The sequence below is a fragment of the Indicator indicator genome, chromosome 7, assembly GCF_027791375.1.
Source record: "Indicator indicator isolate 239-I01 chromosome 7, UM_Iind_1.1, whole genome shotgun sequence".
In the NCBI taxonomy this organism is placed as follows: Eukaryota; Metazoa; Chordata; class Aves; order Piciformes; family Indicatoridae; genus Indicator; species Indicator indicator.
The window spans coordinates 28,941,104-29,085,282 of NC_072016.1; the positions used below are offsets into that span (position 1 = coordinate 28,941,104).

A 144,179-nucleotide genomic window follows, 5' to 3' on the forward strand; every position below is an offset into this window, starting at 1 on the left:
TTTAAGGCAGATGAACCCTCAAATTCCTTCACGGAAAATTTTGGGTGTGCATCAGAGTATTTACCTTATTAGATGACATTCAGAGGTCAAACCCAATGAAGTCTCACTAGTCTGCTTTTTTCCTTTTTTTTTTTTGGACATCAAAATTTATTTCATCCAGGAATTTCCACTGGAGTATCTTGTTATGCCATTTTCTATTAACAGTTTCAGTGGGGGAAGATAGTTCTATTGCTTCTTGAAACATCTTGGCCGATTAATACTCTCCCATACCTCTACTGATCACGAGCTGTGGAAGTTTCTGTTCTGGAAGTTTGATTTCAATCTATTCTTGTAGTGTTTTAACATTGACTTGGTAGAAATCAGAGCTTATCAAATTTATTCTATCTTTAGAAATCCTACTAAATTATCATTTTTCAATAATTGCACCAGAAAACAGGAGCTCTTCTTGAACAGTATACCTAAGGTTCTGCCAGTGTTCCACAAGAAAGTCCTCTTCAGTGTCTTGAAGACAGACAACACAGGTTTGACATGATTGTTGGAGGATTTGAGGAGGGAGGTATCTTGTTCATAGAAGGAGCTTTTGTTGTTCTGACTGCACCAAATACAACCAAAATCTTTTAGAATGAGACTATTAAAGCATAAAGCTCAAAGGGTCTTGGCCCAAATAGAGACCTGCCATATTCAGAAGTTCTACAAAAATGGGCCACAGTTACATCAGATAGAGCCTACTTTTCTAATTACAGCTAGTCTAAGTTCTGTGCGTTTATTTTGGGTATGTAGGAAGGTTTTTGGGGAGAGGGGGTGTTTATTTGGTGGGGGAGGGAACCAGAGAAAAAAAGGTGAGCAAGGACAATGGGGGCCTGATCAAGCTGTCCATAACTACTCTTACTGCACAGGGGTAGTATAAATCACATGGTAAGGTACAGTAGTTTGAAATGTGTCCCCAAATGCCCGGAAGCTCAGGATCCTGATTTACAGTACTCTATGAGCTGATGACAGTTTGCCAGTTCTTTCATTCCTATAGTGAGTCAGGAAATATTTAGTACTTTTCTTGAGAATATTGTGAAATCTCAGGCTTTTCTTAAAGTAAGTCTCACTCTGGCAGGAGAGAACTTTGCAACTCTGAGATTAAGAAAGACCTTTATTCTTTACATTCTTAGAATACGTGAGAATGATCTGACTCCTGATCTTTGTCACAAGGAGTGTTGCCTTTTGTGACTCTGAATTGCCATGACTGTTGTAGAAGTCAGATAAGCAACACTTACTCAGCTGTAGTAGATACACAGGAGTGTGGAACAAAGTGAATCACTGGTGCTACAGAACTGGAAATTGAAATAAGTTTGCCTAAAGGCAAGACAGATGGACAGGACAGTAGTTTTGGACTGCTCCAGTTTCTACATAAAGTTTCTATATATATTATCATAAAATCACAGAATGATAAGGATTGGAAGGAACCTCTGGAGATCATCCTCATGACCTTCACCCTTTAGATATTTATATGCATTGATAAGATCCCCTCTGAGTTTTCTCTTTTTCAGGCTAAAGATCCCCAGGTTTCTCAGCCTCTCCTTGTAAGAGAAATGCTCCACTCCCCTCACCATCCTCATGGCCCTCCACTGGACTCTTTCCAGTTGTTCCCTGTCTCTCTGGAACTGGGGAGCCCAGAACTGCTAGGTACTCTGAGATGTCAGAGGAGAAAGTTGCTGTACCAGATGTAGAAATCAGGAGGTATTAGTGTGTAGTGAGAGGTCAATCCCATGACTGGAGAGAGCAAAATTAGGAGCACCAGAACACACAAACTTGAGATATGCTGAAAGAGGCATCTGTAAAGGAAGAAGGGAGCCTGGAAAATGAGAGCTATACAATGAAATGTGCTGCCTACTGCTAGAAGTTCAAGAATATTCCAGTGTGGTGGTTGGATATGTCTTCTTAAACTTGTAGTAACAGTGAGCTTGTGAGCCTGACAAGAAAGCAGAAAGGCAAGATGTGGCAAAGATTTCAGATAGGCAGAATTGAGAGTCTATTGGAGACCTTGTAGGGCAAATTTACAAATGTAGAAGAGGATGAAAGGTGGCAGAATTGTTTAGGATGTTTAGTGAAGTGTGAGGATCCGGGGAACTACAGGCCTGTCAACTTGACCTCAGTGTCTGGCAAGGTTATGGAGCAGATCATCCTGAGTGCCATAAACCGGCATGTGTAAGACAACCAGGCCCAGCCAACACGGGTTTAAGAAAGGAGGGTCCTACCTAACCAACCTGATCTCATTCTATGACTGGGTCACCTGCCTGGTAGATGAGGGAAGGGCTGTGGATGTTGTCTACCTAGACTTCAGCAAAGCCTTTGACACAGTCTCCCACAGCATTCTCCTGGAAAAGCTGGCAGCCCATGGCTTGGACAGGTGCACCCTTCACTGGGTTAAAAACTGGCTGAATGACCAGGCACAGAGAGTGGTTGTAAATGGTGCCACATCCAGTTGGTGTCTGGTGACCAGTGGTGTTCCCCAGCGATCAGTACTGGGCCCAGTTCTATCCAGCATCTTTATTGATGACTTGGACTTGGATGAGGGAATCAAATTCGCAGATGACACCAAGCTGGGGGCAGAGGGGGTGTCAATCTGCTGGAAGGTAGGAAGACACTTCGGAGAGACCTGGACAGGCTGGGTCGATGGGCTGAGGCCAGTAGGATGAGGTTTAACAAGGCCAAGTGCAGGGCCTACACTTTGGCCACAATAACTCCATGCAGCACTACAGACTGGGGGATGAGTGGCTGGGGAGCAGCCTGGCAGAGAGGGACCTGGGAGTGCTGGTTGACAGTAGGTTGAACATAAGCCAGCAGTGTGCCCAGGGGGCATGGAAGGCCAATGGCATCTTGGCCTGTATCAGGAATAGTGTGGCAAGCAGGACTGGGGATGTAATTCGCCCCTGTACTCAGCACTGGTGAGGCCTCAATATGCAGTTCTGGACTCCTCACTTCAAGAAAGATATTGAGGTGCTGGAGTGGGTCCATAGGAGAGCAACAAGACTGGTGAAGGGACTAGAGGGAAAGTCTTATGAGAAAAGACTGAGGGAGCTGGAGTTGTTTAGCCTGGAGGAGACTCGGGGGGGGACATTATCACACTCTACAACTCTGAAGGGAAGTTGTAGTAAGGTGGGAGTCAGGCTCTTCTCCCAGGCAACTTGTGACAAGACGAGAGGGCATGGCCTGAAGCTGCACCATGGGAGGTTTAGGCTGGATGTTAGGAAGCACTTCCTCACAGAAAGGGTAATTAGACACTGGAATGGACTGCCCAGGGAGGTGGTCACAGGATCACAGTGGCTGGAAGGGATCCAAAGAGATCAAGTCCAACCCCCCTGCCAGAGCAGGACCATACAATCTAGCTCTGGTCACAGAAGAATGCATCCAGATTGGCCTTGAAAGTCTCCAGAGAAGGATACTCCACAACCTCTCTGGGGAGCCTGTTCGAGTGGTCTGTGACCCTTACAGTAAAGAAGTTCCCCCTTTTGTTGAGGTGGAACCTCCTGTGCTGCAGCTTACATCCATTGCTCCTTGTCCTGTCACAAGGAGCAAGTGAGAAGAGCTTGTCCCCTCCCTCCTGACACCCAGCCCTCAGACATTTATAAATATTTATTAAATCCCCTCTAAGTCTTCTCTTTTCCAGACTAAAAAGCCCCAGGTCCCTCAGCCTCTCCTCATAAGGCACGTGCTCCAGTCCTCTAATTATTCTTGTAGCCCTCCGCTGGACCCTCTCCAGCAGATCCCTGTCCCTCCTAAACTGGGGAGCCCAAAACTGAAAGCAGTACTCAAGATGAGGTCTCACCAGGGCAGAGTAGAGGGAGAGGAGAACCTCCCTGGGTCTGCTGGACACACTCTTCTTAATACACCCCAGGGTCCCATTGGCCCTCTTGGCCACAAGGGCACATTACTGTCCCACAGATAACTTGTTATCCACCAGGACTCCCAGGTCCCTCTCCACGGGACTGCCGTGGATTCACCATCCCTGGAGGTGTTTAAGGAAAGACTGGATGTGGCATTTAGTGACATGGTCTAGTTGATGTGGTGGTGTTAGGTCATAGGCTGGACTTGATGATCTGAGGTCTATTCCAGCCTCAATAATTCTGTGATTCTGTGAATATATCTAGCAATAAATGCAGTACCTTGTGTAGTATCCTAAAGAGATGTAATAACATGCTCTGGAGGATGTGAATGAACTATCCACCCATTCTTGGCAAGCTCCACAGTTTTGAAGTCCTACGTACTAAGATTACAAAGCTAAATATTTGACAAGAATGAGGCATTTGGGAAATGAAACCAGAGCTGCAATAAGCTGTAGATAAATATATTTACAATCAAAGAGAAGGCAGATCTGATTTCTCATAATCTGGAGTCCCTGGCTCTTCCTTTTGTGTTTCGAGGCAGTTACCCAAAAGAAATAGAGAAGTCACAGAATTCCTGATTCAGAGATGTAACAGAGATGTTTTACAAACTCAGCTGGAGAAGGGATATTGGTGTTTGGTAGTGTTTTGAAGAAGTGAGGGTGTTTGTCTTTTGTTTTGCATTGTTTGGGTTTTTAGCTGCCAGCCTTACTGCAGGCTTGTGCAGGCCCTCAAACTCATCCTTTTTCATCTTCCTTCATAGCAATATGAATAGCTCTTTAGTACCAGCTGTAAAAAAATGTTTCTTTCAGTAGTGCACCTGACCTCTTCCCTTCAATTTGTCACTACTAGAAGATACTGAGGGGTAGAGGAGGTTATGCCTATGCTTACTCTTGGTGCTATTTACTTCTTGATTTGCATGAATAACACATTCCAAAAGGAAGATTTTCTTTAAGAACATATTTCTTTAAGAACATTGTATACTAATAAAACTGGTAAGAGAAGAAATAAAGTAAGGGACACTTCATAGAATATGGAAAATATCATCACAATTCGAAATAATTAGCCTTGAAAAACTGGCAACTGCTATTGCTATAAATATGCTGCACCAAAGAGGTTAAAGAAGATGTCTCCATGGAGGCATCTAAAAGTATTTTAATGCTTCTGTCACTATGATAACTACATGCCACCCATGGATGCACCTGTAAAATGTCCACATGTGTAAGAAAAGAGATAAATATGAAATATCTAATAATAACATAAAAACCTTACATGTTTTCCTTTTGCCAGATACTTATTGTATAAAAAAAACCCTCCTTTAAAGCAGAATTCGTTCGTTCCATTTCTTGCATTAGCTTCCAGGAGCAAGCTTTTAATGGAGTTTGGTGATCTCCCTTGTATCTGTGTGTAAGAAGCCTTGAGCCCTAGCATCAGGGTAGGCAGTACTGGTTAACTGGCATTGCTCAGGAACCTGTTCTAGAGATGATGTCTGCATGAGCAAAGCTATCAGCATAGGAAAGGCAAACATGCTGTAAAGCTTTGGCAGATAAACAACTGCTATGTCATGATGGTGTTGACTGGATTGAAAGTGGTTTCATGCATTATTGTGTGCTGGTTTGAAGCCACTAAGGAAGGAAGCTAAGCATCACACTAAAAACAGGTTGATGAATCAAAACCCTCTTCTGGCTCTTGAGGAGATGTAGACCAAAGAAATGCCTGCACCAGTGTGGGCAAAAGGAAAAATAGCATCTGGGTGTGTCTTTACCACTTGTCATGGATGATGCTGTATCAGCCCAGGTTTTCAAGGAGAATCCTGTAAGCCAACGTTACATGTGACAAAGGTATCAGTTACTGAGCAATTACGAGTTCAGTCTGCATTGCTAGACTAGAGACTAGTTTTCAAATATTTCTTATAAAGAAAAAACACTGCTGGCCAAGTTTAATATAATTGAACCTTCATATTGCAGTTCTAGAACAATATGAATTCAGGCCAAGAGGTGAAACTGAACATGCTTTAGTAAAACTGTGGGGATGATCCAATTAGGGAGGGATTCACTCTGCACTTTTATGAGCACTCTCCAAGCTTAATCAAGTCAGCTAGCCTGATGCCTCCCTGGTGGATGCCAGTGAGAGGCTGCATCTCCGACTAGAGTAAACTCTTTCCCTTCCAATTCTTGGACTACTGTTGCCTGCAGAGAACTGGACTGGGCTATATATCTGAAAGTGGCACAGATCCTGTTTATCTTTTCCTACATATGACCAATACCACGCCATGCCACTGCAACATGGCATAGTTAGCTTATGGGTGAAGAACAGATGGGAGAAACTAAACTTCAGTGAAGTAGCAATGACTCCAGTTAGCTGACAAGAGCCCTTGTGATGTGACACCTTAGTAGGGGAGTTCAGTGGTTCCTATCCAGCCTTGTGAGTCTCAGAAGCTCCAAAGAACAGAGGAGCATTCTCACCACCATGAGCTCCCTGAGCACATCAAGCTCATCTTCTCCACTGTGCTGACTTACTACTTGGTACTGAATCAAACTCAGCTGCTCAGCCCTTCTATTCAGAAACCCATGACTTGGACTCAGGCCTGCTAAAAAGGCAACTGACAGTTCTCTTCAGACCTAATGGAATATTCTTATGATACAGGCCTGTGTCAGAAGCAGACTTTCCAAAGGGGGCAGTGTAAGACCATGTTAGAATCTTCCCCAAGAGCTAGGGGCCATCAGAGGTCCTGCTCCAAGTGCAAAATACATCTATTTTGACCTTGTTTCCTCTATGATAAACATGTAGCTGTGTCCAGTTTTTTTCTTCTAATTTCCTACCAAAACAAAACACTTCACTGAAATGCTTTTCCCCTTGAGGGACAAGAGTACTAATGACACATGACAGATGTTAGTCATGGTTGCTTCATATGCTACTGGAAGGCACTTGGGTGCTATGGAGATGTTTATGGTGTAAGAAGTTTTAGAATAATGCAGCTGGAGCTTATGTTAGTATTTAAAGTTAATCACCAGCTTTCAGTTTTTTAGTCACTGACTTGACAATTATTTCCAAGCCATGTCAAGGGCAGATCTCAAGCAGGAAAATAAGTTACTTTCTGCCCAAGATCAATGCATTAGTAATGGATGATTTATGTCCAAGGGAATTTGAAATCCAGCCCTTTAATGGTGAGGTATAAGAAGTACATGTGTGCGAAAGGGAAGAGAAAATTCAAGGAGCTACTGAGGGAAACAGGTCTCTTCTTCCCTGGTCCACTTGCAGTGGTGATAAAGATGCTAATGGACCTCTATTGTGTATGTATCTATTTTGATAGCCATGATGCAGAGGGAAAAATTCATCAAGTTGAAGTACTTCTTCTCCAGGGTGTTTATTGAATGGTTCTGCAAGAGTCGGATTTAGTTTCCTGGCTTAAACACTGGCTTCAGATAATGAATTCCAGATATTGCACATCTGACATGACTCTTGTCAGAGAGGAGCTTAGAGCCTGTGATTTTCACCTATTACAGTCATCTGACAATACCTAGGTTTTAGTTTTATTTATTGGAGACTGGGTAAATGCAAATACAGGCAAGATTCTTAGCATCCCAAAGGGATGTTCCTATCCTTATCACAAGGTTCAGCGGTTCTTGTATACGTCCTAGTCTGTACTGTATCTTTCTTTCCCAAAGCTTTGCAGAAGAAGATGGAATAGCTACTATCTAGCAGATTTGGGCTGTCATTTTGGTTGAAGATGTATAGTGCAAAGTTTTGCATGCCTTGGCAAGAACCTCTGTTTGGCATCTGCTTATGGTTTCAAATCAAATACAGCAGCCTATCTCCCCACTGTTATTAAGAACTGCAGATGAGAGGAGTTAGCTGTGGCTTGCTTCCAGTTTTGTTGTGTGATCACCTCACACACCAATGGGACAACCAGTAAGGCAGAGACCACAAGCTAAGATTGGATTTTTAGCTATCAAATAATCCACAATGTGAAAATCTATAAGAAATTTGAGTAGAGAGACAGGAAGTATTTCCAAGGATGTTTGAAATTACTATTAATTTTCACGTTTTGAAAAAGTAAGACCTCTTCCAGTATGATGGAAGCAACCTGACTATTTCTCAAGTCCAATAAACATCAAAGGAGGTCTTTAAATGCCTTGTGAAAAGGTCTTCCTGCTCTGTATAGAATGATACATTGTTTTTTGCTACTCTTATCTAGTCGATGTAAGAAGAGCTATCTCTGTAAAATGATATTGAAAAAAAGGACTTATTGCTGGGAGTATTTTGATTTTTGAATCATTACCACATCCATAAAAAGGCTTACCACATGATCAAGTGACTTCCTGGGTCCCATCTTGTATGAGCTTGTAGACACTGCAGGCACGAGCATCTCCCATGGCTTCTGGCTATACAGAGCAAGACCAAACAGGGTGCTGGAGCCCACGTCGCTGGTCCCTAGCTGCAAGTCAAGCTCAGCTGCCTCCTGCACTGGAGCTACAGGGTTTCAGCACATGTGGTTCCTCTGTGCTCCACTCCCACATGGTGCTGAAGTTTATCTACATGGTCTGTGACTCACGGCCATGTGAAGTTTTTACTGTGCTAGCTGACACTGTCAGCAATTATGATCATCCTTCTGAGTTTGCTGGTGTTACTGTATTGTCATGCATGCAGATTGCATTTTGTATTATCAAACTCCAGGAACATGGAGAAATCCGAGTCAGGGAGATGACATGGGAATGGAAGGTGGCTTAGAGAGAGAGGAGTGAATTCCCATCATATTTGCAATACATGGATATGAATCCAAGTACTATTGGTGCATGATTTCAGATACCTCTCAGATGGTATGTATGAAAATGTAGCAATCCATGGTATGCACCACAGTTTGCTTGAAAAATACAATATTACATGGTTTGTGCAATAATTTGGGAGTAAAGACTTTTTTTTAAAGAAGAAGAGTTTATATAAACTATTGCCCCAAAATCATCTGAATAAAATATTCCATTATTCAATTCTTTGGCTGTTGTAAATTATCATAGGATGATAGAATGGCTTAGGTTGGAAGGGTTAGACATCATCTATTCCAACCTCCCTACCATGGGCAGGGATGCCTTTCAACTAGACTCAGCTGCTTAAGGCGTCATACAACCTGGCCTTCAACATGCCCTGGGAGGAGGCATCCACAACCTCCCTGGCCAGTCTATTCTAGAGTCTCACCACCCTTGTACTGAAGAACTTCTTCCTATGATCCAGTCTAAACCTACTCTTCCTCAGCTTCAAACCATTCCTACTTGTTTGTCTACTTGTCTGCTGACTCTTCTTTGCTCAGTAGGTTGAGTTCATTTACCTCCATGAGCCTTCTGGGTGCACAGCTACAGCAGACCTGGGTTACGGGTCACTGAACGAAGCTTTTTCCACTGTTTTTTTCAGCCTCTGGAAGAAGCACTTGCTGTCAAAAGGCAATTTCTATTGGGAAGAGATGTGGTATACAGAAAATGGGATTTGGTTCCAAGCGGTAGGAGATTGGGGTAAATGTTATCATTAAAAATAAGTTAAAACATTTCTGAAACCAATTAGCAAGGGTTTTTAATTCGTGGGGTCATATTTTTAAGCACCTCTTCTTTAAGGTCCTGCATCTGGGTCAGGGTAATCCCAAGCACTGATATAGGCTGGACAGTGACTGGCTTGAGTGCAGCCCTGAAGAAAAGGACTTGGGGGTACTGGTGGATGAGTAGCTCAATATGAGCCATCAGTGTGCACTTTGCAGGCCAGAAAGCCAACTGTATCCTGGGCTGCATCAAGAGAAGCGTAGCAGCAGGTCAAGTGAGGTAATTCTCCCCCTCTACACCACTCTGGTGAGACCCCACCTGTACTGTATCCAGTTCTGGAGCCCCTATTACAAGAAAGATATAGATGTGCTGTAACGTGTCCAGAGAAGGGCCACAAAGATGATCAGAGGGCTGGAGCACCTCTCCTGTGGAGACAGGCTGAGAGAGTTGGGGCTGTTTGGTCTAGAGAGGAGAAAGCTCAAAGGAGACCTTATTGTGGCCTTCCAGTATCTTAAGGGAGCCTACAAGAAAGCTGGTGAGGGACTTTTTAGGGTGTCAGGTCTAGAACTAGGGCGAATTAGAGCATAACTAGAAGTGGATAGATTCAGATTGGATGTTAGGAAGAAGTTCTTCACCATGAGGGTGTTGAGACACTGGAACAGGTTGCCCAGGGAGGTGGTAGAAGCCCCATCTCTGGAAGTTTTTAAGGCCAGGCTGGATGTGGCTCTGAGCAACCTGATGTAGTGTGAGGTGTCCCTGCCCATGGCAGGGGAGTTGGAACTAGATGATCCTTGAGGTCCCTTCCAACCCCAACAATTCTATCATTCTATGATTCTAATCTTTTATGATAATCAGGCTCTCACATTTACAATTCAGCAGTGTTCTACATACAAGTAACTAGTTAAAAATCTTAATTAGATTACAGTGACTATAGGAAAAAGTTGTTCTAAAAGTAAAATTACAGAGAGTTATTACTAATGCTGTACAAATTAGCATAAAGTAGCTCAGACCAAATTATCCCTGAGAGTTTGCAATTAGGAGCACCTGCTATTAGTGCACTTGGTAAACTTTTATCCATTAATCATTACTTCCTCAAAAAACAAGAGCAAACGTGAATGTTGTAAATATTGTGAAAATGATTAATTGCTAGTGGTAAATTGCTTACTAGCTCCATTATCACTTCTGCTTTAAAGATTTTCAAAAATCTGAGGATCAGTTTTATGAATGCAAAAGTTAAGTTAATGTACTCGGGTAGATTGGTTTGGGTCTTTCTTAGCTAGTGACATCTGTCCTCAAACGTACCTAAGTCCCAGAGACTTACACAGCATGAACGAAGTAACAGAACATTATTTTAACCTTGATGTTTGGTTGTTTGGGTTTTTTTTCTCTCTTTTCCAAAATGGACCCTGAACTCAGACTCCTGAATCCTAATGCTAGGAGGTTAAATAAATGGCTTTATGAATTCTTTAAGTGTTGAGTATAGGGTAATTCCCATTATCTGAAAACATAACCTAGAGATATCTGTGTGGCCAGAAGGTCAAGAGAGGTGACCTTTACTCTGCTCTGGTGACACCCCACCTTGAATACAGCATCTAGTTCTGGTGTCCCCATCATAAGAAGGACACAGAGTCGCTGGATTGAGTCCAGAGAAGGGACACAAAGATGATCCAAGGGCTGGAACACTTCTGCTATGAGGATAGGCCAAGGGAGCTGGGGCTGTTCAGCATAGAGAAAAGAAGATTCCAGGGAGACCTTAGAGCTGCCTTCCAATACCTGAAGCAATCCTACTAGAAGGCTGGAGAGGGACTTTTCATAAGGGTATCTAGTGATAGGACAAGGGGGAATGGTTTTAAGCTGAGGGAAGGTAGGTTTAGACTGGATCTTAGGAAGAATTTCTTCAGCACAAGGGTGGTGGGACTCTGGAATAGGTTTCCCAGGCAGGTTGTGGATGCCTCCTCCCTGGGGGTGTTGAAAGCCAGATTGTATGAGGCCTTGAGCAGCCGAGTGCAGTTCAGAGGCATCCCTGCCCATGGTGGGAAGGTTGGAGTAGATAATCTCTAAGGCCCCTTCCAACCTAAGCTATTCTATGGTCCTATGAATTGTCCTGTTCTTTCTCTATACATGCATACATTAATATATGAGGGAGCATTATGCAGCTGGTGTGTAACAAAAGTGGATGGTTTAGTCTTTTATTTTTCAAGATGCCTCTGTTTCCATGGGTCTTAGATATTCTGAGGAGGTCAGTGAAATAAAATACTAATTAATGGTTCAGTAATTACGTTATATGAAGCTTTTTTCTTTACATCAGCAGAGTTGGAGTAGATCTTAATTTTTGCCAATTCAGGAGTCCTTTTAGTCCTATGTAATCAGAGGCATTTGCAGCTTTAACAGAAATTGGAAAGATCTAAATTGGAGAACACATCATTACAGCTGTTGAGTGAAACAACAGCATATTCCTAAAATTCATGATACTGTGTTGCCAGGCTCATAAGAAATATAGGAAAATCTGGAAATTATCAAGAGATACATGAAATGCTATGAAATGGCTAGAATTGTTTATCTTGGCAGTTCTGAGATGAAGTCACTATATGGATGGAACAGCTCTGAAGTACAGCTTGTGAAAACTGCCAGAAATTAAGATTTCACAGAGTTAAAAAAAAATGGTTGTAAATCAGCTAGCAGGGGAGGGGAAAAAAAAGAGCTTGATATTTTTGACATGCCTCAGAAATGTAAATAGAGAAGGTATGGTGAAAGACTCATTCCCAGACCATCAGTGCTGTAAGGAATAACCATATTCTTATAGCCCTTTATCATCTGGGAGAAAAGATCTTTTCCACCTGAAACAATTTTATGATTCTATGATTTTAAATCTACATTTCGTGTTATATTGCTGATGAACAGGTAGCACTAGTGAATATTGCTTAGAGTACCTAGTCCCTTATAGTAAAATAGAAACAACAGAGGAGCAACAGCAAATGGAGCTATAATTTAAAGCTAACCTAGCAACTAAAATGTTCTCAAAGCTTTATGAGCATAATAAGACAATAACAGACTTTATCCTAAACGTTGCAATCAAGAATCTTGATATGGCACGATGGAAATTCCTACTGAGAGCTCTTGGTGAGACAAGCTTAGTGCCTCTCTATGAGGCAGCGCTTCATTTAGAGCACTGGGCTTCCAGGCAGAAGCTAAACTGGAGACTGTGCTACTGCAGGCAAGGGTAGTATGAAGGCAGACAGAAGTTATGTCTACAGGTTCTTTCTAGGGATGTAAAGTAGATTCCTAACATATTTTAAACATTAACTTAAGCTTAAGAGGAAAATAAGTGCAATGAGGCATTCCTGTGCAGTTACTATCAAGGCAACAACTGAAGTCAGCCTTGAGCAGCCATGATATCCAAAGCCATTTCCTCTTCTCTAAAGATGTTCTGTCCAAGTATCCCCAAATCTTGCATGTGAGTACCTGGCAAAGCAGATCTGCTGTAATGAACTCTCCTTTGTAATTAATTCCTGTGTTGCATGAAGTGACTATTTGAAGGCAAATGTGATGCTTACATGACATGCTTATGTTTTGGTAATATTTATGCACAAGTTTAAATTATTTCATAATAAAGTTGTAGAAATCAATCTAAATTCAAATATTTTACCAAGAGCATAGACTTGAGGTATGTGAACCATGGAGGGAGTGGACACTGGAACCCCATGGGAAAGCATGGCAATCATCAGAACAGAGGTAGCCATGTGATATATAAGAATAGTGAGAGGGGCACTAGTAATGAGACCTAACCATGACAAACACCCTAGGGAAATGCAATGACAACAAGATGCAAATCATGAAATGTAATATTCCTCAGAGATTCCACTTGATTATTTCCTCTATAATTGATAAACCGATCAAAAGTATAGTTTCAGCAAACAGCAATAAAAATGACAGAGGGCCTAACAATGGTCACGCTCAAAAGTGTGAAGATTTTTGCTGTTTCTTTTGCTCACATTTCCTTATCTCCCAGGTTAAAGCCCAGGTGCTTTTGTCAGATTAAAATTTACTCCTTCTACACCTTATCAAACATAAGAAAAACCGAATTTGTGTTTTTAAACGAGCCATTTGTACATGGTGGTTGTGTGCCTGCCCTCTCATTTTCAGTAGCCTCATGATCTCTGTAAAATTGTTTTCTGCCTTTCTCTCTCTGTATTGACTTCACTCTTTCACTGCACAACTTTAGCAAATGAATCTAGTTTATGTATGACACAGCACTGAAGCCTAAGAAGAATCTCCTTGGTTACTTTGATATACCCTGGATCCCACTCATATTTGCATGGTGCTGCAAGTAGAAATAGCTTTGGTCATGATGGGTGACTGTCGCTGTAACTCTACTCACTTGAAGTTACTACTACACTGTAATGAAAAACATGGGTGCTACTGTCTCTGCTCAAAGGAGGAAAAACATCTGAGATCCTTGGAACAGATGCTGAACATGGCAGCATTGATTTTAAAGAAGCTGCAGTGATGGATATGAGAATATAACTACGTAAGGATATATAAGTCACCAAGGAGCTGATGTTTCAAATGCTTCTGCTAGGCATCCCCTTCGGCTGTTTTGCTGGCCTAGTTGGAAGCAAATAATGAGGAAAAATAAAGTTATTCGAGTGACCACTGTGTGGCACTTCTCTCTCAGCTTCCCTATATTTACACAACCATCAAATATTTAGTTTTAGTCATTCTAGATGCCTATTCAATCCTTTATCTTCTAAATATAGTGCAGGAAATGTTGCATGAGTGGATATTTCTCATGAGAGTTTCAACATTTCCCCATTTGGGCTTGGTTGAAATTTCTGCAGCAAAAGCTACTTTTCTAATACTGCTGCTAGACACCATGCCAAAATAAGAGAGAAAGCAAACACGTATCTGAACAAATATTTACCCAACAATTGTAATGTATGTTCACTTTGCTTTAGTTTTTAGACCAAACAATGCAGCTGCTCACGCTATAATAAGCTAAATCCCCACATTCTGACTACTATAGGCTTCTCTTTTTAACCTGTGCTGCCACAGCTGCATATGAGTTATGCTCATAGCTCATTTGGAATGAATAAATTCGAGTTGAGAGCTGGCTCCCAAATGCAGTACTAGATGAGAGTAGTGCTTTGCTTTTTTGTGTGTGATTCATATGCAGGGAAAAAATCAACATAGATGTTGATGGGCATATACCCAAAAATCAACTTTATATGGCAATGCTTTGCTTGTTCAGTTCTGTTTCTACCAATCTTGCAGCAAGTAGGGAGAGTTCTTGTCTTTTCCTATCAGACAAAGGGCTCACCTCTCTCTTGACACTACACCAGCATCTCCATTTCAGATCATGATAGGAATGTAGTCAGAAGTAGTTACAGTCCTCAGTTTTCTAGCTGTACATTATGATAAGAGCTAGTTGGCATAAGTTAGAACAACCCTATCTGTGTGCTAGCCTGCTCCAACCCAATCTGCTGAGATGGTTTGATCCGAACCATCTGATCCAAACCATCAAGGGTTGAAAGCAAACTCTTTTGCCTGGTCAGAGAGCATCTGAGTATGAGGGAACAATTGTACTTCAAAGATCCCTTAAGAATGTTCCTGATAACTTGCAAGGAATCATGCATATATCAATGTTAACATTTTGCGAAACTAACCTTTGGAATTCTTTACATTAACTGCAGTGGTATTTGGATTACTTTTTGATTTATAGAAGCAAGTCTGGGTTTTATGCGTGCTGTACCAAAAAAAAAAAAAAAAAAAGTTAGCCCATTTTGATGGATAGAAGTCAGAGATGTCAGGTTTTCACGTTTCACCAAACAGAAGAAAAGCTGTCACATCACTAATGTTAGATACCAGGGAAAGTCACAGAAAAGTAGGAGGAGCTACAACCAAAGTTTGCAAATGCCTTACCAGATGTTGAAGTCAATCAATTGCACCACCAATCTTAAAAAAATCAGTCTGTTAGCCTGTTAGTGTTTCACAATACTAACCTTTCTCATCTTTTTTCATGTGATAATTTAATCGTTGAAAAGTTTTTTTTTAACAGACTCTCTCTTGGAGATTGTCAGTTGCTTGGTATCACTATGTCTAAATTGGTGTGAACTTTAGGGGCTCTTTGAAGTACAATTATAGTTGCTTAGGACACATTTCAAAGACTTCAGTGGCACTGCAGAGACTGAAGTATAGGACTTACAGAGTAAATGTAGATCATGCTAATTGTCTGTGGACCTTAGTTTTAGCAATATGTTGCATTTCCTGTTCCAAAAGGTCAGTGTAGTCAATAAAAAGCTAGTTTCTTTGAATGTAGGGAATAAATTAAATCCAAAATTTGCTATCATTATAACAAACATCTTAGGAACCCCACAGGATAAATGAGATAAGGTTACGTGCACAGGCCTTGTTAGAGTTGATTTACTCTATTCCCTTCCTGAAAAAAAGTTGTTTTACTTGTACACATGCAGTGCTATGTAATTGCTTTGTATCATTAATCCATTTTTTCAGTACAACTTGGTCTCATTAAAACTGGGCAGTGAGAATTAACATGGCAAACCCTTCTAGAGAAATGTGTTGCTACATGTATACAGGCAGTCTTAGATCTGCCTTTGCTAGCTGGCAAGGCAAAATTTGCAAGTACTCTGTTCCAGCAATAACAATTACACTGCATACCATACAACAATATGTCATCACTCCTTACTTAGAGCAACAGGGCAAGGCTTGCTGATATTACCACACCTCTGAAAATACCCTAAAAATGGTTAAATTTCACAAGGACAAACTCTATTCCACTCTACCCCTGCAAGTCATAAACAGCAAGAATGCTGCAGTTTCTCAGGTGAGAGAGTTAAACTGGGGTGAGTGTCAGCATGATTTATAGACCGTGATTTGTTTAGGCAAAGGGCAGTGTGTCTTTGTGTCATGTACAGGTTCTGCATATCTGCAGAGACAATCAGTATTTGACTCCGCACAGTATTCTTGAGTAACTCCATGCTTGGTACCGTTTGCCTTAGCATACATTCTTCACCATTTTGCATTAAGTATTTTCAGTGATTGATAGTTTTCTTGTTGAAGGATTGATAAAGGTGAATCTGCCCTTCATCTTGGCCTAAAGGGACCCTTGATGGAGTGGAGCTTTTAGTGCTGTTTTTTCTTTAAGCTTTGAAAAGAGATTGAAAGACATGATGTTGAGTCACTGAGGAACACAAGTTACAATGTGTGGCTCAGTCAGTCACTCGTTATAAAGCATAATCAAGTGACCAGTTCTGATGGGAATAAAAACACAGTCGGCTTTCTCAGAGAACATCAGTGGATGAATATCCTTTGGCAGATTTCAGGCAAACTCCAATCTAAGAAACAAACTATGCTGTCTTTATGAGTGAAGAGCCAAATCATTGAAGGCTTGAAGAGAAGCAGTGTGGAAAAGAGCAGTGCAGAGAGGATATCTCTATGCAGATTGCAGCAACTACTTTTCCAGGTCTTAAGTGTAGCAGTTTTTGAGGTCTTTGCTAAGAATAGTGGTTTTAACTGTAGAAAAGCACATGCAAGGTTAGTCATGTGTGAGATCTATGAGCCAAACCAGTTGGGGCAGTCCCAACAGTACATTACTGGGAAGGGAGGAATGAGGGAGAGCATACTGATAGACAGTACCAGCCTATGACACACCTGGGCAGTAACTCTAGTTGTTGCTTCCTCAGCAAAATGTGACTCCAAGCCTGACTGCTGCTTTCATCCTCTACCTGTGGCCTGCTGTGTTTGCCTGGGTGGCTCTTGAGCTTCAGGGCTCTGTTGCCTGCCCCAGTGTTAGGCTGCTGTGTGAGGAAGACATCCCATCCTGCAGCATTCAAGCCCTTCTCCTTGCAAGCCTCTGCTGGCCCTAGTTGCAGTGGACTGCCTAGCCATGCTGTGGGCAGTCAGCTACTTTCAGAGACTTTCAGTTGGGGAAAAATAAACAAAGAAAAATATGATATACACTTGTTTAAAAGTAAGGGAAAGGAAGATAACTAAGGTCCTGCAATTCCTTGCCCACAAGGAAAATTAGAGATATATGAGTAAGTTTGGGGACTCTGGGTTTTTTATTTGTTGTGATATAGGGTTCAAAAGAGAATAACCTGTATCTCAAAGTTTTTTGCCATGTATCTAGTTTTATGGATTTACATGATTTTTTTTAAACAAACCAACAAAACCACCAGAAAAAAAAAAAGTCTCAACATAGTTAAAATAAATCAAAACAAACAAAATTAAAAGGAGTTCATACTTCTGCCTAGGAACATCTGAATATAGTTTGGAAACAGTGCTCAACATAAGAGAAAACAATTACATAAATAGATATTAAGGCTTAACATATAAGATGTTTATTTAAACCAAAACATCCAGGAAAATGTTAGTAATAAAAGTGTTAAGTGAAAGTGAAGACTTCAAGAACATTTAAAGGAAAGGGAAAAAAATTCCATATGAAGTTACCAGGATAAAAATCAAAGCCTTCTGATGATCATATAATTTCTGCATCAGAAAAATATAAATGAGGAGTATTTATTTGTAACCCAACTTAAAGACTCAGCTAAACATTAAATACACTGTTGCACTACCAAAAGAAAGTTAGCCATGTCACCAATGCCCTCCCAGTGAGGTTGTGATTGCCTCCTCCCTGGGGGTGTTCAAGGCCAGGTTGTATCAGGCCTTCAGCAGCTGAGTCTAGCTGAGAAGTGTCCCTGCCCATGGCAGGGAGGTTGGAGTAGATGAAGCTCATGTTGAGCTTCTCATGAATCAGTACACCCAAGGCTCTTTCTTCAGAGCTGCTGTCAACCCACTCTGCACCCAGCCTGTATTTGTGCCTGGGACTGGCCTGACCCAGATGCAGGACTTTGCACTTTGACTTGTTGAACCTCATGCTGTTGGCACTGGCCCATTTCTCAGGTCTGTTATAGAAGAAACTCTATACAATAAGTATATACTACTAGGGGAGAGCATGATATTTGCTATCATTGGCAAGCTGTGAAATAATGCTTAGAGATCAATTTACATTACTTTAAGCAAAATATTTCCAAGAGACATGTCTTAAAAATAATTTCATTTCAGTGTACTTCTCTTTCCTCTATAACAATTTCTGCTAATCTAGGTTTTTATGTTGGGGTGAGGAGGCAGACTTTGCTAAAACCAGCATTGCTAAGGACAAGCATTCATGCATGTACCCACATACATGCACAATTTCATTGATTCTTATTAGAAATAAGTCTAAATCAGTGCAGCTATATAAGATGAAACTAGGAGGTGCTACCCAACACTTAAGCCTGTAAGCAAAAAAAAAAAAAAACCAAAAAAACCACACACACACACAAAAAAAACCCACAAAAACCATATGAAACACTGTCAGTTGGACTGACATGGCCAAGGTTTTGCACACTTGGAGAGATCTTTTGTTCCTATAGAGGTCACATGCAGCTCGACACACTGCACTGTGTTTGCACATTCCAGAACCTGACTCACTAACCTGATATTTCCTCTCCCCACCCTGACAAGGTGCTAGGTTTATCCCCACGCAGAGTAATAGCTCTTTTTTCTGATTTTTGTTCAAGTCTGACAAGCTTCCATATAGGTCCACCACTTCTTGGCTATTCCTAATTTGAACCAGTACAGTTCCAGTGATTTTGACTAATCTCTATCTTCCTGGGCTCAGGCCATGTCTCAAGACTCAAATAGGATGAATATGGGTTGCCTAGTGTGCTATCATTTTAACTTATTTTCTGGAGGCTGAAGTTTTATTATATAAAACACAGAAAAGTAGAATGAAAGTTCTGTTTCATTACTTTTTGCCGCTTCTTTTTTTTTCACTGTAGCCTTTACCACTTTCCAGAGAAAAGTTAAAATTACCAAAATGAATCTCTTGAAACCTTTAATCAAAGTATTAGAACGAAAACAGGGAGCTTTAAAACTCAGAAGTCTTATCTGCAGGAGGCAGTTAATATCATCTGTTCTTAAAATATTTCGTATCAAGCTATTGAAGTGAAGTTTCTTTGGGAAAGGAATTAAAGCAAAGTAATAGCTTAGGGCCAAATGCTCTCCTTTACATTCCTTGATTTTACTAAAAGCCAGGACAGGTGCAAAGTACCTGAATTATTACAGAAGATAAGAGCAGCGGTGGCTCAGGTTTGCAGCCTGCCATTTCATCTCAATATCCAGCAAAAGCCTCTTCTTGCTCCCTCACCTTTGATCTTTTAACAGGAACTAGGGAGGCGAGCTAGGAGTAAGGATGCTAAGCAGCATGTCTCTTGCAGCCTTTAATTGTACAAGCAGCAGATCCTGTTCCCTCCAATCTCTGCAGGGCCATTTCAATCCTGTGCCTTTGGAGGAGAGATGAGGATGGACAGAGGCTGTTACAGAAGGCAGAGCCCTCTGGGCAGTGAAACAAGCTGAAAGATGCCACATCCTGCCAAATGTGAGAAGTAAAATTGGGGCCGTGTGTGGGTGCAGGATGAGAATGTAGGCTGAAGTTACTCTTAATGTTCTTTGTCTCTAGATCATCATCAGCAGATAAAACAGATCATGGAATCAGATACCCAAATATTTTTCGTTCAGTGCAGTCTATATTTGGGTAGGTAGCACCACGCTGAACTAGTTATCCTAAGCTTGTGTTATGTGCTCTGCAGCTTCGGCAGGCCAGCAAATAGCTCAGTAACACCACCTGAAATATCCTGGTATCTATCTCACAGCATAATGAGAGAATATCCTGTAAAATTGATGACCTGACTTCATTACTCAAGAATTAAATTGAGTTGGTGCAGTGAGGTAAACATTTGTAAGGGTGTTTGGATGCTGTTACAGGAAATGAAGTCCTCTACATATATGGCAATATTTATTTTACATTTTGTGTGCTTCAATATGAAATGAACTCATATTTATCTTCTCCCTATAGTGATAGCAGTAGAGCTTCAGAGAAAGTATAGCAGTAGTCTCCAAAGGTTTTAATCCCTGTTGCCTTATATGCTTCTGCATATGATGAAGAGGGCAAAAGCCCTTCGGGATGCCCTTTCTGCTTGTAGGTTTATTTGCTGCTGGGGTAAAAAAATGGGGGAAGCAATAGTGTTCTTGCTGAGTAAGAAGCAAGAGCCCACTTTTTAGCAGTGGAGGCTCTCCTGGGATCCCAAGGGTGCTGTAGTCCAGACACCAGTTTCAGCAGGGTGGGTTGGGAAGGGAGGTCTGCTGTGGTGAATGAGCACAGGTACTTCAGTGTCTAGTACCATGCCATACCTTGCTATTCTGATGGAGATTTACTACCCAGTGGCACTGATGTTGCCTTGGTGAAGTTCTGTGCCCCACAGTGGATCTCCCCAACAATGAGATTTGTCTTTGTCTTTAGGGAACTTTCATCAGCCAGCTCATTTGCTGAGGGAGCTGAAGTTGTTCAGCCTAGAGAAGAGAAGGTTCTAGGGGGACTTTAGAGCTGCCTTCCAATACCTGGAGAAAGGCTGGAGAGGAGCTTTTCATAAGGCTGGAATGATTTTAAGATGAGGGAGAGTAGGTTTAGACTGGATCTTAGGAAGAAGTTTTTCAGTACAAAGGTGGTGGGACTCTGGAAGAGGTTGCCCAAGGAGGCTGTGTTTGCTTCTCCCCTGGAGGTTTCAAGGCCAGGTTGTGTGAAGCCTTGAACAGCCAAATCTGATTGAGAGGTGTCCCTGCCCATGGTGATGAGGTTGGATCAGATAATCTCTAAAATCCCTTCCAACCTAAGCCATTGTATGATAATCTTCAATGTCATCAGAAATAAAAATACATAATGTATCACTCAGGGACATACATATCAGGTAAACTTGTGACAATTCTGGACATCCTTGGATAGATGAATGAAATTGGTGTAACTTCTCATTTGCTAATTGATCTAAATAATGCAATAATACAGAAATAGAAGTTAAAAAAGCCCAGCCTTTGTAATTTATTTTCTCTATTTCCACCTTCGGATTATCATTCTTCATTACAAAATAATATCATCTTTAAATACTTGTCTTGATCTGGTCTTTCTAAAGTGAACAGTAAATCATAACCCGACTAGAATATAAGACTCACTCTGTTTCTTACCTTGAACCCCTTCATATACTGCACTTTATTGCTCATTCATATGACCACAATGCCCAGGACCTGAAACCTTTTCCTCAATGAAACAGTTATGCTGTAAAGCAAGCTGTGCTTGAGAAAAATTTGCAACTTTGGACCTTGAAAGTGAAAGCAAATAGTGAAATGGAAACTGTTTACAGAGATAATTGGGTAATACATACAAGCCAGGTATGTTAGAGCTGAGTAACAATTTTTTTCTCTCTCTCCGTACTGTAACACTCAGAAATGTGATAGCAGAGAAATTATCTTATCCTGTTTCTTTATTCCTAGCTCAGTAGTTGTTTGGGCTCCACAGTTCAAACAATACTTTTGCACAGAAAGCACTTATCTAACATATGACCATCATCACTGCATTAATTAAATGCTTCACAAGCATAAATTGACTTTATTTTCATAATAGCAGCACCCTGAACTGAGAAAGTTTTCAACTCAGCTAAAAGCTGGGGAAGAAGGAGAGAGAGAGAGAATGAAGTGCCTTGCTTATTTTTCACTTATTTTCAGCTACCTGGTGCTGAGATGCCAGTTTTTCCTTTCCTTGTCTATAAAGGGACTGTGATTTTCATAAATGCCAGAAGGATATTTCCCTTCTTTTCTGTATGGTGGAGGAAGCTATGACAGGCCATGAGAGAGATAGAACATTAAGCCACCAGCTTATCACCATTACTTTAAAAAGTGAATATTGATTCTGGTGGGTCATATGGGCAAATGAGGGTGTATAATATCTGACCTGTGAGGCTCAAATTGAAACAGGGAACATTTCAGTTTAACCTGGTGTAGTGTTACAATCGAGTAGTGAACAGGAGTGTGGGCAAAAGAGCAAATGCTCTTTCTTCCTTCCCAGCAGCACCTGATGGTCAGTATTTTTTAGTATATTCATTATATTAAAACATACTTTAGTTACACTCTTGTGGTGGGTTGGAAGTTCCACACACACACCCCCCCCCCTTAACTTTACCAGACTAGCTCAGTTTGGAAGCAAATGGAGCTATATTTACAAGGAAAACTACAATCTACAATGGAATGCAATGAATATGTACAAATATACAGTATTTACACTATTTACAGGTATTTATCATTAGCAAAACAGCACAGGTACCACTCCTGGCCAAAAGACCAGAGAAAGTTGCCTCCCTCCTTTCCCCTCCCTGACCTTCCAGTACAAAGGGAAGAGAAAAAGAAGCAGGATAGGTTAATACCAAAACAAAGCGATGCAGCCAAGGGCAGCAAACCTGTTAGTGTATCTCCCCAGCAAAGAAGCAAGAAGAGAACAGAACACACTGCCACACTGCTAAAGATTGTTTTGAGAACCAAATCTTATGGAAGCTATCCCTCAAATGAAATTGTTTAGAATAATCATTATTTTTCTTTTTACACCCAATAGTGATTTATTTACATTTTTACTACTTTCTGCTCAAGATCTGTGAAAAAATTTAAAGGCATAGCCTCAAACCACCACAACCCTATATCAGAAACATCACCTGGTGGTTTCACAACCACCCCTGTGAGCATGAGAGGGTAAAGCATCTTGTTCTGGCCACACAGAAGTGCACAGAACTCAGGTGCATGTCCCAGTCACTCTTAGCCAAAATGCTGATGTAAGCGTTGCACCCAAGGACACATTTGCAGAAATGAAACAGCACAAGTGGAGTGTGTTCTGCATGCTGTTGAATTGTTACAGAGCTCGTCTTATCTTCCAAAGCAAAAAATCAGGCCAACAGCCTTCATGTTACCATTTTAAATGATCCACCATGAGAGGTGGATCACCAGGTAGAGTTTCTCCTCCCAGCCAAGGGACTGAGAGTATTTGACTGTAGTCAGTATTTTTATACTATGCATTTTCTGTATGAAAATGTGCATTCTCAGCACTAATTAGCTGTCATTAAACACTCTAATATTTTTTTCCTGACAGCTCTACAGTATATTGGTATGTATCCAAAATGTATTATAAGTGGCTTATACATTTGCTTCCAATTTGCTAACAACAAATACTTGATTTCTTTAGATCTCTCTCTGTCTTCAACTTTTCTCTTCATAGGAGTTCCTAAGCATGATGCAACTGTATTTTCCAACTTCTCTGTAACCATGACTTGATTTTTTTCTTTCCTTTGCTAATGAAAAGGAAAATCAAATCAATTTTATCAAGCTGTTGGTAAAGAACAAAGAGCGTTTACTGCAATTAGGATATTGCATTACAGAAGTGATCTAAAGAATCCTGCTAAATGTCATTGCTCTTAGCAAAGAAACTGCAGAAGTGGAAATGAAAACGGAATTTTGAAAAGGAGAGTTGTGTAATTTACTTAGCTGCTCAATCGTGTTCACTGATGCACTCAAGAGTTGTGTTTTAACAAGTTGGGTTTCTTTTTGCAGGAAAAGATTAGATATAAACCAGGTAATTCCTCACTTGACTGCTCTTTGTTTAGCAGCTGTTACATTACCCTCCATTCCATTTGAGATTTGGCACGATGCAGGTAATGATGAGGTGCATGATGACAAATACCCTCATTGTCTGGTTTCCTACTGATTTCATACACCAGATTCTTCAAACCACTGTAGAGTAAACCCAGCCCTGATTAGACTCTAATTTTCAATCCATTTGAACTTCATTTTTAAGGAATATAAATTTCCTTCAGAATAAGTCCAGTCCTTCATTTTTTTCTGCATGGATGTAGCTTGTATCATTAATCCACTGGATAGGTGCCTATCCTCTTGGACACAAAAACTGCCATTATTGATTTGATTGCAATATTGAGACCTGAATAAGAATGCTTGTGTTCTGCTGAGAGGAAATATCATATGATGATCTGATCACATATAGCACCATCTGGGAATTAATCTTGCAATCAAATTGAATACTCTGAAACCCCCTTCTTATGTCTGACAAACATTACACTAGCCTATGTTTTCAAGAGCCAGGCGTCTCCTTCAGGAAAGCGCAGTCATTTTTCAGTTGCTATGAGCTGGCAAATATACAACAGTCAAGGTTTGGCCCTGGCTCCAGAACTGGTGAGAGCAAACCTGGCCTGCACTCAAAACAGAAATGAATACATAATTCATGGACTCACTCAGATAAAATGTATTAAGCCATGACTGCTCGAAGCTTACTTGAGCTCCTCGCACCTTGGCTGCACGTGCAACCCCCCTCATTCTGAACAGAGGAGTTTAACCTTCTCTTCTTACTTTCCTGCACAAGTAAGATTATATCCTCTTGTTAGAACAACTATGTAGCCACATTAGAGCCCTTGAGCAATGTACAATGTGAAGGTGGTGATTTTGTTTAAGGTATTTTATTTTTTCATCCCTTACAGAAACACTTCCTAAGATGCCAAACTGTCTGCATGTTATAACACAAAAAAATCAATTGCAGGTTGGGTTGCGAAGGAACTTATCCCTATAGACACAAGAGTATAATACTGAATATATCAACTATATCTGTCTTCAGTATGTGCAGAATTTTGAAATAAAAGGATCAAGCAGTTCTTTAAAGTTCAGATGCTGAAATGGATAAATTTTCATCTGCTTCCACCTGCCCTTCCCCACCTGCTATCTAATGATCTCTTAATATCTTTAGACAGAGAAATGCATTGTAGTATTTTGGACTGGCCTGGTTTGAGGATAAAGTACACTCTGCAGAATAAACAGAAAGTGAAAAGAACACAAAGGCAAACACTCAGGGGTGATCAAACATGCCGTATTTGTAGACAGACAAGATGTCAAGGTGCGATAGATTATAAAAGCATTAAAATCTGGCAACTGAAAGGAAAGAGTGCTTTTGATAGTTGGACATTGAAACTTTATTGAAAAGGGGTTGGGGTGGCAACGATAACAACATCAGTCTGTGATTGCTAAAACTTGATTGCAAGAAGAAAACTAAATGATGTTATCTCACACTGACTGACATTAAAAAAAAAATTGAAAAATGGACATTAAAATGGAATGTTAGACAGATGTAGCAAAGCAACAGCTGCTGGAGATGGACAAGCTTTCCCTAGGGACACATTGTCAAGTTGAAAAAAGAGCCTTATTCTGATTGCCTGCTGCTACAAATCAGCTTTAGCTCCACTAAAGTCAAACTAGTTGTGCCAGTGCAAACTGGCATGAGATCAGAATCAGGTATTGAAAAAAAAAAGCAAAGTGATAGAATATGGCATATTTCTATCAAGAATCTAATTATTGTCACATGTAGCTTTGTGGACTGGACTTTGTGACCAGGTTTATTTTTTATGATTGATGAACATACTCAAATACTAGCAGCATGGTTAGATACTCCACCAGATGAAACACACAGAGGACTATTCTAGAAGTGCAAAGCAAAGGGTAAGCACAAATTCCTCCCATTGTACAGTATCATGGCAAGAGAAAATCAGTGCTTATCTACTCTCAAAGATATTTGGGGGCAAGATGGGGGAATTAAGAAGATGATTTGAGCCTGCTGTGCTCCTTAAGAGCCTCCTTATCTTTTTGAAGGCTCCTCAGCAATAGTTTCTAGTGGTGGAGGGTGGGTGTCCCCCAAGCCAGGAATGCCTGGCTTTGAGACATACCCAGATCCCCAGCTCTGGAGGGCTGGGTCTCCAAGCTCTGCGGCCCAAGATCCTTATGCCTTCAGGCTGGAGGTGCACAGGCTTATGGCAGTCATCAATCAGGTTCTTGGTGTACTGCTTGGACTGGAAAACAGTCATACCAGCTTCCTGCTGCTATCAGCAGTTATAGAACTGATGCTAGAATCTGCTTTGCTGAACTTCTCTCAGTGTGAGTAACCCTTCATGTGTATGAGTTTCATCCTCATAGCTGAGTTAGTATAAACAAACAAGCAAATAAAGCCTGTGAACATAAAAAAATAATGTGCTTTCCAGCCAGTCTTCCAGATTACATTTTTCTAAACAATGTCTTTGTTTTATAGGCAGATTTTATTTTCACTTTAAACTGTGACCATGTGTTAAAGGAGAGCAGCTTCTTAATACCTTTCTTAACTTGCTCTAAAGAGTATGGGCGGGGGGCACTGAGTTCTGGTGAATAATCCCTTATCCTCTGCATCATGGACAAACACTGGCTGCAAGACAAAGAACTAGAAGTGAGGGTGAACAAAGTTATAAAGCTGTATTAAAGAAAGGGGGACATAGGAAGCAACAAAGTATTGAAAAATAAAAAGGCTCTTGGTAATGAAAATGTTTTAACACTGTTTTGTTTTTATATGACACAAAAAATATTTTCATAGCACTCTGATACAATCCAGAGAAAGAGGACAGGAACAGAAATGGTTGGAAGAAGGTAGACATTTGGAGGTGAATTTGCATGGTCTGCTTTATACAGCTATCTTGTGTTGGTAAAACTGAAATCAGAAATACCCCCTCACCTCACCCCAGTTCAGAGCAATTTATTGTTTCTTCTCCCTATTTCTGGCAAACCATAAGGATCCCAGAGAGACCAGCCCTCCAGCATGAACACAGAAAGTTAGCTGCCTCAACAGTGCCAGTGCCCTAATAGTGCTGCCCCACAGGGGTGGGCACAGGGTAGTGCCCACAGGGTACTGGCACAGAATGGAATTCCATCCCGTTTTATCTACTCTCAGAAAAAACACAAGATTAAATAAGTCTCACCACTGCTAACTACTCACTAACAGAGGGAAGGATGAATTCTCTGCCTCCCTTTCTCACCAGACAGTTAACTGCATGCTTCCTTTGCCAACTATGTGTACTTTGTGCTTCAGCAAATTTCTTTAAGCTGACAGGAATAGAAGTAATGTGTCTCATCAATCAGGTTTTCATCCTGTTTCATCAAACTTCTTAAGCTTTTTTGCACTTGCTTTCTGATTTGTTTCTGAATCGTCTCTCTTTTCCTCTTAGGCCTCTTCTAAAGAGCTTGTCGTACAGTGGTTTCCTTCTACAGAAACCAGATTTATAGTATAGAGGGATCTGCTTTACAGTGACCATTAGCCCTTGGATATCAACATACACTTTCTATGCTAAGGAAAAAGAAAATCCATTCACTTTTCGTGTTGAGTGCTTTTGTTCATAGTGTGGTATCAAGGTGAAGGGGGTCACCAAATTGAAGCTCTCAATATAGCAGGGCTTTCTTACTTTACAGACAGAATAATTTCAAAGCAGATTATTTGCCTTGCAAGAAATAGCAACTCTGCACAACCCCTTAATAAAAGATTATTTTCAGAACCATCTAAGTAGTCCTGAGGTTTTAGGTGGTAAGGCACCACACAAAATTAATCTCCTCCTAATTTGGATCCATTCTAATTGACTTTAAATCTATTTTGTGATATTGGGAGGCCTGGCACATGTCTTGGTTATCTAATGCTGGCTCTAAGTCTGTCCTTTCTGCTTCTCACAACTCAGGGATTATCACCTTGAAGTTTATCACCTTCACAGAAATGTGTTCTAATTGCAGTTTTTCTATGGTGGGTACGTGTGTGGCAATCCGTCTGCTGGTCATCTCACAACATATGAAAGTGCCAAGTGTAGGTAGCCCATCATGTGCTCTCACCAATGCCTAAGCTGATGACTGAGCAAACACCAATCTGGAAATCATACAGGGGCTTCCTCTCCATGGCCCTCATACCAAGCTGGCACAACTACTTAGAACTAGCTTGCATCCAGCTGACTTGAAGTGCAACCAGAACTTCTTGTTTCCATAGATCTGCTGCTTTTACATTTTCTTAAATTAGCTCTGTGATAGGACAAGGCCATCTTGAGAGCATTATTCATACAATGATATTTCAGGTCTCCATATTATTTCTGACATTGCCCAATAATTTCTTTGGCATTTACACAAACCTACTTTTTTCTTTAACCATATATCAAAGGTACCCATTTCTGATTAATTTGAATTATGGCTCGCTTGGACTTTGTAGGACTCTAAAGAAATTGTGGCTGCTCTTGAAACATCATTTCAGAACTTGGTTGCAATTCCAGTTTATTACAGCTGGTGTGAGTCATAAATTCTCTCAGCATTCCATCCTTAATGGACAGCTCATCAAATTACTGATTTCCTATTGCTGTGTTTAGTGCTTGCATCTAAAATAGTTTAGAACCTTGTAAATAGGTTCTAAGCAAAAATTCATCTTCATTCATTAGGCTTGAAACATGGAGATCAGTCCTGCAATATCTATAACACATTGTCACTTGGTGTTTGGAAGTATTTTATGGCTTCTTGCTTGTCTTCTGTGTACTTGAGGTCTCTTCCCTGTCAGGCAGCATGCATTTTTCTGCCTGCTTGCAATCTTAGGGCCTTTTTTTTATGAGGGTAATGATGGATATCATGTCAGATTGCTTCTGGTATTGAAGATTGCATAGCTGTCGTTGGAGAATTTGTGTGATGATTCAATTATTAGTTATTTTTTTTCTTAAAATTTGCTCTTTTGCCAAAGACTATCCCTCTTATTTCTGAACAATGTCTAAAATAATGAATCCCTGAGCTGGAATGAAGTGTGTTGCTTATATTTAAACATTCATGTACAATAATTTTATGCATCTTTACATAATGAAGTGCTTTGGCATTCATTTCATGCAGTTATATTTGCTTTTTGATGACAAACTAAACTGTCACTGCTGTGTGTAGCATTCCAAGTACCCTCCACCATTCCAGTCTGATTCAATTCAAACTCGTGTGGTTGTATTTTAAATCATAAGCATAATGTTAAAGCATTTATTTGAAATACCAGTTTCTGATTGCTTAACCTTTCCCAACTGGGATACTTGTGAGTTAAGTGTGGTTTTGGTGTAAGGAATTGCTATTTCCCACTGTCTCTCAAAGGTCTTGCTCCTTTTTGGAGCAAGATTTTGGATGAATTTGACCCACAGTTTGCAAGTCCCCACTCTTCTTTCCTTCTCATATGCAATGATCTGTGACAATAGAAATAATGTTCAACCTTGTTTTGTCTTGTTAACAGCATGTGGTTAGAATACTGTACTGCCATTTCAGTATATTTTTACACTTGTCCTCTACTGTCTTGGCTGTTTGCCAGCATGGTGATTTATGCCTTGTTTGCCTCCAGATGTGATTATTGCTTTTCTCTTCTGGATGGGCTATCTAAATGAGTTCTTCACAGATTAAAATGCTGGAGTTCTCAAGCCAGGGACTTGCTTAAACTGATTTTCCATGAAAACAAGCGTAAAAATTCCTAAAGGAACAGAACACACCTGGACAATTTTTTTATTTCAATAAAAAAGTTGAAACTACATTATCTTAGCTCGTTAAATGATGATTAAGCTAATAGAGATTCAAAACATGTAACCTCATCTTTTTACATGCAGCCTACTTGTCTATGGCACTCAGTATACTTAGTAAAACCTCACATCTTTATGGTGAAAAGACAGTTTAAATGAAACATTTTTAGACACCTTTTATCTCTTTCTTCTTTCACTCCAAAAATTACTTTAATGCTCACTTTAAGATATGTTGAACTTTGAGGAAGATAGAATTTTATATTATTAATCAGTGTTATATTTTCAAATATCTTGCCCCCACTTTCCCCAACTATCTGTTTACAGTAGTCAACCTAAACAAGTTAAGATCGGGCATGTTGAACACAGAGCTAATCATGCTTTAGTGACAAAAACAAGGAATTTTGAATAATTAAGAAATAATAGTATTTTATATCCTAACAAGCTTCCCTCCATGCTTCTGAGTTTCTTGGTTTTAAGTGTGCATTGCTTCAGACTTCAGTATGAATTACATACTAGCATAGTTTTCCATAAGATGTAACAAGAAAATGCATTATTAATTTGGAATACATATGAACATCTTTAGAGGAAATGACTTGAACTCAGACATCTGGAAAATGAAAGTATTGTTTTGACCTAGTGTAATTTGCTATGATGCTGGCAATTTCCTATTCATTTGCCCTAGTATCAGTGAAAAGAACATTGTATCTACAACCAAGAATTGCTTGGAGTATATTGTGGAGAACAGTACTCCAAAACCAGAAATGGCCAAAGAGAACCACCGATAGCTGATCAAGCAAGGCACATTCTAGCTCTGTTGCCTTTAAGTGTTCAGGCTTAGCATGTATTCCTTAGGAAGGCATCTTCCCTTCTCTAGCAACAGGAATAATAGAATGATTTGGGTTGGAAGGAAACTCCAAAGGTCATCAACCCCCCCGCAGTAAGCAGGGACATCCTCCACTAGATCAGGTTGCTCAGAGCTTTGTTGAGCCTGACCTTGAATATCTCCATGGATGGAGCCTCAATTACCTCCCTGGGCAACCTGTTCCAGTGTTCCATCACCCTCATGGTGAAGCACTTGTTCCTAACATCCAATCCAAATTTCAAGGCATTGCCCCTTGTCCTATCACTCCAGGCCTTTGTAAACAGTCCCTCTGCAGCCTCCTTGTAGTCCCCCTTCAGATACTGGAAGGCTGCTATTAGCTCTGCCTGGAGCCTTCTTTTCGCCAGGCCGAACAACCCCAGCTCCCTCAGCCTGTCCTCAGATGAGAGTTGTTTCAGCCCCCTGATCATCTTCATGGGCCTCCTGTGGACCCAAACTGATACCAATCAGTGCAACAAAGCCCCACCAGCTACAAGAAATCAGTGCTTTTTTACAAAGAAACTGTACCCATTAACCTCTGAAAGTCCCTGAGCAAGGCAAAGAGGACTCTTAAAACTTAAATAACTGAAGAAAACATGAAATAGCAATGTGCATGTCTAGCTTGCAATTCTATTTATTAAGAGCAGAACTGTGTGCTGCTTGTTCTTTAGAATCTGCTAGCTGAGAGCTGCTCAGATCTGGCCCCAGTGTCATTGTTTGTATTGTACAGAAACATGAATCAAGTCTGTCAGCCCTTTGATATCTATGCCAAGTCAACAGTGCAGTCATTGCAAGTACTTATCAAAAAACCCTCCGTGCTGTCTACCGATGAAGACAGAACAATTTTTGCCCTTTTGCTTGTTTTTATCATGCTGTGGAAGATTCCTTTAAAAATGATGTTTATTTGTCAGATGGAGAAAATAATCTTGACATATGCTGTTCTTAATTACAGATTTTGAGATTTTATGAAGTTTACATTTTATTTTTCACTTCAGGACACAATGTCTCAAAAAGCATAAAGCAAATATTAGAACCAGCATTGCATTTTTATTCTTTCTTACTTTGGCAGTTACCTTATAGAATTTCTCTACTTGTGAGGAATTGGATATAGCAAGCCCTTCCAGAAGCAGAGATTTGGACAGGTAGACATTTACTGAATCCCAGAATGCAGTTAAATACAAGCTATCCTTATCTCTTTATGGAAGAATATTAAGCTGACATTGTCAGTTTAATTTCATCAAATGAATAAATGTCCTTTTGCCCCAGGGACTCCAGGAAAAGGTATTTTGAGTTTTGGTCATTATGCCAAGCATAATAGTCTCATTTCTTCTGAATCAGTCTTAAGGTCTTCAAACAGGAAAAGTAGCAGCATACAGAAAATAATATATCAAAAAAGCCCATATACTTTAATTTGAGTTCTATGTAATGGACAAAAGCTCTGAGACAAGATAAAACTATGGGAAAATTCCAGCACTGGAATCAGGTCTTTGTTTCTGTATCTTATACTGTTAACCTGGTAGCTTTCATTAGACCCACTGGTTTGGCTCTGCACTCCTTAAAGTTCAAAGCAGTCCTAACTGAATAATCGCTGCTGATGTCACAGTTTATGACCAAATGACAATGCAGAGACTAGATTTGGACACCAAGGCACTTCAGTTGCAGATATATGCAGTTTTTTGAATCTTCTCTGTTTTGTACAAGAGGCGACATCGTTCAGAAGAGAAGTCAACAGGTTAGCCTAATCGTTCCAATCATGCCACATGTCCTTCTTTAGCTATGACCATCCTCTTCCTTGCAGACATCCCTGGAGATTGAAGAGATGGTCCCAAGGCCTGTCACAGAGCCATGGGTCCCCTGGTTTTTCTCCCTGCAGGACTCCAGGCATCAGGCAGCAAATAGCTAATTATCAGCTGCCTTATTCTTGCACTCAGTGCCTGAGAACTGGCTCAGTGGTGCTAGTGCTCAGAACCTGCTTTTCTTCAAGGTTCCCCACCATAACTGTAGTCTCCATTCTTATAAATTATTCCCATATGCTATAGGGTTAACCTGCTACAGCAGGTTGTTTTCTTCAGAACGTGTCTGCACTGAATCTCTCCAATGTGTAAGCATGCATTAGGTGCTAGGCTATTATTTAGATTCTCATCTACAGCCCATTACTTTGATACTTAATAATAACCAGCAACAGTCACATATTTATCCCTTTTATTAAACAAAAAAAGCTAACAACATTGCTGCTAGTGACATTTGCCACCAAACTTCAGCTGTATGCTTAGTGCAAAAAGAAAAATCAACTGCACTAACAGCCACACCCACACTTCAGTTTCATTGAAAGAATAACAAAAAACCCTGTGGCCTTATACAATGCAAAGATTTCTCAATTGGATTTGATCCAGTTTACTTCCAGTAAGTTTCAGTCAGGAGTGGGTAAAAAAAAATTCGCTCTGCTTAAAGCACAATAAATAAATAAAGTTAATGGATTTATTTGCATTTTTCTCTCAGTTATCTATGATTCATGCTTACATCCTGGAACACAATACATAGATGAGTCATACAGTGAAACAGCCTCTGCATAGGAAATTACACTGACATTTCAGAGTAACATTGCTTTCCCAAACTGAAACAAAGATGGGCCACTAGTAATCACAGATAAATCTCCACAGATTTGGAGTACTTAGTTAGAAAACCCACTCCCCTCTGTGTATGCAAAATCAGAGCCTGATTCAGAGCATATGGAGTACACCATTACTAATTCCCATTAGCTCTGGTATCCTGGGGAACCTCTCAGGCTCACCACTTCAGTTTATATTTTTTTTGCTACGAACAAGATGTCTTAAAGGACAGCTTGAACTTCAGTGTTCTGATTAAGAGCCCTTCCAGGGCTGTTATCTCTCTCTCTTGGAGCTACACGTGTATCTGAAGTCAGGAAGTTAGGCATCAGACTTCATGTCTGCTACATGCAAACTGTTACAGAGCACACATTTAGTGATCTTTAGAAGTCCCTTGCTGAAAAGACCAAAGTTAGATGTATGTGCCAGGACCAGGTCCCACTGAAGTGAAACTACTGGTGTGACAGCCAGTGGCTGTCCTAAATTTGACAGGAAGATGAGCATTATCTGCAAAAGAACTGTGGTCACTGTCAAGGGAGATGAAATTGCTACTTATCATGTGAAGCAGTGTCCTTTGTACATTATTGTGCCCTCTTAAATATTCTGGAGGCTCTTGTGTGATTTATCATTGAAGACTGAAGGAATGAAGCCTAAGAGCTTCCTATCTTATCCAGGATGCTCTGAGTATTCCTGAATTATGGAATGGTAGAAAGAGAGAGAAAATATCATATCTACTGCATCTGCCTACTGGCAAATGTGTTTTAATTTCCTAAACTTTAAAATAAATGCTTCTTGTGTATTGCAACGCTTGCAAGACGAGGAAATAAGCAGACCAAGATCTGAAGTTCTGTACTCAAGATGTTGGATATCATTCAGACTGTGGTTTCTGAGTCCAAATATGAGTAAACCATACGTTTTCCCAGATCCTGGAAATACAAGACTGCACACCTATAATTGCTGGTATGTAGTTTACTTGACTGGTGTTTTCAGAGCATTAGTAGAACTCAGAGAGAAAACAGACATGAAGACCAGAGTGTATGCATGAGGTATCAGTGATTGTCTTATATATGCATCTGAGAATTGTACTTTATTCAAGTCAGGATCTAATCCAGCTCCCATTAAGTCAGTGGGAATTTTGCCAATGAAAACAATAGTAACAGGATCTGGCCAAAATAATTTAACCCACCCTCTTCAGCTGCTGTGCTCACAGCAAGAATGTTGTCATTAAGAAGTTTATATGCACATAAATATTCACTTTAATTTCCTAGAGTTTGTCTTTTTGCTTAAAATTGCTTTTGTGATTAAAAAAAAAAAAAGTGGAACACTGTATTATGGCTGCATTTTAATCACTATAGGTTTAGGAATAAATAGAAAAACAGCTTAAATATTTTATACAGATTATATTGCAATCTTGAATTAACAATTCATTTTGGAATTGTTTATTTCTTTTTTCTTTCTCCGTTGGCTTATTTTTCCTATGTTGGTTCAGGTTTCCAGGCTACTATGCGAGGGTGACTGTGATGGGTTTGGATTTTTTCTCCTGTAACTGCATTATCAAAAATTGTCAACTATATATGTTATGTCACTGAGCCACATCTTGTCTCATGCTGTGATTCCATTCCAAGAGGTGCAAAGGTTTAGGGGTCTGTCATACTAAGACCATACTTAACAGGCTGCTGCAAACTTTTGGACAGGGAAGTCTCCAATAGCTGGAGAGGTTTTGAAAACAATATTAAAAGGTATACAAAGCCAGACCCTGCTTGTCAGTGCTGCCCATTGCCCATGAACTTTAGGATTGGAAACAATTCCTGTTCAATATCTTTATTGATGATCTGGATGAGGGGATTGAGTCCATCATCAGTAAATTTGCAGGGAGCAGGTGTTGATCTGTTAGAAGGTAGAAGGGCTCTGCAGAGGGACCTTGACAGGCTGGACAGATGGGCAGAGTCCAACATGATGGCATTCAACAAATCCAAGTGCCGGGTGCTCCACTTTGGCCACAACAACCCCATGCAGAGCTACAGGCTGGGGTCAGAGTGGCTGGAGAGCAGCCAGGCAGAGACCTGGGGGTACTGGTTGACAGGCGCCTGAACATGAGCCAGCAGTGTGCCCAGGTGGCCAAGAGAGCCAATGGCATCCTGGCCTGCATCAGGAATAGTGTGGCCAGCAGGAGCAGGGAAGTCATTCTGCCCCTGTACTCAGCACTGGTTAGGCCACACCTTGAGTACTGTGTCAAGTTCTGGGCCCCTCAGTTTAGGAAAGATGTTGAATTGCTGGAGCATGTCCAGAGAAGGGCAACGAGGCTGGGGAGAGGCCTTGAGCACAAGCCCTATGAGGAGAGGCTGAGGGAGCTGGGACTCTGGGACTGAGAAGAGGAGGCTCAGGGGTGACCTCATTGCTGTCTACAACTACCTGAAGGGAGGTTGTAGCCAGGAGGGGGTTGGTCTCTTCTCCCAGACAACCAGCACCAGAACAAGAGGACACAGTCTCAAGCTGCCCCAGGGGAGGTTTAGGCTGGAGGTGAGGAGAAAGTTCTTCACAGAGAGAGTGGTTGGCCATTGGAATGGGCTGCCCAGGGAGGTGGTGGAGTCACCATCCCTGGAGGTGTTCAAGAGGGGATTGGACGTGGCACTTGGTGCCATGGTTTAGATAGTCATGAGGTTTAGGGTGACAGGTTGGACTCGATGATCTTTGAGGTCTCTTCCAGCCTTCTTGATTCTATGATTCTATAATTGGTTTTGGTTTGTTTCCATGACAGCTTGGGAGTGAAATGAGGCAGAAACAAACCAGTGCCTTACGCTTACAGTGGCCGTTTCCTGTTCTAGCTAACCTCAGTGAGGAGGATAATCACATCTTCCATGCCTCCCCTGCTGTTATTCCCTCTTCCTCCTGATGCCCCCAGAACTTTGTAATATCATCTTGTTCGTTGTAATTAAAGTCAAAAAGCTGCCAAAACCAACTCTTCTGCTCTTTCCTGTCTTCTCTTTCCCCTCTTTTTTCCTTTGAGTCTGGCTGTACTTCCTCTTGTTTCTGAATCCTTGTAAATCTTTGGAGGTTAAACTAAGGCAAAAATGTACCCTGCATCTGTTTTAATGCCCCCTTATGGCTCCACACCACTGTTTAGTATTCTTGTTCCTGTTAGGAAAGCTGATGATTTTCCTATCTCAGATTTAAGTACCAAGCAAAAGCAAATCTTCTCTGTGAAGCCTGGGGCAGGCAGAGGGGAACACAGGAGGCAGGAAGGTGCCTGCAGTGTGTACTGCAGTGTGCACACATTTTGCCTGCCTAATGATGGAGGTTCTTGGATGTGGTCTAGGTAGTGGTATCCAAACTCTTCTCTGCTGTTTCTGATGATGTTGTGTCTCATTTTTGCTTTTCCCTTGATGTCTAGCCTTGGTTTATATGGCTGTCTCTGCACTGCAGTGCAAAGATATGTGCATTAGCTACGTATTTCTTTAAAAAACATTAATACTATAACTGCAAAGGCTGTTACCCAGGAAATATTTGGATCATTCTGCAGTACATGTCTGAATCCTATTAGTGGGTAGTGAAGGTTAAAAAATTCTCATACTCTCTCCTAAAAATATTTGGAAGGATTTTATGTGTCTCCCTGCAAAACCATTTAATTCTGCATTCAGACTATCTGGTTATAAAGTTTATTGTATATTAGATTTGGTTTATGAAAAAGAGACAGCAAAATTCAATGGATTGAATTAAAATCCTGAATAGGAAATGAGATATAAAACATTCCTCCTGGATATACTGAGTTATGAGTTCTGTGACTGAACATTGTTTTCTATTTATATTTAGTGAATTATTTATTCCAAACAGATTAATTACAAAGATGACTCTGAAAACAAAGCAAGTTCTCTCAGTGCCGTAGTTGCTTGAATTTTGGGTGAGGGTGTTTGAGGGTTTTTTGATTACCTAACATATTGAGAAAATCTGTGAATCTTTATTATACTACTTAATAGCCTGGAAACACATTACAACAGCACAGTATCTTATTTATAGCTATATAGAGTTGAATTACGTTCAATGAGACATTTGCATACAATTATTGCGATCACACTGAAATGGAACCGCTACCTCAGCACATAATTGAGACTTTGACTGAAGAACTCTGAGGATTTCCCTTTGCAGCTGCTGGAAAAAATGAAAAGTTCTGACTCATTCTCTAGGATGTGGCACATGCACTACCACTGTTTCTGGAACAAGGGAGCTCATGTTGTTTCAAATTAAACTGTAAATACTGATTCCCCTGAGAAGTCCAGTAGGTTTGGTGCAAAATATGAGTAACTAATGTTTTCACGGATGTCAGCTCTTGCAGTAAGTCTGTTTTCTGTTTCAATTAATATTTTGCATAAATCAGTGTCTCAGTAAAACAAGCAACACCAGACTGTGAAAAGAACACAAGGCAACTGTAATTAATCCATGTATTTAGTAATGTGTTAAACAAACAATGGAAAAAATTACTCTTTGGTTACTAAATCAATTGTAATCAACCTCATTCTGCCCACTCATCCACCTCTATAAGAGGATAATACAGCTGCAGATATCAGGAACAAATCCAGCAACTAAATTAGTAAACCAAAATTGGTGTTTCAGCTACACGTGTTGGCATGAATGTATTACTCCCTACAGCTTTATCTCTACAAACATCTTCTTGCTCCCAGAGGGCACTTAAAAATACATACTATTAAAATAAATTACTCAGCCTTATAATTATAGCATCTTTTAAGAGTTTCTCTGCCTGTTACCCATCATATTTCAAACTATTTGGCTATTGCTAACAAACTACTTATCTCCAATGGTCAAATATAGCCTATGGGCTTATATTGCTTTAATCTATATAAAGTGAATGAGGCTCCTAAGACAGGGGATTCAGTGGCATCAAATGGCATGAGATAATAAGTCAGCATCATTCTGCCACATTGATGGCAATACCAGATAACACAGGATTGTCATTCATCAAACCTTCTGTAACAGATGTGGCAGAGAAAAGACATCTCCTGCCTACCAGGGTGAGAGGGAAGGTATAAAAGTGTGGGTTTAACCTATTATGTATCCTGAAGCCAAAAGTTACATTCTTGTGGACTTTGTGGAAAGTTTGGCAACTGGCCATGGCTGCTGGTTGTTCTGCTGTGCTGTATCACTTGTTACTGCCAAAAAGGAGTGGTGCATCCTTGCAGCAGGAGAGGAAAGTTACTGTTTAAGGCACTGATGCTCATGTACCCCAGGCAGCTCTGATATGCCTGTCCAGAAACTAGTGGGACCAGAACTGGGCCACAGGCTGAATCTCAACATGAATTGTTAAATGTGTTGATACACACAAACACTGATGGAATACATATACAAACTTTTATCATCCTTGCAAACTGCAACATAGGAAAGTCAGCTGATCTACCAGTGCCTCTAGATCTGGTTATCTAGCCAATTGCAGTGCTCACATGTGATATAAAGCATTTGGGAATTCATCTTGGATGAAAAGCACATAGAAAATGGGCTTAATGCTTTATCTTATTAACCTATAGCTAGCAGTCAGTGAACTGTTTAAAGAGCTAAGTATTGCTTAAAAATAAAGGACATCCCCTTGCCAACTACTTAGCAGTCTTTGAAGAGCAGATATGGCATATGGGCATGAAAGAGTGAAAGAAAGAAGGAAAAATATCTAATTCCTGGGTTGAAATTCCCTGAAGATGCTTGTCCAAAAAGGAAAAATTCAGATATCCAGAGACTATATCTAAAGAATACAAAACTGCATTACTTTTCTACACTTCTTATGTAAGATTCCACTAATCAGGATTTCCTGGCTAAATGAATGTCAGCTAAATCTTAATTTTTGTTGGCTTCCCACAGAGTAGCGATTATTAAATCCAATAAATACCTCCTACAAATACATCTATGCAATGCTAAAAGAGTAATTTTTTCTGTAGGAAAAAAAAGCTTTACAGCTTTACTTATGGTTTATAAATTTTAATAAAATAATTTTTAGTAGGTCTTTGTGAATTTAAAACATACCTTGAAACTATGTGGAATTATTACATAATGAAATCAGGAATTTGAAGGAAGTAGAGACAAATTTTGCAAGAAAATTAGAGTTTGCACAAAAGGTTCAGGTAGATATAGAGTGGTGACTTCTAAAAACACTTCGAGGTCAAAGTTACATTAATGCCTTGATACTTTTGAAAACCTTGAGTGCCATTTTTATAATGAAATCAGTTTTTAAATTCTGTTAGTGGCTTGACCAAAACCACAAAAATCAGTGAGAGGCAAAGTTAAGAGATGGAAATTAAACTCCTTATTCTCATGTTAAAGATTATTCTGCCATAACCAACCTGTGTGTGTATTGTACTGATTTTTGTTCTGGATTTCTTGACTCCAAAGAGATATAAATGTTTCCTGTCTTAAAGTGCAAGAAGGTTCAGCTTTGAATATTTAGTGAACTTATGCCATGAGAACTGTGGGTAATGATAAGACAATGGGCACAGACATCACTGGACCTTGTTAGCTGAAGTGCAAACTACAGCAGCAAGCTTGTGCTCTCAGGGTACCTGCTTTGAATTCTTTGGTGATAGAGGCACCAGTAACACCTAGATAAACCATTAAACTACAGAGAAAGCATCATTGCATGGAAAAACACTCAGTGGCTGTTTGCAAATCTTCATTGGGAAGCAGAATAGGACATGTGCCCTGAAAGCCCAGTTATTTCTTTCTACATTGCTATCTTATAAGGTGGTTGGAGAAATATAGAGCCTGCAAGTAATCCTGGCATTGGAATGTAAAGCTACTCCCTTGGTGAAGAATTGACCTTCTAGGGAAGGAGTGAGGTGCAACAATGCAGATGCTGCTGCACAAAGGAGAGAGAGGTTTAGTGATGAGAAGCAGCTGGCTAAGGCAAGAATTCAGATATGTGCATCTCTGTACTGCACAAGCATTATAGGCAAAGGGCTAATAATAAGCCCAAATATTCTCACCAAAACTGAAAGCATTCCAGAGTCAGTAGCATTCCACCTTTCATTCCACCTTTACTTTAATGGCAAATGGAGAGTATGTGAAATAAATATTGTGACCATATGAAATAAATCCAGGTAAACCTATATCTACAAACTTTCCATGCAGCAACTTGCTTGAGATGTCAGCTCTGTGAGTTGGTAGAAGGGGTCACATTTGGTTTGGTGTCATCAGCTGGCAAGCAGCTAAATATACTGCTAGCAGTCATTTACTGTTACATTTACAAAAGCAATGCCAAAAAGTGCTCACACAACTTGAGGATGGGAGACTAACTGGGATATGAGTCAGCCGCTGAATCAGCTATCCTCCACACAGCCAAAAGCTGCTGCATCATGTATTGCTGCCAGTGCACTTGAGGCATACGTACCACTCCAGAGGGACATTGGTTACTGCTGGGAAGGAGATGCTGGAGCAGCTGCTACACCTTGTTCCCTGGCACCCTGCCCCTGGCTGGCTGCAAGGCCACTGTGCCACAATTCCTCTCAGCTTTCTCAAGCTGTGCTTCAACCCGTTGAAAACTTTTGTGTCTTGTGGTGGCACACTGTGAAGTGTGGGATGCTCAGGGGAGCATCTAATTGTCTGCTGGCTAGACTGGCAGACTGAGATGTGGAGTATCAGCTGCCTCCTAAGAGTAGCAACATTGTCCTACTGAAATCGCATCAAGCTCAGCAGTCTTGCAGAGCGTTTGTATGCATTCTGAGTGAATCAAACAGAAGCAAAGGATAAAGAGAACAAATGTTGACTTTATCAAGATTTATAACATGTCAAAACCAAGGAGAAAAAAATGCAATAATGATCTAGCAGATGAAAATAAGTTGCTTTGCATTACTAATGGACAGTTTACATTACAAAGCCACTACCCCATATTACACAGTATCCATACATTATATAATGTCCTCCCTATCTCAACTGGATAAATAACATTATCACAAAGCCAAGAAAATTTATGGCAAGAATCAATCTCTCCCTATTACTCATTTCCAGCTAAGTTTCTCTAAGTATTTCTACCGCGTATGATCTAGCCAAGCTAATTCCTGGAGGAACTCCCTTGGGTCCAGTGGAAGCACTCCAAAGATGATTTTCTGGCTGTACACTAAAATAGGTCATACATTGAATAGATGGATGTTATAAAATAAAGTACTCATGCCAATTGACAATGGCATCATCCCATCACCCCAGAGCAAGTGAATTGCTTCTAGCCTCCATTATGGTTATTTCTATTAAAGGCTGGTCAGTTCTTTCTTTTTGTTCTTTGATGTTTGTATTCTAAAGTAACTTGCTCCTTGAAAACTATTTTTCCTTTCATCTGGAGACACACTCTACTTCTGCTTATATTTTCAGACTTGCTATAGGCTAATATGTCTTTCTTTGTTCTGATAAAACACATCTGTCCTCTTGTAACTGAAGATCTCAAAGCACATTACCAATCTTATTTGAAGGTAAAACCAAAATTTTATAAATATTTAATAGGCAAAAAAGTGATAGAATGGTTTGGGTTGAAAGGGACTTCCAAAAGTCATCCAGCCCAACCCTCCTGCAGTAAGCAGGGACATCTTCCACTAGATCAGGTTGCTCAGAGCCTTGTTGAGTCTGAACTTGATTATCTCCAAGGATGGGGCCGCAACTAACTCCCTGTTCCAGTGTTCCACCACCCTCATGGTAAAGAACTTGTTCCTCACATCTAGTCTAAATCTGCTCTTCTCAATGTCCCTCATCCTATCACTCCAGGCCTTTGTAAACAGTCCCTCTGCAGCCTTCTAGTAGGCCACCTTCAGATATTGGAAGGCAGCTATCAGGTCTTCCTGGAGCCTTCTCTTCTCCAGGCTGAACAACCCCAAGTCCCTTAGCCTGTCCTTGTAGGAGAGGTGTTCCAGGCCCCTGATCACATTTGTGGCCCTCCTGTGGACCCACTCCATCAGGTACACGTCCTCCCTGTGTTGAGAGCTCCAGAGCTGGGCATGATACTCCAAAATTCTAATGGGTTTAGAGTGCTTGTATGTTGGGAATGGTCTTTGTACATTCATATAGCAGTTGTTCCTTCTGGTGGAAATCTGAACATTACTTGGCGAACTGCGCCTCTAAATGGACTTCATGTTGTGGGTGGAGGTTACATCAGCAGACTGAGAGTTTGTGTATGTTCCTGGATCTGCTGTAACTAGCTGTTACATTTCTTCCTAACATGTGTTTCAGATCACTGCAGAATTATCACGTCATCATACAAATGATCAATGCTCTTTTGAATCAAGGAGGGAACAAATACAAAAGGAAACTGCATATGCACAATTTCAAAATTTTAAATGAGACCTGCTGCTAAAAGGGTCATAGGAAAATCCTGCTACATACTGAGTTGAGAAAAATGTCTTTATAGTTTTAAAATTTCAGCACAGATTTTTCCAGAGACCTAAGCAGCATTAATCAAGCTGAAAGACACATACACAAAAAAAACCCCACAAACAAACAAACAAAAAAGTTGGGTTAATTATGCATGTACAAAAGTCTGGGAAATGTAGGAAATATTGAAATTATGAGAAAAGAGTTTGGTATTCTATTTAATTTCATGGACGCTGCCTCCCTAATTAACAGAAAGCTAGATTGTGACTGAATTTTTAAGATGCATAGGGACTGACACTAAGTATGAACACTTTCAATATTAAAGGAATAAAATGGAGAAAATAGCAAGCAATCACAAACAAAAGTTACATTGCATGCCTAACTATTGTGTCTATAGTGGCCACTGCTACTCCTATTATAATGCACAAGAGAAATTGAAAGCATTTATATTTGCTTTTTCAGCTGACAATCTGCCGCAAGTGCTGTGCTATTATAAATAACTAGTCAGCTGTTATGCATTATTGTCTAAATCACCATTTTGAACCTGAAGAAAAAGCTGTACAGCTCATAGATCAAATCTCAGAAATTGGCTCTTGTTTACAATGTAGTTATTTTAAAGGAAGAAAATACCCAGGAAATCAAACTCGCAAAGAATTTTAATTATGCTACTTGTTCCTAGGAGCAGTATTAGTTTTGCATTCCAGCACTGCGTGCAGGGGAAATGAAACGCACACCACCTGTTAACAATATGGACTCTGATGAATGCTTGGCTAAAAATTGGCTTCTGATTATTTTTTTAATTATGCAGGGTGAAGAGGAAGAAGCCTGAATGCATTTTTTTTCCATAACCAGACAAATATTATCAATTTAGTGTAATGATTTCCATTTTATTAACATCAGGTGAAATCATATAGAGAATTTTTTTTACTGATATAGAAATAATTATGGCTATTTTATCATTATTACATGAGTGATAATGGGATTCATGAATAGCAGATAAAAGTGTAGGTAAGACTGGAAAAATAGTTTCCATTGTACTTCCCTACTTGCAGCCTGTGATTTTTAGTTTACATTTGGCATCAAAATTTTACATGGCTGAGTTAAACTTAAAGAAATGCTTTATTTGGATTGCATTCAATTTCTCTATGTTCTCAACAAAATAACGTTTCATTGCATCTATGAGAAAAAACTGTTTCTCTCATATATATAAAACACCCAGTTACAGTTTATACTTTAAAATGTGGCAGAGGCAGTTAAAATCTAACTAGTCATTTATCAGGAGTAATGTCCTTTTTGGCTCAGATAACATGGAAAAGGTAGTTACCAAAAAGTAATGCATGATGTATGTGATAGTGTAAAAACAAGTGGTAGAAGAAAAATTAGATTGTGCTCGGTAGGAGATAAAACTTAAAGTCAGTTTTGTGTAGAAAAGCCCATAATCATCTCTTGAAACTAAATATGGTTTCGAAGCTTGATCTTCTTTTAACCAAAGAATTTCAATATTTTTATCAGATGAAGTAAAGAGGAAGAAATCACAGTTGAAAGAGCATCCCCAATCCTCCATTTCTGGGACTTTCCATTTTTACTGCATTCAAGTTATTGATAATTTATTACTAAGTAATGGCTCAGTCCTACCATCCTTACACAGGCTGAGCTCCTCAAGATTTTGCTGTAAGTTTATGAGCAGCTCTCCTGCTCCGGTGGCTGCAATGCTGAGTTAAGGGAGCCCTGGACTAAGGATGATAATGGGCGAGTGCCTTGCTGGTTCTGAGCAAACCAAAAGGTTGAGAACACCTGGAAATATCACTCATGCAGCCTAACACGAGTGTGCTTGTGAAGCTTGTGCTTCTGAAGACAAATGCTATCACTGCAGGGTTTCCAGGGAACAAAGGAAGTTGTGGCCTTTACAAAGTACACAAATCGAAGGAATACATTGTATACAAAGTCTGACTCATAGCTCATGTAAAGAATATGACAAATTTCTTAGTCTAATTCATTAACTCTAAATAATGTCCTCTCAAATGCCATCCCCAGAAGCAGTTTCTCTTGGAGCTGTTTTTTTCTCCTTTTGATACAGATTGTTTTTAAAGAATTATGGGAAATGACAACAGCAGAACCAAAGCTCGATTTTTCACAGATGAAACCACAAAATGCATGGAGTAATGTAATCCAGTCAGACAAGTGAGTAAATTATATCATGGTTGCAACAATGCACCACTTGCTGAATATCAATAAGGACACATGCCCTTCTTTAGAGTAAAAATCGTATTTGCTGTTAATGTAAATGGTCCTGAATGTCCCTGACAGTACGCACACAGACGCCAAACAGCATTAAAACTTGGCAGAGTATTATATGTTTCGTTTGCGAGGAAGACTATGTTCATAGATGTTAAAACAAGGCGAGTGATTCATTTACACTGCTTCGCCAATCTCCATTAACTTCTATCATCTTCCTTCTAACTTCTCTTTAAGAAAATGAGAAAAGCATAAGCTTGTTTTCAGGGAACATTGTCAGACAGTGCACTAAGATTTTGCTTCTAAATTTCCTAGGGTAAGCACACAGGTAATTCTGCTCCCCGTGGACCTAAATATGCCATCCTTCTTTCTGACTCAACAGTCACAAGTACAAGTGTCTGGGTGTTGAAGCTGAGGGAAAGGCTGGTTAACATGAGCTGTAGCCCAACCTGGCCCTCCTTCAAACTTCGAGTTCCAAGAGATAGAATGACCCAAGAATGGGTTAGACTAGGTTAGACTAATTAAACTTTCACTCTCCAAGAGGCTAACTTTGCATTGTCCCTCAGCTAAATCTATAAATTACTTTGCTAAATATCTTAGGGAAGCATTTGACCCCAGTTCTAGAAGAAATCCATGGATGTTCCACAAGACATTGCAGGCAGAGCAGTTAAAGCATGAATATATGTGCTGGTCTCAGGTCCTCTGCTCAATGAGTTTTATTTTTACTAGGAGTAATATACTTAAACTCTCCAGAGCTCTGCAAATTCATTTTTTACATAGGACTACATAATCTTTTTGGAGTGGATATGAACATTAACTCCTCCTTGCAGCTCTCTATAAACATCTGCTTGCACAGCAGATACTTCAAATTCAGAATCCAGGAAGGAAAGTGCTCCCAGGACTGATCACTGAGTTATATACCCTTTTATTTTAATGTACTCTGCCAAGATGAGTCCATAACCTCAAATGAGTTAGGGAAGAAAAGGGGAAGAGCAATAACAAAACAGCTTCGTCGTAATTTTAACCATATTGCCTAGTGATCACAGAATAACCTTTATGCTTAGATATTTAAGGAGACTACATGGACACATTCTTTCTGAGCATGCTCATCCAGTCACTGGGATTTGTACTTTGTGATTCCAAGCACATGAGGAGGACACATGTGTGCCATCTACCCTGATTTTATTACTTTGTTCTGGTGGCAGGGACACAAGGCTTTTTTGCTAGACTGCACAGTGACAGATTTCCCTCTCTTGAACAGACCTCACTTTGTAAAGTGGAGCTATGCTTGTCATACTGATTCTCCAGGTATTGCTGTTATAGTTGTGAACTTGCTCCAACATTATGTTATATCCCAGTAGTTTAGGTTTGCCAGGCCCTTTTAAATAAGTAAAGAAATATCAAGACACCTTGGAAGCTGTTTGTATAATCTAACAAGCAAACTGTTCACAAATGTAGAGAAAAAAATACAGTCAATTTAAATTGGAAACAGTTACAAACTTAAAGTTCCAGGCTGCCATAAAAGTCACAGGGCTTTTTCTTTTATTTTTTTTTTTTCCCAAAAGATGGTTTCATAATCTCCAGTGTACAAGCCAACATGTGCCATGGGTAATTATAGTGTCTCTATTGAAAATCCCCTTGTAATTTCAGTAGGATGTCTTTTTTTCACTTACTGCCCTAAATCGTTCTATGTTGTTCTAAAAGCTGGTTAACATCATATGGAGAAGGTGGCGAAAAAAACAACTGAGCCTCACAACAAAGACATCAAAGAAATAAAATATGAAATCTCTGAAAGAAATGATGTTCCTATTTCAGGGCAAAAGGGCAAGGACAATGGAATAAGTGCATTTATTTTTTTTTCCACAGGCTTTGCTATGTTATTATTATGTAATAACAGTTACAGGCTTTTACTTTACACAGTTGTGCCTTTCTATCTTCTTTAGTCTGCCAACAGAATGAAACAAAAGTCTTTGGTCTGCCAACAGAATCAAACTCAAAAGTCAAATTTTGACTATCAAAATGAAATATGAAGACAGTCTGCCCAAAAGACAAATGTCTCATCTTTTGTGTAAATTCTAATACCCCAGTTCATGCAAACTTAAAATTAGTAGTAATTTCTATCTCTAAGAAAGACACACAGAATCTGAGGGAATCCGAGCTTGAACAGTAGTCTGAAGGAAGAATATATATATATATATAAAAATATATATAAAAATGATACTTATATGTTTTATATATACAATATAAATATATCTCTATTTGTCATCATAATGTATTTTATTGTTTAACCTGAATTACTTCTTCTGGTAATTTTCCTTACTATATTAATTGCCATGTTCTGTACAGCTTTATCCTCCTGAAGAATATAGCTCCCAGTCCATGAGTGGCTGCCTTCCTATACACTCTTAATAAGCCTAAAACCCTGCATTAAGCTTATATTAAATTGTTTGCTCATTGTCACCAGCATACAAGACTTAGAAAGTCAATTCCTATCCCAAGGGGCTTAGAGTCACTCAGTGGTCAGAACTGGTCTTTCATTTGGGATTTCTTAGTGGTTTGTTCTGGTCTGCATGCTGATTGTGAGCAGTCCCTCAGATAGGTAAAGATTTTGGTTTTGTTTTAGCAGTTGGTGACTGTGACCTTGGGTGTAGGTAGTCTGTGCTCTAAATTATCCTTATTGTTTAAGTTTATGTGTCAGGTCTCATAGTTTAGATTCTTGAACTGGAAGACAGGAGAAAATCCTGATCTTTCTTAGCTCATATTGAGAGCATACTGCAATGTCATATGCACATTTACATTCCTTCTACAATATAATACATAGTAAGAGACTGTCTTGAACTGCTGGGTTAAATAAATTCGTATTTCTTGAAGTTCTTCTTGGCAAGAAAAGACAGAGGTCCCCTGGAGATGTACTAATATCCTTTTAAGTCTTTTCTACCTAAGTTTTAGGATTTCTATGAACCTCAATTCAATTTCTTGGCACTGGATATAGCAGTCTTTTGGCTAAGATCAAGCATAGAATCAATCTAATACTTGCTTTTATCCTCTATTGAGCCACTTCCCTTTATGGGAAGAGAATAATGTAATCATTGATAGAGTATATTGTACTTCTTTCATTTCTCTGTATGCACAATGTTTTGAATAATTGAAATTTATGATTTGCTAAATTTAACTTGTACTTTCTTATGGCTGGGACAAGTAGTAACATTACAAATCTCTCAAAATCACTATAAAATCATAGGGAAATTTTCCCTTACCTATTAATTAAACAGGGAGAAATTCTGAGCTAGACCATATTAAAGAATGGTGAGCTCAAAGAACAAAGCAACAGCATCTCTCCCTAAATAACTCAGGACTATATCCATTGGACTGCTAATACACTGAAGCAGTTATCCTCTGGTACTTGCATCTTATTTTAATTGGATATTGCCTCAGAAATGGCAGAATTAACTTTTCGTTTTAAAAAGTTTCTCTGACAGCCTGGGATTTATGTGTTTCTTTTGCTAGTACATAATCATGCCATGAATTTTTTTCTGAAGATATACAATATGTAAAACAGAAAAGCATTACCTAGAGGGAATACTGTTCCCTGGGTAGAGTATCTGCAATGAATGTTCTAAAGGAGCCAGGAGAGGATGATTAAGTGCTATGTTAATGCACCTCAGTACAATAATGCATTACTCCTTATTAAGAGCCATGTAGCATTAACATACTGTTGCTTTCATAAATTACCAATTTGTTACTAAGAGGGTCAAACCCAAATACTATGTACAAGATCTCCATACGCACTCATGTTTCCTTGATCCTTGTCCCACAGGGCAAGAATATAAGCAATTTGCTGCTGTCAGAGCTGGCAGCCAGGAGAGCTCTGTGTCCATCTGATGTTGTTTTAACAGGAAAGGCTTCGCTATGAATTTCCATCTGCTTTTCCTCCTGAATCTGCCTACATATAATTGCTGTGCTTCATGATGCTCAACTAAAGGTGAGTGGGAACATGTTTGCAATTGAACATTTTCATAGGATCTCTAAAGCACAAGGATGTGTGAGCAGGCTTGGAGTTTACAAAAGCTTTATTTATTTTAAAGAAGGCTTCTGAAAATTCATTCCTTTCCTCAAATTCTGCTGCTAAAATGAAAGCATCTCTGCAAATGAGTAACAAAATCAGATTAAATCACCCTGGTTGTTAAGAGTTTGGAGGACTCAGTGGAGTATTTTGGAGCCTTCTTGCAGCAGCTGGTTTTGTCCCAGTTGCAGATCGCCTGCACCATCAAAGCCCTGTAAAGCTTCACGTACAGCTGTGACCTTTCCCCTTCTGACAAGTGCTTGTATGATGCAAGTAGAGTCTGTTCCCTTCTCAGAAGATGTGATAATCACAAGGAAGAGGAAAGTATTTCTAGGAAGGCAACAGTGTCATTCCTTGTGCAGGAAGCAGCTTGGAAGTGCTATATTTATGATGCTTCAGGACATCATTAGTAAAATGAAAATCTGAGGACACAATGGAAGTTGAGGAGCAACCAGCTCTTCACCCAGCTCCTGCCAGAGCTGAGCATAAGTAGGCTATGTGGTTATCTTTAATAGGCTAGATGTGTTCCAGGTGCTATGAGCTGAGAGCTTTAATCAAAGATGGAAAGAAGAGGAAACTGTTCCCTCCAAGATACATAGGTGCTGGGTGACAGTGGTCTTGTAAAAGCAGCCTCAGAAACCTGAACTTTGGTTGCTTCTCAGATAAGTAGAAGAGCACTTACTCTGTAACACTGTGTAAGCCAAGTTTTCCAAATATGGTATGTTTAAATTAAGCATTCTGGAAACAGACACTTCCAGTGCACCTTTGCACCTAACAGAGCTGTGCCAGTGGAGAAAGATCTCTGCAGTAGGAGCTGTTCTCTGACCTAGAGTGTCTGTGACCATTAGCAATCGCAAGAAATCTACCATTGTTACCTGCAGTAGGACAGGACTAGATCAGAGTTTTAAGTTAGCTACTTCTGTGTTGCACTTACAAGTCCAGCATGTGAAGGAATTAAAAATGCTGCCTTAAATATATGCATACAAATACGGGTTTTGTAAGCATGAAGAATCTACATGAAATTAGAAGGAATGGCTTAGTGCCAGTGTTCAATCTTCTTGTCTTTTGGGTTGGTTTTGTTGTTGTTGGGGTTTTTGTTGTTGTTGTTTGTTTGTATCTAACTTTCGTAACATTGACCATCTTTAAATTGAAAAGTAGGAAGTTCAGGAGATCACTACTGGAAATGTGGGCTGACCTTCAATTAGCGCTCAATCCACCTGCCTAGTGCAGAGTTTGTTTAAGAAAGAACAGAGTCCTCTAATACTAAGTAAGAGAAATGGAAATAGCTCTTTCTAAGGGCTTTCAGCCTCCATGTCTTTTTCATTGAAAATCTTCATGGAAGCCAGTGGGCATTTTCAGTACCAGAGGAATGCAGGATTAAGTCAAAAGCTTACCTGTTATGACTAGATAACATCAGAATGAATGTACATGTTACACTGCATCCAAATATCACATTTAATTCCCCACTTTTTACACCTTACTGCATGCAGTGCTTGCAGCTCTGAATAATATTCTTATTTGGTTAGATTTATCCACACATAAAAGGGGAAGTAACTGCAGCTGTACTGCTGTCAGCTACAGAGCATGGCACAAATTGTAGGAATTGACAGTGTAGACTCTACACAGAGCTAAGCAATTCTTTAAAATACTATTAATAATACTACAAAATGCTGCAGGACCCAGCTCCCTGAAACTCATACAGATCCCTGACTCCTTTAGGAAGCGTGATCAGTGTATGTGTGTCACTGAAGATCAGGCTGTTTGAGCAGGAAAAGGAGTTACATACATGTTGAAGCTCACACTATAAATCAGAATCTTGGCGGCTAATGGACGGATTGTCATTTCTTGTGACCCAGCTAAGGCATAGATTCTGTACTTAGGGGTTTGCACATTTTAAGAAAATGATGATTACAAACTTCAGAAAGTGGCAAACTCTCAGTAACAGACCTTGAAACAGCTGCAGAAATCCCAGGTGGTCCTTGCTTTATGTGGGGCACCACAGAGAAATTGTTTTGTCATACCAGCTCCCTCAGCACATCAATAAACTTTTCTTTGTTCTCATTACTGTTCACTCACCAAATGTTTGCATTTTATTTGATCTTGCAGGTAAGGGCTATTACTCTGAATTGTTGCTGCTGGTGCGAGTCTGCATGCAACACATCTAACAGAGAAAATGTTTCAGGTTAGCTTAGTTTATTAGTCTTCCAAGTTTAAAGAAAAATATGAAAACAGGACAAAGAGAAGAAACCAGAAACATGATATATATCATAGTAAAAATGCAGTTCAGTCTCTATGTCTTCCACTTACTATGGTTGGTAAATTATTCCTAAATTATATACAAAATATGAACATTTAAGCCCACATCCTTAGCTGGAGTAACTGTAGTCCTCCATCAGTCTTGATTTAGACCTGCTGATATCTGAGCTACAGTAATTAGTGCTGACATTTTTGGACTGTATTTAGGTTTGTGTATTTAGTTCAGATGTGGTTTTCAGGAAGCTGAAAACATCAGGATGTTTTTAGCGTAACTGCAGAGAAAACTGCATGATGCTATAACTTATTCAAACAATGCTGGTAGTAGTTATGGCATTATTTGGAAACGTCAACATCTAAATTAAAACGGGCATGGAAATATTACTTCATGGTGTGTGATGTTCCTAAGAAATTGCCTTGAAGCAGTGAAGGCAGACACAGGCAGCGGCCCTGAGGTGGCATGGCCCTTGGGATGAAGGAATACATCAGACCTCATCTGCTAGCTTCTCACAGAACTGGCCTTCTCACAGGCTGCATGGCATTGTTTTTAAATACACCGTGTCCTTACACTCCTGAGCCCTCCAAACACCCACCACCCGTGATGTCTGCTGTGTGAACGGTCCAGGTCACTGATGCTGGTGTAACAGCGACTGGATAAACATGCTGCAAGAACCGACAGGACCAAGTAGAGTCATTAGCAGACGTATCCTTCCTCATGCAGGCTCCTTCCTGGGTGCTGTGCCACCGGACACCTGAGGGGCCCACAGAGGTGCATCGTAGGCAGGAGCTGTGAAGGCAGCTCACCTTGGTCCTGCCTGCTCCGAGCCCATGGCCAATGCTGGGCTACTCTCAAGGCACCTGCAACAGAGGCCCACCGCCTCCCTGCTCCCGAGCCACTGCCGCTATCACAGCGCTGCGGAGGGGAAAGGCCACGCACAATCCCCCGCAACCCCACGGGGAACCATGCGGGTGACTGCCCCGGAGAGCCAAGATGGCGCCCGCCCAGCAGGAGGGCAGGCGATAGGGCCCCTGGGGCAGGAGCAACAGGCCGAGTCCCGCCTTCGTTCCCTAGGCAACGGCGACGCCGAGTCTCAGGCAACATGGCAGCTCCGGGGCAGGTACACCCCTCCGTGGCTGCTCTGCGCGGCGTGTCCGGGATGTCGCTCGCTGGCTCATCCCGCGGGACTGGGCGGAGAAAGGGGGCGGTATAGGTGGCCGCGGTGGCTGCGCATTGCCCACGGCGGTTCCTCAACGCCTTCCCGCCCTTTCTTTTAATTTTATCATTTGTATCATATTTGTATATTTGCTAAGCTCCATCGAAGGTAAAAAGCGTGGAGTGCTAAAAATGCAGCGCGGGTACATATACCTGCGTACACTGCGACCCCAGGAGAGTGGAAGGGAGAGCCCCGTCAGAAACAAGCGGAGGCCTCTGTATGACAGGCCCGGCCGCTCCCTTCCCGTGCCTGGCCTGGCCTCTGAGCCGCAGCCGGTGAGATTCTCACCCTGCTTCCACACCGGCTGCTGGGGTCGGGAGGTTTCTGTCGGTTGTGGACTCGCGTTGTTAAGCGTATGGCTATTTCTTGGCTTTTTCATAGTGGTAGGAATTTCCTGAATTTCGATTGTTGAGCAAAAGGCAGGCATTTTCCCTTCAAAGAGCGTGCAGGATGTGGACGTTCCCAGCAACATCAAGGTTATGTTTCATTTCTTTAGGTAGCCAGAGTGCTTTAGAGGATTTTGAAATTCCACATTGTCCTTGGCTTGGTCTCCTTCATGTTGTTGGTGGGGTTTTGTTTTGTTTGGGTTTTTTCTCTGTGTTTTTGTTTGTTTGGTTGTTTTTGGTTGGGTGGGTGGGGTTTTGTTTTGTTTTGCTGTGTTTTGTGCATTTCAGTTTGACAAATTCAAGTTACTTGCCCCCATAATATATGAAGTGTTGTGCCACCTCAGAAGTTTTCCCTTAAGCCCGTCTATATAGTTGTAGCTACTATGAGATAATTTACTTCTGGTTGAACTGCTTTGTAGTCTGAAATAGGTGAGACTGTTTTGGAAGGTACTGTGACTGTTTTGGAAGTGAACAACCACTTTCAGCCAGCTTAATGGGCACATCTGTTGGTACAAAGCTACCCAAGTGATTGTCGGTACAAAAGCTTAACATTTAGATTCCTTAAATAAATACATGAAATGTGTTATTGCATATTCTAATGCTTTATGAAAAATATATGCATTTTCCACAGTATTGTCTCTAAATATTTTGACAGTTGGAACAGTGTAACACTGGGGTAATGCAGTCAAATCACAGTAAAAGGATACAAGGTGTACTGTATGGGAAACGACAGCCTGTCAAAAATATATTGTACATCCATTTGAAATGTACTAGTGAAATTTGTCTCAGTTTTACTTCATGGCTTTATAAAAGGACTCTTTAGAGGAATTCAATTTTTAACATATTTTCTGTTCCTTACGTATTAAGGTTTGTTCTGTGCACAAGAGGTAACCTGTGTGATATTTGCTACTATCCTTCATGATTTATTTTTATTGCAAAGTCTGTGGAATTGTGAATTTTTATAAATTATATTGTCTCCATTTTTGACTGAAGTTGGCTTTGCATGGTCTATGTGTAATCTATAGGGAACAGCATATTTTGCTACTATTTTTGCTATACTGTTTCTTAGATCTTGAGACAATTCTTTTGATTTACATTGAATACTTTTCTAATTGTTCTGACTTGTAATTACTTTCAACAAAAAACATATTTTAAAAAATCTGAATCCTGATCTTAGCTGCTTTATTTTTAACAACATTTTTTCCAATAAGTAGTCTGCAGCTGTGAAAACATCAGTAAAGTTTAATGTCATAATACATTTGGTCATCCGTAAATCTTGACGTTTGGAACGTGTGAGATTTTTGAAACGCATTTTGTTTTTAAAAGCACATGATCAGCATCTGTTGTGTATGAGGGTTCTTTAAATGCGTTCCTTTAAGCTTTTATCTTTTACATTTGACATATCTGCATATTTCTTCTTTGAATGTAGTTGAAATTAGTGTTACTATTTTTATTTCTTCATTTATTTGACAACAGAAAACATATTATGACTACAAATAGAAACTATTGATTTTTAAGTTCCCATTGTGGGAGTGGACAGTGGGGCTTTTTAAAAACAAACAGGAGCAATGCATGCATTTCTGTTTCTGCCTTAACTATGCATGTAGACAGCTTCAAGATTTTCTGCTTCTGCTGAAGTATTTGACAGCTTGATAACAAAATGTGTATAATAATACAAACAGCCTGTGTTGCTGGTGTGGTTGTTGGTTTTTGTTTTTGTTTTTGTTTTTTTTTTCCTTTTTTTTTCCTTTTTGCCATTTCGATTAAAGTTGCAACTGATATACAACACTCTTTCAGGGTACATCTGTATTGCTGTCAGCAGTATTGCTCAGACAGAGGTAGCTGAGTTAGCTTTAAATTAACTAGCTCAGATACTGATAACTATCTAGCTGTGGCTGCAGAGTTTGGTCCAGTCTAATCTCCCTGATGAAGTGATGACAAGGAGGGCCTTGCGTTCCTTATACTTTAGGTATTTACTATAGTTTAAGAATGCTGGTAAGCTATTCCTTTGTGAATATATTTTTGAACACTTGTTTTTTAAAGCGTGGTGTTGCACTGTTAAACAAATGCAAATAATAATATCTTACTATGGCTGCATTGAGTGTTGATCTGCTTGAGGATAGGAAGCCACTGCGTGGAGATCTGGACAGGTTAAATCAATGGGCTGAGGTCAATTTAGTGAGGTTTAACAAGACCACGTGCCAGGTCCTGTACTGTGGTCACGACAAACCCAAGCAACACTACAGGCTTGGGGAAGAGTGGCTGGAAAGCAGCCTGGTAGAAATCCTGGGGTGCTGGTGGACGGCTGGCTGAATATGAGACAGCAGTGTGCCCAGGTGGCACACACTCCCTTACTCACACTGTTCGGTGAATAAGGGATTGGCTGACAGTTGCATCCAGAGGGCTGTGTCTTGATGTCCAGCTGGAGATCAGTGAGAAGTGCTGTCCCTTAGGGGTCTGTACTGGGACCACAGCTGTTTAATGTCTTCATCAATGATAGAGACAGTGGGATCAAGATACCCTCAGCAAGTTTGCAGACGACACCAATCAGAATGGTGTGGCTGATATGCCAGTGGGACGGAATGTCATCTGGATGGACCAGGCCAAGCTGGCGAAGTGGACCCAGATGAACCTTACAAGGTTCGACGAGGCCAAGTGCAGAGTGTTGGAACAATACCCATTATCAATACAGGCTGGGGGAGGATATGATAGAGAACACCCCTATGTACAATGGACTCGTTGTATTGGTGTCTGAGAAGTTGGACATGAGCCAGCAATGTGCACTTGCAGCCCAGAAAGCCAATGGCATTCTGGGCTGCATGAAAAGAAGTGTAGCCAGCATAGTGATTCTGTCACTCTGCTCTGGTGAGACCTCACCTGGAGTACTGCATCCAGCTGTGGGACCCTCAACACAAGACCTGATGGAGCAGGTCTAGAAGAGGGCTGCAAAAGTGATCAGGGGCCTGGAACACCTCTCCTCGATTGGGGCTGCTCCAGGGAGAAGAGATGGCCCCGGGAAGACCTAATAGTGGCCTTCCAAGACCTGAGGGGGACCTACAAGAAAGCTGGGGAGGCACTGTTTACAAAGGTCTGGAGTGATGGGTCAGTGGTTGTAACCTAGGAACAATAGATTTAAATTGGCATTAGGAAGAAGTTCTTTACTATGAGGGTGGTAGAACACTGGAAGAAGTTGCCTAAGGAGGTGTTGGAGACCCCATCCCTGAAGACATTCAAGGTCAGGCTTGATGAGGATCTGAGCAGCCTGATCTAGTTGGGGATGTCCTTGCTTACTGCAGGGGAATTGGAGTAGATGACATCTAGAGGTGCCTTCCAACCCAGTGCATTCTGTGGTTCAGAGAGGTATTTTTTGCAATTTCCTATTTAACTACATCACTCTTCTGATAATATTTTCTACTTCACGATGATTTGTGAACACTGGCCAAGAGATTCAAGGAAGATCTCATTCTTTTGGTTTAGAACAACAGGTTTGGTATTTTGATTGCATGTTGTTGACAATGGGTGCCCAAAGCATTTGGAATAACTTATTAAACAGCCAGAAATATTTTATACATTCAAAATAGCTAAAGAGTCTTTGAAGGAAAAAACCCAAAACCCACAGTAACAAATAGTTCTGTAGCAGTAGCCTGTATTTGAATAGGTTAAGTCTACTGCTGAGAGTGTGTATTGGTAGGATTGGATGGGTTTTTTTTCCCCAGCACATAAGGATATTATTACCAGAATTAACTTGCCTTGGATTACCTCAGTCAGTCACTAGAGTTAACAGTAAATTGAACATTAAATTCTTTGACATCAGTGCACACGTATAGAAAATAACTTCTTTTTGAATTTTCAATGCTGGCTTAAGACAGCAATCAAAAGACAAAACAGTATTCAATCAAAATAATTATAACATTTGATTCATGTGTGTGGAGGTTTTTCCCAGCTTTCCACAAACATGGGATTCTTCAAATGGTTCATGGACCTTCACTGTTTAACTTACAGAAACACTGATAAGTTCAAAAGTTAACTTTCTAAATTATGTGTGTTCTCTCACAGTTCCTCATCAGTGTTTCTTATTACCTGATACTTCTGCTTGTTTTAGTGGGTAGCAGTGCCACAAGTCCATCCTTATCATGAGCAGTAGCAAAGAAAGGACTGCATTGGTGGAGTGCGTTGCTACTGGGAATACCAGCTCGGTGTTGAAACGGTGAAATGGGAAACATTTACCTTGCCATGTAAACTGTGGGATTTTGATGGGCAGATTGCAGACCCTTATCTGCAATACTGAGTTACAACAGCTTGAGTATCTCTAAAGCTTGAGTTGCAAACTTTTGTTGGTTGAAGAATCATAGAATGGCTTAGGCTGGAAGGGACCTTAGAGATCATTCTACTCCAACCTCCCCATCACGGGCAGGGATGCCTCTCAACTACACCCGTAGGCTGCTCAAGGCCTCATCCAACCTGGCCTTTAACACCCACAGTGAGGAGGCATCCACAACCTTTCTGGGCAACCTATTCCAGAGTCCCACCACCCTTGTACTGAAGAACTTCTTCTTAAGATCCAGTCTAAACCTACTCTCCCTCAGCTTCAAACCATTCCCCCTTATCCAGTTGCTAGACATCCTTATGAAAAGTCTCTCTCCAGTCTTCCTGTAGGATTGCTTCAGCTATTGGAAGGCAGCTCTAAGATACCTCTGGAGTCTCTTTTCTCTAGGCCAAACACCCCCAGCTCTCTTGGCTTATCTGCATAGCAGAGGTGTTCCAGTCCTTGGATCATCTTTGTGGCTCTCCTCTGGACTCGCACCAATGACTCTATGTCCTTCTTGTGATGAGGACACCAGAACTGGACATTAGAAACATAGTAAAGTGTGTTTCTAATGCTAGAGGACCTTAAAATGTGTTGAGATTATAGATGACTAAGTGTAAGGCACCTAGAGTTATTTTTAAGTTAATTTTTCTAATCTTGTATAGGATAAATATTGCTGTAATACAACACTGTATACTAAGACTTCAGTATGTTTTTCCAGAGGTCCCTCTTGCTGTTTGTAATTCAGAGAACAAGATAAGCCTTTAGCCACCAGCCTGTTAAGTGCTGGGTCTGTCGATAGAACACAAGTTAGAAAGCTTCATACTGTAGCAAGCCAGGTACGTATTGGAGGCAGCAGAAAATTCCTTTTTGGACAAGCTTTTTCTGATGTGGTAGATGTTGCCTGATACCTTTCAGGAAGCAGTGAGGAATTTGCGTAAGATTTTAGAGAGTTCAGTAAAAATTGCTTTCTAGAATGTTCAACTTTTTGCTTACTAACTTGTTCTTTACAGCATGAGATCCAAAACAGTGTGAGAAAAAAAAAGCCTTTTGATGCACCTCAGTTTACAGGGCTAGTCCTGTGATGTTGAATGAGGAGTGTCATGCAGGTAGTTGATCAGAACAAAACCACTATGCCTTGGGCTTTCTTTTGTTTCTGAAACAGTGCTAAATTCCTCATGCTATAAAGTCCATCTGGGGTGACTCCTGTAAAATGTTAACATTTTATTTTATTAAAAAATATCATCAGTAAAGTGTTGACTGGCAGGTAATACGCCATTTATATAACAGTGCAAAAATACATAGTGAGAAGAAGGATTAATTCAGTTTCCAAAACACTGATGTCAGTTATTCTTTTAATTCAGCTCTCACTAATTCTAAAGAACATTTTATTCAACTTATTACTAACAACAGTGGTCACTTCAGGAAAGCATTCTTGTCCTAATTATTCAAAAATATCTTTCAATAATTGTATAATATTAGCATGTTGAGCTATTTTTTTCCTATCTGGGGCATGCAGCTTCAATTATATTAACATTACTGAGTGTAGGAATACTTCTTTTTATACTTCATGAATTATTGCTGATAATAGTCATGCTCCTAAATATGTGAAGGAAGCCTTTGTTTACTTCATTCCTGTTGTTCTGATAAGGCATTTTATCAGAGACTAACTTCTTTATGGTTGGAAACAGTGATTTTGCATGTTAAAGTACATGTTAATTAGAGAAGAAAAACCCTAATCTGTCCACTAGAAGTTCTTTGTTCCTCACAGTCTTGTTTTGTCAGTCTTGAAGGTTGTAATTCAGCTTGTCCGAGTTTTACGTATGTCTTGCAGTTTGGCAGCAGCAGGGGGAGTAGTGTAGCTTTATTTGGGGGCTTTCCTTGCCCAGTGCTGGAGTTAGTTGATTATTAGCCCAGAACAATACTGTTCAGGCTCAAAAAAGACCTCGTCTTCCACTTCTCTCTCTAGGCAAGCTAGAAACATTATTTTGCAAGCTTTGCCTTGCTGCACGTCTGTACAGCTCGAGTCCCACAGATGTAGGGCTACAAGTAAATTATGATTGGGTTTTTGTGTCCTGGTGCAGAAGCAGGTCAGGCCAATTAGACTCAGTCATGAGGCTGTAGGGGACCTTTGGGACATGAGCTGGTTCAGCTGCCTGCTCAGATCTGAGCCAGCACTGAATGCAGACCTGGGCTTTGTCCAGTTTAGGTTTCAAACCCTGCACCTTTCTGGGTAACCTATTCTTAATGCTTATAGTGAAATATTTTTCCTTATGCTGTCTCATTCTAAGGTATTTGTAGGTCCCTTTCAACTGAAACACTCTGTTATTGTGACTGTTGTTCCTTGTTCCTGTGCCATACACCTCTGTGAGGAGCCTGCCTCATCTCACTTTTTACAACATGCTTTGACATCTCACTTTGTCACCTGCATATTTTGTTGTAAAAGAAGATTTTTTTTTTTCCCCACCTATTGTTTTCTTACTGAAATCAGGCTCTGGTCAAATGTTTTGGGTCAGTGACACTGTTTTGTAAGACCATTGCATTGCTGGTTCATGCTCAGTTGTATTTTCCTTAAGGAATTGCTGTCTGTATTACAAACACACTGACCTCTGAAACAGTACTGTCAGGTCCTTGTATGTGTATCATTGTGTTGTAGCAAACATCTTGCGCTTTTTTTGGAGAAGGAGTCAGTACAGTCAGTAAATTTGGAAATGCAATCAATTACAGGGTGAAGAGCAAATAGCACAGTAATGTGTATGTGTGCTCATAATATCTAATTCTGCTTAAGCAGAAACTGATTCTAAAATTCAATTACTGTGCAATTTAGTGTCGTGTTGGTGAAATCTAGATTCATGGTGGTGTTTCTTTTTGCATCTTTATATTTCTCTTGTTTTTATTTGCAAGTTAATGTAATCTTGTGTTGCATGTGGTATGTCACTGTATTCCCACATGAATTTAAGATAAAAATACTATTTTCCATGTATCTGCATAGCTTTTCTCTAGTGAAAATGTGTTAGGGTATTGTGTTGCCATATAATTATAGCTGTGTTACATTTTTGGCATTTGCCAGGGATTAATTCAGATTACTTCCTCAAAATAAAATTGTTATTTAGATAAGTTACTGACAAAATGAAATAAACATTATATTCCTGTATACATATTTGTGCAGGAAGAAGACAGAGATGAGGCTGCCACTGGTGGAAAGAAGATTTTAAATCAGACGTTTCTTTCTCTTTCCCAAATTTCTGCTTTGGCAGAACAAAATGTGGAAGGAATTCAAAAGTAAGTGGCAATGGTAACAACTCTAGAGCCAATGTAATAATGAAATAAAAATTATAGACTGTTAGATTTCCCTTGTGGTGGTGATGTCATTAGTCTTTAATTGCTTAGTTAAATCATTGATATGTAATATGATTAATGAAAGATAGGAAGAAACGCTGTTGATGTCAGATCCATTTTGGTTTACTGCATTTCCTATACATCTTGATTTTTCTTTGGCTCCTTTTTTTTCCCCACTGACATTTCAGATTGATGTGAGTTTTGAGTTTACAATAGTTCAAATATGCTGTAAATGAAATACTAAGGTGTAAATAAGAACAGGCCTGGTAACTTTTTTGCTAAAATATTTAAGATTCTGTACTGTAACATTAAGAAGGTATTAGTAGGTAGCCATTATGGTGCACTGGGGAAATAGGAGGCAGCCAAAGACTTCTGATGTAAAGCCATCTTGTCTTCCTTGTAGCAACACTCTACTTTGTTATTAGTATTTAATAGCAGCTAAATGTAGGAGGCCAGGAGTTCAGCCTGAGACTCTAGACTTTTATTTTAAGGATGGGATTTTTCAGAAGTGCCCAAATTGTTAGGAGTACTTTTGTCTGCTAGCAAATTCTTCATGAATTGAAAGCAAAAAGGCTGGTCCACTGAACTAGTTTTGGCAGAATGGAATAAAAAATTCAGCCTTATTCCTCTGAATAGATAAACAGTTTAATAAAGATTAAAATATTATTCCTGAAATATATTCTGTTCCTCCTATTTATCCTACTGTTCTGAGAAAAAACAATTGTTCTTTCTGGGATTTTTTTTTTAAGAGAGCTGGAAAGAAAATTTGTTCCCATCAAGTAATAATAAAATGAATTCTTTCATTTACTGTTTTCTGTTACACAATAGGCCTCTTATTTTAGAGGAGACTGAAGCGTACAGCTCACTGGAGACTAAAATGTGCTTAATGATGCAATTTATTGTGAAACTTTCTCATTAAGATTAGTAGGAAAAGCATTGAAAGATCATATGTTTCTTCTTATTCTCAGCTGATCACTTTTTTTTTTTTTATATGTACACTGTACAAGTGGAACATAAAGTACGTACTGCATCTGACTTGAAAGAGGATAGTTACAGGGTATTTTATGCACTCTAAGCAGTTTAGCAGCAGCATTGAAATTTTGTTAGTTTGCTTGCCATAGTGCATGATGTCTACACATGAGCAATTTGAAGACCACAGCTAAGGTTAGAAAATTAGAGCTGATCTGATTCAGTGTGAGAACTTTCCTGTCCTGCATTCACATATGTCATGGAGTTTTATGCTGCTATCCATCTCTGTAGGATTGGAGCACCTTCTCTGAAGGAAGAAATAGCAATCAGGGTAGCTAGGAAATCTAAATGCCCCATCATTTCCTAGTAGGTTATAGATACTGTTGTATCTATAAATCCTTTACAGAATATTGAAAAGATGAGTACTGGTGTTTGTTAGCAGCATCAGAGAAAATCTGAATCCCTGAGAAGCTCTGATTATGAAAACAGAGTTGGCAGAAGCTTCAGAAAGAGAGGATATGGTTTCAAACTTTGGAGAGTTCAGCTGGCCATTGTCCACTTCTATTTCAGTACACAGTTAAGTGTGTGCAGCCACACGAATTTGTCATGCAGAACAAAGGAATACATGTTTTAAACAAAATCAGATTATATGCTTTATTTTATTAGCTATTGAAGCTTTAATTAAAAAAAAGAAACTCATCTTATCTGACAGTGTATCTCTACTGGCTTCTTGAAACCCTCTTTGAAAAACTAGTGGTTGCCTATCAGTAAGTTTGAGATTAATGCTGTTCTTAGGATGGAATGAAAATGGATGGGGAGGGAAAGACTGCTCCTTTACAGGGAACTGGAAACTGTGATCACTACTGGCACCTATATCATCAGGTGTAGTTAAGGAACCAGGGATTGCCTTATGTAAAATGTAACTGCTTGAGATGTGACTGACTGAAGTTCTACTGGAAGAATTGCAAACTGCAGTCCTAGCCCTGATCCCTTCTCCTCATGTGGAAAAAAGTGCACAATTATTCTAAAAGACATAACTAATTCTGTGTTTGGATAGAGTAGACATAAATAATTCAGCAACAGCATGGTCTCCTACAAGGGAGTTTATTTTTTCATTAATTTTTCAAGTTAAAGTAAGTGGAAAAATATCCACAGTCTGCTAGTAAAATAAGACGAGGCTCTTTTTAAATGTCTTGACTATTATAAAAGTGAAATTAAAACTTCTAAATATTTTAGGTACTTCCAGTAATTTTATATTATATTATTTACATTATTTTCAAATGTAATTTTTTTTCAGAGGCTACATGAAAAATAACTTCAAAATGGAAGCAGGGTCTTTTTAGTAAAGTCTTAATCAGAATGAAAAAGTGGTAGCAGAAAGTTTTCCATTTCATCCTGCAAAGTACTTCCTGAACAAACACTGATTTCTGTCTGAGATTTTCAGAGTATTTCTCTTTGGGTTTTTTCATGCTCTTATTTTTGTTGTTTCGTTATCAGATCTTAATATTTAAATAGTGTCTACTGAAACCTGTAGGTATTTACTTTTTTCAGTTGATCATTATATCTAGAAACTGATGTAGCTGATTTCCAGGAAGATATATACATGTCTATAATACTAATTATTATTATATTTTATGTGTGTAATTACAAGTAGACTAAGTTAAATTCAGAATCTCTAATTTAATTTTTACATTTCATTTTTTTACATTGCATTATTTTACCCTACAATTTCTTCTAGAAAGCTTGAAGAATTTCTGAATTTTAAACAGTTAAAGACATCTTTCAAACAAGCTGTTTTGCTAGATTATTATACTGCTGGATTTTGCTGGGCTAAAGAAATGAATTTCAGTCTTATGCAGCTTTCAGGATTCATGGATCTATTACACTTCCTGTTGGAGAACCTCAGTGGTAAGTATAGCCAAAACTTGTAAAATAAATATCTGAAGTGGAAGGCAAGAATGCTTTCCATTTCATTTTAATAAAGACATATTTAATTACTAGCAATTGTAAAATAATTTATTTTCCTCTTGAATGTCGACATGTTATGCCTGGTCCCTGTGTGGTGTGTTGAAATTACCCCCCAACTAATTTGGATAATTATGCCCCTCCCCCCGCAAAATGAAGATTGCCAGACCAGCTCAGTTTGGGATGGAAGCAAATGAAGCTATATTTACAAGCAAACTACAATCTAGAAATATGAAATGCAACAAATATGTACAAAATATACATTTACCATATATATACATATACAAAATATACATATACAGTATGTATATATTTCCAATTTATAAACAACACAGAAACTCCTCAGACCCCCCTGTTCACTTCCTCCCCTGCTCCCTCCCTCCTTCCCGTTACCTCACACAATAGTCAAAAATGAGGTACCCCTGGCAAGGCCACGAGAGAGAGAGGGGAAAGTTGCAAGCAGAAGCGACATGCGAAGAAAAGAGAGCAAAAGCTGTTTATGCCTCTGCTCTATATTCCTATTAGCAATCCAATGAATGATAGAGCCCTTATCATTATTTTTCCTTTTGCATCTGTAAACTGTAACACCCTGAAAATAATTCTTACTGGAAGATGTTAAACTTCTGTTAGAACTGTAGTCTTTTTGTAGAATATCCCTCTTCTTTCTTTGTACATTATGTGGTACAAAAGCGCTGGGTCATGAGGGGACGTTTTCTTTGTTATGGTAAAATAAATAATAATTATAGTAGAGAGGGAGCAAGGAGCTTCTAAATTCCAGTTCCAGCTGTTTCAGTGACTGACTCACTATGGCCTTGGGCACATTTCTCTGCTGTTCAAAATATTCAGTACATCCTGTAGCATTATGGCAGGTGAATTACATTTATTTTATCCTTGGAGGTCAACTCTCAGACATCTTTCTATATGGCAAATGCTGCACTTCTGGCACAAAATGTATCAGTTAACTAAAGACTGGAATGGGAAGTAAACTGGCATCACGTCCAAAGATGAAAAATGGCAGTGAAAGGACTGTAGCTCCTGTGGCTACAAGATTTGCAACAAAGCATGTAGCTTGGGTCTAGTGGGGACAAAATAGCCAGAAAAAAGTGGTAGCATCATCCTCTAAAACTTTTCAGAGATCACAATGCTTACTTAACATTTGCTTTGAAGGTGATTATGTTGAGAAAAGTCCATCCCAGAGGAAGAGCAAAAGGACTCAGCAGTTCCATTCAAAGAGAAGATAAATGTTTAAAATCAGGTTTATAGTAGTTATACTTTTGCATTGTAATTTAATTCAAAGGCGTTTCTGACTTGGAATTTTGACAGAATATGTACGTGCTTTATGATCATTGGAATTCCAGTTGTCCTTCCTGTCTCCAATGAGAAAGTATCTTAACATATGCTAACTATATTAATATAACAATGGAGAAGAATGGAAACATGTCAGAAATTAGTTTTATGAGACTGTATGTAATACAGTCTGTGTGGCAGACAGGCTGGTAGCACAACTGATTATTAAAGCTGACTGACATTTTTCAGGAATGTGAACTTAGTTTCGTGAAGCTTTGCCAAACTTTAACTCTTAAGGTGAAATTTTCCATGGTAGTGTCTGCCTCTGATTAATTTTTATATATAAAATTACAACTAAAACAATCCAATTGGCTTGCAGACAGAGGCTGTGGAAACATAAGTGTTATTTTGTTCCTTTTATTTTTTTTTAGCAGCTCTAATAGCCCTATGTATTGAAGGACAGACATAAGGTTTGGCAAGCAACTTTTGTGAATTGGCTTTTTGCTGTCCTGTGAAAATCCATTTGGATTTAGCTAAGACACATGGTTTTAAGGGAAAGAAAATACAGTTTGTAAATGCTTACAGGACACTTCTTATATTTTCTTCACAGCTAAGTACCCTGAATAATCCATTTATAAAATATGCTGTAGCCCAGGGATAAGGTGAATTTCCTTGCAATTACTGTTCTCATCTGGTGCAAGTTCCAAGACCAGACATTTGAACTAAGAGCAAAATGCTAATGCCTTCTATATTAATGACCATTTGCTTTCCATTCCCTACACTGGACCTAAGTGGTCTAGAGAATTAAGCTGATTTGACCATAACAGCAAGAATAGCATGGAGCAGGAAGAATGGATTTAGAGAAGGGAGGTAGTGTAAACTCATTTACAGCTGGTAAAAGAGAGAGGAGAATTGAGGTTTGAAAACTGGAGGCTGATTGTTTTGGAGCCAGAAGGAATTACTTGCATGATTTGATTCATCTTCTACATACTGAGGATAAAGCACATCTCACCTCACAGAAGCACTATGAGATCCATTCTGAGAGAGGTAGCTGGGGCTGAAAATCAGGTGTGCAGAGGAAAGAAAAGATTTGGAATAGCTGGTAGTAGACCTCAGCCTGAGTGTTGTGACTTCTCATGATGTTGTTTTGTGGCTTCACTTCCTTACTAACTGTAATATTTCTGGTTCTGTTACCCTTTCTCATTTCCCATGGCTTTTATTTCCTCCATACTCCATTTCTTTCTTGCTTCTTCCATTATAGTTATTTATATAGTGCTGCCTCCATTACTGAAAATTGAGGTGAAATTTTCAGGATTTGACTGGTGTACCACTAAAGGGCAAAACTATAAAGATCAGAATCTCGCAAGTTTTTTAATTTGATTTCTGTACAAAGAACCAAGGAGCAGAGCAGTAGGGAATTAAAACAATAAGGAAAATAAATCAGTTTCACCACTGGTGGGTATTTCTCCATTTTCCACTCTAGACTTTTTAGACTTGAAAAGAAAAGTAAATTGTGCATGAATCTCCACCATGGTTCTAGTGGTGACATACTCTGTCCACCAAACAGAAAGATAAATCCTTTTGTTTTAAAAGTTTAGCCAACACAGATATATTACATAGTTTCCTCTTAAACAAGTTAACAAAAAGAATTTAAACAAGTTAACAAAAAGAATTTAAATTTTAGTGCGGAGTGGTTTTGACATTTGGGTTTGATTTCCAGGGTAAAAATATAATTATCTGTTTTGGGGGAGTGCAAAAATGTCTCCCAGTCTGTGAATACATTATTATACATATTCATGCTTAATCATTTATGACTGTAAGTGCTTTAAAAAAATGTCACCTTTTTTAATATAAAACCTCCTGTATTAATGGTTTATGTTGCAAGAGGCACGGTCAGAAGAATAATCTTTTACAATACATAAACAGTAGTAAAGGTAAATATACTGTGCACCTCAAATTTACATACTGCTCTGCCTGTGGTTTTCTCTGCATAAGTAAGAGGCCAAGTTATAGTATCCTAAATACCCATTCTTGTGGTCCTTACATTATGAAGGTGGGTTGGAGATGTTGTGATGGAATTTTAATGCACCCTTTTTTGAGAAGAATAATGGCAACATAGAAAAACATTCAACTGCTGTTCCTTCTTAAGTTTGTACATGGCTCGTGACTTCTTAAACTTCAAGAAGTCTTATAACTAGAACAGGCCAAAACCCCCACCCTGTCATGTTTATACTTAGTTTTTGTTCTTTGCAGACAAGCGTATAACCTTAGGAGAAAATTTAAAAGAACTTGGAAAAGCAATGGCTGGAATAGGAGAAACCGATTCAGAAAGAAGTGGTGACTTGAATTTCTTCAGCATTGAGCAAGCCAAAGCAATCATCGATTACTTGACTCTCAGGTATTTGTATCTACAGAATTCATTGTTTCTTATTTGAGTAATTTCACATGGGTGGAAATCAGCTGATAAAAGATGTTAAAATTATTTAATTGGTTATGTTCGTACTGTGCCAACATACTGCATACACAAACTTGAAAAAAAAGAGAGAATATGCAAGTAGCAGTAAAGATCTGGCCTCAAATGACAAAGCTCAGGAAATAAATTTGGACTGGAAGTTGATCAAACTGTAAGATTATGCTGGAAAGCTTCCTTCTGGGTTTTGTTTTGGGCAATAAAAGGAAAATCGAAGAGTGGTGTACAGAGAATGTTCTTGGTTTGCTTTTAAAACATTCTACTTCTAGATTCCAGGTGAACAAAATCCTAGGTCTTGTCTATAACTTCTAAGTATTTTTCTGGGCTTGACAGTAGTTTACCGAACTAAGACTACGGTCATACATGAGTCATAAAAATGTTGCATTTCAGAGTTAGCAACAGTTCACTATCTGCCTGTAAAGGTTTTGTGACAGTTCTCGGTTTTCAAACAGAAACACAGGAAGAGATACAAACATCAGTAATTCAGTAATTTTTCGGGGGGGAAGGGAGAGAGGAAGTCTGATAGCAACCAATCACATCTCTCCATGTAAAGTCTTAACTACACAGTAATGTATACAGACCTTTCTCCACTGAAATGCCATAGTTAAGGCAGTGGCTGTTTCCAGTATGTGATGAACAGAATGGCTCTCAAGCTGTTGTATCACCCATGAATGCTGGGGGCAAGGAGATGGGAAATGGAAAAGGTACTATTGTAATATATGCTCCTACACCATACTACATCTGTAGCCCTTCATCCTATTTTCTAACTTGAACAGTGGTTAGAGGGTGAGATTTTGTGACAGATGGGCATAAAAAGTGAGTAAGGTGATGACTGATCTGTCATGAAATTGTTGGGAGTTTTCTGGCTGCTCTTTTGCTAGTAAATGCTCAACATGTCAAAAAAGTGGGGTTTAGTGTGTTTTCATTGATGCAGGAAAGTATTTACTCTTGAAAACAGGCAAAAATACTAGGATGGCTGATAGTCTTCCAGCTTAGAGTACTCAGATTCAGACAGGGGGTATAAACCCATCACAGGTGATTTCTCTTGCAGTTGGACTTTAAAGTTTATATCTTTCCCCTGCTCTGTTTTTTCTTTCTGTTGTTTCTTGTTTGTGGAAAATACAAAATCCTTCAGTTTCTACCCACATGAAATGATAACATCTTTTTAAATCTCAAATTTCTATAGTCAGAGCAAACCAATATCCTGCCAAGTACTAGCCCTAAACTAAAAGGAAACCTGGCATTCAAGAAGTCTCGTTCAACTTTTCTTCTTACTTCCTGTCTGTGCCTTTTGTGTAATTAATTTGAACAAATGTTGTTTCCAAATGGCATGTCTACAGATCTTGTGGAAATTACCCATTGAGAGATATCTCACCCATGAAGTAATTCTTTCAAAATTGCAGGAATTACACCCAAGAGATTAGGTGCTCCATCCTACTACCACCAAAATATTAACTGGGTGGGAATGCAATCAAGCTACAAGGCTTTTGCAGCAGAAGTGTATTTTGACCACCAAATATGTGATTGCATGTTCAAACTACTCAATTTATTAGAAGTATGTGTTGTTGTGGTTATATGGATACATAGCTGTGTCTATATTGAAGGTCTCTTCCAACCAGATATGTTCTGTGATACGTGTTCAGTTTGTACAATCCATTATTTCAGTCATTTGACTGTTTTTTTCCTAAAGGTGAACTGAATCAGCACATTTATGTGGGTGTATTTTGAACTTTATGAAATCAGAAATAGGTAGACTGAGTTTTATTACAACTCAGATTAATGTATTACTTCAACATTTTTTCTTGTTATTCACCTTTTCTGTTTTCACCTTTTCTGTTTAATTTTAAATGATATAGCTTTTTTTTTTCTGCTCAAGATAGTATGACATGTTTTAGATCAGATCACATTTTAACAGATGAGCTATAAACTCATGGGATTTTTAATGGAAATGAGGACAAATGCTTAACCACATTGGCACAAACTATGCAGCAACTATAATGACACCTTCAGGTTTGGTGGAAGGTGACAGTTATCTTTTTATCTTGTCTCCTTGGGCAAGCACACATCAACATAGCTCTTGACATTTTCTTTCAGGAAGCAGTACAGCTAGGGAAACATGTCATTGTTAATCACCTTCAGGTATTCATATGACATCATAAGGAGGACTATTTTTAAAAATCTTACATGAGTAAAATTATTTTTGTGTAATTGCCTTGACTACCTCCCTGGGCAACCTGTTGCAGTGTTCTACCACCCTCATGGTGAAAAACCTGTTCCTAACATCCAGTCTGAATCTACTCCTCTAATTTCAAGACATTGCCCCTCATGCTAACACTCTGCGCCTTTGTAAACAGTCCCTCTGCATCCTTCTTGTAGGCCCCTTCAGATATTGCAAGGCTGCTAGTAGGTCTTCCCAGAGCCTTCTTTTCCCCAGGCTGAAAAGTCCCATCTCCCTCAGCCTGTCCACGTAGGAGAGGTGTTCCAGCCCTACAGTAATCTTTGTGGCCCTCTTTTGGACCTGCTCCATCAGATCTATGTTCTTTGTGTGTTGAGGGCTCCAGAGCTGGTCTCTGCTCCAGGTGAGGTCTCACCAAATGAGCGTAAAGTGGCATAATCACCTCTCTTGACATGCTGGCCATGCTTCTTTTGATGCAGCCCAGGATACCATTGGCCTTCTGAGCTGCAAGTGCACATTGTTGGCTTATGTCCAGATTCTCATCTACCAGCACCAGCAAGTTGTTTTCTGCAGAGCTGCTGAATAAATAAATAAATAAATAAATAAATAAATCAGAAATGCCAAAAGTAATGAGTTATATTTGGGGGAATATTATAGATTATCTGTACCTGTAACATAGTCCATAAAGAATAGCGTAACACATTTAGAGGACAAGGGGAAGAAGGTGATTTTCAGGTGCTGTAAATCTGGCTCCTTTCCAAAGCACTGGAATATATAAAAGAAAGAATTTCAAATGCTATGTCCTGTCAGTGCAATTTGGAAGATACATATCTTGTGTGTCTGTGATGTTCGTAAAATATTTTTTGTCTTTTTCAAATAATCTCTGTTAGAATTTTACCACATAATAGGTATGTATGTGAGAGGAGAAGTATATTTTCATAAATTCTTGTGAGTCATTCCCAAATTAATTCCTGAAGTCTTCTTAAACATAATTCCTCTATCTCCACTGAAACATGTCAGGAATTCTTTGATGAAATACTGCAGTAAAAGTACACTGGAAATGAAATGGCAAATATCTCAATGAATTGGCTATGTGCTTTGGGGGATAGGAACTTGTAGTTCATGGTAGCCAGATTTCTTACACAAGTTGGTAAACAAATTTGGTTTTTAACTAATGATAACTGAATAATTGGACTGTGACTAGGATAAAACTTTTTTATGGCACTTAAAGCACCAAATACTCAATGAGGCTGCCATAGTACTTCTCGCCAAATTAGGAAATGCTTCTATATATATGTGCAAGAACATTTGTGCCCATTTGAATAAGGAAGTTCTACATCTACATTTGATTATTTGCTGAAAGATGTACTTGTCTTGTAAGAGAGACAAGCTGTGCCGCCATTTTATTCTCCTAATTCTAAGATGCTTTCATGGGCTGGAAGAACTACTGTTCTATATAAATTAGCACTTCAGCACTGCTGGAATCAGAGCAAATCATCCCTGGTCTGCAGTATTTTGTGGAACCTCCGGTACTGCAGCAGTGGACTGTGGCAGCATGTAAATATTGGTGGAGATTCAGGGCAGGGCAATCAACTAAAATGGTGTGTACGAAGCATTGACTCTCACATCTGGCTTCCTTGTTACCTGTCAGAGCCAGGACTGTATTTCAGATACCTGTCTACTGCCACAGCAGCCTCTCACTTTGCACATGGCTGACTGGTCAAGCCCTTGTGGTGGCCATGCCAGGATGTGAGGCTGCAGGACTGGGAGAAAAGCCTCAGCACTATGGGGCAGCCAGACAGGGTGGCACCTCTGGGGGCTCTCTGAGAGCCTCGAGGAACACCATGTGTCCAAGAGCAGCCTGTTCTGGGTTGTGTGGCCAGGCACTGGTATCATAAACATGCTTTCATAGCACTAGCATGATATGCTGCAGCTTGTACCAGTGTCTTTAACATTAGCTAGGGAATTGCATGTCTTGGGTGTAGTAGTTACTTTCATAGACCCGTAGGAAAACTGAGGTTGGAAGGAACTTCTGGAGGCTGTCTAGTCCAAAGCTCACCCTACAGCAGGTGTCATTATTCCAGATGTGACCTTGCAAGCACCAAGCAAAGAGGTTTTGCTGTTCCAGTTGATGGCTCTCTTAAGAAAGGAGCCTGTGTCCAGTCCTAGCTGGAAAGCACAGGAACGTCTTACAGGTGTTCCTGCAAATATTGCTGCATCTTTCACAGGCACATCAGGAAAGAGAGCACTAAACTCCCAAAATCATTCTTCATCCTGAACTTGATATGAGCTGTTTTAAATCGTAAGTCAAAATGACATGACAGAAGCCAGAAGTTCTGCATCATGATTTAAAAAGAACAATTAATTGTAACAGATGGACTGTGACAAACTAAACTTTTGGTTAAACAAATGCCATATCGTTGATCATTAGGAAAGGGAGCAAGGAAAATTATTTAAAACACACAAGAAGAAAGCCATGTATGTTTTAAGGAAGATAAATATTGTGTGCCATTGAGAAAGCCTAATGTCACTTTTGTTGTAATACACAAACCTCAGGTGTGTCAATCTTGGATTTAGTTTTGCTTAGAGGAAATACTGTGATGATTTTTGCAATATGACCTTGAGAAGAGAAATGCTTCCATTCTTTCTTGTTTCGGTGTTCCAAGATCAGACTTGCTCCCTGCACTGGCAGCCCATCAAAGACTCTGATATCTTATTTGGGTTTGTTTCCTTCTTGTCCACTGTCCCTGATATTAAAGGCTTAAGTATCCTAGAAGTGTTTAAGGAATTACTTTTTTCAGAGTAGAACTTTCTCTTCTCAGAGTTCAATTTCATAAGCACAAAGTGAATGTATTTTTAAGTATCATACTGTGTTTTCCATGGTCACCTGATAGTAAATCCTGTAAATTAAATACTCTGCACTTTGTACCTGAATACAACAACCATTTCTTTTTAAAGTGTGGAGTATCATCATATTTAATTGAACAGAATTTTTAATATTGTTACCTTTCCTGAGATTTACAGCTGTTATAGTACTATATTCTCTTGTTTTCCAGCTTATTTAAACACTATAAACTATATGAATATCTCTTGCACAGTCTTAGAGAAGAACTTGTGATGAGTAATGAGGTAAGTAATTTATATAGATGGAACTCATTATGCAGAATTATTTAATGAATGCACCATGACATATGTTTTATATCGCTCAAAGCAACTTCATCTCAATGTTACTGCATTGCTAACATAAAATGTCTGATTAAAGAACACAAATTAGAAGTTTAGATCCACATATTCAAGATTTATTTTGGATTTCAAAAAAGTGTAAATGCATTGCTTGGTTAAGATGCTAGTTGTGTTAAATCAGGAATAGTTTTGTGTATATTGATGCATGCAGTTTGAATTAGCAATGCATGAGCCTGACTCTGTTTTAAAATCAGCAGTCAAAATCAGAAGAGGTTGCATACCAAGCCAAGTCTGACCACAGTCCTAATATTTATGTATGCATCTGTATGTACAGGGGTTTGTTTCTGCTGTAGTCACCAACAGTTAATTGTGCTGCCTGGAAAGAAACAAGCTAGATAGAAATTCAGCATTTTGAAAGCATTTAGTTAATAATGGTGAATTGGCTTGACTGTAAATTTTGTCATGTATTGTAACCTTCATGTGAAAAAATACGTTAGAAAATGCATTGATGCAGGATGTGGCCCTTAATCAAATGGACAGATTCAGTTCATCAAACGAACCTTCCTTTAGCCTGACTCCTTTAGCATTTTGAGGATATATGTTACAATACATTGAAAAGGATTTACATTTATAATTCATATTAGGAGACAACTGGTTGCTCAGAGAAGAACAGTATTGGAATATTTTTGGTGGCACTTATATTTTAGCTTATCAGTACACAGGTAAAGTTAAAATTAATGGACTGGAAAATTTTCGTTACGCTTTCAGCCAGGGGTTTGTCTCTGTAAATGATGTGGGATAATTTCTTTCTGTATTGCCTTTAAATAACCATATTATTAAAAAAGAAAGACTTTTCCTGGCATTGGTGCAAGTATTTGGAAATTATTCATATCATTTGTAAGGCGAGTTGAAATTCCAACTATGATGAAATCAGTGACAAAACTGTCATTACCTAAACAGAGCAGGACTTCAGTGGTACTGTGTTAGGGTTAGATTTTATATTAGCTAATCACATCAATGGCTGGTTAGTACTTTGTAATTAGTTGTTGGGTATTTTTTAATGATGCTTTGATTAATTTCTAGTGTCAGTTTGGGTCACATATCAGTTGTAGACTAGCTTAAAAGAAATGCCTTTGTATTTTCTTATAATGCATTTCTGCATGGCTGAAGTCAGTGTACACTCTAACAGCCACAGAAGAGTGGTTGCTCTACACGATCTCTATGCTAGGGGATACCACCTCTGCTGAAGGCATCACCTCCACTAGGGAATGGCAGAAATGTGCTTCTGTGAATTACTTTGGTAATGATCCATCAGAGGAACAAGCGTAATCTACAATTGTAACTGTCACAAAAACCTTTGTGACAATTTTTAGCTGTAACTCTTTTACAGCCATTTCTTACCTGTGCACTGGCTCAGTTTACTCCATCTGTTTTGTATTATGAGCTCCATGTCAGAGTCTTTAATTTTTCCAGCCACACTGCAATGCCCAAGAAAATCAATACTTACATTGCTGTAGAGTTTATTTTGATAGGGTGATACATTGTTCTTCAATGAGTAACACTTCGAGGCATTGAAGCTATACATAGAAATTTATGGCATTATTTGCACTTGCTTTATGTGTTAAAATGTGATGAGAGGTGAACCCAACATAAACTTCAAGTTCTTTTGCTGCAAATTTGTTATATTTAGAAATGCTTATCTATAAAGGAGAGCATTACCTTCTGTATTTGCAGTCTGACAAGTTAGTGGAGCTGGTGTGGTTTGGTGTGTATGGCTGTGGCAGGAGAACACTTGGATAATGTACTCTGCAGTGCATCTGTGTAGGGAAGAGGAGGGTGCAGAGACCAACTGGAAAGTCTGAGTGCTCAAAGGCTGACTGCTTTCTTGGTGTGTATATCAATGTCTTACCCCCCCTCCCCCCCCAAAAAAAAAAAAGCCCGAGTAGATACACCAAAGCTTGCAGCTCAATGTAATGCTTACTCTAAGCTGAGAGCTGCTAATGTCTAAAAAGTTTTCCTTTAGCACCAGCAATAAAAGTTTATTCTTTTGGAATGGGGGACTGTACATTACAATGGTCAGGTTTGCCCAAATAGCAAGACCCATGGTTTTGTAAGAGCTTATTTACAGAATTATCTCTTTTTGCAAATGAAGGGTTTGAGAGACATCATTGGAATGACTTGCTTCAGCTGAAATGGCTTGCATTAGCTCAGTGAATAAATTTGTGCTCCACGTGTGCTGAAACTATTACCTACTGAATAAAAGCCCAGTAGTCTAATGAGAAGACCTACTTCTTTAAAAGAAATGCAGCTCCAACAAATAAAAGCAGCACTTAGTGTTGTAATGGATATCCTTTTAGAAAAAACACAGTATGTGTTTTCCAGAGAAATCTTAGAGCAATGAAATGTAAACTCATTGAATTTTATTTTTTTTTCTCTAGCACAGGCAATTATACAATGTTCTCAATCAGGTTTCCTTTTTGATCTTTCACTGCAGTTATTTCCAAATGACCCTGTCATTTCCTGTGTAGAATAAAATCAGACAAGAAAAGGGAAATGACTCAAAACTCAGATTATGCATACAATATCTATGGCCATGCCACTTAACAAAATGCAAGTTGTTTAAATGTGGCACTTAATTAGTAGACCTTCACAGTCTGATTAATATTCTGCATTTGATGCAGCTAGCATAATAGAACCACCTTTGTAAAATGCAGACAGTATTTAAGTCTTTAAAAAGTAACAAATGCCTGGCTAATTTAACTATATTTTTACATTGGCTAAAGCTTTTAAACTAAACTGCCTGAGGTGATCATATTACCTAGGAAAAAAAAAAGAATAAACTGAAAGACATGAATGCTTGGTTAGATGATAAAACACAGATCATACATCTAACCTACTTTGGCAGTATTTAAAATTTAAAACTTGCCTTTCCAGCTATCAAATCCTTTATTTCTTCCTTCATTCCAGGTCTACAAAGACCTATATATTATGTATGCATGAATACCTATTAGAAAACACGACGGTACAGGGAATTACTGAGAAGTCTTAAGATTGCCAAGTAAATTCTTTGCTTTTTTTTCTGTTGCTATTATGAGCAATTCCTCACATTTAGAATGACTACGGAAGGAGCAGTGCTTTAGCTGTTCTTTGGCTATGATCCAAACTAAAATGCATGTAGTACTAACTTGCCAGATTTCTTCAGGAATCTTGTTGTTAAAGGTACCATTTTTTCCTTTTGCCTATTCTGGAGGCTTTCCTCTCTAGCTGTGATTTTGTACACCTATATTAGCCTGCAATTTCAAGGAAAGCCAAAGGAGTATAGACTAAATCTTGATGTGCAGGGTTTCAGTGGAGCAATTCCTATTAACACATGTCAGATCTTATAACAGAGGTTTAAATTGTTAGTACATGAATTGTATAGAAGTTTTTATTCTTTTCTCTTTCCGTGTTCAGTTAACTTATTTTGCTTTGATAGGATGATATATTACAGCACATCTTGTATTTTTTTTCTCACTCTTACAAATTGTACCTTATACTGCAGTTTGTGTTTTTGCTGCTCTCTGTTGTGTATTTTTGGATGGAATGAGGCTAAGGTCTTTTGGGATTATGTCTGCTTTGAAACATTTCCTAATAAAAATAATGTGGTTGGTAAATCTAGTTTTATTCCTAGTTGCTTTAGCCAGCCTGATGGAGTAATCTGCTATTTTATAGCCCAGATGACTAGCTAAGTTTGACTCTTGAAATAGAGTGTACAATATAATTTTCTTTAGAGATGTCATAGTGGGTCAGGTTGCAATAAAAATATCGAAGATTAAGTTTAATGGCAGTGCAGATTCAATATTACAGCAGTCACTAGATATCATCCTCTGTACTTAGAGTTCCAACACAGTTTCCAATAATGCCTTCTTTCCATGTACTCCTTACTTTCTGAAACATTAAGCCTTCGGACTATGTTTGGTCTTTATCCAATTGTGGGTTGGGTTTTTTGAAAATTTGAACAAAATCCCTTCTGTGTTTGAATTTAAGGGGGTGGATAGGAAGAATACACTATTTGAAAGCTAATAAAGCTTTTTTTCTGATGGCAAAAGACCTGAAGTCTGGGACTTTGACATGTAATCCTCATTAGGTATTGCCTATTTAGATCAGTTAATCAATCAGTGTTTAAACAGATTTGCTCAGTGATTTCTTGAGAACTGCGTTTTCAAATATATGAAACCAGAACATTTCCATAAGCATATCAGTTCACACTGGAGAGACTCATTCCCCAGCTAATGGAGTGCATGCCTTTCAAAGCCTGGAGGTTTCAGATATTTGTAATACTTAGAAACCACTGAGATGATTGTTTTTCTAGCTTTGTTTTGTAAATATCACCATGGCAAAGGCATCCAGACAACCTTGAAAGATGTCAGAACATAAAACTGGAAGTGCCTTCTTCAATTGTCAGCTCTGGTGCCACTTTCTCCTAAGAAAACATATGTAATCCTCTTCAGAAACTTGTCAAACTCCAGCTTAAAAAGTTAACTTTTTTTGGTCTTTTATCTTCCATTTAGAAAACTGCCCTGGTGCCAGGTTTCTGTAATGGTTATGAAACTCCTAATTTCCAATCTAAGTGTATTCATGACAAGTTTATGTGCATTTGTCCTTGTGCCAATTTGTGCCAGTATTGACCTTTAGTTCTTGTTCCATCCCCAGTGTTTATTTTTCTAATGTATAAAGAGACAGCAATCTTATTGTCAGCCTTCATTTAGCTAAGCTAGAAAACTCAGCCTTTGCTTTTAAGGCAGGCTTTTGATATATGCACTCTTACATACGGACCAGCCTCCAGTCATCCTGTTGGCCTTTCTCTATAATTGTTCTACTTTAAATCAGTTTTGTTTGAACTTAAGTGACCAAGCTGACATAATATTGTTGCTGAGATAAAAGCAAGACCTTCTACAATATCAGTAGTGGTTTCTTTTCTCTCTGCTGGGGAATAGCCTTCATGAGAGGTCCTAGAATCACATTTTATGCTTGTATCATGTGGCTGTCTCATCATAGGTCTGCTGTTCTGCTTTGTCTTTATTACTGTATTTTCCAGCTAAGGTACTCCCCATGCACAGCAGATTAAAAAAAAAAATGTGCCTACAATGTCACCTCACAATTTGTCATTGAATACAAGAGTGAATAGTCTTCAAGGTCATTCAGTCCTATCTGTGTGGTATTCCTACCCTCTCATGAAGTGATCATGTCTCTTGCATCTCTTTTGTCCAGAAAATTGGTTATTTTATGAAAGAAACTGTGAAATTAGGCTGGCATCTTGAATTTTTGATAAACTGATGTTGTTTTTATATCCCATTTTTATTTAATTTCCATGCCCTTATTTATTTTTTCCTTCAAAACATTGTTCCTTGAACTTTTCCTGCTATGAAGATCAAAACTACAGCTCAGGAGTAGGTTCATTATTTTAGTTATGAATGTTTAAAACTAACAAACTGGTATTTAGTCTTTTGATATCTGAGGGGTCATTTTTGAAGTCCATTACAGAAGTGTGTAGTGCCCAAGACCAGGTTACTGAAGTAAGTAGCTGGAGAGACAGTGGGTTTTGTGACAAAAATCACTGATATTCAGTCTTTTGATCTTGAAGCTTGCTATGTCTATAGCTGGAGAGATCTTGAAGGCCTTGTGATTAATCTGAATGAAAAGCAAAGTTTATTGGAATTGTATGCAGTATTACTTGAAATAGTTTAAGCCTATCTTGCACAATAGAAACCACCCTTGTTTTCCAAAGATTGTCTTTGGTTATACTGAGTTGCCAGTAGTGGTGATATACTGTCTTTAACAGTTAAGTTTCCATGTCAGCCACATGCTGATGGTCTTCCATAGCAATTTTGGTAGCAGAACTGTGCAGCCCTGAAAGCCAGTAAGAACTCCATAGAGTTAGTGGAGTTCATAAGCCAGTGCTGAGTACTTTTACAAATCTTGCTTTAGAGAATGATTGAAAAAATGTTTTAAAAATTATTTTCTTAGAAAACATCAAAGACAAACCTGCTTTTTAATTCAATAACATGCATTAAGTCATGAAAGTAAAAACTTAGGCAGGAAAAATGCCAAATAGCTGACATAGGCTATGGTTCTGACCCAGCCAGTGTTTAAACAAGTGCCTCTTTTTAAGCACTTGGGAACTTCTATTTCAATGAACCTATTCACATACACAAAGTTAAACTGAGAAGTGATGGGGGTCACATTGCTCAGTTCCCTAGAGGATGAAAAGCTAAAGACACTAGAGCAAAAAAAGATTTTGAAACTTCATAACTTTTTATTGCAGTTATACAGTTTACAATGCATCACATTTTTTTGACTGTATGATGTTAAATAAGAGAGAGGGGAAAAAACCTGAAAGTGTTGGCAGTAAAACATTTCTGGAACTGTGCAGGAGTTAATATATACACAGATGTGCTCTCTGAATTTTTTAATTATTTATTTAGAAAGTGGCTTGATTTCTGCCTGAATGTGTGTGTGTAAACATACATTGTTCTGATAACAGCAGTAACAGCTTCTTTATTTGCTGGAATGCAGGTCAGCAAGGACTGGAATGACAGCATGGTTCTGCTGTTCAGCAGAATTTGTAAGATCCAAAGGACTAAGTGCTATATCAGAACGCTGTAGCACATGTTTAAAAGTATTTATCAATCAATGTGTGAATTTTAATGGAAGACTGTGAGACTGGCAGAAATTAACTGACTTGGGAAAATGTTAAAGTGGTTAAACAAAGGACCTGAAGAGAGACGATTGGGATATTAGTTTTGTTTTACTTTTCTAGTCACAGAGCTGTTGGAGCAAGTCCAGAGAAGGGCCACAAAGATGACCCAAGTGCTGGAACACCTCTGCTATGAGGATAGGCTGAGGGAGCTGGGGTTGTTCAGCCTAGAGAAGACTCCAGGGGGATCTTATAGCTGTGTTTTAGTACCTGAAGCGATCCTACAGGAAGGCTGGAGAGGGACTTTTCATAAAGGTGTCTAGTGATAGGAGAAGGGGGAATGGTATTAAGCTGAGGGAGTGTAGGTTTGGTTTAGACTGGATCTTAGGAAGAAGTAATTCAAAATGAGGGTGGTGTGACTCTGGAATAGGCTGGAATAGGGAGGTTGTGGGATGTTCCCCTTCTCCCTGAGGGTGTTTAAGGCTAGGTTGGATGAGACCTTGAGGCACTGTGTCTAGTTGAGAGGCATCCCTGTGCATGGCAGGGAGGTTGGAGTAGATGATGTCTAAGGTTCCTTCCAACCAAAGCCATTCTTTGCTTCTATTCCTGAAGAGCTTGCTCTGTTGATGCCCTTTGGGAGTTCTTGGTTTTTTTCCTTGAGCAGCATAAACCAAAATAATTGGAGCTGAACAAAGATCAGTAATTTTGTTGCTGAGATTTTTGCAATTTGATTTAATTTCAGTTGAAATAAAAATTAAACACTTTTAAGAGAATTGCATTATGTACACTGTAGAACAATATTGTTTTCAGTGTTAAATTTTGGATCAAGGAGTTAGTGAAGAATAGAATCACAGAATCATAGAATGGTGTGGGTTGGAAGGGACCTTCAAAGGTCATCTAGTCCAACCCCCTCTGCTGCAAGCAGGGACAATCTCAACTAGATGAGGTTGCCCAGAGCCCTGTTGAGCTTCACTTTGACTGTCTCCAGGAATGGGGCTCCTACCACCTCCCTGGGCAACCCGTTCCAGTGTTCCACTACCCTCATGGTAAAGAACTTGTTCCTAATATCCTATTTAAATCTACTCTACTCTGGTTTGAAGCCATTGCTCCTTGTCCTATCACTACAGGCCCTTGTAAACAGTCTCTCTCCAACCTTCTTGTAGGTCAGGAACTGGAAGGCTGCTGTTAGGTAGCCCTGGAGTCTCCTCTTTTCCAGGCTGAACAACCTCAGCTCCCTCTTCTTGTCTTTGTGCAGAGGTGCTCCAACCCACTGATAATTTTTGTGGCCCTCCTCTGTGTCACCATGAAATCATAAAATAGCTTAAGTTGGAAGGGACCTTAGAGATCATCCACTCCAACCGCCTTGCCATGGGGAGGGACTCCTCTCAACTAGACTAAGGTGCTCAAGGTCTCATCCAACCTGGCCTTGAATACCTCCAGGGAGGAGGCATCCACACCCTCACTGGGCAGCCCAGTGTCAGGGTTCTGGTTTATTTATGTTGTGTTAGTTCAAATTTAACTATACCATTTCAGTTCTTTCTGATCCAGTGTGACTGGTTGGCCAGAGCAAAATTTCAAGCATAATTTTTGTTAATTAGCAGGCAAAGATCCATATACTACAGTGGACAACTATTTTTGTACCCCCTACCTTTATCTACAACTTTTCATCATCTTGAAGATTAAATTGTGTTTGTAAAAGTATCTGTGGAATGGACAAGTGAGGTGATATTTCATGGGAATGTATCCCCATGGGTCAATATTTTATGTATCAAATTCATACATCTTGCGACCGTATGTTAAGAATAACATGTTGACCTTATTCATATAAATAAACAGCATAGCATTTCTTTGCTGTGGTGATTTATAATCAATGTACATTTTTATAAGGATTTTTATCCTGGTGTTATGAGGACAAATGTATTCATAGTCTAAATAACAGACAAGTTTTGCAATCCTTTAAAGTCCTTTTTTAAAATGCATCAGAAAGTTTGTGTTTTCTGATTTCACCTTGAATATTACAACTTGTCATAAGATACAAGATAAAGTATTTTTACTGAGCATTGAATCTGATGTATTTGAATATTTAATTCATAAAACATTATTTTGATTTCCTATAAATATGCTAAGCTCAGCAATACACAGCATTACTAATTAGAAAGCTGAGTTTTATTGGATGTCTGGTTGGTATGTGAGGTGACTTACATTGCTACTTGGGCTTACGTTTAATAAACCTTAGGGAAAATTGTTTAAATTTCAAGGAAAAGATAATAAATAAAATGAGGGAATAGAATATTAATGTAGACTGTGCCTTTATTTTGTTAAAACATTCAAAGTTAAATAGTGGTGGTCTGTTAACAATCTAGGGCTATTTGGCAAGTCTTTAAACTTACTCAATAATCAGAACATAAAAGGACAATGGAAACTTTTCACAATAAAAGAAAAAGGAGTTGAGTACAGAAACCAAACAAATTATTCTCTGCTTTTTCTTGGTAAGGAGATGAACTTTATAGGAAGGGCAGCAAGCTCTGAGTTAGGGTTGCCTTTTCCTGTCTTTGTTATAAATTACATCTGTCTGTGAAGAATCCTCTCCAGTTACTTTGTGGTTCATGGCTATGGGGGAGGCGTGCATGTCTATCTGGAATGGAGCAGAGGAAGACAGATTGAAGGGAGCCTTCTTTTAATTTTACTGGGGTTTTCTTCACTTAGGAAATGGTAATTCTTCACATTAATTTGCCTTGCTTATTAAATATACAGATGGATACAGTTCCTAAGATCCCAGGTGTGTAAATAGAATGTTAACAAAGCAACTGTTTTCTTCAGCATTTGTATTATTTGTTCTACAGAGTTACGTTGTAGATGCTGCTGTGTCTGGGATAAAACCCAAACAAACATGGATGTTTTCAGCTGAAATACATTAACACTGTGCCCTCCACTTGTTATGATGAATGGTCCTTCTGATCTTTTGGGCTGGTTCTGGAAATACTGTAAAAACATATTGCAGAAAATATCATTACTTCTGTCATAGTACAGAACCATCCTTACAAGATGCTGGAGACTGGGCAAAGATAAACCTCATGAAGTTCGATAACAACAAGTGCAGAGTTCTGCATCTGGGAAGGAGTAACAGCAGGCACCAGTACAGGCTAGGGGTCATCCTGCTGGAAAACAGCTCTATGGAGAAAGACCTTAGAGTCCTAGTGGACAGCAAGTTATTCATGGGACAGCGATGTGCCCTTGTGGCTAAGAGGGCCAATGGAATCCTGGGGTGCATCAAGAAAAGTGTGTCCAGCAGGTCTAGGGGAGGTTCCCTACCACTCTACTCCACCCTGAGACCACACCTGGAATATTGTGTCCAGATTTGGGCTCCCCCATTCAAGACACACAGAGATCTGTTAGAGAGAGTCCAATGGAGGCTACAAAGGATGATTGTGTGACTGTGAAGAAAGACTGAGAGACCTGGGGCTGTTTACTCTGGAGAAGGCTGAGAGGGGATCTTGTCAATGCCTATAAATATCTGAGGGGTGGGTGTCAAGGTGAAGGTGCTGGGCTCTTTTCAATGGTGCCCAGTGATAGGGCAAGGAACAGTGGGTACAAGGTAGAACACGAGGTTCCACCTCAACATGAGGAGACACTTCTTTATAGTGAGGGTGGCAGAGCCCTGGAAAAGGCTGCCCAGAGAGGTTGTGGAGTCTTCTCTAGACACTTTCAAAACCTGCCTGGAAGCATTCCTGTGCAGCGTGCCCTAGGTGATCCTTCTTTGGCATGGGGTTTGGACTCTGTGATCTCTGGAGGTGCCTTCCAACCCCTAACATTCTGTGGTTATGCATGAATTACATGCTAATACCTGTATTGCTCTATTTTCTTAGTGTTAGTTACGTGTTATCTTGTGTCTTTTCTATTCAAATAATAGTACACAAGGAACAATATCTTAAGCGCAGTTGCTCTGTAGTTTGTTTTGACTGTGCATTTCAAATTTGGCTTGTGAATGCAGTCTAGGGAAGTGGCATAGATTCTAAATGATAAAGCTGAATCTTGCATGCTTCATTTATAGCAAGGCCATCCAAATATGGTCTCAAAGTTGTGAAAACATCCTGTGCTTCAGAAGTCTTGAATTCTGGATTGATTGAGGCTGTGGGCAAGTTTCAGGTGTTAACAGGCAGGAATTCATATCTACATCTTTAAATTCACTGACTGTTTTGAATAGATTTGCAATACATTGCAACTATTGACAATGTGTGTAATACTCTTGTTTAATAAGATGGAGGAGTGATAGGGATGTTCCTTAGAGCTTATTCTACTTTGAATATCTGCCTAACATTCTCTCAGAGTTTTTCTTAGCATTCATTTTATATTCATGGCACCCATTTATCATTTTCATCTGTCTGTTATACATTTAGGACTGTTAATGATTTTCTTTTGTTCTAAGGAAGACTCTTTGCCAGCTTTTTGTATTCTTCAGGAATTAGAATGAAGTTGAAAATCTACATTTGGAGAAATGTTAAATTACCTGTAATGATCATATTTCAAACAAAGTATTTAAAGGTTTTACCCTTGCTTAGACTTTTTGTGAGAGACTGTCTGCGATTTGTAGCATTGCTGTTGTCCCTGCAGACATAGATTAAAGGAAAGTGGGGGCTAGAGACAAGGTTGCTGACTGCTTTTTTTTGGTTTTTCTGATTTTTTTAAGTCCCACCAGTGATTTGTTTTGGTGCATCATTTAATTTCTGTCCATTTTGAGAGTGGCCCCTTGATTCTATTGATGTATGCTGATATGTAACTCAGTACTGAACTGTTAATTTCTCTTAAATAATCCCTTTTCATCTGAGAAATCAAGAAATTAAGATGGAAGTGAGAAGCCAAATGTTACTTCTCTGGCCATGACAGAGATTTTTATCTTTTGTCCCTGCAAATACAGCTCTCTGAATTACTGAATGTAAAACCAATATCCTTTTCTTTGCAACCTTGGCACAGCAAAACACAATAGGTGATTTCAGTCTTATCTCTGTGTTTCTTAACTACTGCTTGTTTGATTTCAGTTCCTACTCTTGTTATTCACTGGTTTTATTGCAGTATATTTAATTGTCGCTCTTTGTTCTGATCAATGCTCAGTTAAATGGATAAATAATAAAAGAAAGAGGGTACATAATCAAATTACCAGAAGTAATTGGTCAGTCCAAGCATTACTGGAACTTTATAACGAGTGGAAAGAACAGGGCTTTGGTATCGGAGTCATAAAGGCCAACCTTTTAAAACTGACAACGCAAACACATTGCTGCACTGGCACTTTTTTTTTTTTTTTTTTTTTTGTGAATTTAAATTACAAATTATTGTGTATAATCAGAATCAGAGTAACTGAAAAAATCATACACCATGGATAAACTTTATTAATTTTGGATACAAATGACAGGCATTAGACAAGCTTAGAAGTCTGACAGACTAGGAGAATCTTAATATTTGACAAGTGCAAGATAAGAGCTTGTCTTGTGGAATATTTTTTTCCTTTCATAGTAGTGGGAACATTACACAAACTAATAAGCAACAAACCATATACATTAGAATAAAATGTAGAAGTGTGTGGTAAGAGAGCTTATCTAAGAAACAAGGAAGTTTAAGAAAGTTTAAAGACTACAGTAGATGGCCAACGGGACATGGCATATTAAACAGGGAACTGAGTTGCTTTGGGAATTAGACACTATTATTCAGTGTTTGACTGCCATTTTAATGAACTTACCCCTTTGCAGATTATAATGTGATTCTTTTTTTTTTTTGTTCCAGTTCGTGTTGAACAAATTCTATTAAAAAGACAACCTGCTTTCTTCCTTAGCATTTACCTGTTACATATCACTAATTTTAGAGGCAAAACTACTGCCACCTATCTGATGAAGCAATTAACTTGAACCTATAGGAATATGGAATTTGATTTTTTTTATTTTTATTTTCCCTTTTTCTACCAAATCAGTTGGGGGAGAATGGATGAAGAGTAAAGCAAAGGTAGCATGACTCTTAGCAAACTAAATCCTGCTCTGTCAAATTCAGTTGTATAAAAGGCCTGTTTTCAATAGATGTGCACCACTTACAATCCATAAAATCAGTATGGCTGGGGGAATAAAGAAAGGTTCTCATTAAGAGTACACTAAACTTGCCCAATGCTACAAGGACATTTGTATGAAAACTTTAATGTGATGCTAACGTTGTTTTGAACTTTATCTTCAAGGAATGGTAGTTTCTACACCTCGGTGACATCTTCAATTTCAAAACTAAAGAAATTGTTAAGATGGAGACTTTAGGACAAATGCGTCATGGCATGACTGATAAGAAGGCTTTAAATGTCTGTTCTTTACTGCTTTCTGGTGTACATTTTGAGAGTGCAGTTAGATGTGCAATCCAATTCAGGAATTCTTAATCCACTGTACTGCAAGTAATTTCAGGGTATCTGCTAGAATTGTATCTAGAATGGAGTCTGCATTGCTATGGTGTGTGATGTTAGCGATGTAATAGAGCTTAAAACTCAAAACTATTCAATTTAAAAATATTCTTGCAAAAATGGAAATATAGAATCACACAATGGCTTAGGTTGGAAGGGACCTTAAAGATCATCTACTCCAACCTCTCCACCATGGGCAGGGATGCCTCTCAACTGCACTCGGCTGCTCAAGGCCTCATCCAACCTGGCCTTCAGCACCCCCAGGGAAGAGTCATCCACAACCTTACAATCAACAGAAAAGCACAACCAAGCTCCCTTTGCTTCCCCCCAAAGGGGACCTTTCCCAAAGGGGCCTCTCTCCTAGGGGCTGCCTCCCCCCAGACCCCTCTGGCAGAAAGCAGTTAGTTAGGTAGAAGCAAAGAGGCTGTAAACTTAGCTCGCCAAGGTCAGTGTGTTATCTCCAGCCAGAAGAGAAGAAGAAGCAGCAGCCAGACAGCCCAGCAAGTTGCCCTGACTGCCAACTGCCCCACTTTGTTTTGAGTAGTAGTTCTTAAACATTTCTATCTATCCAATGGAAGTGTTTAGAACAATCATCGTTTTGCTTTCTTACACCCAATGGTGACTTATTTACACTCTTTAGCTTTCTCTGCTTGAACTTTGCAAAGAAAAATTAAAAAGACAGTTTCAAACCATTACAGCAACCTATTCCAGAGTCCCACCACCCTCATACTGAAGAACTTCTTCTAAGATGCAGTCTAAACCTACTCTCCCTCAGCTTCAAACCATTTCCCCTTGTCCTACTGCTAGACACCCTTATGAAAAGTCCTTCTCCAGCCTTCTTGTAGGATGCCTTCAGGTGTTAGAAGGCAGCTCTAAGGTCCCCCAGAGTCTTCTCTTCTTTAGGCTAAACAATCCCAGCTCCCTCAGCCTATCCTCACAGCAGAGGTGTTCCATCATCCCATATATACAGTTGTATAAAATACTGCTATAGCTTTGTGATGTGTATGTGTGCGTAGAGCAGAAAGTGCTGTATTAATTCATCTAGTGGATCTTTCCAAAATAAGACTTTATATTCAAAATATTTTAATTTTGCTTTGCATTTTATCTAGTAAATTGAGGAGCCTAGCAAGTTTTCAACAATAAGAGAAGGTTGCTGCAGTATTTCTGCAATATAACAGAAGTTATATTTGTTAATATAATTTGGGAGCATTTAAATTCTAATCACGCAGGCGAAAGGAAATTTCAAGTAATGGCAAGTAAATTTAAATTACACAACAGTAAAGACTTTCATACCTTTGAAAATATTTCAGCACTGGCTTTTTTTTTTTTTTTTCACTTGCTTTGATTATCCATGATCACAGCAGCAGAATTCTATTGCTGTTGCCATAATTTATAAAGCATAACTGTGCTAACATGAAATATGTATATATAGGTACATTTGCCAACTTGTTTTAATTTTTTCAGTTGCTTTCCACCTCGTGTACTGGGAGGGGCTGCTGATTATTACACTGACTGAAGGAAAATGCAGAATTGTTGCAGGAGAAAATGGAGGTATGCAGGCAACCTTTGCAGAAAAAGTAAGCTTTTGTCAGTGCTAAAAGTTAGTTTCTGTCACATAAAACCTGCCACTTAAACCTCTAGGATCCCGCAGTATGCCAGCCAATATTTGCTGGCCGTGCACTTAGAATTCTGTGTCTCACAAGCACTATCACAGAGTGTTTTTGTGCCACAGGAACTTGCCAGCTTTGCACACATTGAACAGTAGTCTGAATCAGGCCTCACAAGCTATGTATGTCCAGCACTCTTAATTCATGTCGCTTGCCTCCTGCTGCAGGATGAATTTTAGCATTCATATCAACCTCTGAAATGGAGGTCTACTTAAAAGGCAGGAGATGAGCCCCCCAGTTAGACTTAAAGTCTCATGTAGGACTCTCTTACCTTCTTGGCTAAGATGGAAAAACGCAATACAAGACATTTAGTGCCTGTGGAAGGGAAGATTCTGTCCAAGGAAGTAATTTCCTACCCTTATCCAGCTTGATGCCTTCCTGCCATAAGAGCTTCTACCTCTTCAGCAGCACCTGCTTTTTGTAAAAGTGAGAAGGGAGAACTAAACACCACCATGACCAAAAATAGAATTTCCTATTTTTTTTTTATTGCCATGTTTAACCTCTGCACTTTTAATCATGTGCACAGCAGGAAAAAGGGGATGTGCTTTAACAGCTTGTCAGCTATTAAGCAGTGCAAATTTTTGGCCAGAAATTATGCTATCAGTTGGAAATAAACAATAAGGCCACATATATTTAATTTTCAGTAAATGTTATGTTATGCTATTCTTTTAATTACGTTAATCAGGCAGGCTCCAACACTGCAAGCCTTAGGGCTTGAAGTGCAATTTCAGTGCTTTGTAATACATTTGCCGAACTTTGGAAAAAGATGAAATGGCTTAATATTAAACATTTGCTTGATTTAAGTTTTACTAACTCGTGCACTTCATAATTCATCTTTTTTTCAGTGCAGTGTATTGCCACAGCAGAATGATCATAATATTCATTGTGAGTAAGCGCTCCTTTTGCACACACATTTGGCTTATGAACTAGATGAATAAAGGGGCCTGGAGTATCGAGGGAGTGCTAAAGATCTACAGAGCCTTTCACTTCAAGGTCACTGGTTCAAGCACACGTCATTAAAGACAAAAAGTTCACATCTGACTACTGCTTCATAATATACATGAAATGAGCTAGTGGTGTCAGTGGAGACAAGGAAAGGATACAACCAGTTTAATAACAAGAAAAGAGGTAGGGCTAGTGCATAAGTCCAAAAAAAGGGAGGAAATCAGGAGACACCCAATTTACCAGGCTCTTGTCTTTCCCAGCTTGCAGTCCTAAGGGCTGTATTCATTCTTCAGTCTGGAAAGGTTAGAAAGGTTGTAGCCACTCTACTTGGTTTCATTTGATGTCATTAGCTTAATTGAGCTGGGTAAATACTAGATTGGAAAGGATTCAAGGAAAATTCAGGTAGAAGATGAGTTGATGATGAAGTAACAGTGAGTCTGGTTTGATGCTGCTAGGGCACTGCACAACAGGCTCTTTGAAGGAAGCTGCAACACTGATACTCTGACCGCTTGTCATTACCTCAAGCATTTAAATCACAAGCAGAAAACTGTTTGCCATGGTGTCCTTCTGACTGCCTTCCAAGTGAGTAATTACAGCCTGCCAATGTTAATTCCCCAGTAAAGTTAACTGAATGAAGTACTCTCTCTTTTGATCAGTTGTGCAGTGGTGGTGGCATTTAAGGTTTTCTAAAGAAGTAGTTGCTTTTCAGTAATGTGATCCCTTTATGTGAGACCTCTAAGAAGATTAGGTGTGTTTAAAGGAAGACATGTGTGTAACATGGCAGTCATTTTTACTGGCCATTTCAAGTTTAGCTGTCAAATTGAAGTAAATTGCCTCTGTCTGCAATTTGCACTGTTTTTAAAAGTGCATTATTTTCCCCCTTTTATTCTATGAACCACTGAGATTTTAAAGGGTGCGGTTCCACAGCTGTTTTCTCTCTTCCTTTGGTCCTGTTGTCATTGTTTTGAAATCTGGACTGAGACTGGACCCAGCATGCCTTTGCTCAACATCCCTCATGTTTAGTGAAATAAATTATTTCAACCATTGTGAGAGAGCTATATGACTTTTTCTCCTTTCTATAGTGGCTTTAGTTACAAGCACATACAAAAGTGAAAACCAAAAGTTTCACTTTATTATTAAGCTCTCTTACAAACATTTCTTATGAGTAAGAAAGGAAATAAGGTGAGAAAGACTAGAGGAGGAGTAACTCAGCCTTCTAGACAAAAGGAAATACAATGGAGTTTGCAGGAAAAACAGACAGATATGCAGCCTTGGCTTGGTTTGGTTTCTGTTGCCCTTTAGCCCTCATTACTGGTACACTTAAAGTTTTTATACCTTTGGAAGATATTTTGATCACAATTTTTTTATGGTTTTAATATGTGTATGCGTTGAAAATATTTTATACTTTGTGTGGTCTTTTCTTTTTATTCTCAACACTTGTCTAGAGTAGAAAACATTTTTTGAAGAACTCTTACCTATCTGAGCTATTGAATTGTCTAATGTAGCAGTTGTTAATTTATAGGTGGTTTCACTTAATTGTAATGTGGAACTTAACACTGGAAGATTTGATAATAGCATTTGCTGAATGAAATTGTGGTTTTCATATAGATAACTATGTGATGCCCAATGAAAAGCTTGAGTTTTTCGCTCAATAGTGTTAGCCCATATTTGGTTTTTATGAGGAAAGCAAAGTTATGAATATTTAAGTAAAGAAGCTAGGTGTCTTTTTGAGTTAATATGTCAATAGCTTCTTTAAAATAAATACATTTCAAACTCTAGATAGTCACACGTTGCAAAACTATTATTTAATTCTATGTAAATTCACTTCATATCTTTATTTTTGGTAATGACAGTTTAAAACCTAATCAAGGTTGAAAAAAGGAAGGAGTCAGAGGTCAGAAATTAGATGTTTTTGCAGTAGTCCAGGGAAAGTGTTCATAGTGTATGTCAGTGCTCTTCCCGAAAGAAAACACAGTGATTAATCTCCTAAATTGTGTCTTGATTTTTTTACCCTCCAAATTTTAATACAAAACTTTTTTGATGTAAAAATCAATTTGCTTTCTAAATTATTGTCATCTCCATAAGTAAGTGGCACAGACTTGAAGTAGTCTTAAAAGAAATAAATTCTTCACTCACAAGTTGTGGTGACTTGTGATATTTGGTTGGAGGACTTTTAGGGTTTGAAAAGGGAAAAAAAAAAGGATCCTACAGAACCATTTCAAAAATATTAGTGCATCAGCTTTATTGGAAAAAGCTGAAATTGTTCAAATGACCTCAGTAAAACAATTTGGACTACGATTCCCGGAATGCTCATGAAGCTGACATGTCTGCATGTTCTTAAAAAGTCATAATCCATCATTCTGATGCTAGATCGATGGATTATGACTTTCTGATGTCAGATCTGTGAATTAAGGCTTTTTTGAGTACAGCCTGCTATCCAATTATTGCCCCTATTCATGTATTATAAATCATTATTCCTTCACCAGGTAGTCAGCAGTTTCTATTTCCTAACATTTCAGAACCTTCTTTTTTTTTTTTTTTTAGCCATTGTGGCACTCCCATTGAGCAATCAAAACTGGAGAGTGCTGACCTGAAAATAAAGCTTCTATCACAGCAAATTGTTAAGGGAACAACATTCATTTCTAATTCTTGTAGTTTCTGTTGAAATAAAGGGAATTAGATTAGATTGAAACGAATCTCACCTCCTTCCTGCACAAACAAGCAATATAATATATTAGCACAAAAATTGTTGGCATGTATTGACTTCATTTTTAAGCTCTTATGCCCGAGTTTCTTAAAAATGATACTTTCTTCTGATAAGTTGATTATTTTTTTTTCTATGAAGACAGACCAGCTTCTGATTTAAAGCTGAAATTCGCCAGCGTGCTACCGTAAGTGATTGTGTCGATTAGGTGCTGTTAAACTGAAGTTCCTTTGAATGAATTATTTATGGAGTAATAAACTTGGTTCTAATGCAATAGAGTATATGCTAAAAGTATAAAATGCTTCACTGTAACCAGTTTAGGTGTGTCAAATCAAAATGCATCTTAAACAACTTTATTTAAAGATATTCAGAAAAAGAAGAGATATTTTAGGACCTATCATGCATCCAGAGAAGTCATTACATGAAATGTAATCATGCTGTGTTGGAGAGTTACCACAATAGATTTCTCAGGCTAAGGAAATTTAGGTCTAGTCCATATATGGATGGCAAAAATCAATAGTATGATCTTGTTGCTGTTCTTTATTTCGTTTTGCTGCAGTTTTCACACTAGATGGGTGTGCATATGTCCAGTCAGTAAGTTGCTTGTGGAGTTATTGTCAAAAAAGATGATAATCGATGGAAGGGAGGGTGGTGTAATGAATGTGGTGGAGTTTGTCTTTTGTTAACTATTTTTCTTGTCCTGTGTCTGTCATGACAGAGCTGTCACAGTATTTGCTTATGCCTCAGTTTCTCCTTTTGGTAGGCATGTGGTTTCAAAAATCTGTGTCACAGCATCACAGAATTTTAGAGGTTAGAAAGGATCTCTAAAAACAAGTCCAACCTCCCTGCCAGAGCAGGACCATGTAGGGCAGGTCACACAGGAACACATCCAGGCATCTTTAGAATGTCATAAGAGAAGGAGACTCCACAACCTCTCGAGGCAGCCTGTTCCAGTGTTCTGTCACCGCTAGTGAAAAAGTTTTTCCTTATGTTCACATGGAACCTCCTATACTCTGGCTTGCACCTGTTACCCCTTGTCCTGTCATTGTTCATAACTGAGAAGAGCCTGGCTCCGTCCTCCCAACACTTACCCTTCACAGATGCATAAACATGCATGAGGTCTCCCCTCAGTCTCCTCTTCTCCAAGCTAAAAAGACACAGCTCACTCAGCCTTTCCTCATACAGGAGATGTTCCACTCTCTTCATCACCTTTGTGGATCTGCACTGGACTCTTCCAGGCAGATGCCTGAAGTGCTTCTTGAAGTGAGGGCCCAGAAACTGGACACAATATTCCAGATGTGGCCTCACCAGGTTAGAGTAAAGGAGGAAGAGAACCTCTTTCAACCTACTAGCCACCCCCCTTCCAAGGCACTTCTCTGGAGAACAGATTTGTGTATCTTGTGTCTCTGTTTAGTCAACGATGTACTCTGAATCCACACAAGAAAGCTAACATGGTATTTTGCTCATCCTGTCATCAAGAAGTCAGGGAGGGCAATGCATTAGTAAGCTGTAGTTTAATTCTTCTTAAAGGAAGAAATTGCCATATTCCTCTTATTCCTTGTTGTTTCAGGCATTCTGAACATTAATGGCACCCTTATGCTTGCTTTCCTTTCCCTGTTACCTCTTTTACATTTTCAAATTTTGGCCATTAAGACTTCTAGGGTGCTGCAGAGCATTAGAAGGAGCTGGTTTGTTAGGAGCACACAAAAATAGATTTTCTGTAATGCTTTTGGAGCAAATGTGATTTTAAGGGCAAGTGCCATTTTAGGAATGGAACTACTGATGGAACTTAAAAGCCTGTCTTGTTTTAGGTGGCTTTCCAATGGGAATACAGCTTTAGAGCCCAGTTCTGGTGAAGGGGAATCAGCAAAGCTCCTTCTGCCATCCATGGAAGCAGGCTGCAACCCATTTCCAAATTTCCTGCTAAATGCCATTGCCCACTAGATGGAGACATGATATTTTAGACATCAGTGGCTATACAGATGGTAATCAAACCCACCAGCTGCTGCCTGCACTTTCTGGGCACCTTGCCAATTTACTGGCAGCATGTTGACTGGGAAGCAGACAGTGGCATACTTTGATCGAAAAGCTTGTATGATGATTTTTTTGTTGTTGTAATATTATTGTTTTTTTTAAAAAAATGATAAAAGAGATCAAGATGTGTATCTTGATCAAAGGGTACTGCTGTCTGCTTCCCCATCAGCAACTTCTAATTTATAGAAATCAGATTGCATGGAAAGCAATCAGCAAAGGTTTGAGGTCTTTCTTGTTCTCACTGCCAAGACATGCTGACAAGTGAGAAAATTAAAATCAGAGAAGGTAGGGAGAGAACTAGTAAAACTCTGGTTGAAATATAAATTATTTAAACTTCAAGATTTTAATAATTTTAGGGCTGTAAAAAAAAGCAAACAGTTAAAATGCTCTAATTGACTATTACTTGTATTATAAGAGCACCTTAACATTTTTCTCTGATGGAAAATGTTGCTTTGAGACTAATTTACCATTGATCAATAAACACGTCTGTTAAGTTACCTGTCCCAGAGAAGTAACCTGTCTGATTTTGGGGCCAAGTTTTTTAAAGGTATCTCCTATCAGCTCTATTTCTTCCACACAGAGCTGTGCATCCAGTATGATTTATTAGGTTGTGTACATGATATAATGAATACCTGCGACACTTAAACTGGTCAGTCCTATAAATACAAGGACAGTGTTTGCAGAGGAACTATCATGAAAATTTGTCTATTTTATTTGGTAAGGGCTTTTCTTTTTTGGTATCAAGTCCTTCTTTAAAAGCCATTTTTTGACTTAAGAAGTATAAGCCATTCTAGGATTAAACAACAATTACTAGTTATATATACATGTGTCTGTGTGTATATGGGTTGTGTCAGCTGGAGAAAGACTCTAAGTGGATAGGTGCATTTTTTCTGGCCAACATAAACCCAGTGGCAGTGGTGGGAGTTGCTTCACATTCTGCCAAATGTTACGATCAAAATAAAGAATCATATGGCAGGAGAACCCAGAATACATGATGTTTGTCTAGATGCAGCAAGGAATTATCAAAGGGAAATAGCCTGACCTAGATAACGAAGTGAATAGGACCCACCTCCAGAAGTCTTTAGAACGCCATCTTTGATAGTTGTGAATCTATTGGAAAAAGACATTAACATTTTGGTTTGTGACAAGAGATATTGTTGGAACCATGTTAGACGTTCAACTATTTCATGCAGTCTGGCAGGCTTGGCAGCTGGGACGAAGGGGCAATCTGAGACTAGAATAATAAAGTGTACAGTTCAGCATTGCACTCTACCACCAGCATGGTGAAGCTGGATCTCTTTGGCCTCACTGTCTTTCTTCCGCACGAGACATTCAGCTCTGTTGTTAGGTACTTCCCATTGTGCCTGCTCTCTTCCTCTACACATTTACTCATGTTTTTCATCAGCTGATAAATAAGTCTTTCTTTCCACAAAACTGATTTAATTCCTGCATCCCCATCCACCTTGCCTTTCTCTCTGTTGCTAGGGGAACTTTCCAGCCACTAGTGTCTTTTCTACTCTCATCTGAACTTCTCTGCTTTGCAATCCAGACACATTTGATGTTCCCAATAGGTGTTTTCTTCTGAGGGTTAGATCAAAAGACAGCAGCTTGAGAGTGGGTAATGTCATGTTTCTGGGTACAGCTGTGCATTCTTAAAGAGAAGATGCTGCTGTTTGGCCTTTGCTTTCTCCAGGTACTTATGATGTTGCTATTTACGAAAGCTTCCAGGGAAAAGGTGGTGCCAAAAGGAATAAATAGATAAACCCCTTTGACATCATTACTTCATTTTTTTTCTATCAAAAGCTGGTACATTATCTTATAAGTCAAACTGCAAATTTGCAATCCCACCATCTATGCTTGTAGAACAGAGTTTCTCAAAAAAAACAAGAGGAAGAGAAGAAAGCCTGTAGCATACAATTCAAAACAGTACCCTTCATATTCACTGATTCTGTGGCTGGCTCAAGATTTTCAATTCCAAGTTTGAAACATTTACTCTCAATCCCGATTTGTGTTCAAATTCTGTATGATGGTGGAAACCTTATTGGAACAAATGTCAAATGTTTGTTGGTTTTGTTACTTGTCTGTGTGGAAATTTTCTAGCAGATGAAGTTAACTTAGAGTTTATAAGGGATTAAGTGGGTGTTGGTTTGCTGCTTTATTTGGGGAACAATTATTCAGTAGAAATACTTGTTTCTTCCCATGCTTTGTTTAAACAAAATTTGAAATATCCACATTGGATTATATGATTTGTCACAAGCTTCCTAACAAGTCAAAGCAGAATGAGATTTATGTGCTTTTTCACCAGAAACAATTTCATGTCCCAACAGAAATGGAAATGACTCTTCTCAGAAACCATTCAAGTCAAAGTGGGAGGAGATAATCTGTAAGGAGATATTACTTTCTCAAAAACAACCTCACATCATTTAAGGTGTGGTTGGCTTTGGCAGTTTACCAAAAGGAAACCTACTAGATTTCAAATCACCCACCAAGCCAAGCAATGCTGAAACAAAGCTTTGTTTAACTCTTGCATGCACCACACTAACCCTGCTGCTATCCACAACTGCAGCTTAATTTAACGTGAATGAAAGTATTATAAGATAGAGGTAAAAACTAACCCAAATGTTCAAGCTGAGATCCAATATAAACAGATTTCTGAACATGCACTGTAATAAGGAGAGCCTGTTTACAATAGGGTATGAAATTCAAGTGTCATATAAGGAAGTGGTGGTTTCTTTTGACTAAGATTTGAATAGTAAAGATTCAAGTTATATAGAAATGCATTTGTAAAGAAGTATTAATATCACAGATTTATGTGGGTTTTCCTGTGTACTGATCAAATATGTTGGTGTTAAAATAGACTTGTTTCACATAGAGAGGTAACTGAAAACCGTAACACTGAAATTTGAGAACAAAATGGTCTTGCTTCTGCATTCCAAATTGAAAAATGCATGTTAATAACTTCATTCTGATGATAAAACCATGAAAAATAATACCCTAAATAGTGTTGAGTCAATTTTCTGATAAAATAAATTTATTTTCCTATTTGTGATTAAAATGACCTATAGTAAGATGATTTTTTTTTTAACTAGGTGTTAATTAAAAATATGGAAATGGCTTTAAAAACATTGCAGCTCACACTGGAGGAATTACCATAGCCAATTTGTTCTCAAAACCATGCCTGTTTTGAGATGTTTGTAAGATGTCTAAGTTACTGGTTGTTTTTCTGCATGATTGTTTCCAAAGCAAAATGTGATTCCAATAAAAACAGTAATTGAATTTACAGTCCACAGGACAAATTGTTGTTTTAACAGAAACTTACACACTCAAGCAAAGACTTTATGTTTTAGGTCTAATAAAGAACACAAGCTTCCCTGTTTTATGTGACCGTATATCCTGAAAAGTTTTCTAATGCAGCATATTTTTTAAAAAAAATCTATATTGTTGTTTTTAAATTGTGTGAGCAATTTTTTTTTCTCATTTTGGCTCTGAATCAATATTCTTTAAGGGTTTTTTTGTTGGCGTTGTTTTTAAATGCAACCTTTTAAATGTTAGAGCAGCTATTTCTGTAACATCAGCTAGGAGAGAATCAATATGCACAAGCCTATTCACATCTAACACACCTGATGGCTGCATGGAGTTTAGAGAGAGCTTATTCCTGTGTCATTGTGTGCTACAGAAATGTACAGAGTATGGGGCAGTTGTGCAAGGGGCTTGTCTGTGACCAGTCCTGCATGGAAAAAAATGCTGGTTTCAGAGGAAGTAGATAGGAAGGGAAGGCTGTTCAAGAGTGGTGGCAGATAAAGGTGGGAGGTGGGACCTCATGATTGTGATTACTCATTACTGCATCAACAGCAAAAGATTGTTTTTTTGCAGTTAGACTTTGTCTGCAGGAGCTCCCAATCACTTCCTGAACCTTCCTGGTTTCAAAAGTTTCTTCTAATTTTTTTCTATTTTGGGGGAATCTCCTTGGTGCCTTTCTTTCATGTAGATTGTACTTGTGTTTAGATGAAGCCTGAAGACTGTTACTTAGTGAACAAAGAGAAATGTAATGGGGTAATGCCTGCTTTAACTGGTGCGTACACATTGTGAGACATGCTAGAGATAGGCATGTCTACATTAGCATTTTTTTATCAGTCTTAGGGCTGAACTAAAGCCCTGTAGAACAGTTATGGTTGGGGAGACATTGCTGCATCTCAGATGTGACACCTGGAGAAAACAGCTGTGCTGATGGCCATCTGACTTTCACCATACATGCTCAGAACTGCATGGGGAATGTGTGGTGCTGTTAATGTTTCTACAGTGGTCCTTTGAATATAAAAGTCACTATTTCATATTTCCCAGCACCAGGCAAACCGAAGAGCCTGAGTGAAGAACCCATCTTTCCTAGGTTCTCTTTATAGTCAGTGGGAGAGGTGGCAGGCTGTGCTTGCTGTGGGCCAGGGCAGGTGTATTAAGCAGTTGTTAGGTTCTTAATTTGTCTTAGCTGCTCTGACTGTGTCTCAGGAGATGCAGTCATCTTTGTGCTTAGTACAGAGAGGGACTAAGGGGGTTGACAAAGACCCTAAACAGGGTGTGATGAATACCATCTCCCTAAGCATTTTAATTCTTACAGGCCATTTTGTTGGCAAAGGCAAATGCTCTTATGCAAGTTGATTTTCTAAGAGTATGAAACTGCAGCAAGTCTTTATAAAATGTATAAAGCCTCCTCCCAGAAAATGGTACCAAAATGCACCTGGCCAAGTATGCTTTCACATTTTTATCATAAGGTTTTCAGCATTCATAGCAGATCTTTCCCAATTAAATGATTTGGAAAAAGAGGATGTTAAATTCCAGCCAGATGAGGTCGATGCCACCAAAATATTAGACTGCCTGTTGTGCATTGAGTTCAACAGCAACTACTTTTATGATTTTCTAATGTGGTCAGATGACTAATAAACAAACAACAAAAATGAACAAACAAGCATTTAAAAATATTTTTAGCTAGCTGATTACTGTAGGAATGATTTTTATGGATTGTCTTCTTTTTTTTTTTTTCCTTTTTTTTTTTGGGGTGGGGGTGAAGTGTTAATGTCTTTAAGTTCCTATTAAGTATAACTAAACAGCCAGAATAGGAGCTGCTTGCTCTTTGCTTGTTTGGTGAGTGCCCTTGAAACAGAAGGGGGGAATTCTTGCCATGCAAGATTCTGGGTACTGTAAAAAAAAGAAAAAAAAAATCCTCCCCCTCCCAAATCTTTATGCATTGTTTTTAACAGATTGTTAACCTCAAGCATTAAAATGGTGAGACAAATCCTAAAAAGCCACGAGAGTTGCTAAAAATATTTGTTATTTGGTTCTTTTTGCTTGCAGTCTAGTTTTTTAGCTTTCAAGATTTATGTTTTCAATCTTTCCTCTGCAACTGTAAGAGTTAGACACTGACTTTATTTTTAAATGAAAACTGAGATTCTCTTGTAATCCCATAACTCTAGGAGATTTGGCAATGCTAAACACAATGTGAATTTAGAGTGACCATTCCAAGGTGAATCATTTAGTAATATGTCCTCAGCATGAAAGCCAACTGAGGATTTTTTTTTTTTTGTCTCTTATTTTGTCTTTCTGAATTATCTGTGAGTTAACAGTAATGATTGTAAGCTTGGTAAAAGCAGAAGTGAATTACTACAGCTTACTAAAATCAGGCTTTTTCTTTTCTGGTGTGTTTAGATACTCTTACAGAACCTAGGTATTAAGGACATTCTGCATTAAGATATCTCTAGAGAGGAAGGCTTTGGTTGTTTTTGTAGAAGCACTCTTCTCTACTCAATTGAGCATTAAAATTGGCAGTAGTTCCTGGAGTAGCAAGAAAATCCTTGTAGTTGTCCTCATATAGTTACTGAAAACAGTAAGAGGATATGTAAAAGCTTTAACTCCAAGGAAAAAAAATATTTATAATCGTGACAGTGTGTTTCCTTACAATAATTTATGGGGAAAATGTAGGAAAGGAGGAACACAAGCTATAAATAATATTCCATATGTAAACATAATGGCAGTAGCAAATTCTTTTTATTTAAAAATGAATATTGATGTTCATTAATATAGATTACATTTCAGATGACTCTGATGTCCTTGAGGCCAGATGTCACTGACTGATTTACAGCTTCCTGGGGGGGAAGAGTAGATCCTGTTTTGTCAATGCGGGCACTAAATTGCTTCAGATAGCTATTTTGGACTAGATTAATTACTGATGTATTGTCAGCAAAGTTGATTCACATCTCAGCCCAGAAACATGGAAAATGATCTTTAGAACATAGTAGCTTGAATTCTGAAATGCAAGAAAAAGAGCATAAAGTATTCCTTTGACTTCCTGAACTTTCCTTTCATTTAAGGAATAGTAGTTTGAAAACTCCTGCCTAGGAACATGCACACAGCATTTCCATGTGCACCATTAGCAGCTGGAAAACATGCTTCAGAGGCCGAGTTTAGTCCCTCGTTGATCTTAATTCTAATTCAAATATTAATAGAAATGTGTACAGTGAAGGTGTTCAGAAGGAAGCTCTGCCATCTTAGTCACACTGCATAGGTCATGTATCTGGATTAAGTTTTTAAATGCTTCACAATATCCTTTAGTCCTTTGGACCTTGTGTATAGTATTGCTGCACAATAGGATGGCAAATATATTTGCACAGCTATCAGTAGCCTCCTAGAAACCTCCTGTGGGAACACTGGTGGGTGATGCCTCAGAAGGCAGGTAGGATTTGTTGTGTTTCCATATGCTGGCAGGTTGAAGAGTGGAGGGGAAAAAGGCAGGCTGGTTTGAGTGAGTGTGAGACAGTGCATCTCTGTCCATTAGTTATTCATTCAAATTTAACCACATGAAATACAGGCAGCTAACAAACCGTATCTTGTAAATGCCTTTTATTCCAGCAACTGAAATTCAGCACATTTGTAGGTGTGCAGCTGGGCATGCTTAGCATGAATGGCAAACTAATGTAAATCCTGTATTAAATATTTTGTTTCACAGCCAATCTCACATACACATACAAGAGAGAAGGCTGTGCAAGTCTCTGGGAGCATAAAGTGCCATGGCATACAATTAGAAACTGCACAGATTATATAAATACAGACACAAAGAACACCCTTTGTAAAATGCATCTGTCATCCATATAAAATCAAACCCATATCCACTGAAAGGCCACTGAGAGTCTTTGGAAGATGTTACAAGGCTTTAGAAGTGGACCATGTTGAACATGGGATTTTTTTTCCAATCCTAATAAATAATTATTTTCCTATTTTTGGTAAGAGTAGCTGAAGAATTTATGTTAAGACTGCAGAGGAGTACAGAATTTCAGATAATATCAAGCTGAAAAGGTGTTTTTATAAAGTGTTTCTATGATACAAAAGCCTTGTATCAGAGGCAAATACTCCCCATCCCCCAGTCTCTTTTCTAATTTATGAAATAAGTAAGCATAAACTATAAATTCTAATTCTCAGAAAGTATGTTAGTAAATCCAAACTGACCTTGACCTCAGCTTTGCTAATTTCCAAACTGGTATTTATTCCAGGAGTAGATTGTTTCCCTTCATACTACATACATAAATACAGCAAACCTTTCCAATGACTTGAATTAGAGTGTAAGTAAATAGCTGGTTTTAATCTACATAATATTTTGAGAGCAGAGGTTCTGTGCTATGACTATTAAGATATATTCAGCAGCCATTTGTGTAATGCTAAAACCTCTTACATATATTATTAAAAGTAATACTATCAGCCAGGGCTTGTTTTATACCACAGAAACTTAAATAATAAAATACAGTGTGGATAAAATCTGCAATAATAGTAACTTAAGCAAAATTAATTCAAGTAACAGATAACATCAGGGGGGAAATGTAATAGTATATTGGTAAGTTATGCAAAGCTAATTTTATAATAACTACCACATCTGTGGAACTCATTTATTAGAATGCTTTACCAATCTTCTTTCCTGACATTATTCTGTTTTAGAAATTTTCCTGTGTGCTATTTTATTGTCTTTGCTCTGCCTACATTTGCTCAAAAAAGGTAATTTACTAGCTATCAACAACAAGAAAAGTGTGTGGGTTTATGTACAGAACACAACACTTTTTATATATACTTCCTTTTAGTCACACTTTTACTTGAAAGAATTCCTGAGAAAAATTGTGGCATGGGGCTATAAATGGAGGGCAGCATTTGAACACTTGCTGCAGTCCTTAGCTGTGACTGCACCGAGGACTAGAGTGGGAAAGTAAAAGGTGACGGTGAATGGTATTACCCTCATTAACCTCTGCTGAATGTTAGAGCTGCCTCTATCCTGCTCTAACTTGTCCAGATTCAAGTGGTCTTTTGGCACCCCACCACACCTAGGAATTAGTAAGAATATTGCATTTAACTTCTGCTCCCTCCGGTCTCCTTTGGCACATCCTTTTATCTGCACTGACACTGATATGCCATCTGCATTTCTGCAACTGCTTAACAATTTCTTTGTATTTGAATTCTGATGGACCCATTGAACTGCAATGAGCAGAAAAATACTGCCAATTAATTTTAAGGCATTATCATCTTGCCAAACTGTTTCTCACATTTCAATAGTTATATTGATTCAAGAGGGCACATTGAGTAATACATCTTTGTCATAGTGAATAATGCCCACATAATGACAAATCTTCAGGAATTAAAAAAAGGAGAAAGAAATTTTTTTATGTAGGTCAGTGGAGGTAATTCACCATAAATTTACTCAGACTTCAGAAACTAGCAACATTTTTTAAAGCCACTGTAACTGTATAAAACTTACTGTGTCTCCTTCTCTGTTTTTAAATAGATTTTACTACAGAGACATTGGTGCCATTAAGCATGAGGTTTTGTTCAAAGGAAATACAAAGACTTAATTGTATTTTCTAAAGAAAGTATTGCATCAGAAGGACTCATTTAAATACGTTTGTTGGCTTCAGGCTCTCACCACAATTCAACTCATTCGTTCTAATTTTCCCCTGGACTTGTTAAGGACACAATGTATAGGCAGGAGCAATGCAGAATGGCATTTTTAGGTCACTATATTTTGGCTGTAAACTGTAGTACTGCTTATAAACTTATTATTACTAAACAAAATACTTCATATTCTACACTGAAGTTTTGCAGTTTTCTAAAAAAAAAAAAGTTTGGCTGAATGTTGAGACTATTATAGCTCATTAAAGACACTCGTTCTGCTGTAATTTAGTTATTTCTTAATGACCCAAGGGTTATTATTAGACACAGAATAGATGAGTAAAGAATGGCTTTCTTTAAAAGGACACAGTGAAGTAAAAATATTATTCTAAAACAGTATGTATAAAAAAAGGCATTTGATCAGCAAGAAACTGATTTTTAAAACTTAGACTATTTTTATACATTGCTTCATTTTTTGAAATTTGGACTAGAAAGAATAAATAGAATAATTATTTAATCTAAACAAAAAGAATATTTTCAGTAAATAACTAACAAAAAAAATGTTATTTTAACAAAGCAGGAATAATTGTGAATTCTCATCCCATTCAGCTAGTATTTTTAGCAAGAAAATATAAGGTAAGAAATCAGAGAAAGTGGAAATGTTTGCTAAATCCAACAAACCTCTAGAACAAAGCTTCTTTTGATTTCAGAAAGAGTGACATTTAGCTCAACTTAAGGCTTTTTCATTTTGATACAAGAACTAAACTTTCTGACCATTTGTTTTATCAGTCTTGTAGGCATTAGCACAGTGCTGTAAAATTTGAGTGATACAGGAAAATGCTTCTATAAAATCTGATTTTCTCCTCACTTTAATTCTGAAAATCTTTGTGTCAGTCATTTGGGTTCTTATAAACATGGGCTAACACTGTCTACCATTTTTTAGCATGGTCATGCATGACAGAGGATCTTGAAGATAATGAGAGAGTCCAAACGTCACTTCTAAAAAACTTTTAGGACTACAAAAGGGATTTACTTGAATGTGGTAAAGCACAATGCCAAGGTCTCTTCTCAGTTTTTGCTATCACTTTTGCAAATGTGCGGAACCTTTAATACTTTCAGCAGGTTTAAATGTAGCAAGTAATTAAATAACCAAATATCAACCTTGCAATGATTTCAAAGGTATGAGGAAATTAATTTATGGGAGTTGCAATTACCCTGATGTGAATTAATGTAGCCGAGTTAACGCCATCCAAGCAAAATCATGTTTATAATAGCTGACTCAGAACTAGAACATCTGCCTGGTATTCTCGGTGGACACTTCCTGGCATAGAGGCCCTAAACACACCATTTTAATATACCCTGTTCCATGCTCATTCAAAAATGCCTATTTGAAATGCACTTTAAAAAAACAAAACCAGACAAACCAAAACACACAGCATAAAACCTTGTTCCTTTAGAGGACTCGGAGACACCTTTTGCGCCACTCACAAGAGCCAGAGCACAGACTAATTGCTGCATCCAGTCACTATGGGGAGGGAGGGGAAGCCATTTCCTTGTCAGATCGTTCTTGGAGCTGCAGTTCGCACACCAGCCAAATACCAGTGAGGTTCCCATGTTTGTTGGAAGGAGAAATAGGAGCAAGCTGATGAAGCAGCAAAAAACTTGGGACTATGAACAACTCTTAAATTATAGTATATTAAAATACAGTAAAATAGTTTTCTTAGGGCTTTATTTGATGCAATGTCACTGCAGCTCCACTTCAGCTGTCTCCTTTGACTGAACACCCTAGTGGCCAGAGGGACCCTTTAATTCCAAAATACAAGATACCTGTTCAGAAGTGACAAATTTGCACTGGGAAGATTGCATGTTTTCTAAACTTAATTATCTACATGAGTAAGAAGCTGCACTGTTACGAAATTATGAAAATCATCTCTTCTTTCCAAGTGGTATAAAGAGGGTCCCTTGAGGTGCAGCTAGAAATTAAAGCTGGTCTGTAATCATTTTCAGTATGCTTTTCAGTTCTGAGCACCTGGGTAGTAACAAAAAAGGTATTGTTTTTTGTTGTTTTCCATTTCATTTCCAATTTAAAAATGTGCAATAAACCTCTGAGCAATAATTAACCCCTTTCCCTGCTCTGATAGAAGAAGGCATTCCTTCAGATACCGATCCATCATTCATAGTATCACCAATAGCTGAAGAGACAGAATCTAAGATGTAGAGTTTTGTTCTTTTTGTTTTGTTTTGTTATAAAGCTGTTTTTCTATGAGTCTCCTACCTCATTTATTCCCATTGGAACCCAGCCACTAATGACCTTTATTCTCCAGAATATAACATGCATTTGCTTCTGAGACTGAATGACATTACTTTTAATGCATTAATCAGCCAGCAGCGAACATTTATTCGAGTCAACACCTCTGGGCTTTCACCCCATACTGCTCCACAACATCAGGATCTGCCTGACCCAGGCAGCACAAGAGAGACATTTATAGTCTCTGTCAGGACAAAGTTTTTGAAAGCAGGCTTTTTGTGTGGTTGGATGTCTTTGGGCTGATGCTCTTTCGTCTTGTAGAGAGCAGGAGGATGTTCTAACTCATGCATTTCTTGTGTTTGATTTTTGGTAGGGATCTGAAAGGATGCTGGAAGAGTTCTGTCCAGAGGTGGATTCCTTCAAGGAAGATGATGTGGCTTATGTCACTGCTGAAGATCAGAAATCCACAGTGGATGAAATCCCAAATGAAATTATAGACAATCTCGAGGTAATATTACTAGAAAGCTTTTCACTATTTCTGTCTATGGTTAATTAGCTAGCTTAGCCATAGTGAATATAAACTGCATTCATGCTAAAGCTGGCAAAAAGCACATCCATATGCTGTAAAAATGTGAATTAGCCTCTATAAACAACTCGTTTAGTCAGCTTACATGTGATAAGATAAAAAATATTCAGTAATATAACAACATACACAATCAGCATTACTACGTGTTAAGAAACATGGGCCAAATCCTGCTTTCAGTGATGTCAGTGATAAAATTCTTTTTCAGGGGTTCAGGATCAGCTGCTGTGATGGAGCATATGCAATATGTGCTTGATATAGATTGTTAGATGCATCTATGTTACACATCTTAAAATATGTATAAGAAATAACCCATTTATGCCAATTCTAGACTTCATTTGGTAGGTGCCAAACTACACAAAAAGTGCCTTAATTGAACAAATCAGGTTTTGGTATGTGCTGTGCAGGCTCTGAGGAGTCCATGAATTCTTTCTATGGGGCTCATGAAAGGGAAGGAAGCTATTGTCAGTGGATTTAAATTTGTTGTAGGATGATCTGCTTCTCTACAGGGAGGTCTGTAAATTGCAACATGGAAAGCCAGCAGAGTAGATCATAGTTGTTTTGTAAACTACTCCTTCAAACATATGAAATTATTGAAAGCAAGTCAGCTAGAACTTGGTTCCACAGAATGGTAAGGGCAGGATCATCTAGTCCAATCCTGCCTGCCAGAGCAGATTCACCTAGAGCAGGTTGCACAGAACAGCATCCAGGTGGGCTTTGAATAACTCCAGACATGGAGACTCCACCACCTCTTTGGGCAGCTTGTGCCAGTGCTTCACCACTCTCAATATAAAGACGGTCCTCGTCATGTTTAGCTGGAACTTCCTAGTTTAGATGGAGCTTCCTATGTTTAAGTTTGTGCCCAGTTACCTCTGTCCCTGGACACCACTGAGAAAAGACTGGCCCCATCCTCCTGACATCCACCCTTTAAGTATTCCACCAAGGAACTGGTGGAATTTGGTTTTATTTTCACCAACCAGGTGTCATTAGGCACTACTTGAGATACAGCACATTGCACATTGTTGACCATGCAGCAGTTTATTAAATAGTTAACATAATATTAACTGAAAATAGTGTGATACTGACAAATTGCTTTACATGGATGATGTGTAAATGGGAAATATAAATCAGAATAATGATGCCATCATTAGATCTACTTGTATGATTTCATATTCCATTTCAACTTGTCATTTAGAAACAGGAGGGAACCTGGCCAATGTTGTCTTATTATTGTCCCTGCCTACAGAAAACATGCAATGCCTGATTTTCATTTGACCTTGATTTCATTGATATCAGTGCTACAAGCTTTTTTTTTTCCTTTACAAAAACTGCACAGATAAGAAAAATGCCAATTTTTTTGTCTTTTGCACTCTGCCTATATACACTTTTTTAAAAAGTTTTCCACCAATGTATCTTTTTTTTTCTACCTCATTTCTCAGTTTCTTAACCTCTGAGGCAATCTTGTAAGATTTTCACCTGACGCATGGTCAAACTGATACCATTTTGTTCTTATGTGTGAACTGTGACTTCACATTTTGCATTATGTCTCCAGGGAACAGAAGGCAGCTGCTGCTTTAGTTGAGTCTAGAAAATAACTTTTAATCTGAAATCACAGTGCGGGCACTCAGTGATCACAGCAGCAGCCATAGTGAAGTATGGTGGCAGCTGATTTCCACTGAAGGTAGCATCTGAGACAGAGGGATGTAAAACTGAAGAAGAAAAGACATCCGGGGTGGCTGGGAGGGGATTAGCCTGGAGGATCAGTGTTCCACAGCAAAGCAAGTATACATATAATGGAAAGGAATAGGGAAATATTTGTTGATACTTGAGGATGAATTGCATATGGTGAAGACCATCCCCAAAGATACAAAGTTGAGACAGATATTCCAACCTTTTTATGCTAATCAGAGAACTTTGAAAACATTTTAGCTATGTTTGTCCATTGATAGATTGCAGTACAGACTAGGAGGGATTTCTAGGACTAGCACACCAAAACATTCCTAAAATGGCAACTTACTGCAAGCTTTTTTGGGCCATATCCATTCACTTCAGCAACATTACATGAAGTCCATTAAGAATGTAGCTGTAAATTTTGGAATAGTTTATGTGAAGCCTGTGAAGGACCTTGGGGCCTGTTCCAGTTGTTTAAACAAAACTTACTGAATCTTGGAAAGACTGTCATTGAACTCCTTCTATTTCTCACGTACTTTTGCAGTGATGAATGCTGATGTTGAGAAAAATATGTAAAGTCCACGTAAACACCCAGTATTTGTAGCCTTTTTTCCAGTGAGCCCATCTTTCCAAGTGCTGTAGAATTACAAATTGCTACATGTTGTTACTGCCAAAGATTTCACTAAAATATGTCACAATCCTTATACCTTCCCCACAAATGTTAGAATGCAAATTAGTGTCTACAGCAGCCTGGATTTCCAGAATGAGATACACATTCGTAACTGTGTTTGTAATTAAGAAAGACAAGCAAAATGACAGAAAGACTTTTTTTTTTTTACTGTTCATTTTCAGTAATGCTTTTTAATTCCATCAATGTTTCAATAAAATGCACTACACTAGAGAACATACATCTGCAACAAAGGAAAACAGTGGCAACAACCAAATCCCAGATCAATTTTTCTGATTTGGTGTTTATTGGTACAGACTGCCTGAGAGTACAGGCAAATTAGCCTATCTCCCAAGACAAGGTGACATGAGAAATGGCTGTCCCAGATCAATTCCTGTCCGCAGCAGTCATACCATACATCGGCATTGTGCACACTTGTATGATAAAGTATTATCCCTTAATTATAGGCTGAAACACCATTGTGGCTGCAAAACAGGAAGGTGTGTAGGATAATGTCTGTCTTGCTACACTACAGTGTGTCAAAACCACAAAGACAATGTGCAGCCTAAGATAGCTCCATCAGAACCACTTTTTTTTTCTCGTTCTCTTTACAGGCAGAGATAAACGAAAAGCCACAAATGCAAGAAGAAGCTTATACAGAAAGTCCTAAATAGCCAGATAAGAAAGGTGATGTTGAATTTTACACAAATTGGACATTAGGGGATGGTTTGCACAGACTGGCTCCCTGCCTGAATGTTATAAAGGAAGAGGGTTCTTTTAACATTAACCTAGGAGTAGTTCATCCCAGTTCCTCAAATTCACTGTGTCCTGCCAGTGTTGTTATTTAGTTTAGACTTAAGCAGAAGCTTGTGAACAGAAGAATATGTAATTAAAACATGTTGCAGATCAGTTTATTTCTTAATAGAAACCCTACTTTTAAATAAATAAATCACTTAAGTTTCATTCTCTTTCCTTTTTCCAGCAATGAAGTATCTAACACTTTCTGCTTTACCCCTATTTTGAGGCACTGCAGATAAATCAGAGCATTTAATTAATATTATTTTATTTATTTATTAATATTAATATTATTAATTAAGCACTTTTGCAGAATCACAGAATGGTACAGGTTGGAAGGGACCTCTGGAGATCATCTAGTTCAGCCCCCCTGCTAAATCAGGTTTGCCTGGATTAGGTTGCACAGGAACGCATCCAGGTGGTTTTGAAAGTCTCCAGAAGAGACACCACCACCTCTTTGGGCAGCCTGTTCCAGTGCTCTGGCATCTGCACAGAAAAGAAGTTTTTCCCTACGTTTAGGTGAAACTACTTTTCACTGTAGTCATTTATTAATAATACATGTGTTATATAATTTCCAATTGCTTCTTAAGCTTTAAAACTATCTACACTTCCCTATTTCCACCACATTAATTGTATAAATGAGGAGTTTGCACTTTTGCGGTATTCCCAGGAAGATTTGCTTTTGATTTCAGTGGACAGTGTTCTGTGGAGCAATCTGGGAATGCTTCAGTCGCTGCTACTCCATGTGTGTTTCCCACGGAGTCAAGAGTCTCTTCATTCCCTGCTCCGTACCGCCCCCGCCGCGGGAGCCGCTCCACCGCACCCCAGCACCGCTGTCCCTCAGGGGCCGGGCGTGGCCGGCAGGGGGCGCCGTCTGCCCGCGCCTCAGCCGGGAGTGCGCCCGCCGCCAGGGGCTGGGTCTCATCCCTGACCAGGGCAGGGGTATGGGTCCCGGGGCCTGCCTCGGCCCCGTCGCCTGTTCCTGCCCGCAGGAGGGGCGTTCCTCGGTCCAGTGCTCCGCAGGTGGCACCTTTGTAACCAGCCGACTCCGAGCTGCCCTGTTTGCTCCTGCCAGTGCCGTACGGAGAGCTGCCCTCAGCTACAGAAAGCCAACTGTCTTCCTTCAGGTCTGAGGGAATACCTGACGAATTACTAATTTTACCTTTAAAGAAACCCTTTGGAAATATTTTAATCTTTGTAAATTATTCAGATTCCTGGTTGCCTTCTTTGTTGTCTTATTGACTTGAATTTTATTTTTTTTTTTTTTAATCAAAACTTTCTGGAATCAAAGCATCCTTTATTTTATACAGAAATTAATCTCCCAACATACTCTGCTAATGTCAGAAGTTTTCCTGGTTCTGAACTCAAACGTGAGAATAGAACTTCTGAGGAGATGTGTCCATATAAAGGAAAAAAAATACTCAAAATACGTTTTAGTGAAAATGTGTTGCTGGCAATTTACCATTGTTTAGCACTTCAGACTTAAATCTGAAGTCTACAGCATTCCCATCTCAGTGCCTCCCAAAAAGGGCATAACTATGATTTACGGTAAGACCAATCCTAAACAAAGACTTTTGCCCATATCTCTTCCTCCCTCTCCCGGATTTTGTAGAACCTCTGGGAAATTTTAAAATGCTTTGAACACTGTGCATATGAACATCGAGTATTACTGCAATGATTTGTTAGCGTTCAGTCATAGTACATATGCATAACAGCTGAGCTATTGCAGAAATCCAAAGCAAAGTTCCAATCCCACAAACAGGATTTCTAACTATCTTCCTGCTGAACCAAATAATGCCACCAATAAAAAGCTGCGGGGTTTTTTTTGGTAGAGAGAGGGAGAGTGGTTAGGAGGCTGAAGGAGGGAGTAAAAGGTAGACATAACATCTCTCTGAGCAGTCGAGTGTGTGTTCTGACACAGCATATGAACATCAAATTGAAGAATCCTTTAATGTCTTCAGAATGTTAATATGAAATGCAAAACGTCATGCCTTGTGTAGGAACAAAATGTTCAGATGCAATATGGTGCATTAGAAACAGTCTCCATTCTGCATTTCTGGCTTTTCCGTTGGTTTAAATCAGGCTTGTTGTTTTTCAGGTCTCTTGTGTCATGTTGAGCTACAGCTATAGTCATCTCTAAAAGTAATTATACTGTTATTCCTGAGACCTACAGTTGAGGCTTTAGTATAGCAATCTTTGATTATTTTTTTTTTCAACACTGTTGTTCTAACCTAGTTCCTTACAATACACACACTTAACATAGTTCCTAACAGGTTCTTACTCCACAGAACTTCCAGTTTAAATCAGTCTTACAGTCTTACAGAAAGGAAGAGAAAAAGTGTTATGTTCTACCTTGCCTGCCAGAGAAGTGAGGGTGTTTCAGGGGACAGAGGACAGATGTGAAACGGTCTAAGTTTTTCCTATACAAGGCATAATATTGATGCTTTTAGCATCTTCCTAGTAAACTCCTGGTTGCCACTAGGATTTTTTAATAAGACAATGAACAACTGGTAATTATCCTGTAGTAAAAGCTCAGCTCTGTTTTCAGGCATTGCTTTCCTGTCTTACACTGACAGAGTGATGGAAGTTTAGAAGCAGTGGAGAGCAGCCTTTATAGTATAAGCTGGCTTTAAAAAGGTGGGGAAAGACACAAAAAGGGAAATCAGTTTTTTACCTGTTTCATACTGGTTTGCCATGACCTTTTCTTCTAAGCTTTGCTTCTCTTCTGTGCCAAAACTTGATTTGAATTTGAGAATTACCACATTGTTTCCTTCCTAAAATTGTAACTGACATTCCTAGAAAACTTACTTTCCCAGAAAAGCCACCATACGTAGGCTGCAAATTCAGCTTTTCTTAAGTGAGAAAAGGACACTTCCTTCAATAACCTACGCTGCCAACCTGTGTGCAAAGTCAGCATTGGTCCATTTGAATTGGACTGTGAAGCACATGATTCAGCTGGTCAGCAATACACATTCATCCAGATATATGTACTGTGCACACCTGAAAGCCTCTAGAGCACAGGTTTGATCCTGGGCTGATCCAGGGGCATGTAGAAGAGGGCTGCACAGAAGAAAGGATGCTAACATGGTCTGTGCCCTCTGCTTGCACCTGTTTGTGGCAGAGTGTGGATGTGGCATGAACTTTAACCTAGCAAGGCTTGGTACGTAATCTATGGCTAACACCCATAGATTTATCGGGGTGTGATAGGGATGTTTACACTCTCATTAACACCAGCCAGGATGGCATGTCATCCAGCAGTGAGAGACAGTGCAGGGAACTGGATGGTCCACCCTCTTCCCTCATCACAGGGTGGGGTTACACAATATGCAGTCACATAGTTCTGTATGCTGGCAGTCTAGGGAGGGGTTGTGTTCAAGGTGAAATTACATCCACTTCTCTGCCACAGTGCACAAGGAAGTGACAGCAGTGACAAAACACAGGAGCAGCATTGCTTGCCACAAGCAAGTCAAAACTGAATGTCTCATTTCAGCCCATTTTGCTGTGGCACTTCGAGTGAGCAGGGCAAGCTTCAGGCTCCAGCAGTTGGGGATTCAGATTACAGGCACGTGAAAAAAAAATAAAAGAAAAATAATCAAAGGGTAGTTGCAGTGACTCATGTAATTGAGAGTCCCATTCAGATGCAGAGCATTAAACAGAACTTGGAATTAGTAATGCTGTAGAAAGAACAGAATGTAAAATATTTCCAGGGTAGAAACAAGTTGATTTTTTACATAGTAGACTGCTTGAAAGCATAGTAGTGCTGCTTTAAAACCTGTGCTGTCACTGACGGAACGAAGACTGCATTAAACATGTGGTGCTGTTCATGCGGTCTCCTGCACTCACAGTGTTGCTAGGCCTGTAGGTAGTTGTGTGTATTTTGCAGGTTTATGCAGCTGACTCAAAGAACAAAAACAGAAAAAGTGAGTTGCTACAAGCGTCCCAGCTTGTAAGGGGAAATAGAGGGGGCACTTGTCACCTGATGGAGATTGTTTAGAGGCTACGAGGAAGAATGGTCCATAAAAGCTAATTCACCTAAATGGATATGGTGTGTGTCCCTTCTGAGAAAGAACCCCATGGACCAGTATAGGTTGGGGACTGACCTGTTGCAGAGCAGCTCTGGCGAAAGAGACCTGGGGGTCCTGGTGGACAGAAGGATGACCATGAGCCATCAGTGTGCCCTTGTGGCCAAGAAGGCCAATGGCATCCTGTGGTGTGGTTAGTACATCAAGAGAGGTTCTACTCCCCCCTCTACTCTGCTCTGGCGAGGCCACATCTGGAATATTGTGTCCAGTTCTGGGCCCTTCAGTTCAAGAAGGATCTTCTTGAGAGAGGCAACTGCTTGAGAGAGTCCAGTGCAGCCTGTGAAGGGTGAGTGTCAGCAGGACAGAGCCAGGCTCTTCTCAGTGATGTCCAGTGATAGGACAAGGAGCTGGAACATAGGAGATTCCACATGAACGTAAGAAAATGCTTTGTGAGGGTGACAGAGCACTGGAACGGGTTTTGCAGAAAAGTTGTGTTCCTGTGTGACCTACTCTAGGTGATCCTGCTCTGGCAGTGGGGTTGGACTAGGTGCTCTTTCGAGGTGCCTTCTAACCCCTAACATTCTGTGATTCTGTGATTCCTGGAAAAACGCCACTTAAGCTGTATCAGTTTGGGATACTGATGTGGATGGTGATCCATGTTGGGAGCCTCAGCTGAAGTACTTTGTAGATGAGCCAGTTCCTCCAGTGACTGCAAGGAAGGCTCAGGATTTTGCCTCCCTCTGCTGAGGCTGGTCTATGTGAATATTTCAAAGTTTTGGTTTAGCTGTTTTTTACCATTTCTGAAGATATCTCACTGAACATTTTCATAATGTTTGAATCTTAAATCTTTTCAACTCCAGGCAAGACATTTTTCTTGTCTAAACAGTCTATTTTTATGATTGCATTGATTATAGTGTAAACAAATGTCATGTCTGGACAGAGCAGGATCAAATGTCCCAGGTATTGGCTATGAATGATGGTTAGGGAAAATACAGAAATAGGGCAACCTGAGAGTGATCCAGCACATAAAGGCCTTCCCTGCTCTTGATCAATGCTTTAGAAACCTGTGGAGCCAAAGTGTGCACCCAGCCCCAATGGTAGTTTTAAATCTAAGGACATCTCCATGGACTCAGTTGTCATCTCCAGGACTCAGTTGTACTCCTGACCACCATAGTTTTTGGTGCAGTAAGTTCCACGCCTTGATTTTGTGTTGTTATTTAACCCTGGCTGGAACAAATACAGGAGGTTCAAGATTCCTCATCTCAGAGGCTCTCAAGATCCTCAGTTTAATTGGTTGATTGTGTGTACTGAGGTGGTGTAAGTGGTTAACCATGAGGGCACTGACTTTTCATGTACACTGGGAGGACCTGAGATCCAGGTAACAGAAACTGTGTGTCATTCTCTGCCAGAATGAAACTAAATTTCTGCCAGCTGCCCTGTTACTTTATGTCATTCCATTCTGTGCCATATCTAACTCAGATTATAATCTTCCTGAGCAGAGATGCATCATTCAATCTTTATCTGTGTTTCAGGGGATGCACACGTCGCCCTGTCTGAACAGAAAGATACTGGCAAAGAGAGGAAAAATTACCATCTTTGGTCTGTCAGGCAGACAGTGAATATTTTGCTATCCTAATCATCAGAGTAGCAAGGGTTTTTTCGAGCATATAAAACATGAATTACTATGCAGCTCCAAGAGGAAAAATTTGTCCTTTGATTGTTTTCCAAAGAAATGTTCTCAATTTCTTTTCTGCCAAATTCATATTGCAGATCATACTAACAAATTTTCCCAAGCCTTCTTGACCTTCTCCCTTCTTCACAGTAGTAAAAGAAATTTCACTTGTCACAGAGCGATGTTGAAGATGGCTTAATTTTGCTGATTTAGGAATGGAGTGAATGAAACAAGCTTACAAAAATGTAGACACCACATTGCAGAATGCAGTTAGCTCTGCTAATAAGAAAAATGGAACTTATGATATGTCTGCTGTTTCACAGTGCTTTAGTAAATTGCCTGCTAATGCATTACCAGGCTGAGAGGCTGCAGACACTCCCTTGTGTCAAGGTCAGAAGTGTGCATGCAGTGGTGAGGTGTCGTAATTTGGGAGGATTCTTTTTCTTTCTTTTTTTTTTCCCCCATCGTCGTTTCACCCAGCAAATCTGTGCCTGGTCTTAGCAAAGTAAGACCTGATGCTTCCTGCCATGCTTTGAATGAGATGTTTTGTTTTGATTGGAGTTTGTCATTCTCAATGTTTAGTAGCACCAGTTCCTCTGCTGCTAGATCATTTGTATACAGCTGAGTGAGCTTGCCAAGACTCTAGCCTCAGAAAGAATTTGGGGGTTGTTTTTTTTGAACAAGCAAGGTGAGAGAAAGCCACCTCTGTACTGTACCTCCCTACTATTCACAGTTACAGTTGTGTGTAATTGTCACAGGACAATTTTGCCACTAACACAAATTTTTCATTGGAGATTTCTTAACAGGTGACTGTTCAAGTAAAAGCACGATTCAGATTTTGTGTTGGTTTTATTCTGAGATCATGCCAGCCTTTTTTTGAAATGTCACATTTCAACTTAGCAAATTGCCAGTTCATGCAGCTCCGATGCCCCAGAAACCGTTTCCAATGACATACTATAAAAGCAGGATAGATACAGATCTCTTGATTGCATTTCAAAGACACACCTTCGGATTACAGGGTTGCAGATGAGACTTTTAATTCTGTAGAACTCAGAGGAGAGATGTTCATTTGCTACCAAAGACTCTGGCTTTATTTTTTTTTCTCCTACTCCAATTTTCTGTGAGTAATATAGATATGAGGGCTGATCTTCTATTGAAGTAGTCGAATCAATTATTCAATTGAATTCAATTACTATCAATGCCAATATTTCAGTGAAATTTTTATTGTGTAGGGCTACTCATGTAGATATGTCTTTGTTATATATGACAGCTTTCGATACCGTCTCCCAAATATAAATTATGGGGCTGATTTTTAAGCCCTTAGTCTTACTGACTCCTTATTCAGGCAAAATGCTTCTTGATCTCAAAAGGCATATTTACTTTGGTGTGACTCAGGTATAATAGAGGCATGCTTGGCATGAAGCAGCACACAGGAACCTGAAGACCTGGGCTGAGCCCCCTGCTCCCCCTGCCACAACATCACATGCACCCACTGCGTGGTATGAGTTGAATGCAGGTGTTTCTGCACAACAGAGGAGTCTCACATCCACTGGTGTTTTTTTCTGGGTAAATACACAGCTCTAATCATGAATCTCTCAGGCTCAAAGCAGAAATTGGGATCCGTTTGCACATCTTTGCACTTGTGCTCCTAACAAGTTAAACATGTATTTGTGTTATGTTATGGAGAAACAGTGATTTAGATGGATGAACTTTATCCCTTAGCTCTTTGTCAACAATCAAAAATTGTTGGATTTATTGGTTCCAAATCTTGCACCTATCTTAAATCATTACCATATAATAAGGATTCTATGTGGTGCATTGTCAATAAAACCTAATATTGAGAAGATTACTGATCATCTAGTGCAAACGGAGAGCACTGTAAATGATTTAGAGAATACGTGTCAAACATTAAAGCTATCTAATACCTCCTAAAGTAGGTTGATACTCATAAATCTAAGATAAACGACCTGTAAAACCACTTAAGAAGGAATAATACTCATTTAATCAGGCTTCCAGTGGAAAGACTAGGTAGGAGAGCAGTTCATAAGGAATTATAAAAGCTCCTCTAATTCGCTACTTTGTTGGTAGAGTATGCAAACCTACATTTAATAATCAATTTTAGATACTTAAAACCTTTTTTGTAATAGCACTAAATTATAAGCCCAGAGGAAAAATAAAATTAAAAAAGAAGAAAAAAAAATAAAAGAAAATTACCAAAGGGCATCACTTTTATAGTTTATTGAGCTGCCATTTTTCCAGCTTCAGCACTGTGTGTATCAGATGGAGATATAAAGAGTATTTATTGGAATTACTGGTTTGCTGTATCACAGGAATAGGGTGTTGGATTTGCTTCTGTCAGTGTAGCTCCTCCTGTTCACTGGCAACAGTAGGTTCATTTAATGCAGTCCCCTGGGAGAAGCAAGACATCGTTATTGGGACCAGCCTGGTTAAAGTTATAGTGAAACAAACTGTTGTCACTTAGTTGAGTGGTAACTTGTACAAACGTACCTTATTGAGCTTAGTAGCATTTTCTGCACTTTGATCCTGAAGAAAATTCTGTTCCTTTTTCTACCTTTTTTTTTTCTTTTATTCCCCAGACCCAAGTGAAAGGTGGCTAAATGTAGGTGGTAGAAAAATTAGGTCATGATTTTCATTACCAAAGTTCTGATTCTTCAGTTCGTGTGCAGACAAAACTTCCATTCTTTCCAAGAGGTTTTTAAGGCCACTTACTAATTCCTGTTTATCCTGTGGGCTTCATGACTACTCAGAGTTCAGCATCACTGCCAGCATTTATTAGAACTTGACGCAGAGCTTTTTTTGAAGCAGCTGTAATACTGTATTTAGCCATGGAGCAATCTTTCTGAAGAGCAGAGTGCTGTGACTCACGTGATTCTACTGCTGCTCTGTTGACCCTAGCAGACTTACTCATCATTTACGTAGTGGCAAAAAATATCAGATTCTGGCTTGATGCCTTATTTCACTCGATCCAATAAATGTGCAACTTGTGAATGCATTTTACTTCAATTCACATTTTTTAAGATAAACTAGGTGTCCAGTTTCTTTCCACTTACTGTGAAAAATATGGGCTCTTAAATGCTGCTCTGAGTGGAATTAGTGAAGGAAATGCCAATGCCTCTGATCCAAATGTAACTCATTTATACTGCAGGAATAACCAGGGGATGATATGGTTGTGGTCAAAATATGTTATCACCTGCTCTATTCCTGCTTGCCTTCACAGAGGGTAAAACATGCATGCAAACATACACATGCTTGTTATGGAACAGCTGTTGTCTCATGGAGTTGTAGCAGCAGTCTTTGAATTGGGGTACAGCCTTGGTAGAGAATTTCCGTTGTCTATTGATTGGTAGATACTGAGGTCTATCCAAAAAAAAGGCTTGTTGATTTACTTTCTACTTTCTGTTCACCACAAGCTAGAGCTCTTTTACTAAAATACCAGTTAAACTGAGCATAGATTAAAGAAAGATCACTTCAGAAATCTCTCAGCCTTGGGAGCATTGCTTTCCCATTTCCTGAGAGTACCTAAGGAGTACTTGGGTTTGCCACTCTGAGGCAGAGCAGCTGCTGTGTATGTATGTTGTGCATGCATTGTGTGGGGTGTGGATGTGTTATTACTTTGAAAAAGAGAAAAGCAAAGGCAACAGATAGACTGATGTTTACCTGGTGACTGATGGTTACAGGAATGGTTGCATCTGGCTGTTGACAGAGAGCAGGGGAAAACTGAGGACTGGGGAAACCTCTGAGAACTGGAAGCTGAAGCCTTCAATCGTGTAAAATGGTTTGTGGAGGTCAAAACTCACTGGAGCTGATCAATTTTTATTTTGGTGTTAGTGCTTTTTAAAATCTATGGTTTGATGTTGACTTTTTTTTGAACAAACACTAAGGGATGACGGAGGATGCCGTAGAAGTAACTAGATACTGGTTATTTTATGGGAGGCAGGTAACAGTTATTTTAAGGATATCAGGTAACTAGTTAACCAGTTATATCATGGTAGTTAATTTGTTGACAAGTCTGGGAGGTGCAGATGTCTTAGCCCACTTGGAAATGGAAGGGCATTGGGATTTGATTAGGTATCAAAACTTTGTGTTGTTGAACCCTAAAGGGCAGCTAAACAGGCAAACAAGACTGTGGAGCATATTCCCAGCTTATGTCAGCTGCAAAAACAGCTGACCAGGGGGGCCTTAGTAAGGCTCAGTCCAAGGAGGACCTGCCCCTTCCTCTTCCACACTGCTTAGGGCACAAACTCTCACTCCTGATTTCTATGTAGGCAAATCCCACACACACGCAGACTCTTTGGTTGTAATTCAATTAAAATCGTGCTAATTTGGAAGCATACCTATCACATTCTCTTCTGGGAAGAAACTATTATTTCTTCTTTCATTCTTTTCTGCTTGAATCCCAAGCTATCAATGGCTTTCAAAGAAAAAGGAATTTTTCTTTAGAAAAATGTCTATTCAAATGATTCATGATTTATATCAAGAAGGGACTTTTCCTCTTTCAACTAGCAAAAAAAGGGAGAGTTTGATCTTCCTCAAAATCATTTGAGAACCTTGTACATTTCTTTCGAGAACTAAAACTTTCTTACAAAGCTTTGGATATTCAGGAGAATAATGACTATTACATAATTGAAGCTCAATACAATAACATGGGGCTAATAAATGGTCTCCTGGTTCTATAGAAAATGTAACAAATCATAATAGCACTTATTGGGACTAGGCCAGGCACAAATGACAAAGCTTCTTTTGAAAGTGAGTTGTGGCCAGAAATACTCTTGGATCAAAATCATTCTCTCAGCTGTCAAAGGGACATTTACTGCCTTTAATTTTCAGCCTAGATTTTATGTTGATCCTGCAACACTGAATAAAACCAAGCCCGGCAGAGCTGCTACTGCAGCTGTTACAGATGTAAATGTGAAGAAGGCCATTTAAGATGACTCTGAATGTGTTATTTGGAAAGTATGCAGATTATATTAGAAATAGCTTGATATGTGCTTATTGTGGGTTTTTTTTTTAAGGAAGACAGTGATGATCCACTATTAGGTGGTTTATTAACATTTCTGATCACAGCTCGTTTTGTTAGAAAATAATTGTTCTATTGTGTGCTGCAAAGTTGCCTGTAAACAACGGACAAAGGGGTATGCTGCTTTGTATTCTCCATGGAGAAAATATCAAATTCAATTGATTAATCAAAGGGGACATTCTTTGGTGGAAAGGAACCTTTTCAAACTTTATTAAAAATATTGAATAAACCATGAGCAATCAGAGTTCATAATCTGAACTCCTGCTCTATTTTCTCAGATACAGTAAACCTTCAAAATAACTCATAAAGCAGAAGATGAGATGTCTGTAATAAAAATGGGGAAAAAAAAAGAAAAATCCAGCAAAACACAGAGCAGCATATTCCACAACCTCGTCTTCATCTATATCTCAGCTACACCATTGCAGTTCCACTGATTTTACTGGAGTGACTCTGTTTCCACTGGAGAGAATGACAATAAGAATTGAGTCTTGGATCTTTTTTCAGTGACTATTTCAGAAGCATCCTTGAACTCTCTATCTTTTCATGGAGGGGTTTTTCCCTTATTCTGAAAGAAGAAATGAGATTGCTATCAGTGAAGCTGCTTAGTGATTAAAGATAATCTAGGTATGACCTGCAGGCTGAATGACTGTCCCGTCTGTTCCAGGAGGAAAGCAATCACATGGCAGTGCAGGATGGCTGGTTGGAATAAACACAAGTGAAAAAGAAATACCCAGAGACGAGGAGAAAACAGAACCCAAACAGGTGGGACTAACATGTCTGTGTCTTGCATCCAGCACTGAAATCATGGGCACTATGTGAAATATTTAAATCTAAAGGCATTGTACTGTTAAGGAACAAATTCAAGTGGACAATGGCAAATAAAATGTTCATTTTTAGCAGCAGGAAATAGTTATTGGAATGTTTCCAGGTATTTTGATGGAAAGAAAAAAAACAATTGAGGAAAAAGAATAATTGAAAGTATACAGGCAAAGAGAGGATGAGAGGAAGTGAACACATTGATTGATTATGGCACAGTAATCTGATACTGTCACAAGGGAGATCAAGCTCAGAATAAATATTGAGACAGCATTGAATGAGAGAAAGGTGTGCTCTGTGGCTACAGGGGCTCAAATGTACAGATTTGAGTGAGAGCCTAGGCAAGCAGTTAGCCTAGGTGGTTATCTGGAACAGCAATAAGAAATGGGAGGATTTGATGGGCATCTTCTGCAATCCTTTTGGTTTTTTGTTTTGGTTGGTTGGTTTGGATTTTTTGTTTCTTTTTTCCAATGCCTTCCTATATTGTCCTCTCCCTGTCCATATTCCAAGCTGAGGTGGAAGGACAGAGCTGATCACTATGCGCAGTCAACACACAGGCTGAACATCACGGAAGGATTTTCACAACTCCATTAGGCAAGTTGGTGAGGGTGGCTAAGGTGCAGCTCACAGCCTGGGTAACATCTAGCTGGAAGCTGGAATGAAGAGCAAGGAAGTGCAGGACATCTGGTGATACCCAGCAGAGGATGTCAAAGACCTTTGCTCTGAAGGGAGTAATTTGAAATTTCCTTAGAGTAGCACTCCTGACCAAATGGAGATAAAAAACCACCCGAAGGAAACCAAAATCCAAACCAAAACACACAAACCCCCTCACCCTGAGAAGTTTTGGGCCAGCATTCTGGCATGAAAGAAGTGCTGGGATTCTGTCAGAAAAGGCTCTATCTCTGGTGGAGTGCTCCTTTGCTGTGTATATGAAGACTGTCCTTGGGAGCAGAGAGATTTGCCATGATTACCTTTGCCAGTCCCAGCCAGGGTAGATACAAAACCTCTCAATAAACCTCTGATTAGTTACTTGGGCCAAACGAGATCATACTATACAGAAAAAACAGCCTTCCTACATATCATCCCATCCTGTGTAGTACTGCTGCTGAAAGGACTTATCATAAATACTCCATTCTGATACAGAAATATATAAAAAAAGAAAAAAGACACTTCATTAATAAAAAAAAAGGCCTTTCACAGAATGACAGATGAATGTAGTGACAGATGAATGTAGTGACAGATTAATACAAATTTTAAAACCTGAATATCATCCTCCAAGGGGAAAAAGCTCCTAAATACACATGCAAAACAAAAACAGCAGAGAAAAATCTCTGACAATGCATTGCACAGAATCATTTATTAGGTCTCTGTAAGTGGTCATTTACATGAAACTTGCATTTAATCTAGTATTCAGCCATTCCCTTTTATCTTCTGGTTGCCTGTGTTTGTTGGAGACAGTGGTCCCTCATCCTGTCTCATCTCCCTTCCCGTATAAAGCTGCTTTGTTTTGCTGGCACATGTATCCAGGGGGACAGAGGGCAGAGAAGGGAATTTGAATATCCCAGTTTCAAACTCATCTCTCTCTGATTCTGGCATAGACCAAAGGAGGAAAATGACCATCTCTGCTTTAGAGGTGAGCAAGTTCTTCCGACCACAAATAAAATCTCAGTTGTCCTCTTGACAGTACAGCCCTTCTGAGCCAAGGCACAGGCGAACAGTCTGTAAGCTATATTGTGGTCCAGGGTGTGCAGAAATATTAGCTTCATTGCAGTGTGCAGATGTACTCTTCCTGGGATGCTAGCAGTGGCATGTGTGCTAACGACAGGAATTATTCAAATGTTGCTGTTGTTGCTAAAGCACTCAAGCAAGGTATTTCAAAACTAGCCCCGTGTATCTGTGTATGTTGGCAATCACTGAAATCATTGCACTGGGCTTAATAACCTGGATTTCAGGTTAAAACTGTTGCATACCTCTGTTGAGACCTAAAGCCATCTGCTTGACCTATTCCTAGGAGTATCTTGCTTAGGGAAGTCAGCATGATGTCAGATTGTCTTCCCTCTCACAAGAATGTGGCTCACTGATTCTCTAGACAATGTTAACATCTCCTGACAAACATGGGTTTATGGCATGTTTGCTTTGGAAATCTCCAGAAAGCTGAATGATTCTTTCCTCATGTATCCCCTGGTGTTGTGTGCCCAGCTGTCCTGCTCATCTCCACTGCTGATTTCAGTGAATGACAACCAAAGACATTTTACACCGAAAGGAGGCGTTTAAATACTGTCAGGAACAACAGATAAAATGACCTCAAACAATCCTACATAAAGTCCTTTGTTATCTTCAAAGTACTTTCCCAGCTTGGCACCTTTGCTTTTTTATATCCAATATAAAATTCAAAATGTTTTATTCCAGAGCAGTACATGAATATAAAATATAAATGTATCAAACCTTACGCTACCTTTTTTTGTGCTACTGCTTTGAAAACTCAGTGTAAAGACCCAGAAAATTACCAAGAAAATTCCACTTCTGAAACTTCCTTGGCCCATTGTCTCGTATGTATTCAGCACAACTTCTCTCAAACAAGCACACTTACAGCAGTAAGGAGCAGCCTGGGTGTGGGTGGCTCTGTGAGTGACAGCTCAGGACTGCTTGAAGACAAGCACACTGAGCTGTTTCAGGTATCCCTTGCACAGGGGTCACACACAGACAGACTGGCTGTCCACGACCTTGCCTAAAACACCATCCCCCTAATACCTGTACTGATCCTCCCCATGCCCACGCCTGCCAACTTTTACATATCTTGTCACTGTCATAGACCAGTTGTTACCAACCTCTTGCCAAAGCCAGATAGTGCTCTTATGCAGCTGCCAAAAGGGGCAGAACCTGTTCCACTTACCTCTTAGGTCTTGTATTGCACCAATATGATCATCAATACCAGCTCTCCTCTCTATTAGTTACTACCGTTTATGTTTTGATATTGCTGGAGAACTCAGTTCCACACTTCTGCTGCCCTCCTGTCCAGTGTCTGTGGCATCCTGCTGCTGCTCGCTATGTTACAGGATTTCTTCTAGTTCTGCTAAGCAGCCAGGTGAGTAGAAGCAGCAGGATGACAATCTTCATGCTGCACATGGCTCAGCACAACTCAGCCCCTCTGTTCAGGACCAGGGGAAAGAGCTGGAGTGAAAAAAACACAGTCCCATCTCTCAGAAGAGCATCAGCGTTTGCACAGTGAGGACCAATGCAAAGGTGAAGAGGCTGGCAATGCCTCCTGGTTTCCTGACACCCTTTCTCTATGATGCAAAAAGTCAGTAAAAATGGTCTCTTGTGGTAATACACCTAAAAGGTTGATATCTGATTTCTCTTCTCTCTTCTGCTAATTCCTCATATTAAATGGCTTTGAAATTTCCTCAGAGCAACTAGGTACAGGTTTGGGGCCTGTGTTTACACAGAAATCGAAGTAAATATAAGCTCAGAGATGTTTGCAATAGGCATAGCTGTTAGCAAGCAGCAAAGCAAATAGTTGGGTGGATTTGCATCTTCTTTAACATGTTAAGAAAATGTTTTAAGCTGTGACTTGGAGAAGTCAAGCCAGGAACAATAAGCTTGTCTGGATAATTCTGGTATTAGAAACTAAAGGATATGGAACTCTGTCCAAGGTAAATATTGACATGGCTCAAGATGAACTAGTAAAACATTTAGTGAAGCTGAAAATAAGGCACCTGGGATAGATGTTTATTGTTAAAAATGAAACATTCGAGCAAACGTAGCATAGTGATGATGAAGGTTATTCATAAGGAAGCCAAGCTGGGGAAACAGCATCATCTGAAAGAAACTGACTCCAGCTATTCGTGAAACATGGAAAAAATTAGAATTATAACAGAGCTAAAAATGTAAGTGAATAGCAAGCAGTCATTATGGACATTCAGAGTGGATTTTGAAAACTGAATCATACCAAGGGACAAATTACTCAGGTGTCCAGAATAACTCTATTGACTTAGATGGATTTCTCTGTATTTGCCTTCATGTAATTGAGAGTTTACTCCCTTGTGCTGTGTGAGGAGTGAATATTAAGAAACTTTGAGCGAAAATACTGACTTTCATTCCAGTATCATTCTCTTGATGATAGAGAGTAAGTCACATTAACTTCACAAGGCATTTCAGGAACACATTAGGAGCTTTTCCCTTTTGTGCAACAGGAATAAAAACCTTCACAATGCTGTGAAAATAATCAGAAAGGCTCCATTAAACTGGAAGTGGAAATAAATTGTACTGCTATATTAGAAGTCTTACTCCCATGTAAGTCTACAGTGTTATCAGAATACTCTGTTGTAAAATCCTTTGAGCCAGTCTGGTGAGTCAATGTTACATTCACACATTTGCCAGAGGTGGAGATATTGAGGGAGAGATGCCAAAAGCTGAAATTCACTTCTTAGATGTGCTTTATAAACTAACTGTTTTCTACCTCAGAGTTGCAACAGCAGCACATGAGGACTGATCACTTACAAAAGGTAGACTTGATCTGTTCCTGTGTAGTCTGCCTGTAGTTGCAGTGGCATTGTTGTGTTACAACTCTACCTCTCTTAATTCAATGAGGTGTCTGGCAATTAAGCACATGCAGCTGCAGTCCCCTGGATGGCTTCATAGTGCAGCGCAAGGGCACTCATTCATTCATTCCTAAAGCACAGGATAATCTGTATGTGGCAGAAGGAACAGAGGCAGGGTAGGAGGAGAAGCAGGGAGGGATGCCCAGGGAAGAGAATGATTAGGAGAGCCTGCCGTGCTGGGACACTGCATCCAGCCTTGCTCCTTGGCTGCTTCTGATGGATTCAGGAAAACAACAATCATAGTATTTGGCACTGCTCCATCTGTCAAAACCTTTATCCTAGGAAGAGGCGAATCCTACAATCTCTCTTTGTCCTCCAAGCAGTCTTTGGGAAAGCTGAGGTCCAAAATAATTTAAGACTTCAAGCATAACCATCAGCTTCTTGGACTAGATTTAGAAAATCCACAGAGAACCCATCCACTTCCCTCATCTCCTATTTATTGAGAGGGTTTTCTTTGGCTAACCTTCTTGCTAAGGCCACAGTCAAATCATAGTTGTTGGTAGGTTTTATTGCTAACATAAACAAACAGCAGATTATTTTGTTATTGTCCCAAGCTTCAAAGCTGAAGCTGAAGCATCAGTAGGTTCTACCAGTACTGACAGGAGATGTTGCTAACATAAAGCATATGTTGATGTAGATCATTGAGCATCATTTAAATGCTCTCTGCAAAGCACCTCAGCATGTTGATCAACCAGCAACCTCAGCCAAAATAACTCTAGAGCTGAAAATTCTTTGAGTCATGGCACAGAGTCATCCCTAAGGGCACTATGCTGAGCAATGTTTGCTCCAGAGGAGGATGGTGACACAAGTGACAGATATGTATGGTCACTGCTGGCATTGATCCCTGAAACTTGTGCAGAAAAGGTCTTCTATAAGCACAGCAAGAAGGATTTAGTGAATATAAAAGTACATGAAAAGCAAATAATGGCTTTTTGCTGTCATTCCCCCCTCCCATTCTATTGGTTCCAGGCTCATAAAAACACCTCACTATCAGAAATGCAAAGCTGCTAAGTAGAAGATGTGTGCAAATCCAGATCCATGTAATGTCTTGATACTGGTAGGGTGAGATTTGTCTTTTTCCTGCTTCCTTGCTTTTAAAAGCCAGCCAATATAACTTTTTTTTTTTTTTCTGTCATGGTAACATTTGGCACTATTCCCATATGTACAGATTGCAACATCTGCAAGTTTTAAAAATTAATATAAAGTTCTGTAATCATATAAGCCTTACTCATTTTAATGGTTCTAAACAAAGCAACTTAGCTTTGATGCAAACCGATCTGCAGTCAGTAGATAAAATGCTCTGCTTGTACAAAGCAAGCTGCTCTAATGGGGCTAGGATGTCCACGTAGTTGATGTTCATGTGAATGATGATCACAGTGTAAGATCATGTTGTGATGGAATGGAACATAGACTTTAGCTGCTGGCACAGAGGAACTTAATAGGTTACTAGTAAGAGGAATCATGGATGGTAAATTGCAAAGCAATTGTGTTTATTAGAGCTTATTTCTGTCACCCACTGCCCACAGAGTTCCAGCAGGAAGACATTCATAAGCAGAGGATGATCTGTCTTCCACACTTCTAGAGATTTTGTCATCATTATGCAATGATCACAAGGTGATGCACAAGAAAGAGAAGGCTTTGTGGAAGGGAGGGTCATGTAAGAGATGAAGGAGCAGGCTGTGAGTGTCTTGGCTCTCCTCATTAGCCCAAATCAAGGGACTGAGCAGTGTTGTACTGATTACAGAAGAGCTTGCTCAACATGAAGGGAGGGAAATCTTGCAATATTCCAGTTCACAAGTATGCCATTTATTACGTGTCCAGTTCTGGAGCCCCTATTACAGGAAGGATCTGGATGTGGTAGAGTGTGTCCAGAGAAGGGCCATGAGGATGATTAGAGGGCTGGAGTACCTCTCCTATGAGGACAGACTGAGAGAGTTGGGGCAATTCAGTCTGGAGAAGAGAAGACTCCAAGGAGACCTTATTGTGGCCTTCCAGAATCTTAAGGGGGCCTACAAGAAAGCTGGGGAGGGACTTTTTAGGGTGTCAGATAATGATAGGACTACGGAGAATGGAACAAAAATAGATTCAGGTAAGGTAGATTCAGATTGGATGTTAGGAAGAAATTCTTCACCACAAGGGTGGTGAGATGCTGGAACAGGTTGCCCAGGGAGGTGGTGGAAGCCCCATCCCTAGAGGCTTTTAAGGCCAGGCTGGATGTGGCTCTGAGCAACCTGATCTAGTGTGAGGTGTCCCTGCCCATGGCCAGGGAGTTAGAACTAGATGATCCTTGAGGTCCCTTCCAACCCTAACAATTCTATGATTCTATGATCTGTGCTTCTTTTTTGCCATGTTGCTGTAGTATTAAGAACTGAAAGTTGAACGTTTAAGACCTCTTTTAATTGTGTCTAAAAATATGGTGGCTGTGTTTGGCATGAGAATTTGCCACAAGGGAAGTATTGTCTGTGGCCAGTTAGCATTCTACACTGGGCATCTTGTTACTAGGATGAATGCTCTAGAAGTAGACAGGCTGCAGTGTGAGACTGCTTTCCATGAGAATTTGCAGCTCTCGTGCTAGAATTTGGTGCTGTAGTTCAGGAACTTTCCTGCAGGGTCTTCCTGTGAAAAGGAGGCACAGGATCAACGTGGCTGATATTATGGTCCAGTTACTTTAAAAGTTAAATCAAACAAGACCATAAATTGTGGGCCACATAAGACACAGCACAAGTTGTCGCTGCTGACATGTTCCAAGGAGGATGACACCCATCTCTTGGCTTCTTTTTATCGCTTTAATTCCTGTATTTTGAGGCTTAGCATGTGAGGTTTCATTCTGTCCATTTGAAAAGCACACTGCATGTGGTTGTGTACTTGCCTGTGCAGGTATCACATTCAAAGCCATAACATTACCTAGCCATTGCTAATTCAGAGTTGCTAGAAGTATGGTTCAGTATTTCCAGTCCCTTGTTTGTTTTTCTAGAGACAAACACAGCTGTTAACAGTAACATAAACCTTGCTGTTACCAATCACTTGGCAAACAGTTTTAGGAATGTTTCTGCCTTTCCTATGTGTATATAAAGCATTAGAGGCTGCAACATATTTCAGTGTAAGGGAAGCAGATATAAAACCAACCCATGTATTTCCTGCTCTCAGTAGTGGAAAAACAAAGCAGGAGACAGGTGCTTTTGTGAAAAGAATGAAAAATCCCAGCAGCTGATTCATGGTGAAGTAATGGGGTTTTAGCTGAGAAGGTTTATTGTAGCTGAACCTCATGCCATCCCTCTAGCCGATACCTTAGATGAATCAGCAACTTGCTATTTTTATCTCAGCTGTACCAACACAGTTTATAATACTGTTCTGTCAGTGCTATTTTTACATCATCACATGCCTGACTACTCCAGGCTGTGCTTTTTTTCACAGTCTTGGGTGATGTCATCATGAAGTAGGCAGTTGCATTGAACAAAGGCTTTCTTCAGAACAGCAATAATTAAAGCTTATGGCAGAGTATACTACCAGAGCCACTGAAATACAGCAGTAAGCTCCTCTGTTTGAAGGTAGTTCTAGACAAGGTTTTCAATGCTTCAGTAGCTGGTTCCCTGGGGAATGGCTTGAAGAGGAGTCCCACATGTGTCAGTGCCACCACACCTGGCCTTGGAGATGTGTAGGGAGCAGTGTGCGCTGAAGCCTAGGACTGCTCTATACAGAGGACTCGCTAACAGTGTAATTATTCAGGAAGAAAAAATAAATGCTCCTCCAAAAAATGGGGATTTTTCTGCTGTGAACCCATTCTATGGCTTCTCAGTTATCCATAAACTGGATGAAACAAGGTTTCTATTTTCTTCTGCCTGAAGCTATTAATCCACCTTAAATGTTTTTGCTGTATTGGGAGGTTTTGAGGATGCCTTTGTAGACCTACTCAGCCTGGAATCCTGCAGCCTTGCCATATGCATCTTCCCAAAGCTAGGGACTGAAGCCCATAGTAGTATGAAGCAGTGAAAGATGTAGAGATGGTTTGCAAAAGTAGAATTCAGCATCCTCAGTTGATTGGCTTTAATTTGTGATGTTCCAGCAAGCCAGAAATTCTTTATCCCTATTCCCCTGTGCATCCCATGCATTTCCAGCTGTTTGTCATCATTCCATAAAGCCAGCAACACATCAACATCAACAGCTGTGTTCTTCTCATCTGCTACTTGTATTTGAGCTCTCAGAGTTTAACTACCAAAACTGTCGATCAGTGCTGTTCAAACACAGCATGTACAGCTTTTCCCTGGAAGCTGTTTCTCAGGAGCTCCATATGTCCTTCAGCCAAGCCATGACAAGCATGGCACTAGGTCAAAGATGGAGGCAAGGGAAAGAAAATATTACCCCCACACACTCTGCCTATGCTTTGCAGTATGACCACAATAACTAACCTATTTATTTCGGAAGTACTCATCAGTTGGACACACTTAGAACTGGAACATGCTTATGTTTTGGTTTCCAACTTCTCTTCAACCATTCTCGCAGACTTCTGCCTCCATTTTCCAGTGGTGGTTTAGACTCAGGTGTGGAAAGCTGCTGTCAACAAGGTTAGATTTTCCCCATTAGTTTTCACAGACTCTCCAGTATGTTCCACAGACCCTCTGGCATCTGCCTCTCTCCAGGAAGGAGAGCACTGTCTCTGGGGAAAACGGGCCCAATCGCCTTCTCACAACTCTGGTGGCCACCCCTCACCTGGGAACAGCCCTAACATTTTTAAGCCCTATGTAAATGACTTATTTCCAAGGCCTTTGTCCAAAGTTTGGCTCTACAACAAAATGCATCAGCATCCACTAACAGCTCAAAACAGAAACAGAATGGTATAAATAGAAATTAAGTAAATTAGGAAGAGGTGCCAAAGCAGCAAAACCCTTGCGGTAGGTGTGGCTGTGTGTGCTTGTGTAGTGCAGCTTCCAGCCCTCACCAGAGTGCCAGGCTGCCCCTCAGCATTCTTAGAAACATATGCATCTGCTGTTTCACTGGCACTGCCCGCTCAGCCTTGGACAGGCTTTTGCATCTTCTCACAGGCTCTGTAGAAAGCTTGGGGTTGTGCAGAGATTCAGTGCCAGAGCCCCAGCCAAGCCAGCAGCAGCCTCTCTGTGGTTGGATATTTTTTCCATGCTTGTTAAGTTGTGTCTGTGCCTTACCCTTCCTTCAGCCGGGTCATGGTCTACCTGTCTTGTCAACTCAGACATGATGCTATATGGTTTATTTCCATTAAGAACCAGGTGAAACCTGGGCCACATTCCCAGGTGGTAAAAATTAACATGACTGAAGTGAAGTAATTTGTACCACCTGATATTCTTTGTTATAGCCAGGGCTGGAAAGATAGAGCACATAATTTGCTACTTATTCCTTATTGATGCTGTTTTGTCATTTGGCTGTTGATCACAAAGGAGCAGGAGAGAAATGAATGAGAGCCCTTCCCTGTAAGCAGTGTGACAGTAGGTTCCAAGTTTAGATCCTTCTAGAAATGGCAAGTGGTTTAAAAAAATGTTTGTGTGTTGCTGGCTCTGCTCAGATAGCTCTGAGCCCCTCAGATGGGTTCCTGCCATTTTTTTTGTTTTCCACAAAGGATAGCTTGCAGTTTGGTCTTGAGTCTATGGTGAAATGGCTTGTTTTGTGCTGAATCTTTCTTGCTTTTTGCTGTGTCCTGCTGCCCCTTGTTGCCAGCTTGGCTGGCAGGTATGTATGGAGGTGCTCTGGGAAAAAAGAGAGATATTGTTTGCTCTTCTGTGGAGAGTCATTGGTCTTCTAAAGTTATGGGGAGCTGCCAAGTACAAGAACAGTGAAACTGGAGGTCTTCAATGATGCAAAGCAAATGATGAAACTAAAGTGGTATTTCAGGGGAAGTTAACATCTCCTGTTAGACCAACTGATACACTGGGGAAAAAGTGGACACGGTTCTGGGCATGTGGCCCTGTGTAATTAAAAGAAATGCACTTAATGAATGGGCCTGGAGTAAGGAGGACAAAATTAGAAACAGCCTTCTGTCAGTGCACTACTGGATGGCTAATTGGGAAGCCTCAGGTTGCAACTGCTACATGTCCTGCCTCTTTCCTTACAAAATAGAGACAGCAACAGCAATCTCTCCTCAGGTACTGGGCACAGGTCAGCGCAATGGGGTGTTTGGGTGAGCTCCCCTTAAGCATTTCTGTAGTGTGTACCAGAAGGTATTTCTGTCCTGGGGACCAGCACCTTCCTGTGGCTAGGCAACAGGAAAAGTCCTCATGGCAGAAAAGGTAGGGAAAGGACCTGAGGCAGGTTCATATCTGTCATCTCTGCCTGCTCGGGCAGGAGAATTTCCTGTGCAGTGAGCAGCCCAGCTGCAAAACCTGAAACAGAGAGGAGGCAGCGTAGCTTGGGCCGTTTGATTTATTGAAATTAAATCCATACATTATGTCAAGGTGTTACCTCTACAAATGATGTTTGAACATTATAAATATATATGTAACATATATGAAATGATTGATTTTTACAGTCGCCCCACATGATGGAAACATCATTAACAAGGTGCTATAGACAGGAATTAGTCCAAATTAAAGGCAGGAAATTCCAAGGTATTGTTCTTATGGAAATTGTGACAACTGAATTATATGGGCTTGTTAAGGAACTAAAGATAACCCCATTCTGAGTAGATAAAAACATTATGTATGAGCAAGGAAACTGAATTACAGTTGCAGTGGGAGCTGTAAGTTTGAATATCTTGACTGTTGTGCACAGTAAATGGAAACTCCACTGTGCTGTTATATTAATGTGGTACTTTTTATTTAGGGGCAAATTTTGAAATTCTTTGCCTTGAAAATCCAGTGGAGGTAATGGAGAGTTTTAAATCCAGAAGGGTTTAGATATGGGGATGCAATGCCTGGTTCATATAGGTAGGATGAACTTCCATCTTTGTTGTTTCTTCTGTCATGGTTGGGTGATGAGTGTAATTGTGGAAAGCATCCTGAGTGTCTTTGGATTTGTCAGGAGGGAACTACATGGCTTGTAAACAAATACTGGGATTCATTTCTCACTGGTAACATCTGCTGCTTCTGGGACAAAACTCATGGATCCTGGAGAATAAAAGGCATCTGGCAAGATGCATGCCACACCTTCCCACCACAGTATGTGTCTGCTTACAGTCAGGGGCACTTCACAGGCTGTGTACAGCTTCCTGGTAGCTTTTGGCATGACCATTGGGATGAAGGAGAGCTTCCAGTATCTGAAAAGAGCCTAGAGGAAAGATGGAGAGGGTCTTTTTATGAGGGCCTGTGGTGATAAGACAAGGGGCAATAGTTTAAAACAAGAGTGGGGGAGATTCAGATTAGACATTAGGATGAAGTTCTTTACTAAGTGTGGTGAGATACTAGAATGGGTTGCCCAGGGAAGTTGTGGATGCCTTATCTCTGGAAGTGTTTAAGACCAGACTGGATGTTGCTTTGAGCAGCCTGGTCTAGTGGAAGATGTCCCTGCCCATGTCAATGGGGTTGAAACTAGATGATCTTTAAGGTCCTTTCCAACTCAAACCATTCTATGATACCTGTCTGCCATCAGCCACACTGTACCTTTGCAGCTGCCAGGCAGTTGGCTTGGCAGAAGATCTCAGGAGAGCAGTTTGGGCTGAGGGGAGCATCCTCCATGCAGTTCACTGTTGCCTTTGTTTGGGGACCACTGAGAGAGGCAATGGTGTATAGTACCTACTGCTCCTGCCAAGTGTCCATCCCAGCAGTGGCTAACCCCTGATCCAGGCAGGTAAAGGGAAGGGACACATCTGCTGGCAAATCTGGGAGGGGATGCTCTCCTTTTAGCATCAAGTCAGAATTTTACAGTATGAAAATCTGATTAAAAAAAAGAGAATAGTATTTCAGCTGGTCATTCTTCATCCAGTATCTGAAACAGGCTTCTGTGCACTGGTTGCACTTCTGAGTCCCCAGGGATCTTCCCATCGGCTGGGCTTTCTCTCTTGCCTGGGAAAATGGTGGCAGGGTTTTGCAAAGTGGGTATGGAAGGAGTTTTTCTCTAATTTGATTTTAACACCCCTACCTTGCCGCTAGTTTCCTACTCTGAGACAGTAACTGGTCTATATTTTGTTGCCATAACGTTACACACCTGGAATTTGAGACATTTTGCTGCTTCTTTGCTTTGTTTTAATCAGTTGTTTGAAATGTCATATTTAAATGAGAAAAACAGCAAGGCTGTAGAAATCTCAGCTATAGAACTATGAGGCAGTAACTATGTGCAGAGCTTGGCATGAGTCACTGGCACTACCTGAGATCTCTTATTGCCACCTATAAATATCAAATATCGGTATGTGTAGAGAAAGCGAGTGCAGCGGACAGAAAATAGTTTTACACTATGCTGTAGTATGATTCATGCTTTTAAGATCAAGATTAAAAGTCTCTGTTAGATTCCAGACTATGATTTTATTTTCATTTACATCAAAAGATTTAAGAGCCTTCAAAACCCAGCATTTTTTAAAATAACTTAAAACATACTGTCTGGCAATGTGAGTCCCAGTTACTGCAAAAGAAGCCAGGTTCTCCTCATGTAAAGCAAAAAAATCAGAATTAAAGAACTATCTTGTCCTCAGTTTAGCTCTGACAGCTTGTACTGTACATTTGTTTCAGGAAAAAAGACTTTATGAAACATAGGCCCTTGTAGCCAGGTCATAGCCCTGGGTGATAAGCCCTGCAGATCAGCAAAAACCACGTTATAAAATCTTGTGCAAAGGTTTGGAGCCTTAATTTTCATTTTGGCCGTGTTTGTATTTCAAAAGCAAAGCTACGAATTGCATCTTGAAAACTATATTGTAGTGCAAGTTTTCTCAAAACACAGCCCAGGTTTGATCAAAAGGTTCTCTAGTCTGCAAACCTTTTGACAAACTCCCAAAAATGTTTATGCTTTCCAAGTAAGCTCCAAACCAAGCATGGGCTGGCATCTAGTTATGGAGATTTTTATTTATTATTTTCCCCCACGTCAGGTTTTACCAAAATTCCATCTATGCCCTGGAACTGGGCTTTCAAGGCTGGAATTCAAATATTTTTATTGATAAACACACCAGCAGGAGAAAAAAAAATCAGAAACCAAAACAAACTAACAAACAAAAAAACTGAGATACACTCAAACAAAATATTTTAGCTGTATTTGTAAATCCCCAAATAAAAAGCAATTTTGTATTATGGTTTAATTTAATGTCCAGTCATGTGCATCAGACTGCACAATGTTTCCTTGTCCAAACCACTAAAATAATCCCTGCTGCATATAGAAATACATTTTAATTACACAGCAATAAATATTGTGTCTTTTTTTTTTTTGCTGTATGCATTTTTTTGTCAGCAGACAAAAGCTGACATTTATTTTACTGATAGCCCTGTATTTCCCCTCTTGCTACCAGCGCAGCAGAATTTCCCTTGCCCAAGGAAATTGAGAGGATCAGAGCACATCTGATGTTCCATTAATTCAAAACGGCTGCCAGGAGTTGCATATTGTAGCAGCTTTAAAGTGATTGAATTTGGATTATTTCAAACTCGGGGAAGTCCTGCCTTGCCTGACAGAGGCATACGAAGTGACAAAATAAAATACGACCCCGATGGGAGAATATCTGCGTGCATGTTAGGTTCTCTGCTCAGCCGTGCAACAGGCAGATCAGCAGCAATGAAAACAAGAACCCTATTTTTCATTTTTCTTTCTTTGGTGGTAGGCCTCTTTTTAGTAACCGGTAGCCCAGCTAAGTGGAGACACCTGGTGTCTGCTGCAGCAAATTCACCAAAAATACGTGAAAGGGGAAGAGGAGAGCTGGGGTGCCCTGCCCGCGGTGCAAGGCTCGGCTGTGCAGCCCAAACATCCATCTCCCCTGCCCGGGGCTGCCACTCGCCTGCTGCCTTCCTCGGCTCGGGCCCCTGCGAATGTAACCGAGCTGCGAGGGGCTGTTCCACACCAGCTAATGGTGTCTGAGGGGGGCAAGCGCCACCCTGTCAGGTGGTACGTTAAGGCTCTAACTTTGGGGTAAGGACTGTTTTGTAATGCCTAGTGGGGAGCCTGTGTAAAGCAGTTCCAAAAGCAGAAGTTTACACACGGCCAAAGGAATATTAAAGTTTCACTACGAAAGAAATATTGTAGCTGCCAAGGACTGATTACTCATAAAATCCACAGCATTATCACCATCCATCACTGCTGTTCTTTTAATGACCAAACTAAAAAGAGAGACATCAAAGTCGGGGCGGGGGGGTGTGTGCAGTTGTCATTTTTCAAGAGGAAGGTTCCCTAAATATAGAACAAATACTAGAGCTTGACATATTTTTGACCAAAAAAAAAAAAATCCACCAAAAACCCCTCAAAAATCTTTTGAATGAATCACAAAACATATGTTATGTTTTGCTGTAAAAGCCATGAAGTTTATGCAGTGCTCTATTATGGTGACTGCTTGGCTTTTCATGCATTCCTAAATTACCATGTAATCTAAAACCTTGTTTTCAGCTGCTCTATATTGGAAAGTCCCTTGCAATAATCAGGATGATTACAGGCTAGTGTGGAGAACAAAACTTGTTTGTATTATTGCAAATAAAAATGTAGTTTATCAGGAATTTTACCTTTCAAGGGAAAAATAAAAATAATGATAATAATAAACTTTCTCTTTTCCCTTGCTGGAAATATTTGAAGCAGGGAATTAATTTTGGCTGCTCCGTGACTTAAAAACACATGGATACTTGGTGTAAAAAATATGTTTCTTTCCTGTAGGGACTTGACTCTAATTGGTGTGCCAAAACTATCTCACAGAGATTTCATTGTCTTATCTACTTACATCATCTTAATGCGATTTTATTTTACTTTGTCAAAGTCATATTAATGTAAATGTGTTCTTGATAGCAAACAGAGTTCTTTTTTATGCTAAACGGGATTCAGCTGACTCTAATAAAACAGCTTGCAATCCATTAGACTATAACTGTAGTACAGTTATTTTGTTTCCCAAGTAAAGACTATGTTAGAAAGCTGTATAAGGATCTTTGTCTTGTTTTTCCACAATAATTGCTTGGGTGGGGTTACATTCTGATCTTTAAAATGAATAGTATCGCTTGGAACAAACACTTCATATATCTTTTATCTTCCTCTTGCAATACAGTTCTGAGTTTTCTTTGAAAATGCAAAGCTACTTTTTCAGATAAGTCATCAAAATGTTTCCAAAGTATTTTAACTGCCAGATTAACTATATCTTGAATACAGAGATAGATGGCTTACATTCTTTATGCAGAAATCCTGCCAATGCATAGCAACTAGCAACAAATTAATTTCTTTTGCAACAGTGGGAAGAGGGAAAAAAAAGAAAAAGAAAACCCTGCTTTGCTATGCAAAGCTCAGAAAGGTAAATAGATATTTAAAAAGAAAATAAGGTTGCTGGTTCTGAAAGGGTAATCTGTAAGCAAAGAACAGAGGATTAAACATACATTTGCTCTCTTTACAGAATCTGTGTTAGAGCCTTCTCTTAATGTATTCAGCTAATTAGGGATTGCAGTGACCTTGTGGCAAATTTTGAAATCTAAGATTTTTTTTATTACTATTATTTTATTTTTATTTCTTTTAATGCTGCCTCCCCCACAGAGCTTAATACAATCTGTTTCAGGTCAAAGTCTGTTTATGTCAGCAATGTTCATACTACACAACTAAAATGTTTTAATGCATTTATCAACTGGAAAATATTGCAAACATTTCATTTCCTTTGATACAGACACAAAAACCCCTCTGCCTTCATTGCAAATTCTTGTTCATATGAATCACTCTGAGTAATATTTGCTTTAACTTTCGTGTGGTTCTGCAAACAGCCTTTATATGGCTGGACTTCAAAGCTGGTAGAAATAAAGGTTAGAAATGTGATAGGAGTAATCTATTATTAGGCATGAAACATTAAACCACTTTTAGTTATAAGCCTTAAAACCTGAATAATCTGGGTTTTTAACTTGCTGCATATTGTGTTTTCAGTTACTTAAGTCATTTAGCATGGAGGGGCTGTTTTGAACTGAAATATTTTCCATAGGAACATGAACCACAATTTGGTTTTTTTGGTTTAATTTTCCCATAATATTTAATTTAGAAAAACTGCAATATTATAGCAGACGTCTCATATGTCAAAGCCGAAATACTCTGCCTGGTATTTCTTGCAGTGTCAAATTAATCTCTTACCAGCATGCTGACCCGAAAGGCAGGTTTTAGTGAAATAGGCACAGGGTGAAGGGAGGGGGGTGGGAAGAGAAGATAAAATCTCGTTCTTCAAATAACAGGGAGCAGGAAAAGAAAAAACAACCCCACAGAGGAATGTCACAGCCCACCACTGACATCAAATGACAGAGCCCAACTCAAATGTGTGCAAGAAGTTTTTTTGACCAAAACACCCCCCGCCATCCAATGTTCATTCTTAGCTGCCCCTGTGTGGGAATGCTGGGGGTTAGATCAGCATGGAGGCATTGCCCAGGAAGGAGCACGTGGTGCCCACATGCCATCACCTTCACCCCTTCCCTCCCCATGGTGTATTTACAGTGCGGAGAATGCAGTAATGGTCCAAAAGAAGCCCAGTGTTGCAGGGGGGATCACAATGGGACACTTCAAATTGTTCATCTGATGAAGGGGTGAGGAGTGGCATGCTGTGTTGGTAATGCTTTGTTCTTGGTTACATTTGTGTACTAATAGAGTAGATTAAAAAGAAGCCAAACAGGCAAAAACAGGTAACAGTACAAACCAAACAGGTTAGCCAGAAATAAACCATCATTAGATATCCAGAATTTTAAATCCTCATGAGCCTGGGAAAGAACAGGAGTGTAGCCTGGCCCTAATCCTGATCCCACCAGCACCAGTGGGAATTTTACCACTGATGACACCAGCTCCATTTATTTTACTGTTGATTTCAAACCTAAAAATTAATTTTGTTTCCTTAGGTTTCTCTCTGCCAAGTTACTATGGACCTTGGCTTTCTGTGTGGGGACACAGGGTGAGACAGGGGCATTTTCTCACCCCATCCCACAGAGGTAGAGTGGGCTCAGCACCCACTATGCGCCCCCAGTCAGTGTCACAAGGACATCACCTGACCGAGGTCTCCTTGCCTGAGAGACCTTGGCAACATGGAAAGCCAGCTCAAAGCATCACCCAGTGGGTAATGTTTAGATTTACAGGGTGTGCAGGGGGAAGACTCTGGGTGGAACTTATAGCTGTCTTCCAATATTCATAAGGGTGTCTAGTAATAGGACAAGGGGGAATGATTTTAAGCTGAGGGAGAATAGGTTTAGACTGGATCTTAGGAAGAAGTTCTTCAGTACGAGGGTGGTGGGACTCTGGAGTAGGCTGCCCAGGGAGATTATGGATGCGTCTTCCCTGGGGGTGTTCAGGGCCAGGTTTAATGAGGCCTTCAGCAGCTGAGTCTAGTTGAGAGTGCCTCTGCCTGTGGTGGAGAGGTGGGAGTAGATGATCTCTAAGGTCCCTTCCAGCCTAAGCCATTCTATGATCTCCAAGCTGCCCTGCTGGCCCGTTGGTGTCACAGAGTTTTGAGAAATCCGGTGGCTTGTCTGTGGGCGGGGGCAGGGGCAAGGCCCAGAGTGCACGTGAGCCAGGTCTGAAAGAACAGAGGACTCTTGGGACCTTTAGTCTGACTGGGCAAAGTCAGCCATGTGTGGAAAACTGGAAACACCAAATGAGGCCCTTGTGGTGTGGTGTTGGGAATGGCTCACTCAGCAGCAACTTGCCTGTTGGGGAGTGGAAAACTTTAGCTGGCTATTTATATTTTGGTTGGTGGAAGAAAGGGCTACACCCTCCCACCTCATTAGCATAAAAAAGGCACTGTAGTCTCCACCTTTCCTTCTCCCATGCTTCTTTAGTGCTTCTGGTCCTGAGCCAGCTTGGTTTAATAGGTTACCCTGCAAGCAGCAGGACGGTGGCAGCGTGCGGTCACAGGAAGCGTTTGTGCACAAAGCCGTAACAGGCACAGAGGGAGCAGTAATAGCCCTGGCCAGCAACGGCGAGAGATGTTAATGTTGCTGGGGAAGGTGAAAACATAATTGCAAGAGTTTATCTGGGGGGCATGTGGGACTGAACAAGCCAATAGCTTCCAAGCAACAAATATCTGTAATTCACCTGCCCTGGTCTTACATACTTTTAATTTGCTCTACAAATTTGGTTAGTTGGATAACATGTAAACACCGAGAACTGTACAGGATGATGCATTAAATATTAACTTACTGTAGACTTAAACACGCACCCCCACCCCCTTACAATATCAAAAACATAAGGGAAAAGAGATTCTGGGCTAGTGAATGAAGCCAGTTGACTGCTGAGAAGTGGCAATGGTTTTGCTCCATAGCTTTGCTGTTTTCAGTAATCTGATTCACTGAGATATTTTTAGACGTGGTCACGACTTCCATTGTTAAGTAACTTTTCATTTGAATTTTTCTCAAATGATGCTGTGCTCTTGGCCCACGAATTCCTTTCTTCAGGAAGGCAGTGCTGCCCTTCATGTCTCAAGGAGGAAGGGGAGTCATGGAGGACTCTGATGATTTGGACCACATGGTGGAGCAAGATAGATCTCAGTGTCAGGTTGGGAGGATATTTCCCTTTCTTCAAAGGTCTCCGAACCCAGCAAGCTTTTCTTTGATATCTTTCCAAATGGATTTATCAGCATTGGCGCATACATTTGTTTAGATTGTTCCTGTAGGGTGGGACTTTCAAAAGAGCAGAAGAGTGACAAGTGCCAAATTCTCATCAAGTTCTCCATAAAGATTTCCTTAGCTTCCTTTGAAAACCCTAACTGTGCTCCCCATTGCTCTGCGCATCCCTGCTGGAAAGGTAGCCGTGGTACTTTCACAATGTGGGCACGAGAGATACAGGAAAGATTGTGATGCAGAGGAGGAGCTGGCTCTACACAAAGGAAATGCATGAGGACATGGAGCTTGGGAAGGAAACAAAGAGGGAAGTGAAGACTAAAGTCCCTAGATCCATCATCTTCCTTCCCCCCCCCCCCCCCCCTCCTTTCTCTTTGTTTACTGTTACGTTTTCTTAGGTTTTCTCCAACATGGCTTAGTTAAAAAAAGAAGTGAGTGTATGCTGTGTATTGAGAGCATGGGCAGAACGTGGGCTGCACAGTCAACTTCTCATGTTCTGGGCTTTAGATGCATTGGAACATATGCAGGTGACCTAATGGCACCAAGCATTAGTCTGGTTCTCTTTTGGGCTCCTAAAGAAAAAGCACAGACTGCTACCCTAAGACAGAGGCCATACAGAAGCTAGAGGTTTGGCAAACGGTCATCTTATGTACTTTTCACAAAGCAATAGCTAAGACCTTGCTGGGTTTAATGCACTACCTCAGAAGTAAGCAAGAGATCTACAGGGAGCTGTGCAGAAACATTCAGGCTAGTAGCTACCGAATAACAAATGCGCTGACGGCCAAGTAAGGACTGCCAGAGCTATTTGTTCTCCTGCCCTGGGGAAAGAGCCTGATGAGGGCTGTTGGGAAAGGATGTCAGAGAAGGAATTTTTATTTTATGACTAAGGAGATACAGAGGCTATTTCTGATCTGTTATAGGTATGTTAATGATTTGTGAACTACAGCATGGTTTGTGCATCCTCTGGATTTTTTGCAGACTGGGAAGATCCTTCCAGGTTCTTTAATACCATATTCGTAGTCATGTACCTGGCTGTTTTTTTGAAATGTTAAGTAGCTAGAGGTTGCTGAGAGCCACAGCATGTCTCAAATCTAGTTTGTCCTTACTGCCTCTTGGTTTCCAGATAGAATTTAAGATACTGATTTTTGCCCCCAGACCCCTATGGCTTGGTCTTGGCAAGGAAAAGTGGTTCTGTTAAAGCTGGTCTTTCATCACAAGCTAAGTAAGCCTCAGCATATCCCTTCTTGTCCCATGCAGATCCAAGAATTAGACATTGCCTCTCTATTCAGTGAGGTCAGGTGTAAAGCTGGTGCAGCAGCTGTGCCTGGTGCTTGTGAGAAGGGCAAGGACAGTAGGATGCTGGGGCAGAGAGGGTGCACGAGGAGCGCTTGGATCTGTATCATTTGAAGAGAGACAGAGGGGCAGAAGGGAGAGCCTGGAGAGACCTGCAGAGTGTCACTGGGGTGCTGCACAGGGCTGGCCTAGTAGATCTTCGCATCTCAGCACAGGAATTGGTCTTTGAAAAGAGCTTGGTTAGGTGCTCCTGAATGTAAGCTCTGGGAAAACGGAGTTTGTGTTTGATTTATTTCAAACTTTCAGTCACCAAGAATAAGACAGAGACCTTTCTTGTGTGTTTTGGAGATCTAATAAAACATACAAGTATGCAAAATTCCTCTGTTGTGCACAATCAAATCAGCGTTACAAGTCATCTGAATGTGGTGCTCTCTGTCAGCCTCCAGATGACATGTAATGTGCTTGTGGTTTGATGGTCTTCACTCAAAATACTGGCTAAAACATTTTTATCTTTAGATTTATTTTTAGAGTTTATGGCTGAAAGATTTCAGCTCTGGACAGCCCTTCCTGTGGCTTTTAGCAGCAACACTTGCAGTTGTGTTTCACATAATTAAATAGCCAACAATACCTAATGAAGAAATAAATAACATCAATAAACTAGTAAATAATTATATGCAGGCAAACACCAAAGACATTATCCATCAGGCAACAGCTGTGAGCATTAGTTTTGATTAATCAATAATATTGTGCAATAAGAACAGGAATGCTGGCCAGGCCTCTAGGGGAATCACCTATGCTTTTCTAAGCAGCAAGCTTTGTGATTTTGAGCAGAACTTTCAGCAGAATTCCTAATTAAATGTAACACCAGGAGCTCCTCCGTCAGCAAATGCCCCACTTCTCAAAGCAGACCAAGCAGCAAGAGTTTAACCAAGACCCATGCCTTGTCTGTAGTTCAAGAGGTTTGTTGGTATGGCTCTGTCAGGGGGATGCTAACAGCGTACCATGTCCATCAGCAAAGGTGCTATTTGACTGAAGGTACTTCAGTAGGGTTTAGGCAAACCTCCCGGTGAGGTGCTGGTGGTGCCTGGCTTGTGCTACCTGGGAAAAATGAGGCAGCACATTTTGGTTCTGCCTCAGAAAGGCAGAAGCAGGGCACACCTGCCCAGCCTGCAGCTGGTGGCTGCTGAGACTTACTGCAGTCTGGGCAGCTATCGGAGCCAGCCCTTGTTCTGGATTTCGTTTCAAAATGTCAACATGGTTTAAATTTCCCACACGTGCTGCAGATCCTCTGGAACCCAGCATGGGCAGGATGGTGCTGAAGTTGCAGAAGTCTGGACAGAGGAGCCATATGAAACTTTCAGGAGAAATGGATCTCCTCCCAACCACATCTTTGTCAGTGACATGGACAGTAGCATTGAGTGCACCCTCAGCAAGTTTGCTGACAACACCAAGCTGTGTGGTGCAGCAGACAGGCTGGAGGGAAGGGATGCCATCCAGAGGGACCTGGACAGGCTGGAGAGGTGGGCACAAGCCAACCTCATGAGGTTCAACAAGACCAAATGCAAGGTCCTGCATCTGGGTCGAGGAAATCCCAAGCACAAATCCAGGCTGGGCAGTGACTGGCTGGAAAGCAGCCCTGAGGAGAGGGACTTGGGGCTGCTGGTGGACGAGAAGCTCAACATGAGCTGTCAATGTGCATCTACAGCCCAGAAAGCCAACCAGATCCTGGGCTGCATCAAGAGAAGTGTGGCCAGCAGGTCAAGGGAGGTGATTCTCCCCCTCTACTCAGCTCTGGTGAGACCCCACCTGGAGTACTGCGTCCAGTTCTAGAGCCCCTATTACAGGAGGGATATGGACATGCTGGAACGTGTCCAGAGAAGGGCTACCAGGATGATCAGAGGGCTGGAGCACCTCTCCTATGAGGAGAGACTGAAAGAGTTGGGGCTGTTCAGTCTGGAGAAGAGAAGGCTCTGAGGTGACCTTATTGTGGCCTTCCAGTATCTAAAGGGGGCCTACAAGAAAGCTGGGGAGGGACTTCTTAGGATATCAGGTAGTGATAGGACTAGGGGGAATGGAGTAAAGCTGGAAGTGGGGAGATTCAGGCTGGATGTGAGGAAGTTCTTCACCATGAGAGTGGTGAGACCCTGGAGTGGGTTGCCCAGGGAGGTGGTTGGGGCCCCATCCTTGGAGGTGTTTGCAGCCAGGCTGGATGAGGCTCTGGCCAGCCTGATCTAGTGTGAGGTTGGAACTAGATGATCCTTGTGGTCCCTTCCAACCCTGACTGGTTCTATGATTCTATGATCCCTCTTCCTGAGCACTCCTGCCACCAGCCCATTGATTTCTGCTGTGCCACTACCTCACCAGCAGCCCTGGACTGTGTGGAGAGGTTCTTCCTCTCCTTTTTATTTTCTTCCTTTCTTTAATGTATAAGGATCTTAAAAGAGTGCAGACCTTTCAGAAAGACTGATCACACACCAAATCGCAGCCTAGACAAAAGGGGCAAGGTTTTATAGCCCTTACCCCATTAAAAGAGAAAGGAAAAGAGACAGGAAGGGTTTCTGGTGAGTCAGGGAGAGGTTTCCAGAACACACACATCTTGATGGCTTGTTCTTCAAGAAGCCAATTGCTATCTTCTTGGTGTCTGAATAAACAGCAGCACTGCAATGCTTCCACCATAAATTTAATGCTGGGGACATTTCATCCACAGAGATGAGAGCAAAGCAAAGGGGTGTATCTAAGCTTGAAAGACTTGAACAAAACTGACACTCAGCCCCACATCGAAGGATTGTTTGAATTCTGTGTGATGGCAGATGCTTGTAGGAATTGTGCAAGTGTGAGGCACTTGCTAGAATTGAGCTAGAATTGGCAATGCTTTGAAGAGACATGGAAAGCCCTCAGCTTATTTGAGAAATGGAAGTTCACAGAAGGCAATGGAGAAAACACTCACACTACTTAAAAACACAAACATTTCCCAAAGATCAATCTTGGAGTAATTTTTTTTTTCCCTAACCCTATCAGGGGGAGAACCAGGAACAAAAAATCTTGCATGATAATTGCTGATAGCACAACAAAACCCTGAGGGTTTCCTTACCCACTTCTCAACATGCAGGCACTAATAAACATCTGTGATAACATTAATATTCCTGATAGTCTCTGTGGGCTTCCTCTTCCAATGTGTGAATTGCATTATCCTCTGTGAACCCCAGAGTAAATTTGTGGGTGCTTAAAGGTGCAGTCTGCAAATTGAGGCATTGCTGCCTCTTCACAGCCCCTCATACCACCCATTTTCAAAGCCCCTGCCAGCTGGAGATTGTTTAGTCTAGAGAGGAGGAGGCTGAGGGGAGACCTTATTGCTCCTTACAACTACTTGAAAGAAGGTTATAGTGAGGTGGATGTTGATCTCTTCACAACATGGTTTAATGGGCATGGTGGTGTTGGGTTGATGATCTTGGTGATCTTTGAGATCTTCTACAGCTGAAACAATTGTGTGGTCCTGTGGTAGCACTGATTGCACTCCTAGGGTCTGGCATGGCAAGTAGGTATCACCAAATCTACACCAATCTGGTTCAGTCCCAGGTAAAGGATTCCAAGTGAATCAAGTGAAAAGCACTTAAAATTCCTCTTCAAGATCAGAAGATGTGCTTGTGGGCCTCCTCCTTCACCTGTGGAATTTATTTGGCTTGTTTATCCCAGCACTGTGCAGAGCCTGCACTTGGATAATCATCCCCCATGATCTCTGTGGTGCATCCAGAGGTGGGGGGCACAAAGACACCTTTCTCTGCATGGACACTAAGGCTGGTGAGGTTAGATTATTTTCCCTGCAAACCCAAATCTCAGTTGCATGTTTTTAAATAATTAATACAGTGCAGGTAACCTATAAAATTCATAGCTTTTCCTTTCCCTAGAAGACAGGAAAGCATATCAATAAGCCAAAGGTAAAGGCAGGGTTTGGGGATTTTTTTTTTTTGAGTTCTTGGTAAAATTCTTTCACAGAGTACACCCACATGTATTTATGGCAGGTATTAATTTGTTCAATTAGATAAATTTGAAAAATACAGAGAAAGAATAAGCTTTTGGTAAGATATGGAGCTCTCTCCAGAAAAGCAGCATTTTAATTAACAGGTAACATATTGACATGACTTCAAAATAAATCCCTATTCTAGGTCCAATTATAAAGTACTTTAAATAATATTTTTTCTGAACTGGAGGAAGGTTTCTGCAGACCTTTTTTCCCAAGCAGACAATATTTGGCATCTTGTGCACTGCATCACAGAAGACAAGTGGATGATATTCAGGTATTTCTTTGCAGTCCTGTTATTCCTGCTTTGTTTTATTGAGATGAAGTCCTGTATTTCTAAGCCCAGGAAGGGCAGATCTCAGCAGGCCACCTCCTTTCTCACTGTCCTGAGCCTGCAGTTCACAACTCCACTCAAAACAGGTTT

The 144,179-nt window shown here is 39.7% G+C and overlaps 1 protein-coding gene across 1 annotated transcript; it reads left to right on the forward strand.

Moving 5' to 3' along the window:
* Positions 1 to 52,140: 52,140 nt before the first annotated feature.
* On the forward strand, positions 52,141 to 107,541 carry CABCOCO1 (ciliary associated calcium binding coiled-coil 1). The gene is made up of 7 exons (XM_054382709.1): positions 52,141 to 52,158; positions 60,116 to 60,228; positions 62,993 to 63,162; positions 66,760 to 66,904; positions 72,209 to 72,281; positions 104,320 to 104,493; positions 107,482 to 107,541. The coding sequence occupies exons 1-7, from the start codon at positions 52,141 to 52,143 to the stop codon at positions 107,539 to 107,541; spliced, it is 753 nt and encodes a 250-aa protein (XP_054238684.1).
* Positions 107,542 to 144,179: the final 36,638 nt, after the last annotated feature.

Bases quoted from the DNA above. Each gene is read 5' to 3' on its own strand.
- CABCOCO1 (XM_054382709.1), top strand. The intron at 72,282-104,319 runs GTAAGTAATTTA...GATTTTTGGTAG, and splicing joins AACTTGTGATGAGTAATGAG to GGATCTGAAAGGATGCTGGA. The intron at 104,494-107,481 runs GTTAATTAGCTA...TTCTCTTTACAG, and splicing joins TTTCACTATTTCTGTCTATG to GCAGAGATAAACGAAAAGCC.